Source organism: Perissodus microlepis, chromosome 2 (genome assembly GCF_051167445.1).
Source record: "Perissodus microlepis isolate ML-2025 ecotype Zambia chromosome 2, ASM5116744v1, whole genome shotgun sequence".
NCBI lineage: Eukaryota > Metazoa > Chordata > Actinopteri > Cichliformes > Cichlidae > Perissodus > Perissodus microlepis.
In genome coordinates, this window is record NC_140462.1 from 5,510,298 (window position 1) to 5,648,550 (window position 138,253).

General features: G+C 41.2%; 6 protein-coding genes across 9 annotated transcripts; 3 read left to right on the forward strand and 3 right to left on the reverse strand.

The window, feature by feature from the left end:
* Nucleotides 1-50,014: 50,014 nt before the first annotated feature.
* insb (preproinsulin b) lies at nucleotides 50,015-52,673 on the forward strand. Its single transcript, XM_084941628.1, has 3 exons — nucleotides 50,015-50,307; nucleotides 51,531-51,733; nucleotides 52,415-52,673. The coding sequence occupies exons 2-3, from the start codon at nucleotides 51,544-51,546 to the stop codon at nucleotides 52,558-52,560; spliced, it is 336 nt and encodes a 111-aa protein (XP_084797754.1). The 5' UTR covers nucleotides 50,015-50,307; nucleotides 51,531-51,543; the 3' UTR covers nucleotides 52,561-52,673.
* A 277-nt stretch (nucleotides 52,674-52,950) lies between these two features.
* hmmr (hyaluronan-mediated motility receptor (RHAMM)) lies at nucleotides 52,951-60,291 on the reverse strand. 3 transcript variants are annotated; one of them, XM_084941641.1, is made up of 20 exons: nucleotides 60,075-60,288; nucleotides 59,762-59,860; nucleotides 59,581-59,672; nucleotides 59,396-59,473; nucleotides 59,057-59,245; nucleotides 58,866-58,952; nucleotides 58,657-58,768; nucleotides 58,510-58,575; nucleotides 58,285-58,358; nucleotides 58,109-58,176; nucleotides 57,670-58,028; nucleotides 57,432-57,580; nucleotides 57,092-57,306; nucleotides 55,847-55,963; nucleotides 55,542-55,721; nucleotides 54,718-55,443; nucleotides 54,557-54,629; nucleotides 53,763-53,939; nucleotides 53,471-53,633; nucleotides 52,951-53,336 (listed from the first exon to the last, which is right to left on the reverse strand). In XM_084941641.1, the coding sequence occupies exons 1-20, from the start codon at nucleotides 60,118-60,120 to the stop codon at nucleotides 53,317-53,319; spliced, it is 3,090 nt and encodes a 1,029-aa protein (XP_084797767.1). In that variant the 5' UTR covers nucleotides 60,121-60,288; the 3' UTR covers nucleotides 52,951-53,316. The 3 variants fall into 3 exon arrangements, with proteins under 3 accessions (XP_084797767.1, XP_084797773.1, XP_084797761.1); XM_084941647.1 differs by lacking the exon at nucleotides 55,542-55,721 and having other exon boundaries at nucleotides 60,075-60,286; XM_084941635.1 differs by lacking the exon at nucleotides 52,951-53,336 and having other exon boundaries at nucleotides 53,345-53,633; nucleotides 60,075-60,291.
* A 2,783-nt stretch (nucleotides 60,292-63,074) lies between these two features.
* On the reverse strand, nucleotides 63,075-89,638 carry cyfip2 (cytoplasmic FMR1 interacting protein 2). 2 transcript variants are annotated; one of them, XM_084941656.1, is made up of 30 exons: nucleotides 89,452-89,638; nucleotides 81,974-82,123; nucleotides 81,776-81,865; nucleotides 79,424-79,501; nucleotides 78,028-78,129; nucleotides 77,670-77,851; nucleotides 77,471-77,567; nucleotides 76,795-76,923; nucleotides 76,577-76,681; nucleotides 76,402-76,490; nucleotides 75,992-76,229; nucleotides 75,677-75,829; nucleotides 75,340-75,479; nucleotides 75,106-75,253; nucleotides 73,343-73,496; nucleotides 72,966-73,122; nucleotides 72,788-72,884; nucleotides 72,183-72,259; nucleotides 71,966-72,074; nucleotides 71,733-71,852; nucleotides 71,441-71,640; nucleotides 71,270-71,357; nucleotides 71,018-71,161; nucleotides 70,781-70,871; nucleotides 68,669-68,799; nucleotides 66,918-66,990; nucleotides 66,681-66,775; nucleotides 65,964-66,202; nucleotides 65,083-65,230; nucleotides 63,075-64,983 (listed from the first exon to the last, which is right to left on the reverse strand). In XM_084941656.1, the coding sequence occupies exons 2-30, from the start codon at nucleotides 82,088-82,090 to the stop codon at nucleotides 64,816-64,818; spliced, it is 3,759 nt and encodes a 1,252-aa protein (XP_084797782.1). In that variant the 5' UTR covers nucleotides 82,091-82,123; nucleotides 89,452-89,638; the 3' UTR covers nucleotides 63,075-64,815. The 2 variants fall into 2 exon arrangements, with proteins under 2 accessions (XP_084797782.1, XP_084797790.1); XM_084941664.1 differs by lacking the exons at nucleotides 63,075-64,983; nucleotides 65,083-65,230; nucleotides 65,964-66,202; nucleotides 66,681-66,775; nucleotides 66,918-66,990 and adding an exon at nucleotides 67,005-68,250.
* Nucleotides 89,639-91,982: 2,344 nt separating this feature from the next.
* Nucleotides 91,983-99,648, reverse strand: itk (IL2 inducible T cell kinase). The gene is made up of 17 exons (XM_084941678.1): nucleotides 99,253-99,648; nucleotides 99,058-99,162; nucleotides 98,822-98,903; nucleotides 98,556-98,681; nucleotides 98,295-98,332; nucleotides 97,436-97,587; nucleotides 97,257-97,322; nucleotides 97,083-97,137; nucleotides 96,622-96,701; nucleotides 96,189-96,331; nucleotides 95,978-96,052; nucleotides 95,477-95,645; nucleotides 95,182-95,398; nucleotides 95,031-95,095; nucleotides 94,817-94,935; nucleotides 92,662-92,819; nucleotides 91,983-92,569 (listed from the first exon to the last, which is right to left on the reverse strand). The coding sequence occupies exons 1-17, from the start codon at nucleotides 99,388-99,390 to the stop codon at nucleotides 92,504-92,506; spliced, it is 1,854 nt and encodes a 617-aa protein (XP_084797804.1). The 5' UTR covers nucleotides 99,391-99,648; the 3' UTR covers nucleotides 91,983-92,503.
* A 1,676-nt stretch (nucleotides 99,649-101,324) lies between these two features.
* Nucleotides 101,325-104,602, forward strand: med7 (mediator complex subunit 7). Its single transcript, XM_084941703.1, has 2 exons — nucleotides 101,325-101,519; nucleotides 102,232-104,602. The coding sequence occupies exon 2, from the start codon at nucleotides 102,241-102,243 to the stop codon at nucleotides 103,000-103,002; it is 762 nt and encodes a 253-aa protein (XP_084797829.1). The 5' UTR covers nucleotides 101,325-101,519; nucleotides 102,232-102,240; the 3' UTR covers nucleotides 103,003-104,602.
* Nucleotides 104,603-105,250: 648 nt separating this feature from the next.
* On the forward strand, nucleotides 105,251-121,341 carry lonrf4 (LON peptidase N-terminal domain and ring finger 4). The gene is made up of 12 exons (XM_084941691.1): nucleotides 105,251-106,087; nucleotides 107,565-107,683; nucleotides 109,092-109,214; nucleotides 110,201-110,392; nucleotides 110,604-110,721; nucleotides 110,951-111,032; nucleotides 111,223-111,337; nucleotides 115,986-116,107; nucleotides 116,222-116,380; nucleotides 117,589-117,751; nucleotides 117,842-117,991; nucleotides 119,191-121,341. Exons 1-12 carry the CDS (start codon nucleotides 105,790-105,792, stop codon nucleotides 119,338-119,340), a joined length of 1,791 nt encoding a protein of 596 aa, XP_084797817.1. The 5' UTR covers nucleotides 105,251-105,789; the 3' UTR covers nucleotides 119,341-121,341.
* Nucleotides 121,342-138,253: the final 16,912 nt, after the last annotated feature.

The following is a 138,253-nucleotide window of genomic DNA, read 5'->3' on the forward strand; positions in this document are numbered from 1 at the left end:
TGAAGATGCGGATTGCTTCTGGGAATTTAGCCCATTTCCCAACCTTTCTTGCCCTGTGTCATACTGGCGTGCAGTGTGAACAAACACACAGAGCACACACAGACACACACGAGCACATACACGCAAAATAATTCCTTCAACATCAGAAAGAAAATCCAACTTAAACAGATTTTATAATTTTTCAGTTAATCAAATTGCTTTTCAAAGCCAGCGTGGTCGGCTAGATCAAGGAGACGACACTTTTCTAAAGTGTGTTTCGTAGGTATTCAAGTGTCTCCCATTCTTTCTCGCACTCAGAGCCTTGAACTAAAGGCTAGTCTGCGGCAGAGCTTTTAAGTTGCTTCCCTGTCAAATAAATTTGATTACCAAGGCCTTCCTGCTTTGCTGTTTCCCCGAGGTCATAACTGGAAAAAAAATGTCAATGCAGCCATAAAATGCCATCAAGGCCTCATAAGCTGCAATATTCAGTATTTTTCCGAAAAAAAAGTCTAGCTGCACAAAGCGTTGATAATAAGACAGCTATGCAGAGGCCAGTCATTCATCACTGCCAGAGATTATAAAACACCGTAGCAGTTCAGTAAGAAAAGACCCTGAAGCCTTAAAGAAGATTGTTTTGAAACAATTATTTTACTCTTTTTTTTTTAGAATATGCTTTGAATATTTTGCCTCCGTAATGTGCAGCTAACCACCTTGATAACATCGCAGCGCAGTTACTTTCCTCTTGCAACATCTAACTGAACAATCTCCAGATTCTCTGGAGCAAATCTGGACTAACACCCAGCCCCGTCGATCCCCTCTCTGACTCACTGAGACGATTAATGCTGTTTTAAAATCTACGGCTAGGTAAATAAATAAGAGGCCGGGGTAAATTAAAACTCTGATGCAATTACACCACCACTTCCAGTTAACCCCCTGGCAATTAACAAGCTGTCAGCTGGGATGGATAAGAGTGTGCATGGCAACACGGGAAATGTGTGCTTGCTGCCGTGTGCGCATGTTTGTGTGGGTGTGTATGCGTGTGCGTGCGCGTTTCCAGCTGGCCATATAACACCCTGCTGCTGATGCAAACTCAATACGCTTAATTAAACTGCACAGAAACTTTATCAGCATACTGAGAAGAAGCAGCGGGGTGCTGCCACAAGTGAAAAGCGCTCTTTCTACAAAGGTCAAAAGGTCATGATTTAAGCATATTTTACATAATTAAAAACAAAAAGAATTATGAACACACTCTGATAGAAATGCGCCTTGAATGGGACAAATCGACACGTTTGAAAGACTAACTGGACTAGAGGGAACAATAAAAAAAATGAAAACAGCCATGAAATTTCAACTAGAGCCAAGAAGAAGCTGGAATCACAGAATAACGCTGATGCTCTAGCAGTACATGAAAGGCTCCAGCTATTTGGCTACAGACAGGAAGAGAATGAGCATGGGTGAAATAAAGAGAGGGGAGATGAGAGCAGTGCTTTGGCTCAGTTTCAGACACCCTGCAGTTTTTGTGTGGACGTATAAGCGTGTATGTGTATACCCTTCCCTGGGGCCTGGCTTTAAGGAGCCTTTAAAAGCCAGATACAAGCAAGAGTGACCTCCTTGCACTCTTAATGATTTTTGAAACCAGTGGAAAAAAAAAAAAGCTAAACATATTATACCCCCCTCACAGCCATATTGCTATCATAGCACTTTAATGAAAAAGAATGCAGGGTACTGTCCCAGGGGTGCCAGACAGATAGAAAGGTTAGAGTCTAAAGTTTAAGGGGAATTAGGGAGAGGGAAAGGCTCACAGGACTGATGACACAGGACAACATCAGCTTCCTCAGGGAAGTCCCAGGCAACATTTGACCTCCTAGGGCCAATATTTAACACTGTTCAAATGTCATTTGGCGCACATGCCCGTAAAAGGTGTATGCACACAAATTCACATGCGATCAATAACAGCACAATCATGCAAGGAGTAGCAAATCAGTCCGCGACTCAAGTGCAAGCATGGGCGATTCTCACAACATTGCGGCGTGGAGGCCAGCCAAATATAATAAGTATGTTTTCTATTGTAGCATGCATGCAGATGTGCAAAAGGGCACATGCACACTCACACACATATACACACAAACACACATTCTCTGAACTCAGTCTCCCATCCAATCAGAGCAAAGCTAATTACTGTGTTTCAGTGGTGTTATTCCAGCATGGAAGTAGCTTGCCTGTTGATGGCGCCTAGGCTTAAATTACTGCTTTAATTACTGATGCTAATGTTTTCCCTGCTATTAAACATTTATGCAAAGTGGCATCCGGAGATGTTCAATCCTTATCTACCCAAATCCCCAGGGGATGACGAGGCTGAAGGGGAGGGGAGGGAGGGCTGAGGGACCGAGGTGGAAAGTGCCACCGCTGCAGTTCTGCTCATTCGGCTCATTGTAAAACACCAGAGCTGGCCATGGTATTTTGCAACCACATGGGGTACATACTCTCAGTAGCACCATGGGAGTTAGACGCCAGGGGTGGGAGGGCAAAGAGGTTCTGTAGGTTGTCAAGACAAAGGGCAAAGAAAGAACGTGAGGTGGGAGGCAAAGTACAGAGAGGAAGTAGATTAGTACTTACTGTAGGCTACGTTACGTTGGCAGAAAGGAGCTGTTGAGGAGGACACAGAAGACAGGGAGAGAAACCAAAACATAATTACAGTAAGCCTGCTATTACAGTAAATGCTAATCAGAGTTTTAAAGACGACTTATCTTGGCCGTAGGTCTCCCGTAGTGATACTCTGACTAAATCAATAACTCTGGGATTCAATTACTGTCCCCTACTGCTTACTGTACTCATCCACTTCTCTCCCTCTCTGTCTGTCTCTGCATAAGAAATGCAGACAATTAATTCATCAGGGGTGACATTGTAGCTCAGCGAGAACACCGAGGGGGGGAAAAAGAAAACACCCGTGGAGTGCCGTGGCAAAGTTTGACAAACTTGATAAATGCATGCAGACACTTCAATTCTCTGGATATCTCCAAAAACATAGTTTGCAGCATATTCATTTCTGATTCTTGTCTGCGTAAAAGCCAAAACAAAAACAGTCAGGGTTGTCTTATTGTGAATAAAATATGAGAACTCCCCTGGTCAAACTACTTGCTGTTAGGAAAAGAATGCAATGAATCAATGTCCTCGTGGTAACTTTTCCTTTGTTTCATTCTATCTGGATCAGTTTTAGAAAGAATCCATTTATTTTTTTTCCATAGTTCACGCCATGTAGTCTGTGGTGAATACGCTTTATGTTTGCAAGGTTCTTTGCTTTCAAAGTACCGTGGGATGCTTATCATTTGAATGCTATAAAAAAAAAGATAATGTTATATATTTAAAAAGATAGAGCCGTATGCTTGATACAAGTGTTTCAAAGCATATGCACTGCTTTACATTTGGCTCTAGCAGCTGTAATGACAGTTGCTAGGTCCACCACACAAAATACAACTGAAATACCTCTTAGATCGGTCACATAATTTTAACAAAGCATTTAGTGACATCACTGGGTCATAATTTGAATTTCAAATGGAAAGCCTGATCGGTGGAAGAGCACAATTTATTGGAATACTTTTAATGTGAGAGGCCATTACACCCCACCCCCGTTCCTGTCTTTCTTCACCATCTTCCTTATGAGAGATGACAGCTAATAAGCTGCTACAGTTTAACAGTTTTGTAGTATTTGCTTGCAGTTATCACTGAACATGAAACATGACATTTCATTTAATTGTATTAAATAATACTTTAGCAGCGCACATTGTGCTTTTTGTGTGTCATTCTGTGCATTTTAGTGCCCAGTGAAGAGATGAGCTGTCATTACCAGTTTGGCAGCAGTAGCTTAGGTGGTACAGTGGTTTGCCTTGGGAAGAAAATGTTTAATCGTTCACTCCCTGGCCACAACATCCATCCATCCTCCCACATTTCTATATATATGAGTCCGGCACCCTCGCATTACATCGTTAAATGTTCTGCTCAGCACGCCAAAGTTGGCTTTTGACATTCAAATACAAGATGCTGCCTTAATTAGAAGTCCAGGCGAGCAATTATCAAATCATGTAAATCTAAAATATTTAACAGTATTTCATTCCGCTCACTACTGGGAAGGTTCAAACAGCTACGCCGAGAAATCTCTTAAATTCAGCCAGCCTGCCTCTCAAACACCCGCCCTCCCCGAGCCGTTAATGCTTCTTCTCTGTCCAAAGAGCAGGATCCCTCCGAGTGTCCCTGTTTGCTCTTTCTCAATTGAGAATGCATTCATTTTATGGAACATATCTCCACCTCACTCAATGTGTACACTTACAAAGACGCGAGCACAAATGTGAGCTGAGCGACATGATAGATAATAGAACTCCACTCTGTGCATTTGTGTGTGTATCCATTCAAGGGCTTTTTCAAACCCAACAAAGAGAATTATGCTGACAGAAAGGAAATCTTCTTTGTGTTTGAGTGGAACAAAGTTTGTTTCCATGTTGCACTGGGTATTGCTGAGCTCAGAAAACAAGGAGCCTCTTTAGACGGCCTCCAGCATGCATAACCGCCATCCTACCTGTCTGCATCAATTTCTTCTTTCCTCGGATTGTGAATGTGGACGCAACTGCAACACTCCAAGGGGGGATCCAGTCCAGTCTGGTCCTGTCCAGCCTTATGTGGCTTGGCAAAAACAGCCACACAGCTCTGCACATCTTGGCAAAGAAATTCTGCTCCCTCACTCTGTGTCAGCAGTGCTGGGTCAGAATACAGTAGGTTTGCATGCAGATGAGGAGAATTTGAAATTGTGTAGATTGAGTGAAATTGCGTTTATGAGCAGGAATTTCTCTGCTTCCGATTGTAACTCTTTTGCTCGCAGGTACACGATTTGCATATACGTGTGGGCAGAGAGTGCGGTAAATTAGGTTGTTCTGAATGGTAGTTTATCTTCTATCACTACCTGCAAAATCTATTACTTCTGTTTTCTTTATTGCATTTTACCCATGTCACTGTTTTCCTGCCTAGCTCTATCAATTACCCCCCAGGTATGATTAAATTGGATTGCACTGTGATATTACATTATGTCCTAGTGTTGTTTCATGTTGTGTCATTAAATGATTGGTGATCCACTGCAGTCCTCAGTTACCACTTATGAGTCTGCACCGAGCCTCAGGTCTGGTCAGCTGAGACTTGGATCGCTGGAGAAGAGGGAGAAGAAAAGAAATAGCTTTACGCCAGTGGTACATGATCAGAATACTTCTGTCCTCTTCTGTCTACTGTTTCTGAGTGAGCCAATGGGGTTGCTTTTTTATGAATCCATTTGCATCTGTGAAATGTAAAGGTTGGCTTTTCTTTTTATCCAGGGACTCCCTTATCACAATGCAGCAAACTATGGCAAACTTCACTAAGTCCCACGTCAGTGGAAGCTCTGAGAGGATGTATTGTTTCCAATAGTGAGTGATTTTCTTTTCTATAAGGAATATAGCAAATAGTAGAGCTCTATTCTAAATCCCTTCCCTGGTGCACTTTACCTGTCAGCTACAAACGGGAGGACAACCACACAAACAGGCCCTGTGCTTTCATTAACTGTATATTCCTGTGCATGGCGCCATGATTTTCGTGCTGTCGTCCCCATCTAGTTGTGTTTTGAGGAGGCAGTCTCAGTCTCTCAGGAGAGCTCAGAAGTTCACCAAAGCATCTGCAAATAAAAGTGCTCCCAGTCTTCCAACTTGAACACAAAAGATAACAGAGACATGGGACACGTTAAACTGAATAGGACCTTAAATGAGGAAAAACACAAACAGAGTAGGTTGTAAATTTCACTATGTGCACCCTTCAAGAGCAGGATTTCAAAACATTTTTTTCCACGAGACAGTTTTCATCAAAATAGACCAGATTTACTTCAGATGGCACTTTTGCTCCGTGCACCCACCCACATGGCTGTTAAGCTATACAGCCCGGCGGAGTACTAAAGCTAGAGTCAAGTCTGTTATCCCCCTTCCCATTCAGAACTTATGAAACTGGCCTTAACTAATGATTTCTGCTAACCCCAAGTAAATGTCACCATGGAGTGTACTTCTTTTAGCGACAGCTGGATCCATATTGGTGTTAAATGTCAGGAAAGGTACAACCGTACACATGAGGGTAAATGTGAATGTGTGTGCGTGTGTGTTGGCGTGTGTGCGTGCTCTGTAAGACAGTGACCTCCTGCAGCCCTGAGCTGAAAGTGCATCCTCAGCAGAAGCCCGAGAATGCCGCAAGAAGCCGAGTCTGCAGAATGCTCATAGTTTACACACACACACATTTGGGCTCAAGATTTAGAGCATTAAATAACACACGGGCGCATACACCAGCGTACACGTGCAGGCGTGCTCTCACACACACCCACACACACACACACACACAAACACACCAATATAGCGTTGAAAGCCCTGTGTTTTACATTTTCTCAGCAACATTTATCTCTGCTTTATTTCAGGTGATAAAGCCCCAGATATAACTCAAAGGGGCAGACTCCAGGACAGCATGTAAATGCAGCCATGAAAATGAAAACTGGGCTTCTGCACAATTTCAACTGCCCCCAAAAGAATCGAGGTGCTCTGCCGCAAAGAGATATATAACTGCCGCTCTTCTAAGTCAGCCTCTGCCAGCTTGGTTATGCAAAATGCATGCAAATAGCCACGGTTACTGGATGGTCTTAAAAAAAAAAGTGCTAATTGAGCATTAACAGCGGACGACTGGTGTTGACTCATCGTTTTGACTTTCAGAGAGAGCACTTTTGTATGGACCAGCATGGCTTGGTGCCACCATGTGGCTTGACAGGTTTGGGATAAAGTTCCTCGGGACTCAGTGTTTGTTTCCAGCAGCATATGTCACTTTGTCAACGGGAAAATGTAAAATCATGCAGCCATTGAGCTCATAAAAGCCTGCCCCCACAGGTGTTCTATAAAGTTGTTGTTGCAGAGGCTGAGCGTTTTATACCAGGAGATAACCTTCCATCAAGACATTAACAGTCCCCCTGAGAATCACAAGGACGAGGAGGTCACAAGATGAGCCAATAAACACTGTCTTATCTTCAGGCGAATGCTCCAATAAAATCTGTTCAGCTGCACAGATTTTTGAGATTTCATGAGGTTGCGACCTGTGTGTTTACACTTAAAAACCAGTTCATGTTCCTGATTGGTTATGGGCTCTTATTTTAAAGTACTCAATTATCTGGGCAGATTATGTGCAGTTTTGCAATACATCCGCCTTTCTCTCTGACCTTTGGCTACAGGATTTACTAAATAAACTACTCAGTTGCATAATGACAAGGTCCAATAAAGGTAATCAAGCTCATTTAATGCACACACTACCAGGAAGTGTAACAAGCTGAGCTGAGCCTTTTCCATTTAACTCTTTCTAACCTTTTGGGTGCTGTCAGCATAATGATGTAAGGAAGAGGTAAGCTTACAAGTCGAAGCCATGCTTGTGAGCAGATGGCATCACCAACCGAATTAGGATTACATTGTGAGGTTTGCAGCTAACTTGCTTACAAAGGGTCACAAATTTCTAGGTTCAAATACCTAGTTTCTTGTTTGATTATGTTAGCTTCCCTTTTTTTTTCCAATCTGTGTTCCCTATTAGGTTACGTGTTGTTTAGTCATTAGATTTTGTTTTCCCTTTGTCTCCCCCAGTCAGTCAGGTCTTTGTGTGTTTATTCTTCAGTCACTCTGTCAAATACACGTCTTATGTCTCATGATTTCTGTGTCTCTCATCCTGTATTCATTGTGTTTAGTTTTACTTCCCCTGTCCTGTTTGTCTGTATTAGATCCAGCTGTGTTCCCTCCTGCGTATATTTAAGTCCTCTGTCGTTCGCTGTCTGTTGTCATGAATTCTCTCATGGTATGGCTCTGACGTTCTGTGTGCCTTGTGTCAGATTCGTTCCTGTTTTCTTGCTTCACCTGTTCCAGCAAATAAAGCTGTGGTTTTGAAATTAAATTTCTGTCCGACGAATTCTGCATCTGGGTTGACCCTCTCCCTGCCACATTCATGTTCCTTGACAGAATGTCCACTATCCTTCCTCTTCACATGGCCAAATCATCTCTCTAACTTTCTCCCCAAACCGCTCAGCCTGAGCTCTGTACTCATTTCTAATCCTGTCCATTCTGGTCACTCTTAGTGAAAATCTTCAACTCTGCCACCTCGACTGTCCTTTTTATCAGTACCACGGTCACCAAACCATATGTAACAGTCCCTGTTACAGGGGGCGTGAAGACAGATTACAATCCTGTAAAACAGGAGAGATAATGAACAGAGGTTCGCCTCTGGTTCACCTGGTCAGTCTTACCCAAACTTATTCCCATAAACTCAAACATGTCTGCTTCTTTTTTTTTGTCACCTTATTTCACCACAACTGACTGCTTCTTCATCAGTATATTTTTTACTGCCAATCAACAGCATTGGCATAGAAAAAAAAAATAAAGTTCAAATAAATGAACCAAATGAAAAATGCACCTTTTTCCAAGAAAAAAAATAGAAAAAACAATCCACATTGTCATGTTAGTGTGTTATTATGGAAGAAGAACTCTATATTCACTTCTACTGTACTTGCTAACATTTGTGTTTGGCAATGCTCATATTAGCCTTCTGCCTTGGTATGTTTTCAGACAAGCTAGCTTCTGACAGCATTGCAATGGAGACACAGTATACAGGAACTGAAAACATAACTCAATCAGAGCTTGATGTCATATGGAAGCGGGAATATTTGCTAAAGGACAATAGCATCCACCATTACTCAGGCACGTAGCATACTTACTCAGTGTGGCAGAGCTGGAGTAGCTCAAGTAAAGTGAATTACACTGCATTGTTTCTGCTCCTCCACACCTGATGGTGGCATTGTTCATTTTCGCTCCTGTTTTTTGCTTATGTAAGTTCCAGGTGGAGGCTGACCATGTGGTCAGTGTCATAGGTTGACCATCTCCTTGGTCCTCCTAATGACCTGCAGTGTGTCTGATGTATACCTCGATCATGGCTAACCAGCATATCAGTCGCCATGACGTGGTGAAGAGGGGCCTGAAAAGTGTTTCAGTAAGGTCGCCTAGCAGCCTGCAGTGTTCGCCAAATGTGTTGGCTCAAAAAACTCCTGGCAGTGAAATAGGACTATATTTTGAGGGAACTGAGCCAACTTTCAGCGTTTTGGACCCATTGAGAAGGTGTTGGCAGATTCCACAGGCTATGCCTAATCATTACTATGGTTTACTGTGGTAAGTAGTATATTTAAAATTTGGTGGTGCAATGACCAGGCAGGCATAACTGATTAATTGGTTTATGTAATTCAATTCAATTCAATTTTATTTATATAGCGCCAAATCACAACAAAAGTCGCCTCAAGGCGCTTCATAGATACAGAGAAAAACCCAACAATCATATGACCCCCTATGAGCAAGCACTTTGGCGACAGTGGGAAGGAAAAACTCCCTTTTAACAGGAAGAAACCTCCGGCAGAACCAGGCTCAGGGAGGGGCGGCCATCTGCTGCGACCGGTTGGGGTGAGAGAAGGAAGACAGGAGGTAGGACCCTCTGTAACAAACCACGGGTTTATATTTATACGAGGGCGTGTTACGGCCCTAGCAGGTCTTCCTGTGAATTTGACCCTGTATGGGCGTGTCCTGCCTTAGGTGCTACCCTTTTTGTAGCTGACTCTAATCAGCAATTGAGAGTACTTGAGGCCAGAGAACCTTGTTGGTTTGGGCAGCAAATGAGCCGTGAGCATATGCAGTGGTTGTTTGCACCTGCTCTCTAGAGAGGAATGTATTTCGGTGACTAACCCACTTTTGACGTACTTTTAAGTCCAGTGATTAACTCCTGGGTTTTCTTGCTTTCCTTCTTTAAAAGCTGATAGCAGCTTGCCAATTACTTTTGCTTTAATTAGTAACAGAAATATTGATAACAACCTTTAATTTAACAGTTTTGCCTTCCTGGCTCCTTTTTTCAACCAGACACTGTTTGTTACTTTCCACATCCCCTGGACCTTTTAGGGAAATGTAACAGTAGCCAAAGTGATGAGCCAAAGAAATGGCACCCTATCTCTATAATGATAAGCTAGCAAGCTGTGTCTATACAGCATGACATGTATATGCAGAAAACTTGTGCCCGTACCGCTGTAGTGAATCCAAGGTTAAATAAAATGTATTTATTTATTTTTTTTGTATAAAAACCCATCATGCACTTTAATGGACAAACAGGAGAATAATTAAGATCCACCACATATGCTGTGCACAATCTCAGATTCCTGCATCTTCTGAAATACTTGTTAGAATGAACTGATAATGGATTCTCACTTTTAATGGGATTCATTGATAATTGGAAAGATTTTTGCTCTGTGTCAAGGCATTTAAAGTTTGTGTTCACAGTTCCGGTTCACAAACAAAGATGCCCTTGGTTGACTTTGAGAGAGTTGCCAATAAGCCATTCAATTATCAAACACTAAACTTTTAATGTTTCTCCTTACTATGATACTAAGATATCCCCCACACACCCTGCTCACATAAATTGATATTTGCTTAGGCGGGAGGGATCCATCTCCTGCGGAAAATGGCCTTGTATTCTTTAATTCATCTGTCAGACTAATTGTCTACTAAGACAGCCAGGAGCATAATGCATCAAACTGTTTTTTTCTCTTTTTTTCCCCTGGCATAACATTACTTTGGCAAGTCCAACAGAGAAGGCAAAATGGAAGTCACAATTTACATTAATAGGGATATCAATTGTGTCCTTTCCAAATTTTAAAGCTCATTTGCCTGAGATTACTCTTGCTGTTTTATGACTGGATTGTTAAAATGAAAAGCTAGATGAACAAGGAAATTATTAGTTGCTCGACAATCATCTGTTTTACAGTGAAAGTTTGCATCTGAAGACAAATGTGTGGCCAAACTAGTTACATAAGCCTACAGGGAGAAAAAATAATAATAAAAGCTTTCCTTTTATGTTGAACGTGGTCATTATATCATGAAAACTTGCATCAATTGTCATCTCCCAAAAACATCTAAGTGCCAAAATGAGATGTTTTGCTTCTCTCGTTTGATGAGTCCTCCATCCAAGTGCTGCTATAGCGTCTGCATTGTTTCACATTACACGGTGCACAGACAAATGCATGTATGCGCACAAACACACACAAATTGCATCTCGAAAATTACATCACTTCCCCGCCGTTGTCTGAAAATTACATCTGTCCCCCACCGTTACACCAATCACTCCCTGGGTCTCCTTTTTTTCCCCCCTCCCCTCTTACCCCCTCTTTCGCCTTTCCTCACTATTTTAGGCTTTTTCCTCCACTTTACTCGGTCCTAAATTGCCAGGCCTGAATTGCCCTATGAACAGCGTGGGGTGGACAGGCCAGCAGGAGGTGTGTGTGAATGCATGAGTCTCTGTGTTATCACCATCTCTTTTCATTTTCTTCTCCAAGTGATGCTGTCAGGAGCCAAACAAGATATCACTCTCCAGCCATCCCCCCCCAATCCCCCCAACAGGGAGTCACAACACAACGTTGAGGAACTGGAATAAAAGAATAAAGACAAAGGTAAACAAAATGGTTGCCTTCCAGACTTTGGCACCTCTACCGTACAAAACTAATCCCATGATTCTCTTTGTTCCTTAATCCCATCAGCCACCGGGGTCCTGCATGGCTCTCTGGGTGCAGATAATGGCGCCATGCTGTGTGTCTTGATGAAGTTCAGGACCTTATTAAAGAGAATTTGCTCACATGTGTAAATGCAGGCACACTCACAAAAAGAAAAAGCACCTCATGATCCCGAGATGAGAGCACGGAGCTTTCTAACCTTTCTCCGCACGATTCTGCAATCGCGCATTTCCAATTTTGCCAATATCAGCGACAACAACTTTACCGCTTATCTTGGTTTCCTTCTGTGTCACTGAATATTTTATTCAGATCAAATAACTCGCCTGCTCTTTGTTTTTCGGGTAACATCATATAAATGCGACAACTTCTGATGGTTAACGGTTACGGTCCGTTTTTGTCGCTTAAATAAACCTGGGGGGGTGACCATTACATTTACCCGCACTGTGAATCAATGTGTTTAGTCCTCTGAGTCATGTTATAGCAGCAGTCTTACACAACAAAAAACAGCCTTATACATAAAAGGCACAAGGGATTTGTACTTTAATAACTTCGTCTACTGCAAATCCAAATCCAATGTCCAGTAATAGCACTGTGCTTAGAGATGATTCAGGTGATGCATTCCTCCAATTATAAAGAATGCCATCTTCTTCAGTCTGGTGTGTCAGGGTGGGATGCTTATAAAAGTGTGTGATTTAAGCTGACTGCTACATCTATCAAGGTTGTGACAATCTGAGCTAGTAACAGCTTCTATTCAGCATCAGGGAGTTTAAATGAGGGCACAGCAATGCACAGGCAGATCCACTGAGCAGGTCTCGTCTCACTTGGGAGACCACCCAGAAAGAGAAAAGAAAAAGAAAAAAAAATCCAGCATTTTTGGAGGGAAATAAAAAGATATGTCACAATGAAAATGGCTGCATTCATTATTTTTGATAAAGAATCTGCACAAAAATGGCAAGCTGGTGCATTTATATACAGACTCAGACAGACGCTGTTGTGTACTGTAATCGCAGCTGCCCCTGTTCCATGAAGTCGTAAAAGCCATTGTAAGTAAAAGCGTGATAGGTTTGTCACTGAGGCGGCAGCAGTGTTGACATGTGTATTTTGGGAACAATGGTTTTGTAGACCTCCAAGTGCCGGCAGTAGGTTAGAAAATCAGAAGCTTTCTGGTGCCACAAACAGCTTGAGTGGTGTAATTTTCATGCTCAGAGCAAATAAAAACATTTCTGAAATCAGCACCGCCATCTACTAATGCCTCTGACTTGGCAGGCCATTTGCAGATGAGCAAACAGTCTCCATAGTATAGTAAAAGCCACTGAACAAGCTCTTATGCTATGTTCTGTATTTATAGGGGTGCAAATGGTCCACTGCTTGACTGGCCACCTAAGTCTGGGACATTTGTGATGACCTTCAGAGCGTTCCGGTCGTGCATTCACACACAAAGCAGATTAGGCCTCCTGGTTCTTTAGCTTTGTAAAGACACATGTTACATGGATGCACATACAGATGTGCAACCTCGAGCACTCTCGCTGCTTTCTTAAGGCAGTGTCCATCTCTGTAACTCAGTGCGCAGAGGTTACCTTAGGGGCAACCTGCTCATTACTCCCAAGTGTTGTTACACAAAGTATACACACAGCAATTCATCAGCACACACCAATTTGTCAGAGTCACTCACTTCTGCTTGTTAGCAGAGTACTTCATGTCTGAGAGTTTGCTAACTCTAGTGCATATGCAAATTTACTTCACGAGTGTGCGTGTGTGTCTAAGCATGTGAACGTGTACATGAATTCCTCCCGTGCCTGCCACAGTGTGTGTTTTCTTTTCTTGTGTGTGTATGAGTGTGTTGTTGTGAAGAGGGTTAGGAAAAAAAATACCAATCTGTGTGACTTTACATCTGCAGCTCAGTGCTTCAGCCTTTGTCCTTCTGTAATTCTGTCTGTCAGGTCTGGCGATTTTCAGCAGCACAAAATCTACCCGCAGGAAATAATGTGTGGCCATACGTGGAGACTCCCTAATCTGTTGCAGCAGAGCTACAGCAGAGGGGGCAGCAGAGGATATCCTTTATCGGAATGATTAGAGTGGAGGAGAGGAGCGATGGATGGGAAGGGGGGGAGACAAGAAGGACTGGATGGGGAAGGGAGTGGGGGGGATACAGCCTTCTCAGGTAAACACACCCCAGGCGCCGTTCGATTCCAGCATTTAAACACACACATGCTCAAAGCTGCAATCCAATTATTCACCACAAAATCCCACTTTCAACAAGCTCTAACCCCATTTAAAAGGTCCACTCACCCAAAGGATTCTTTTTAATAAACAGTAGTAAACAAGTGTTCAACAAACCATCACTATGTGCTTTCACTTTACCTACTTTAATTAATCAAGCGCCTCGGCAATAAGGACCTGAAGTCCATTCATCAAACTAACTACTTAGGAGGCAATGTGAAAAAATAAAATAAAACAAAAAAGGAAAAAGAAGAAATGTGCAGATTATAAAGTATAAACCGAGATTTACTTTTATTTTATATGGGGCCTTTTTTTTGCCTTTATTTGATAGGACATGATCAGACATTTAGGAGACTAGACAAGAAGGTAGGGAGGGAGTTGGGGGGGCGACAAGCAGGAGGTGATTTGGGCTGCTGTGGTACCCATGGGTGCATGGGTTGACCGCTAAAAAAAAGGGTTATTTTTTGCAATAAATACACAATTAGTCCTTTGCATAATAATATTGAAGCAATTCCCAAAGTCATGAGTGCTGTGGCCCACTTAAAAACATTGGGCCCACCCAATCTTAAATCTTCAAAATACAAGACAAAGTCATGTATTACCTTTAAAAATGTATTCAAAGAATACAAACCGCACAGACTGTTGGCTATAAATTGCTAATGCTAGCAAGTCATATGTAAAGTGTTTAGGTGTGTGACCCAGCTGCCACTGAGACACCAACTTCAATAGAAGAGTAGTAAATTTAGATCAGTATAATGAATAATATCACAAACTAACCACCACATATCATACTTTTATTTATATAGCACTAAAACTGTTGCCTCAAGGCACTTTATATTATAAGTTAAGGCCCTACAATATTACAGAGAAACCCTCACAATCAGACGAACCCTCTATGACCAAACACTGGGCTCATAAACAACTATTAATCAAAATACAAGATAAAAGGATGTATTTCCTTGGAAATTTTATATTAACAAATAAACCACACAGACTGTTAGCTTGTTAGCTACAAATCGCTAATGCCACCCAGTCAAGGCCAACGAGTGAAATAAATACATTTACATAAATATGTAACTGTACACTTGTGAGGCTAATTTCAGACCAAATTTCTATTATTACTGCAGTCCACCTGCAGTACCTTTGTGGCCCACGCTTTGGGAATCACTTTGATAGTGAGTGTGGGTAAATTCCACTAAGCTAACACCTAGCATGCTAGCACTGTACCTTAAAAAAGAAGATTCATGTATCAAATCTGATTGAAAAACAATACTTTCTTAATCCTTTTCCTTTTGTCGAGTATATAAATAGTATCTGCTGAGGCCAGACAGAGGCAGAGTTGCGAGTCGGCTCTCATTTACATAAACACTTACTGTTCAATACACAGAGCAGGCAGGCGCAAGTAGATTGACTCTCATGTACCCATCCAATTAAACATTTATTAAACATAGTTAAAAGGAAGATGGGTTCATCGTGGGAAAGGAGAGTTAAAAAGCCATACAGAGAAACTGGAACAGGCGCAAAAAAAAAGAAAAAGAAGAAAAAATGAATGTGAGTCTATTTTTCGAAAAGTGGAGAGAATTGAATTTCATCAACCTCTACTTGCATCACACTTGCTGATATGTTGACAAGTAGTAAATAGCAGACCTCTCCAATTTCTCTCGTCTTTTTTTTTTTTCTTCCTTTTTATGCCCTTTGCTTGCCAACAGCTCTCCTGTAAACTATGGCATTGTCAAGCCAGGGCCAGAGGCCAGTCATCATCTTGTCATTATCTGATGGGAGCAGCGATAACTTCCTTACTGCTTCCTTGTTGGGGTGAGGAGGGTCAAGAAGTCGGCCTGTGTCAGAAATGGAAGAGGAAACTGTAGAGCTCCAGCTGTGAGATACTGAAGGCACCGACATATGTAGCAGACTGTGATTTGAATTCACAAATCCTCATTATAGCCTGAGCCTGTCTGAGGACAGCATTATTAACATAGAGAGAGACACACGAGCCCCCATGAATACTAAAGTCCTGTTTGCCTTCAGTGGAGGATTTTCTCCCAAATCGATTAGGAAAATATGTACTCTGCATCAGTATGAGTTTGAGAACTTGACAGCAGTGTTTTTCACCTACTCAGCACATTAGCAAAAACGCTAAACTCAAGGTTAACATATTCATATAGGCGATCCTTTTACTTAGTCAATGATTTATCACCTTAATTTTTTTATTTTTTTTTGATCAGTCTATTCTGACTTGAGGTCCGTCAAAGATCATGATATTTTACACCAAATGATAATCCAAGAGTGACTTTGAGTCAGCAAAGTTTCACTCATCACTGTCTAATTTAGAGGGATGTCATTATGCATGCGCACGCACCCGTTCACAGACACACTCAACCCTGTGATCTCCTGCTTTGGATTGCCCTTGCTTCTCTCAGTGTTTGCAAACAGAGCTGCCCTAGAAGCCTCTGGCTGGCCTCTCCACTGCTAATCAGAGCTCCCACACACTGGCCTCTCTAATTCTGCAGCTGCCGCAAACACGAGTGCAGTATCCGGTATTAAAACAGACAACAACCTTTCCAAAAAGCTTTTGTTTGTTGTTGTTTTCGGTCAGTTGTGCCGTGTCCCGTCATTTCATATTGCATAGATGGCTGTTTTAATCAGTGCTGGAATATGTGTGCCTCACAGAGTAAAGGAATAGTGGGGGTTTTTTCTTCTTATTTTGTCTAGAAGGCATAAACCACCATGTGTACATATATATTAGGGGTGCAACGATACTCGTATCGATATTGAACCGTTCATACAGTGCTTTTGGTTTGGTACGCATATGTATCGAACAATACAAAATTTTTTATTTATTTTATCAACTTTTCTTCTGACGATGCTGTCTGTGTTGAGCGCTCAGTGGATCTGCGTTCGACTACTCCACCTAGGCTGCACTGTCAAGCACAGATCCACTGAGCGCAGCGCAAGCTAGCAAGACAGAAGCTAAGCTCGTTGCAACATGGCAACTGCCTCAACGCTACCCGAAATTGAACCTCCCCCACATTCATTCAGATGTGGCCTTTGGAACTATCTTGGTTTTCATGTGAAGCATGACCCTGATGGTAAGCGTGTCATGGACAAAAGTAAAACAGTATGTCGGATGTGCCACGCAATGCTCAATTGGTGGGAATTAGTGCATTAGCACAGTTAGCTCGTTAACGTGTTGACGCCGTCCAGCCCCACGCACGGGGCGATCCGTGGTAACTCGTTAACGGAGATTTGCCGCGTTATGGCGTTAATGTCATTTTAACGAGATTAACGCTGACAGCACTAGTGGGAACACAATGAATATGACTGCACATTTACGCCGACATCATCCTAGTGCAAAGACAAGTGGAAGTAGACAAAAACAACAAGCACACATGCTACAAACTTTACCCGAGTCATTTAGACAGCCGTTAGCACATGATTCTCCTTATGGGGACCTGATATGTTTAATATGCTGCTGAGAGTATAGCCCAGAAGAAGCGTATAGTATAGCTTTTATTTTGGAAAGAGACATTTCTCTGTAATAAACTCTCTTTTCCAAAGATGAGTTGTCTGGGTCAATTTTGACCCAGCTTTTTCTGTTTCTATTTTGTTTTTCTAAACATATGATTTGTTGGGGTTTTTGAGTTGTGCTTTTGTATTTAGGGTTATTCTTGGTTTTGTTCCTTTTACATTACTTGGTGTTCTGGCCTTTAGTTCAAGTCACTGTCGTCTCTGTTTCATGTGTTATATTCTTTTGGTCAGCCTTCTGGTGTGTAGTCTGCGTCTTTGTGATTTGTTTCATGCTTCCTGTTTTATTTTGTAGGATTGTGTCTTATGTCAGTGCCAGCTTTGCTCCTCCTGTCTGGTTAGTCCTATTTCTCCCAGCTGTGTCTCCCTCCTGTCTTCCATTCCCTGATTACCTCCCTGTGTATATTAGCCCTGTGTTTGCCCTTGCTCAGTGTCACGTCGTACCCTCAGATTATGCCTGTGTGTTTTTGGTCTCAATATTCAGTGTTCACTTTACGTTTTGTTTGATGCCAGCAATAAAGCTGAGGTTTTCAGTTACATTTCCGTCTCTGAGTCCTGTACTTGGATCCACATCTCCACCTGCCTGCACACAGAGCCCTGACATGAGTGATTCCTCGATCAGATAGATTTTTTTTTTTTTTATTTTGTTGTTTCAGCAACATTAAATTTAAAAACTGTACTTTTGAGTTAAAATATATATTTATAATTTTAATAAATGACAAATTAAAAAGGCATGAACATTTTTTTGTATCGAAAAAATATCGAACCGTGACACCAAAGTATCGAACCGAACCGAACCGTGAATTTCGTGTATCGTTGCACCCCTAATATATATATATATATATAAAATTCCCATCTCTCCCTGCAGGCGGTCATTATCCTTCAAGTTCAGGTTCTGTACCAGAGGCCTGGAAGCTTGAGCATCCTGTACAGTGTCTTTGCCTTTCCTAGCACAGAACAGAGATCTCAAGTGCTTGTCCTGGGATCTGCTGGAGCCACTGCACCACCAATTACCACTGGGACCACTGTTACCTTCACCCTCCACGTCTTCTCAAGCTATTCATGTTCCTTTATCCTGATGTTGCTATCATATCATATATCATATTTAGCTACATCTATCACTACGGCCGTCTTCCTCTGCTTGTCCATGACCACTGGCTCATTCTCAACGACCCATGGAGCCATGTCCCATATTGACCTCGGGACTTCCAGTCTACACTAGTCACAAATGTTCCTATATATACATACAGTATATAAAAAATCAAAAATGAAGAAAATGTCCAGGCTCTGTCCAAAGGTCATGCACAGCACTTGCAGAAAACCCAACCAAATCACACAGAAAGGCCACAGCAGACCTTCTGCCCACTGCCATCTTGGTGTGAGGCAACAGTGCTAGCCGCTGCACCATTTTGACACCCCCAAAGATAATCCAAGGATACAATTTCCCTTTGTGCGCATGTGTTGCGAGTGTGTACACTTGCAGGTCTCTGTATGATCTGTTGCCCTCTGGGCTGTAATTAATTAGAGCTGCAACATAGTCTGATCAGGATTCCTCTGTGATTCACAACCTCAGCGACCTTTCCATTCAGCTTGCAGAAGTGATACTGACCTGATGCAATTGCTTCTATTTTATGTATTGAATATGTGTGAAACTCAATTAGCTGCTTGTCAAACATGCACCGTACAACCTATGGCTATACAGTAGGCACAGAGACATTACTGGGAAAGCAGATTAGATGCTATTTAAAAGAGCACGACATTCTAAAAATAAGTATAAAAGGAAAAACATGAGCATGACTCATTCAGGAGTGTTGCTGTGGTTTAATAGGTACTAGGTTTACTAATGTGATTTAGCAAAAAGCAGTAAATCATATTTTGGCGTAAAGCTGCCACTGGGAATATCTTGAACACCACAGCCTCTTGTCTTTGGCCACTAAGGATTACCACTACTAGCCTCCCATTAAAATAGTTTCTTTTGATGTCACTTTTCCAAATTAGGACCGTAATTCAGACGATGAAAAATTAATTACTAGTTTCCAGGGTTTCAAAGAGAACTGGGCGTGACTAGATTCACACACGACTGGTGTTAAACACGTCACGGCTTTCTTTTCATTCTTGGGAAGGTTTTGTTGGTTGGTCAGGGTGCAGACTGTTGCATTTGCAGCTACCCTGTCTGTGTAAAAGTCTATCAAATGCCAAACCTATACTGTTACTGTTAGCTGTGTTTCACTCGTCCAGCTAAATCTGAACAATCTGCAGACTGGCCGGTCCTGCTGTTACATTGGAGCGTGGGATTTTTTATGTGTAAAAATGCGTGTTGTTGGCAAAGAGGGAGAACACGGTCACAGTATCTGTCATAATATTTTTTTTTCCTCCTTAGCATTGGAAGGATACACTCAGCAGTCCATGTTACTCACAGAATCTTAACATCTTCATATCACCCTGCTCTGACGGGGAGGAAAGAGACACTCTTTTCATACAGAAACGGACTCGGATACGGCGCGACTCCTAACATCCGGTAAAGTGATGAAGAAATTATATGACAGGCTGATTAGCATTTACAACCGCATGAGCACAGTGCACCTATCTGTGGGGCCATGTCTTTCAGACAGCTGCACAAGAACATATGAATGGGCCTAATTGTACAATTTTTATCCATTATTGATGGCGCTGTTAATTTAAGTGCTCTCGTTTGATCTGAAAGACCAAAGTTTTGCTCAGCTCAAAAGCTTTGATCACAAGCATATGCCTTTACCCTTCACTGTATCCTTCAGACAACTGCTCTTATTGTTCTTGCTAATTAATGATGTTTCATTCAGCATTTCATTTATATGACAAATGAAGTGTCTTTCTGTCTGGACTGATTGCCAAGTCTTTAACTTCTTTGTCTATTTCAATAAGCGATATTTAGGTATGTAATTAATTTCTTTTGCTGGAAACACAATTGATTCATTAAAAAGAGAGGATTCTCCTTATCATTTTCCCAGAAGGTTTGCACACGCAATTTCCTGTTTCATTTCAAGCATATAAACTGTTCAGTCGAGGCCAGTCCCAATCAGGACACATTTAATGATAATGGTGGACTCTGGCTAAGCTATTCAAAGTTAGCTGACCTTACAAAATTGAAATGAAAGGAAATTAATTTTCATTGAAATTAACAATATGCTTAACAACCAATGGCAATTTAGCAAAGCTTGAAAGGTTTTCCATCACCTTATGTATGAATATTTTGACACAATGGACTTATTCACACTGAGGTGTATATTCCTTGATTAATGCAGCCAGCGAAGAAGCCTGCATTTGATTGTGGGGTGTTTCAGTACACAGAACCTTATTATTTTAGATATGTGAGTGAATAAACATGCTTTGTCCTAGAAATGATCCATTGCTTGTTGTGTCAGAGTATGATAGCTTGAGGTTTTGAGGTTGGAGGGTTTGAAATAAAGGGAAAGAGAGAGATTCTTGTCTCTTTTCTGCAGCCATTACTGGACAATAGATATTGATCCCCGCTGCATCATTGGAGTACTCTATGGTGATCCATTTATCTGTTAATCTGTCTGCGACCAGAGGTGGAGAGCCAAAACAGACGAGAGCCAATACACCAAAGTCTACACAACATTTTATAAACTAATTAATCAACGTTGGGCCTCAGCAGAGGCCAGGAAACCCGCAGGAGGACTGCAGAAGAGCAACACTGCCACCTACTGTGGCTCTGCTCCAGTTCATCAAAAAAAAAAGAAGTATGAGATCTCTGGCACCCACAGTGGCATTAAGATGAGGACGTGGGCTTTGCCAAATACTGTCATATTGTGTTTTCTGGTTAAAAGAGACGACCACTGATTCAGCTGCTGTGAAGCCTAGGGAGATGAGCATATGGCCGTATTAACGAATACAGGACTTGTCTGCAATGTTAATTATAATTTACAGATTTAATAGAGATGAAATGTTTGGCTCGAGCAACATTCAAGGTTAGAGTATGATTTATGCAGGATGCGTGGATTAAGTCCTGTGGACGGTAAGGCTGGAATCAATTGCCAGCAGCCTTTGCAGCAATCTGTTAGTAGAATTACTACAAGAGTTAGACATATTCTTTTTCCCAGGGAAAAAAAAAGACATTAAGCCAATTTAAACATATGGATATGCAACATATTGGACGGAGCTCATTAGTCAGTTTTCAGGTACAATTTTTAAAAGATCTCATTGTGTTGTTTTCTCTATGTAATTTCTATAAAGCTGCCATTATTTTGAGGTGCTTTTCTAATCTGCTGAAGCAGTTTCTGAATATTTTCCATTTGCCCTGGTTGGGCTCCCGGTGCACCGCACCTAGAATAAAAACGGCTGAACTTTAAAGGAAAGTTTTATTTTTACTGAAGCATTCCATTAAAGTTTTATTCAGTCCTCGTCTTGATCAAATTAAAACCGAGTTCCACCATTATCAAACAAAAGCTCGCTTTTAACAATGTGGTAACTACTCAGTATTCCCCGACATATTTCAGAGACTATACGCCAGGAAATCCCAATGAAGGAATCATTCAAAGAGGTCCATCTCCAAAGGTAAATATGTCAGACATTAAAAGCTTCTTTTGAAGTGAAATGAAAGTGAATTTTAATGCAGCGCCATCCTCCACCTATTTCTGCACCTTATTGCGGGATAAATTGATTAAAGATCAGTGGGAACTTTATGTGTACTTCATGTGCCTCTCGAGGCTCGAGGGAACTTCAGTAAAATGTCACACATCTTTATCAACAATAATGATATGATTACCCCCAAATCCTCAAAGCATTTGTTGATGTTTACAGCGGTGTGTCATCATAATACTAACAAACCAATAAAATATGTTTAGCTTATCCTCAGTCCTGGCAAAGGTTCGCGTATCTCTATCATACCACCCAGGCCATTGGAAGGAGTTTATGTCCTACAGCATCCAGCAGTGATTAAACGGTAAATCGCTCTAAATTAAAGAAGGTCACTTAAGTTTACATATTTATGTGTAGATTAAAGATGTCTTATAAACTATAAGTTCAGGTTGTAAAGTTACTTTGCATTTCCTTATGCCACACCCGCCCACACAGCCACTGTCGCTCATGCTAAATGGTGATAAAGCTGTTTATTCCAGGTTCTGGCTTTGCTTTATTCCAAACCTGTTATTATGCATGCACTGAAAGTGAATTACTTCTTTAGCACACCTTATAATGCCCACCTTTAAAAGGTACATTGGTATTCATTATTTGTAGACTGCACTAGTTCGGGGATCTGGCCACATGCTGATCCTGGAGCCTGTTGCATCTGCTGTTTTTCACATTATGGTCTCTTAAATACAAATGTATCTCCGTGTGCATTAAGTGTATATACTGAAGATGTGTTTCACATCTAGATTTAGAAAAGAATGACATTTAACAAGGTCGCTGCTTACTGCGAGAAAGCATACTTAGTGTGACTTCCTCTTATTACTTAAGACTTTCTGTGAGTTTTAATAGTTCATCCCTGATTCAATAAATCAACTTGTCTGAAGCTGGTATATACTTAAAGACTTCGCACACATAATCCACTGTGGATTTATAAGAAGCCGGTGCAACCCAATTCACGACTGGCTGGGCTACAATAACTGCCACACTTCCTGGCATAAGAGCAACTCTGGAACTTCTTCTGGCACATTTTTCTTATAGTACAGTAATGGCTTTGTTTTATAGATATCATTGTTACAATCCCCCATAGGTGAGAAAGAAACCACACAGAATGATTCCAGACAGATCCCCGTGGCCCAGTCCACCCCGTTCATTTCCTCTGGCTTGAGGCACTAGTCTATAAGTGGTGTATAAATGTCCTGTCTAATAACTTTGCCCAGCAGAAAACTGAAGATACTGAAATGCTCACCGTGTCTTAAATGCTCTGCTTTTTCTTTTCCAATTGGCTGTGGAGACGTGTGCACGGGAAGTGGCTTAGTATTTATTATGTGTCAACAAGGGTTAATTGGTTAATAGACACCTCACTTTGCTAGCTTTGCATAAGAGTGATTAATGAGTTTTTAATCATTATTTTCAAAACCAGTGGAGAGTGTTATCATAAAAAGGAAAGTAAGATATTAACGAGTTCTTGGTGGAGCTTTGTTGTGCCAGCTTAAATGAACGAAAGAACACAAATTAAACAGCTGAATATTTAAAGAGACTAAGCACTTGCTAAACTACTGCAGAAGTACTTGTGAACATTTTAAGGCGCTATAGGTTAGATTTTAAACTACAGTACTGTGCAAAAGTCTCGTTTAGGATTCAACAATCCAGATCGTGTAGCTGTTATTATAAATGGTCTTAGGCAAAAGTTCTCTGGGCTTACTGAAAGTCATACATTTTTTTAACCACTTAACTTTGACCTGAACTGTTCAAGCATTAAAAATACACCTAATATAAGGAACTAGTGTTGCATCTACACATAAAAAGCAACTTCAAATCTCCTTTATTACTAGCACAGTGTGACAGGCATAACATAGCATTTTACACCATCATGGTGATTCCCAAAAAGCTATTAGCTAAAAACTTGCATGGTGTGCTGTGTATCCTTAGAAAATTTGACAAATGTCAGATCTAAAAAACAATACAGACACCAGATGAACATTATCTGAAAGTCATGTCCTTGAGAAATGGGGTGTAAAAAAAACACCAGCAAAGACCTGACACAGATGAAGGGCATCTGGCCGTTCATCTGCTCTGTGTGCTTTTTACCTGCTACAGTAGCCTCATCAGAAATGGTCTCATTCTTGGGGATCAGGGAAAGGAATCAGGGGGGAAAGGGCTGATATGATATGTCAAATTAAACGAGAACAAGACTGAAATTTGATGGCAACTGGTCTTATTAAGTGCAAATCCAAAACTGAAATTTTGAGAAAAATCATCTGCATGGTTCGAAGTTCCATTTCAGACAGCAATGTTGGGGATTGAATGAATAGCCTTTATTGTCATTGTACAAGGTACAACGAAATTGGAGTGCCACTCCCTTGGTGCAAAATGCAATAATAAATATAAATATAAAATATAAAAAGTACAATAAAAAATTACAAAGTCTACAAAAGACTTTGTAATTTCTGACAAAAGTGGTGGAACTATGAATGCAAAAATAGTACCAGAAGACTCTGATCCACCATGAAGTAGTATCTGGGAAGCATCTGACTGGCAACAGTTTATTTTTTCAGTCAATGCAGTAAAGGCACACCCCAATAGAAAAAACAAACACAATATAACACTATAAGTCATGGATTGGCCTCCGCAGAGCTCTGACATCAATATTATTGAAGCAGTGTGAGAGCAGGTGATCTAATAATGAGAAGGTTGATGGTTCAGTCCCTGAAGCCATTCTGCATGCTAAATATCCTTGGAAAAGATACCCTCTGATGTATCCATTGGAGAGCAAATATGTGTGAGTTTTCAACAGAAAGCACTTTAGTAGAAAAAGCATTGGAAAAAAAGTGCTTGTGTATGTGAAGTAGTCAGACTCGAACGTCAAGGAAGGTGGTAGGGAAGCAGACTATGCAGACATTTTAGGTTTCCATGGTGAGCAATTTATTTACAGTGAACTTAATTTAATGTAACTTAACAACACTTCCCCCAATTCAATTAACAGAACTCAACATAACATGGCTCTGGTGACACAGCTCACCTAGAGACTGGCTTTAAATAGGGCCATCAATTTCCCTCCAATTGCCCAGCCAGTACCACTCACTCAACTGAGGGATCTAAAACTCTACACAGATTATCTGAAAACACAAAACCTCTACACACTTCTAACATGCACATTTACACAACTAAATGGCAGTATTAACGAAAGGAAAAACATTCAACAAATCCCTTTAAACCTTAACACAAACAAAAGGAAGCATCTCTATGGACAAAGAAACCCCTCCACGTGGTTTGACCTGCTGATGTCATATGTGATGTCATCAGGACTTTAAAATGAGGAAATGCCAGGCGGGCATTTCCCCGCACCTGACCCTCATGATGACTGAAAAGACAAACAAAGTAAGTATGAACAAATGACTTAATCTGTAACATAATAAAGTATAAAGAAACATAACTTAGTATTTGTCTTAATTTGCAGAATGTTTGATTTGCCGGCAACAAAACGCTTACACAAACAAACCCGGGATAGTGAGTGAAGCAATGTTACTTAACAAATAGCAAATCATAGCAAATACATAGAAACAGAATAATGTGTACAATGTGCAAAAAAAGGTAAACACATATGGGACAAATGGAGAGAATTACGACTGCTCCTCCACTTTGTCACAGTGTGAATGAGGCAAGTTGTATAAAGTGCTGTATAAGAACCAGTCCATTTTCCATTCATTAGAGGTGTACAAACTCAGCTTTCCATGCATGTTTGCAAGTTTTTTTAAAAATCTCTTCGCCTAGTTCACATTTTCCTAGCAAGACATAAACAAATAAGGTGTGGCTCAAGACTTTTTTTTTTTAACTTTATCTAAGCTTAAGGAAATAAATTATTGCAGCTTGCACCAGTCTTACACATCTGTTAATTGTGAAGCAGCTCCTCAAAGGAGGATGTAAAGCTGCTTTAAATCCCATGCCTACTTTTCAGACACTTCAGATCATCAAACAAGTTTAAATATTAGACAAAGATAACACAAAATTCAAGCCTACATGGGTCTGAGTGACAAAGTGATTGCCCCCTAAACCTAATAAATGGTTGGGCCACCCTTAGCAGCATCAACTGCAATCAAGCTTTAAATGGCAATGAGTTTTTTACAGCACTGTGGAGGAATTCTGGCCCATTCATCTTTGCAGAATTGTTGAAATTCAGCCACATTGGAGGGTTTTTGAGCATGAACAGCCTTTTTAAAGTCATACCACAGCATCTCAATCAGATTCAGGTCAGGACTTTGACTAGGCCACTCTAAAGTCTTAATTTTGTTTTTCTTAAGCTATATTGAGGTGGACTTGCTGGTGTGTTTTGGATCATTGTCCTGCTGTCCCTTGTCACTTCAGCTTGGTATCACTAATAGATGGCTGGACCTTCCCCTTCAGCACATTTTGGCAGACAGCAGAATTCATGGTTCTATTGACCACAGCAAGTCTTCCAGGTCCTGGAAAACAGCCCCAAATGATCACACTACTACCACCATATTTTACTGTTAGTATGATGTTTCTGTGTTCCTTTTATGCCAGATATAATGGGACACGCACGTTCCAAAAAGTTCAACTTATGTCTCGTCAGTCCATAGAGTATTTTCCTAAAAGTCTTGGGGAATCATCAAGATGTGTTCTGGCGAAACTGAGATGAGATTTTATGTTCCTTTTGCTCAGCAGTGGTTTTCATCTTGGAACTCTTCCATGCAACCCATTTTTGCCCAGTTTCTCTTATGGTGGAGTCATGAACACTGACCTTAACTGAGGCAAGGGAGGCCTGCAGGCCATGTTGTTCTGGGGTCTTTTGGATAAGTCATCGCTGTGCTCTTGGGGTCATTTTTCACTCCTGGGAAGGTTCATCACTGCATTTTTACACAGATGAGAAGTTATACACTTCTCCCCCATCCATTTTCTACTATTCTATTATTTGATCTTAGGCATTGCTTGGGCAATACTACACTGCACACGTGGTACACGCTTTGACACTTTTATTTTACTTTCTATGGAGTGTTTAAAGTAAGGCTTCCCACAACTTCAAGCACATTTCATAGGAACTCTTTATTTGCACAGGGCGGGTTCTTTTTATATCCTGTCAGTGGAATTCAAACCATTTTCCACCATCACTGGACCTGTTGAAGTGAAAAATAAATGAAGCTTCTGTGTAAGTTTAAAAAGGAAGATCTGTAGTTACTCATCTACTTCCCAGGTGTTGGCGGCTAATCTAAGCGTTACATCACTTCCACTTTTCCACGCTGTCAAGCTGATTGTGACATCATGCGTCCAATCAGCTTCTTCAGGCCAATCAGCCTTCACTCCGTGTATTTTAAATCTTCCTCCACATCTTTCATTCTTCCTTGCGTTCGTCATTGTGTAACATCTTTATCTCCACCAACAGTGTCTAGACTCCGGGGGGTCCTGCCCTAATCCCTGCTGGGATTCCATTCTGCTGTGTTGGGCGTTTGGGGTCCGCCAAATACCTCAAATTGATTTCTGTACATCAATAAATCAGGAAACAACCATAGTTTCTAACTGAGACCAACTTTATATTCTGATTGGTTCTGTGTGATCTTCACTATATTTGCCATATATTTGTTCACCTTGTTCCTCAGACTCTCCAGTGTCACCATCTTGCTCAACACCCCTCTTATGACCGCCATTGACACCTTCATCATGTCAATGGAGGTCATCATTCTTCATGACCAGGGGTCAGCAATCTTTAAGACCCAAAGAGCCATTTGGATCCGGTTTCCACGCAAAAGAATGTGTGTGGCGGGGCGTGGTGTGCAGCGTGGCTGCAGGGGAGGCAGACGCACCTGGGCGGTACCCACAATAACCGCCTCACCGCCTTAACATCTGTGCCATCTATGCTGTTGTGTTGTTGTTGGTATATGTTGGGCTGTGAGCTGGACATCAACCGTGTGTGAAAAGTGGTCAATAAAGAGATGCTGAAAACCATGTTCATGGAAACCTCGTCGGGTCTGCCGTGGTATGTTTACAATGGGACTTATGCTCCTGAACCTCTGCGCACAGCGTCTGCAATTCGGGGCTGTACGGAGTCACTTTCATCTTTACGCAGGACTGTAAGCTGTCATCTGTGAGGCGTGAGCGGTGTTTATTTTGGAGAACAGCTGCTGACATAATGTGGATCCAACAATCCATAATTGGCCTACCTGGGGTTGAAAGTCTTGATAAATGCACGGTGTTTCGGCGGGTATACCGGCTTCTGCGAGTGTGACTCTTATTTTGAGCGATGAAAAATAATAAAATATAATTTTATTTTTATATTTCATTATCAACTACAAGTTTAAAAAAGAACTAACATAAATAAAATACACTCCGGCGTATACTTTTAATTTATTTTCCCAAACCACGCGGAGCCGCAGTATAAGGACTAAAGAGCCGCATGCAGCTCCGGAGCCGCAGGTTGCCGACCCCCGTTCATGACCAAGCACCTACCTGTTTGCCCACTATTCAGTCCCTTCTAGGCCCCACTCCCAGTAAGTAACACTCTTGGTAGAGCGGGTTTGTCTTTTTCACTGAACAGTACTGAAACAAATGCTAACAAGAAGTTTACTTCGAATGACCAGTTAACATCTGTTTTTAGTCTTTATCTGTTGAGTTCTGGGATTTATGATCAATTTTACTCATGAGCACAACTGCAACAGGAGGAACCAAATAACAAATAATCTCAGGTTATACAGACCTACTAAAGGTAAAGGCACATTGATTTCCAGCCAGTTTACTTATCCATTTATCTGATGTCACAAGTTGGGCTTTTCTCATTTCTCAGTTGTGTGCCTTCTCTCTTTTCTGAGTCTTGAGACCCAAAAAATATGTCCGTTGGCATCTTACAGAATTTCTCTTTTCCTAAAATAAAACTGGTGGACAGAAGAGAAAGTGTTGTATGTTTCTGTTAGTAGTTTTACTTGTGCTGTATAGAAGAAAACAAAAAGTTGGAATACACAAATCATGAGGACTCAGCATTTGTAAATGTGGCAGAAATACAATGGTTACATGTATGTTGTTCAAATTGAAAAGCCCTGAGCGGCTGTAGCCGAAGAACATAAAGCCTACCTCCAGTTTCGCCCTGTTTTGGCTGAAATAGACTTGAGATAGATGAGCTGACTTGTCTGGACTCTTAGTTATAGCAGCATCTGAAAGAATCCATGAATTTTACAGGAATGTACAAGTTTCAATGAATTGCCTTTGTTCCTGATTGCTCTTCTCTGTATAGGGTAAACTCCATGTACTATAGCTCAATATCATTGACTAGTAATACTATCAAGTTAATAATCTTAAATAGGATTGTGAGCAGAAGAAATATGTGCACTTTAATATTTTAAAGTGTTTTCTGTAAGCATCCACCAAATAGAATATGCTGCAGCCTGGGTACGTAGCAGCAAAATGAAACATTAAAAGTCAGGCTGGTTGGAAAGGAAATTAAGCTTCAGATTTGGTAATGTACCAGAAACTGCTGTATGTGTGTGGGTTTGTATTCTCTCGTCTTTGTGTGGGGTGGGGTGTAATGAATCGGATGCCATTTTGAGAGATGCTGTTTATGAGAGTTGGCGGCGACAAGGGAATGCGGAGAATTAAGGAAGCAGTATGAGCTACACTTAACACAATGTGACAGGCACAAAATGACAGGTTTTGGCCCAGGAATCGGGATGCCATGTTGCTTGCGCACTCGCTCGCTTACACACATAATCCTCAAAACACACACATACACCATCCGGCATGGGAAAGTAGGTGAAGGCATGAGGGGACAATTTGATCTGTTCCACCAAACACAAATCAATGTCTGTGTGGCTCAATTTTCATCGCACACACAAATCGCTCTACTTCTATCTTTGTGAGGACCCTTGTAGCACTTTTTCCCATATATTACAACGAAATGTAGAACACCATTTCAAGTCTAAGCCAAACCTGATGCATAAAAGATCTGTGACCAAAGGCAGGGCGGGGTGAAGGACAAAACATCACATACTTTAAAAGTCAAACTGGTCTTCACTCAGACAGTCAAGTCATCTGAACCAGGAAAGTGACTATTTTACCCGGTTGTGACAGTGAGAATGGCTGCTATTAGACAGATTAACCTAAGGGAGTTCTGACCAGCCTCTACTACCAGGCAAAGACAAAGCTTTTTCAAGCTTTTTAATGGCATAGTGGCAGTTTAGTGTCATCACCTTTAGTCACAATAGCTATTTTTACCATGAACAAAAGAAAAAAGATGAAAAGTTTTTTCACAATAGTTTAATAGTTTTATTATTTTCTTATATTTGAAGTCACACATTACATTAAACATTAGATGACTGTAGAAGTCAGTAACCTCATGAACAAACACATTTAAATTGTCTTTGTTTTTGGACACCTGCTGATACCATTTCACATGCACTATTATTAATTTTAGATACTTTTTTTATATTGTTTATTTCTTCTTCTGCTGGAGCTATTTGGCTACAGTCCAAAATACTGGGAATGCCAATAAGGTCATAAGTGTCTCCCACATCTGGGGATTGAGAATATTCCCTCAGTCTGTTGGCAAGCATTGCATTAATTCAACACAACATAACTAACTGCTAGCAAGTCGTTTGTTTTGCAGTTAATATGTGTGGTAGAATCTGTGTTTTACGAAATGTGTTAAGTTTTGTGTTGAGTTTGCTGCGATAGTTAGATTGTTGGTTAGTTATCAATATGAAATCACAGTGTCCTAATAATGTTGAGGTCCAGCCTCCGAGGAGGCTGATCCATGACTGAAAGAGCTCCATTATGTGTTTTTCTATCCAGGTAAGCTTTTACTGCATTGGTAATGTGTTTGGGTCTCGTTTTCCTGCTGAAAAATGAAAGATGTTGCCAATCAGACGCTTTTCAGATGACATTGCATGGTGGCTCAAAATCTGATGGCACTTGTCTTGCGATCATAATTTAATAAATTTTGACAAGATCCCCGTTTTACAGATTCTTTCTTGTACCTTTTCCTGCTTTTGTCCTTCACTTTTGAAGGACACACTACACATTAAGCATGTGTGCGTGTATCTGTTTGTGTTTTACTTATAGGTCTTTGGGAATCACCTTGTTGGTGGAAAAATACTATTTTGTGCCTGTCAAACTGTGTTATCTTTGGCACTTTTTGTAGATTAAGCTCAAGAGATGGGAACAAATAAAGCTGTTTAGACAGCACATAGGTTCATTCCTTGAGTTAGGTGCCTATGACGTGTTACCTACCAGTGTTAGAAAAAACGAAGAACTGTATAATAGCAAGGCTGTGCTGCATTAAGGGATCTGACTCACAGTTAAAAAGCACTGTATATGTAGGACAACCTAGGCCAGCCACTATTCTAATGCCAGAAGTAGAGTCATGGGTAAGATTTAAAGAACATCTCATACACAGCACCTATTTCTGGCTATCTTAACAACAACCACCCATAACCACAAAGCTAAAAATCCAGTAAAACTTGTTTCTTATATGAACACAGAAGAAAGTATTGGTTGGCACATAGCAACCACTCTGGTTCTTAAAAAAAAAAAAGAGGAGATATTCATTCAGAGATAAGCCTCTGCTTCTTTCTACTGCCTGTCTGAGTCAGTCAAAATAATGGCTAGAGCTGAGTCATTTCCCACAAGCTGAACATGCCTGCTGTGACACATTGAATGTAAGGCAATGCATCTGAAGAACAGAACCAAAGGTAAGTAAATATCTCTTCACTGGGATTTTAAAAAGGGGTAAAAAGACTTGAAGAGACGAATGATGCTTCCCAACATAAATATGTAGTCGTGAATAAGTAATAAGGGTTCACAAAAAGGAGACAAGCGGAGAAAGACAAATAAGAAGAGGAGAGGGAAAAGGTGAAGTGCAGCAGGATGACAGTGACATATGAGAGGCAGAGCTGACAGAGTGCTCAGTAATGGCAGTTTATCAGCATCTGGTCAGCGGGGTCACTTCAGCTCCTGGGCTCCAATTCTCATCTGTCTCCATCGCTCTCCTCCTGCATCTTCTCACTCTGCTTCCCCCTCCTTCCACGCTTCCTCCCTCACTTCCTCTGTCTTAAACTGACAGTTCTGACAGAAAACCAAAATGTGCAAGCAGTTTTTCCCCTTTCATACACCCACATATACAACCCAGACTGTAAGTTTTTGCACAGTTTCACATTCTGTTGTTCAGAGTCTGTCTCAGTACATTCAGTCCTAAATAAAACACAAAACTTCATTAAAGTGCCAAGTATGGTATGCAGTCAATGGAACTGGATCCCTAAACTATATCAGTTTCTTTTTCTCCATTTATGAAAGTTAATGTATCTTTCCTTCTCTGTATCTAAAGTTATGGGGTTTAATTGTGTTTTGGAACCTGACATTTAACTGACAAACTGCAAAGCCAAAACGGTTACATCTTAAGAAATACCAGACAGATTGCAAAACCCCTGAGCAGGAACGTGCCAGTGCTTTAACCTGCAGGATAAAATTGACATATACTCTGTCTACTTACTTTTGAACAATTGCAGTCAGGTCTACATGAGTAAAAAGGTCTTTATTTCACACACAGTATTTCAATATTGATGCAAGCTTACTAAATTAAAGCTGTGACTTGGCACTTTAATGCAATATCCATTATTTCATTTCAAAATGAAATACAATTGAAGGCGTTAGTGGACTGGTTGGGACTTAATACACAGCAAGCACAGTGTCCACAAAGGCATATCCACACACCAATTAAGACAAATAAATACCACTAACAATCTAATAATAGTTGTCAATAACCTCAGCAATAGATTAAGCAAGGACTTTATTGCTTTGGCATTAACATATTTAAAATGCCAGCCGCCTTGTGTGAGTCCAGTGGATTTATGCTGACATCCCCAGTCGGATTAAATGTGATGTTTCAGGGTAAAATACAGCCTTGGTGAAAGGAAGAGGAGAAAGTCAGGGGAGGCCAGGCTCACACTGCATGTGTACGACATCTTAATTGCATCAATGATTATCCCTCCACATTTACGCTTTCCCTACTCATATTTATAGTTGTGTCCAATTTTCATTATGCTCTTCATTATGGAGCATAAATAACCTGCGTAAATGTGCCGGCACACTACGACACACCCTATAACATTGCCAAGTGATATCCATCTTGTCCCCCAGTGATCCAACATTACCTGGCTGAATTATGTCTATTAGCTGCATGTAGCCCCTCCCACTCCATCAAGACAGCAGTCTGCAGATGACAGCATTAACTTTTAAGGCTTTATAGCATCTTCTTTACCCAACACATACCATTAATCCGCTTAATGGCCACCATGACCCCTTTCATCGTGTTTCATAAAATAAAAATATGAATAAAGCCCATTACAGTCTCTATTGTGGAGAGTTTCAGCAATAAATCATAGTGGTTCTATTAGAAGGATTGCTTCTGTGGCAAGTCAGGTTGCCATATTAAATCATCAGTGCTGTTTGCGTTATTATTTTTGCATGTTATAATGCCTAAATCGGAAAAGTGTAACGTTCTATTCAAATCTCTTTCCGGCCTTCAGTTGTTAGTGTGAGGACTAATATTTAGTGTTTTTTACCTCTCTCAACTTTCAGATTCTTTGCTTGCATAAGGAACCTTTTTCTTTACATCCAATGAAGCAGAAGATGTTAAATCTGAATTACACTGAAATTTTAATCATGTAAAAAAAAAAATACAAAACATGTTATGTGATTTTTTTTACTACAAACTTTTGGCAAATTTCTGAATCTTCCATTAAATTTTGGATCAAATTAGGAAATTTAAAAAGCTGCTTTAATTAATTTTTTTTACATAACAATACATGTAATGACTATGTCCTTATCAAAGAATACTTCCCAGTTCATCATTTTAAATCCATATATAACTACAGTGCATAACGCATTCATTAGACCACCACCCACTGTAAGCTGCACTAAATTAGCACGAGTAATTACCAGAATCTATTTCTGAATCAGTTTCTCTAATGGTTAATCCATCAGTATGTTTTCGCTCTTTAACTGAAATTATTTTTAATGCTAAAGTATTATTTCTGATATTTTTGAATTTTCAAGTGTACGCCAAAAAAAAAAAAATCATAAAGGACTTTAAAATTACACTTATTACACTTCTGACTTCTCAGGGAAGTCCAGTGTGCTGGCTCAAACTCTAGGTATAAATATGTGGACTGCGTCACTCCTGTTCAAAAAATGTGAAATGGAGAGAACTCACTGAAAAGGAAAGAGTCTGCAATAAAGCACTTTGTGATGATGGATGATCTTTGAGACAATCTGGGCAAGACTAAAAGTGTTCTCACAGTGTGGTCATGCTTTGGAGTCAATTGCTGAGACTGGTACTTATAAAAAGCGCCAAGGAAGAGGCAGAATATGAAAGCTGATCACAAACACTGAGCTGTAGATAACTGGAAGAAGGTACTCTGGGCAGACAAGTACAGATTTCAACTCTTCAGTCAGCAAAATTGTGTTTATGTCCACAGAAAAGCTGGAGAATGTTAGATGGATTGCAAAGACAGTGAAAAAGGGACAAGATTCCATTATGGTATAGTTATTATAGAAGCAGCAACATTAGTGAAGAAGAAGGTCTACCACAACATCTTGGATCCACCAAAAAGTTGGAATCCCTCTTGAACCACCCATCCATCCATTTTCTTCCACTTATCCAGGGCCGGGTCAGCCTTAGTAGAGAAGCCCAAGTGGCTAGGGACCTCCCTCTCTCTAGCCACCTTTTCCACCTTTTCTGGGGGAACACCGAAGCATTCCCAGGGCAACAAAGATATGTAATCTCTCCAGCTTGTCCTGGGTCTGCCTGGGGTCTCCGTCCAGTGGGATATGGCCAGAACACCTCACCCAGGAGGTGCATGGATGCGTAGCGGCCCTACTCGGAGCCCTTCATGAACTCCTTACCCTATCTCAAAGGAAGCGGCCAGCTACCCTTTTGAGGAAGCTCCTTTCCGTCACTTGTATCTGCAATTTTGTTCTTTCTTCACTTCACCCTTTTCAGCTGAGAATCATGGCCTCAGACTTGGAGGTGCTGATTCTCATTCCTGTCACTTCACACTCACCTGCAAACTGCTCCAGTACAAACTGGAGGCCATAGTTTAATGAAGCCAACTGAACCACATCATTTGCGAAAAGCAGACATGAGATTCTGAGACTACCGAAGTGCAAGCCTCTGCCACTAGGCTACACCTAGAAACTCTGTCCATAAAAACTATGAACATTCTGAAGTAAAACTGATTAATTGTGGGTTTAGCAAGACAATGACCCCAAGCAAATTTCAAAGCTGTGCAGAGACTGTTTGACCGAGAAAAGGGAATGTGGAGTACTAGAACTGATGGACTGGCCAAGTCTGGGCTTGAATCAAAGTGATTTGGGATTTAGTGAAATCAAAGGCACAAGAATTTAATTCCAATCAGCTCTCTGGGAACAGCTAGAAGAGCATTAGTTATGCAGCCTAACTTTATATTTCAGAGGTGGTGTACGTGCTACAGAGAATACAGTGAAAAACTGTTGCTTTCCCAGTGGTGCACCTGAATGAAAGTTCCCTCTATAAATGCATTACCTCAAGTAACTGCCCCCTACAATCCAAATGTCTAAAAGTACAAACAAAAGGAGTAGATGTCTCTCCACCCACTTACTGTTAAAATAACAACTCTGACAAAAAATAACAAGTAGTGAACATGTAGGTGTTTTTTTTTGGGTTTTTTTGCTGTTCACTCACAAGGACTTTCAGAAGTGTTTCTGGAACTCTCTTTACTTTTACTAGACAATCTTGGCTGCTTTAAAGAAGTGCAGAGTGGGGGCCCTAAGGTTCAATAATTGGTTTTTGATCTTGTCAATCACACAGAGGGAATTCTCTGATAGTGTATGTAACATTGTTGAATTATTTCTACAAAGTAGCACATTTCTTTGAAGTTAACCAATCAGTTTACAGACCTGTCGCTAGCTAATTACGCAGCCATCAATCATCCATTATCTTCTGCTTATCCAAAATTGTCTTCCAGTGGCAGTAGGCTAAGCAGGGCACTCCAGATGTCCTCCTCCCCAGCAGCAATTTCCAGCTGCTCCTGGAAGAAGCCCAAGGCATCCCCAAACCAGATAAGATATATAATCTCACCAGTAGCTTCTTGAGATACCCGGAGGTCTCTTCCAAGTTGGACTTGCCTGGTAAACCTCCATAGGGAGACACCCAGGAGGCATCTTATCCAGATGCCCGAAACACCTCAACTGGCTCCTTTCAACACAAAGGAGCAGCAGGTCTACTCCCAGCTCTCTCCAGATGTCACCCTATCTCTGTGGAAGAAAGTCATCTCAGCCACTTTGCAATCGAGGCTACAACAGCCACATTACTGCTGACACCTCACCGACGAAGCAAGTTACTTAATTAGCTCATATATTACACCATGTATTTATGTTCACCCAATAAAAAGCTGCAATTAAAGAACCATACATTTTAGGTGATGGAGGACCTTAAAAAACAAAACAGAAAAACGGGCCTGCTATATCATTGGTTTTTTGTTATTTTACACCGGTGATGTGTTTTTATCTTTTAATCACATAGCCACAAAATGTGTTTCAAATTACATCAATAAAAAATAAAGTGTCAGCATTTAAGGTGTTCTGTGAAGTTTTTCTGTAGATAAAAGCTGTTTTCATTGTGTGTAGCACTCAGTGCATTTCTTTCCTCGTGAAACATTTCCAAAGCTAATTTCTCTTAAAGTTGAATCCCACTTTTTTTTTCTTTATCACTTTGCTCTTTGGCTTGGTTTTCACATTACTGTGCAGCTGCTGTGCAATAGTGTGAAACCACTTGGTGTACTTTTCATCAGAATTCCACTGTATATTTATGTGCATGCATAAGACAAAAAAAGAAACAAAAAGTAAATATTTGAGACTAAAACTGCTCTACAGCTCAACTGGAGATCAAACACTCTTTGAAGATCTTTCTGTTTGCATGTTTTTTGTTTTGGTTCTTGTTTTTGTAAATGTAACAATAGGTAAAATGATCATTTCATGTTCGCACTGGCTGAAAAGTTCTGCTTCTTGAAATTCGTACAATTAACTCTTGGTTTAATCACCAGAGACCCTTCAAATGTAGCGCTGAGTTAAAAAGGAAGCCCTTTAACCTCATCCAAAGGCATAACTGCCAGACTCTATTAGCAATGTCTATATTTTATTATATTTGCGGTCCAGCATGCAGAATCTGCATTCAGAATGGCTCACATCTCGAGGCAACCATCTTCTGAGCCAGGGCAAAGGCCAAGAAAGGTGATCATGCTTGTGCATGTGTGTATAGTGGAAATATTGAGTGGATGAGAAACTACGGTCCAGATAGTGTTGAATTTATGAGCAACCCCTGCCTGGATAAAATTAAGTATGCTTGTGTGGTTTCAACAAAACTGAAAACAGAGTCTTCTGCTTCACCTTTCTCCATTCCCACCCTGCCTTCTGTTTCTTGAAATTCTTCTTTGTGGAGACCTCTGCTTCCACTTCAAAGAATTATCTGTTTTCTTTCTTCTTCTTTAACCCTGGCTTTAAGAAGGGGAAAAAAACAACTTCCATTAATGAGTAACAACCCTTGTGATTGAGCGTCACATATAATTTGTTGTTTGGGTAATACAAATCAGTTTGTGGTAGGACACAGTAATGATAAATGGAATTATCCTTAACAAAAACGCTATCACTGGCGGTGCTACAAAGGCCTTTCAGTAAATTCTCAATTTGAGGATCTAACACTGCCCTTGAATTGTTTAGGCACAACTGGGACTGGTGGAGGAATTAATTTCAGATATTACCAAACAGCAGGGTACACAGCTCCCAGGGCACCGCAGACAAAATCTTTCATCCCTGTTAAAAAAAAAATTGAATGGGGATTTAAGGGGAACACAGATAATTCAATCTTTATCAGTGGCAAGCCACAATGAAATGTTAAGTTTCCATGGTCTCCTCTTACCTCAAAGGAGGACTCCGGAATGAAAGTACAACACATCTGAAGCGTCTCCCTCCTGCTCTTGAGCAAAAGAGTAAAACACACGCACACACACACACACACACATTCTCTCTGAGACACAAACACGGAACATAAAAGGTTCTCATCAACATATCAAAGCTCGTACTTCCTGTTCAACATGCTATATGCGAACCCAGTGGATGCCAACGAGTCAACGTAGCTACACATCGTTTTTTAAATATATAATATATATGCGTGTGTTGCACTGACGGCTCCTGCAAAAGCAGACAGTAACAGATCGAGATAACTCTCAAGTGTCAGATATACATGCACATACACACAAACGTGGACATGTTTGGCATTCTGCTATGTAAGCAACCACCTCTCTATCTCTTTCTCCCTCTCTTTCTTCCTGTCTCTCTCAGCCACATATGTGAGAGAAAGTTTTAAAGGAAGAGATAGCGCAGAAAGGAGTGAAACGAACAACTCTGGCTTAGTAATGTCAACTCAAACTCCACGAGATACCCAATAACGGCACATAGATAGTCTTGCAGAAAAGCTCCACTCCAGCATTAAAGTTGTCAACACATACTAATCCACCAGTTTGGAGACTGTTACAATGGGTCAATATGCAATTTGAGGCAGGTTGACAGAGAACATTGGATTGATTGATTTTGACCTTTTCCTTGACAGTACCTGCTGTACACATTCTCTACAAAATAATGAAAAGTGTTGAAATCCTTATATCTTTAGCTTTTGCCTCTTTCTTCTCCCAAATAAACGCCTGTTGTTAATCCCACTCATACGTCTGGCTGGAGGTCTGCTCTCTCTGCTTTATCTTTAAGAGCAGGGGGAGACAGACTCAGGGGGGTGATACCAACCGTATCGATTTGTGCAAACATGCAGACACACATGCACACACATACATTTTTTAGAATCTGTGCACAACATGGCTATAATCAAAAAGCTATTCCTCCATCTAGTCTACTCCGCAAAGTGATATTACTCTCAGCTACATACTAGTTCTAAACTTGGTCATTGTAAAGATTCAACAGACTCCAATGAATTTTAGTTAAAATGTGGTTAAAAGTGGAGTCCCACATGATGGACTCTACTGACTTTTGTTGATCTTTTTACTTCAAACTTGTGGCTTTGCTTCTAAACAACTTTCAAAACAGCTGTTTAATGGAATACCATGAAATCTGATGAAGACTTTTATGTTTGATCCTGACAGACGTTCTGTGAAGGCTTTATGGGGACTTCTTATATTTTGCAGACGCTAAGCTAAAGGGTAGCACAAACAAGAGGAGCCACCTTACAGGATGTTCCCTGTCTTTTTGATATTGGTTGTAATGACACTACACAGCTATAGTGTGGGCATTATCTTTGAGCTAATCAGCAAGCTAAACTGCAAAAGACAGACATATGCTAATGTGATCATTGTGTTCCTGCGTTGTGTCTGCCAGGAGGCGATCAGCCAAGACGCAGCCGCACCCGTCCCCGCTCCCCGGATGGGAGCGGCTAGTGCCCGGCAGGTGCCTGCGACTTGCTCAGCCGGAAGTCGTGGAGTAGCCGCGCGAGTGGCTGCTCCAGCCGGGAGCAGTGGAGGAGCCGGGCGGTCATCACCCTGTCGCTGGAACCGGGGCTGGGGGTGCTGACAGTCCGGGCCAATAAGGTGAAAGGATGGCAAAATAAACTTGATAGGGATCAAATTGAGCCAATAGAAAATACGTTTAGCAAAACAGAGCAAATAAGCTATACTGAATTATAAAGAAAAAAATAGATTAGGCAGAAAAGGAAAAAAATAACTGTGGAAGCTCAATTCCACTGGGCTACACACAGATACCCCATTCACCTGACGACAAGTACACAGAGACCAAAACTGTGACCAGTGGTGACCACTGCATGTGTAACAACTTCAGAAGCAGCATACCACTGCCCACTTTCAGCAACATTTTATTTATTTATTTTTTTTTTTACATCTTAATGTCTCTCAACACTGGAAAACCTACAAATTACATCTACAGTAGCTGCTGGGCCATGGAAACCCATGCCATAAATGCCCCACAATTTTTTGTGCAGTTGTTAATAACAGAGGAAGTTTGGAACTCTGCAATTGCTGATTCAACAGAGCATTAGGAACTTGTAGGTACCTCAGCACTCAGTGGCCCCACTCTGCCAAATATTACAGGATTAACACTCAAATTCAGTAAGATCTTTAGAATGTATTTTTGTCTACATAGGCTAGCAAACCCTAAACAGATATCAACATGTTGGTATTGTCACTGTGCGGATATTAATATGTTTCTAAAACTTGAAAAAATATCATGTTGAATCATTTTTAGTCCGTGTTATGGTACTGCTTCAGCTCTGGTGATGTGTTGGTGTCTTGTAAGCCTATTTGGGACATTTGGCTTTATGCATGACACAATAATAAAATAAATTGGCGTGTTAGGATGCTGTCACTAGCCTCACACTAACATGGCCGTAAACATAAGACAGATGCGACCTCAAAACTGGTTCCGAATGCTGTCAGCACCAAAAACATAGAAACTGCACCCCGCCAATCCCTAGCTGAAGTGACCCCCCTGTTTTGTTGAGAAATGTGAGAGATCAAACACATTTCAAGCTGATGCTACCTCTTATTGGTGCATTGAAGGGTATAATACCCGTTTGGGAGGGTCACAATTCAAAAAGTCACAACATCCTTTTCCCTTCAGATTGGATGAGGGGAGAAAAAATCCCTTCAGAGAAGAAGCAGAAGCTCCCATATCAATCCATCAAACCAAAAAGTAGTAAAATGGCACTCCTAAATGAAATTCTCTTGTCTTGCGCTGAGCTCAACTTGAAAAGGCCAGTCACATGAGGGTTTAAATAGATATCTATTTTCTGGGCTGAAAATCAAACTGGCCATCATTCTGTCCTGCATCACCTCTCTCTTGGGGGCTTGTCACATTTATAACATGTAGTCATTTTCTCAGCTGTCAAACCATGCTCTTACCAAGCTCGGTCCCCCAACCCATGCTGTCAGCTCCTAATTCTAATCGGCTCAAACGTCTGTGTGTGCACAAGTATAGTTTTTGAGAAATGTCTTTGGAATTGTAAGGGGATTCATTTCTTTTTTTTATTTTTTAATATTCCGTGTGAGTGTGTGCACTTAAATGTGTGTAATATAAGGATCTGGACAAAGGTGGCATAGCAAAGTAGGTCATGACAGAGGTTAGTACTGCATTAGCAACTGTCACCGGCACAACATGAGAGTTCAGACACCAGGGCAGCCCTCACCCTCTCACTCACAGTATAGACACACACACACACACACACTCTCTAACCAAGGATTTTTGAAACTCTGTGGCGTTCTGTCATGGATCTGAGCCAGCAGGCCATGACACACATGGAGGGCAGTGTCTGGAACAGGAGGACGTGTCCAGTCTGTCTTTTGTGTGTCTGCACACACATGCATGACACAATGTTTGGATATGACGGGGGCTTTTAACCTGCCAGAATCCAAACTCTTTGCCCTTGCCAAACATTGAAAAAAAGAAATCCTCAACTTTTTTTTTGTACACTTATTTGATGTTTTACTTATTTGGCCCGGAGTCGTTTTAAATAGAAGTTGCTCAATATTCAAAGATTTGCTCCATTAAAGCACAGATGAATCCTTGTGAAAGGCTTTGCATCAGTATCTGCTTCTCAGGGTTGACTTATGGAAATCTCTCTCATTACTTCTGCCTTCTATGGTTCAAAATCTCACATAAAAATATAATGATCCAAGCTGTTTCTGTTGTCTGCTGTGTCAGTCAACGATTTTTTAATGTTCTAAGTCTCTTCAGTTTCCATCCTCAGAAAGTCTGGGATAATTATGGGAGTAAAAAGGCTCCCTATCAGAGCAGATTAACAACATCTCACTAGCCTGAACTCCTCACTCCCTTTTATCTCCTCAAACACAGTAGAAGAGAAGAGGAGTTACGTAACTCCCACCTTAGGGACCCAGCCGACTTTCCACCCAACTTTTGTCTGTCTCTGCATGTGTAGGGCATCTGCTAGTTCTAAGCTGTTTGATGTGCATGTTTGAAGCAGCCATGCGATCGGGGAGGAAAGGATGTGTCTGTTGTTCGTAGCTCTTGCCGCTTTGCTCTGATCCCTCAAGGAACGAGTTTCAAAGCATGGCAAAGTTGGACCTTTCCTGGTTCTGCATTTAACACCTTCTCGATTCGCAGAGCTAAGGTGCTGTATAGCTTCCCTCCTAACCCACTGTTTAAGGATTCCTCAAGAGACCCTCCCTTCTTTAATGTCATTTAGTTATAACGTCTCTTTTGTCGAAATCTGTTTCAAATTATTTCTGAGGTCCCTAAAAGCCATGTTAGCACACAGAGCCCTTAATGTGAGGTTCTTTTACTGATTAAAAGAATATTAGATCATGTCAGCCATGAAAAAAAATTAATTACATATTCAAAATGGTAAAAACCGACAAGATTTTTTCTGTCTACTCATTAGAAACAGCTTTCATTCCCCTTGTGGAAAATAAATGAACAACAAGTTGAACTTTGGGTTAATTAGTCTCTGGCAGTTGGTGAAAAACATGTAGAAGAATTTCCAGGCTGTAGCTGTCTTGCTTGTTTCTATTAAAACACAAGTATAGGCCATATGAATCAGCGGTCAAATGTGAGCATAACCTGTGTTTGTGCAGTGTAAATTAAATTATAACATTTCTACCACGCAAACAGTTCTTAATCTTGCTTTTCCCTTGTTTGACAGTACAATAGCTAATAAGAGATCATTCCTGTTTTTATAATTTCCTTAAGGAGCTTCCGCTCCTTCTGCTATTCATAAGGGGAAAGCAGCACAGAACTCCTTTAAATAAAAATAACCAAAGCAAAAACGAAATCTTTGATTGAACACATGTGCTTTCAGGATAAAAACTAATTACCAGCATCAGATTTACCTAACATGAATCAATTAGATATACACAGAGAAGAAATACTAAGACTTATGGATGCTCTCTTGAGTGGAATGAGAAATCACTGCACATTAAATAACATGATTAAGCATCTTTTGCAGGATTGATCTATGGAGAAACATTAATAAAGGACAAATTCTGCTTTGGTTGTCACTGTTGTATTTGTTGTGTTTGTGTATACTTTTGGACTATAGCATTAATAACATAAGCATAAATGCCCATGGCCCATTAGAGCTGGAAACATAATCTATAAATCTGTCTTTGGAACTGAAAAAGAATAGTTACAAAAGGCTTAAATAAGTAACAATGTTACAAAGAAAAATGTGTCGGAAGTGCTACCAGGTATCTTTTATTCATAAATCCCATTTTACATTGTACATTTAGGCACTTTGTTGCTAGCAGCCTATCACAAATCACAAAAATACATAAATTGTTCCCATTTCTTTAAAATACCAAAGGTATCGCGTAAAGTAGGCAAAGTGATTCCTAAAACTCGGCAATGCCAACACTCTCAGTCATCGATTGGAACCTGGACATCAACATAATTGAAGCAGTGTGGGTTCCGCTTGACAGAAAACGGAACAAAAGACAGCCAACATCCAAAGAAGAGCTTTGAATGTCCTTCAAGAAGCCTGGAGAACTATTCCCAAAGACTAATTAAAGAAATTATAATGTTTCCTAAGAGTGTTCTGGCTAAAAACGAAATTGATCAATTTCTCGACAACATAACTCTTCCAAAATTATTAGACACCCAAGCAATGGCACTGGATTCGCCACTGACGCCAGGTGAACTCCAGGAAGCTCTGATAAGTATGCCCAATAATAAGGCTCCAGGTCCAGACGGTTTTCCAACAGATTTTTACAAAGAATTCTGGACAATTCTGGCACCAGTTTTTCACAGGATGTTGCAGGAAATCAAAGAAAATGGTAGACTACCACCAAATATGAACTCTGCAAATATCAGTCTCTTACAAAAACCAGGCAAAGACCCTGTATTTCCTTCAAGCTATCGTCCAATATCCCTTATTAATGTAGACCTTAAAATAATCTGCAAAGCTCTCTCAAAGAGATTAGAGAAAATAACCCCCCTTTTAATTCATCCTGACCAAACTGGTTTTATAAAAGGTAGGCACTCATCAACAAATACACGTAGATTACTTAATTTAATAGACTACTCGTGCAGTAAAAACATTGAAACCATAATATTTTCTTTAGATGCAGAAAAAGCATTTGACAGAGTTAACTGGAAATTTCTATTTGCAACTTTACATAAATTTGGTTTTGGACCCTCTTTCATAAACTGGTTAAAAATATTATATAACTCCCCAACAGCTTGTGTCAGAACAAATGACCAAACATCCGCCAGCTTCTCTCTTCTGAGGGGCACCAGACAGGGATGCCTACTCTCCCCTTCACTGTTTGCAATTTTTATTGAGCCATTAGCAGCAGCAATTAGACAGGCTACAACAATTAAGGGCATAAAATGTAAGAATATAGAACATAAAATCAGCCTTTATGCAGATGATGTGTTACTTTTTCTCCAAAACTCACAAACCAATATCTCTGGGTTAATTACATTGATAAATTCTTTCTCAAGTGTCTCAGATTATTCAATTAACTGGTCGAAATCAACAGTTCTTCCGATTAATTGCTCCTTCCATAATTCTTCTCCTTCCCCACTGCAATGTGGAAATATAAAATATTTAGGTATTAATGTCTCTCCTAAACTTTCAGAATTAACTAAATTAAACCACATCCCACTTTTAAAGACAGTAGAAGGCGACCTGGCTAGATGGAAATCTTTACCCATATCACTCATGGGAAGGGTCGCCGCTATAAAAATGATGGTCTTGCCAAAAATAAACTATTTATTTTCAATGATCCCAAATAAGCCATCACAAGATTGGTTCAGATCTCTAGACTCGTATATTTCTAAATTCCTTTGGAAAGATAAACCCCCACGTATCAGCTTAAAAACACTACAAAGGACCAAGGATAAAGGAGGATTAGATCTGCCTAACTTTAATCACTATTTTTTAGCCAACAGGCTTCAGTTCATCTCTAGATGGTTTAAACACACCCTCTTAGATGAACCTTGGATAGATGTAGAACAGGCACTATGTAATAACCTAGAAATTTCAGACCTACCATTTATCAGCTCAAACATCAAACGACATGAATGCTTTAAAAGCATCAATATTAGCTCTTCTCTGACAGCATGGTGGGAGTTTCTAAAAATGACAGAGTCTTCATTAATCCCATGCAAACGTACACCTATGTGGAACAATCCGGACATATTACAAAACAATAATATGATAAACTTTCCAGATTGGAGTTGCAAAGGAATTAAATACTTGGAACATATGTTGGAAGGAACAGACTTTATTTCGTTTGACAGACTAGTTACACAATATGGGATCAACAAGAAACGATTTTTGGAATATCAACAAATTAAATCCATAGTAAAAAAGAAATTTAATCCCAGTGAAGCTGAATTACAAACACCACCAAGTGTGGTACAATTTTTTAATCTAAACCCCCCCAAATTATTGTCTAAAATATACAGAACACTTTCTAAAATAGATGAATCAATATCCCTTCCTATTGCAAAATGGGAAGCAGATTTATCAATCAACTTAGACCCAAACCTTTGGTCTCAGATATGCTTAAAAACCTTTCAATGGATCAGAAATCCCAGTTTGCAATTAATACAATACAAAATATTACACAGAGTGCACTATACTGGTCATAGGATGTTCAAGATGGGCTATACGCCTTCCAACAACTGCTCACACTGCACAGCAAATACACCGGACAATTACATCCACGCTCTTTGGTTCTGTCCACCAGTTCAGAAATTTTGGCATGAGATATGTGAAGACTTATCAAAGTGTCTGAAATGTAACATTCCAGCCTCCCCTTTAGTATGCTTGCTGGGCAACTTGGATGAGGTCACTGCAGAAATAAACACAGCCCACGTTGTTTTTACAGCCCTATGCATTGCCAAGAAAATGGTCCTCATTAACTGGAAAAATAAAAATAATCTTAATTCTAACCAATATAAAAACCATCTAATAGATCACATTAGTCTTGATACAACCTCTGCCATCACATTTGATCAATCCCTTTGGGCTCCTTTGATTGGCTTCATCACCTAGTGGGGGTGGGGGGTCATGGTTTGGTCCTGCCTTCGCTATTGTGGTTGATATGGGGGTAGGGACGGCCTTAGGGCGTCTGGGGAGTCCCTAGGGACGTTTCCCTAGAGGGCCTAACCTGGGGGATGTGGCCATGACCTGGTTAGGAGCTCTGGGGGCTCTTAGATGGTGTTTTCCTTGTGGCTGCGTACAGCGGAGATGGGGGAGGGTCTGTGCTGGCGGACGTTGGTTACTGGCCTGGTAGCCTGGCTGCCCCTGGGAGGGTCCGGGACGGGCGTGGAGGCTTGGGGGTCTGGGGGTGCTCCGCCCCCTGGTCTGGGGTGCTGGCCGGGCCTTGGGTGCTTGGGTCCTGGCTGTTGTGTCGCCGGAGCAGTGGGCGGGTGGGTGCAGGGGGGCTCAGCCCCAGTGCGGGGGACCTCTGGTGCATCGGCCCAACTAGGGGGCTCTCTAACTGGTGGGGAGGTTGTTATACCTTTGCAGGTGGTCTCCTCACTACAGGAGCTCACTCTGCAGGTGGGGGGAGAGATATAGGAGAGGTGGAGAATGAACTCAACCTGGGTGTCTATTGTCTTGTGTAGTTTGGGAGATGATTGGATGATGGGGTGGGTGCAGTTTTCTCTGGGGTGGAGTCGGGTGGGCTGCCCAGGACTCTGTGGGGCTGGGCGGTGCTGCTGCTGCGGGCCCCGGTCCGGATGGGCCTGGGCCCCCTTGCCCTGGTGGGTTCCAGAGTGTGGGGGTGCCTACTGGGGTCAGCGGGGGAGCTGGCCCCAGGGAGAGGCCGCTTGCCCCTCCCTTTCTTCCCTCCCCATCCTCAGCTGCCTCCCTATTCCCGCTCTACCACACCCACCCACACACGCAGGGCTTGGGGTGCAGGTATGTCACCAGGGTGCAGGGGAGGCACTCCCCCTCTGTTCCCTTCTGGCCGCCTGTGCCTCAATTTTATTCTGCAACCTAGACATCCACATTACTCACACTCTCACATAACACATACATATAGGGCCGTGGGGATGGGCACGTTTTACAGCATCCAGAGGATGGTCGTTGTACTCCAACCCACCTCTGGCGCTGGTGCCCTACCCTCAATTTTAAATGCATTTAGACACTAAGGGTTTTCGGGAGGAGCCGTGCTGCTCTCTGAGAGGAAGCTAGCACCATGCTCTCCTGAGTTTTAAATGCACTTTAGAACAGCACACAGCAACACTACATATGAGCGGGCGTAGGGAGGTTTGAGGTCTTCACTCACCCCGGTTCTGTTAGCCGTCAGGGCTGGGGGGCTGGGAGGAGGTGCTGGCCGTCAGACTGGGGTCTGGGATGCGGGGCCTCCCTGCTACTGCAGATAAGGAGGTGGTCCGCTTGCCTCCACCCCAGAGAAAAGGGTTACATCTCCTGGGTCTAGGTGCGGCTTGCCCCTCTGAGGGCGGGGGTACCTGGACCTGGGATATAGAGTATGTTTGGGGAGTGCGACTGTCTGTGCAGTGTCTATTTGTGTCTGTCTACACGTTGGGTGAGTGCCGAGTATTTGGTTGTGTATATGGGGTGGGAATGCACGTTTGTGTCCGCGTGTGCCTGTTCGTCTGTGTCTATATGTCAGGTTGGGTCTTAGACTCAACCTCTCTGGGTACATCTCAGGCCCTCTAAAGTACGGAGGCCTATCTCCCCTCACCACACTCCCTGCCGGTGGCTGATGCCCTCAGACGTTGGTGTGTTGGTGGTCCTTGTCGTCTGGGGCTGGGCGCTCATGTATGTACCGGCTCACTCCTGGTGGCCGATTGGCGGGGCCGGGCGCCTGCGGCCCGGCTGGGCTCCTTCCAGGGGGTGGGATGCCCTCAGGCCTCTGGCCTCTGGGCCTGAAGCTCAGTCCTCTCTGGCACAGCTGGCTGCCGGCAGAGCCCGCGGGCACGCCACTGCAACCCCCTCTGGCCTCTGCTCCGTAGCTGTGGGGTGACCTCTCGTTTGGGGCTCTACCCAGCTCTTCCCAGGAGGGTGGCACGGTTCCCCCCCTTTGGTGGTCCTCCTCGGGTCCTTGTACTCTGGGGCCTCTGGATATCTGGGGCCTGGATCTCCTCCATACCTGCTTCATACCCTGGTGGACGGGGCTATGGCTCCCCACACTCCCTAGCAGATCGTTACATGGAGAAACCTTTGGAATACAAGCATGCTGATCCACACAGGTATGCACACAGGTGTACACACGGGTGTTCACAGACGCGGACTACACCTTTCTTGGCTGCTGCCTCAAAGCACATTGTGCGCTGTCTATCTTGCGTGCTGCACAATATCGTTTATTATTTAGTATCTACTGTTATCTACTGCTAGCTAGTTTATTGTGATGGTGCTGTTTTTTTTATTATGTTGCTCTTTGTTGTTTGCTTTCTCTTCTGTTTTTTTTCTCCATACAGGTGATCCAGGTGTTTTGTTTGTTTGTTTGTTTTTTTTCCTTTCTTCCCCCCTTCTCACCGTCTCTTCTCCCCTTTGGTTTTCTTTCTCTCCCTCTCTTTCTTTCATTCTTTCTCACTGTCCTATCCCCCAGTCATGTCTGTCCCGTTTGGAGCAACCGAAAATAAAATAAATTCATAATTATAATAAAGGTCAATCAAATGGACCAATATGGCAAGGCCATGATGATCCACTTGGTAAAATAAATCCGCTTGGCATCTTTCTTGGCCTTAAGACAACAATTCTGATGGCTAAAGATCCAAACGGGACACAAAAAAAATAAATAAATAAAAATAAAGAGTGTTCTGGCTGTGCTGAAGAATAAGGGTGGTCATACTAAATATTGACTCAATTTTTTTGTATAACCCCCTTTTCTATTTAAAAGTGTTAGATAAAAATAAGAAACTACATTTTTGAAGAATTGGAGACCCCTTTTTTAGATTGTTCCTCCATTTTCAGATGCTTGTTAAAGTCCCCCACTGCTTACGCAATTGTTTCGTCAAGTTCAAAAAACACACAAAGCTTTGAAGCTGGCAGATTCCTCAGCTGCACAGAATAATTTCTGAAGGTTAATGCTACATCATAAGTCATACACTCAAATAATGCTAATTCTTGAATAGAATCGGAAAACTGTATTTTAAATGTTAGGTTAACTGCAAGATAAGTAATGTAATAAAAAAAGAAAAGATTTACGTGATAGCATAGAAAAGCTATAAAAGAATGTAACTACCATGAATTGTAAATTGTAAATAGATTAACAGAACTAATGATGAATATATTTACTGGTTGCATGCAGTGAATGGTCAACATTTGGGTCCAAGGAGTAAAGCTGTAGTAACACAAATATAATTTGTTCATTTTGTGTTATCATTATTCTTCTTCAATAAAAGCGCAACAACACTGCAAAGACCTGGAAAGATAAAAGTTTGTGACATTGTGCCAAATTCAACCTAGAAACCGTAACCATAGCTGGTACTATAATAACCAGGTTCATGCTTTTAGCAGTCATCTTATAAACATCTTCATCTCTTTGCAAGTTTTTCTAGTGTCTTTTTAAAAATACATTTTCTGAGTCCACATCATCTACAGCATGTAGAGTGTAAGTTGTTTAAGAAAATGTCAGAAAGCTATTAATCCACATGTCCACAACATCTAGAAATGTGACTACATTTCGAATTCATAATTAGTTTCAAAAAATAAATATATACACATAGAATTCAGTCATTTTTAGTTTAAAAGTTTTTAAGAGATTTCTATAATATTTGTGCGTGTGTGTCTTTTGCATTGTGATATGGGGATAAAGGCACGAATATAATACAATATAACTTTTTTCTCGACTAAATAAAAACGCCCATGTGGACTTGCATATGTACATCTGTAACTTGGACTTGAATGACGCAAACATTATTCACATGAGTCCTATGTGACAGTACCTAAAAACACCAGCAGTGGTCACTGGCAAACTTGGAAGTCCATGGCTCTTGTGATCAGAACATATGGTGTTTGTCTGTCATCCTGTTACCAGAGCAAGTCAGGACAACACACAGCAGGGGTAGAGTTGGGCATCGCTGGATGTCTGCCTTCTCAACTATATCCCGTTATTGCAGGTCCACGCTCCGTTAAATGACGTAGTGCGACTGAAGAGCAGATCAGCATGCTTACGGGTCAGGGTTTTAATGAGAGGACCTTAGGGTTTTCCGCTGAGGCTGACAAAAGCCAGGTGGAGAGTTATTAAGGGGCAAAGGTAGCCAAGTAGAGATGTTCTCTACCAGTATAGCCCTATAGGCCTAGGCCCTTTTCATCTTTAACCACCAGCTGCTCTGCTGCACTCAGGCCTCAAACACAGGTAAGGAAGTTTCTCTGTATTCCCTCAAGATTTTCACTGTTAAAATTTATGTGTATAATAACCAGGATGCAAATAAAGTGTGGGCAGAATCTATAATTCAACCCATCTACTGTGCCAAGGAGCCTGGCACAAGGCCGAGAGGAATAGAGGAGTGGTGGACCCGATAGAGTGTTCTGCCAATTCTGTAATGTCTGGCACAGGTGCATTGTTAAAGACACTGTTAAAATGATTTATTTTCAATCCAATAATCTGCAGTACATTATATGATGTCCACAAAAGGTCTATATAGTTTCTAAATGACTGCTAAATATGTTTTTCACCTTGAAACAGAAGCTGAACTTCAAACGTGCAAGAATATCCATCACAAATAGGATTTAACTAATATCACTTCTGTAATACTGGACAAATCATCTCCACTCTTGAGCACTGTAACTGCTAAGCTGGACAGCAAGGTGTGGGCTGACCTTGAGGATACACTGACAGTATCCACATTGGTGATTCTGGGGCATATTCTTTCTAGCTTTGATGGGGCCATCATAAAATCTGGCTCAACTGGGGATAAAAGTAAAGCAAACGGACTGAGAACAAAATCAATTTTCAATCTACTTCAACAGAGGCTGTGCAGAAATAACATTAGGCTTAACTTTGGGTGACTGAAATCTAAAAAAAACTAAAAAGGAAAAAAAAATATACTTATGAAACTTAGAACATTACAAAAATATTACATTTTTAGGAATGATTTTCTATTTAGAAAAAGATTATCACTATATGTTGCATTAGCCTTGTGAAAAACAGAGTGAAGACCAAGTGCGTCATCAAGATGTAACATTTGAAATGATCCTCTTTTCTCAAACACTGAAAATTTGGAGAATATGACAACTCTTCCACAGATCTTGTTTTTCACATGGCATTTCCATCAAAGAATGCAGTATTAGCGTTTTTCCCCCCCTCTCCCTCCTTTCTAAATTTTGAGTTGGGGTACTGCCGTGTGCCTCATCTTTGCAGCTATTAGGTAGAATCTCACAAGAAGTTATTAACAGAAAATGCCAGGAGAAGTCATCATTCGACATCACCTCATGCTCTTTCACTCCTCCAAACCTTCAGGCATTATGTATTGATAACTGAATTCACTTTTACACTTTTCTTTGAAACCCAACAAAATAAAAATCTGAATAGCTTTCAAATGTTTGTGTATGAAGTCCTCTTTTTGTCCTTTGTTCAAGCGGTCTCCCTCGTATGGCCAGGGTATCATGGGCAGTGGCCATGCTGTTACTGCTGATGCTCTGCTCTCCAGGGGGGTCTTCGGTCCCCCTCAAGCATCTGTGTGGTTCCCACCTGGTGGACGCCCTCTACTTTGTGTGTGGAGAAAGGGGCTTTTTCTACAATCCGAGCCGGACCCACAAGCGTGATGTGGAACATCTGCTCGGTAAGACCACCGTTCTGCTTCTTTTTTTTTTGACTTGTGTAAAATAAGCTCTAATTGTCCCCTTGATGGTGGGAGTTCAGAAAGGAACAGCATGATATCACCCCAAGACCCCAGTTGTGCTTTGTGTGTCTAGTCTCTGAACACAGTGTTCAAAGTTCAGACTCAATCTAATGAAAATGCCAAATTGGATGCTAGCTGGAAGAAAAATGCTTAGGGACAACATGCTGAAAACTTTACAGAACTATATCAATGTATTGAGTCATCATTAGTGTGCAAAGCCTAACTCCAGGCTCCTCTGAGTTCAGTAGTGTAGCCAGGCTTGTGGTTTGTAGCTTTCAACATCTATGCTGTGACAAAACCAGTTGATCAAAATTGCGAAATCCCTAAATTATTCATTATGTTATTTCTAGAAACTTTTTTGGATCTTCTGCATCAAACGCTCTATTGATGTTTCGACGTTAACATTAGGGGTGTAAACTATGATATGCCTCCGTTAGCGCTCCATCATATCTCCTCTTGAAGTACAGACTAACAAGACTAAATGGATTGGGGAGATCAGATTAACTAGCCATTAAGTCTCCATTAAAGTGTGAACAGTAAATGGTATTTTGAGGAACTGGAGATTTGCACAGCAGCATCAGGACTTAACACAGGGCTGTGGAAACTTTCTCCACTTCAAAGGGTTCCTGTCTAAAAGGGCCAGACAGGACCAGCGACTGTGGAGGGCTTTGTCGGGCCGCGACGAGCCCAAAGTGAAGAGAGGGATCGTGGAACAGTGCTGCCACAAGCCGTGCAGCATTTACCACCTGGAGGGCTACTGCGACTGACTCGCCACTTCAGGAGCACCACTCATAGCCTGTAAAAAGGTCCCGAAGTCAATTTCTGGCCTGATACTTGCTGGCTATGTCTTATCAACTGAAGGAAATAAAGCTTCCTGACCCATAACCCAAGGCTCTTCTCTGCAAAGATGTGATTTGTGGGGGTTTTTGTCGCTCATATATAGTGCAGCTGAAACATGGGCTGCGGTAGCCTTTTGCTGTACTCCAACCTGTGGCTGCAGTCCTAGAGTGCTCTCTTCTGGCTGAGGATAGACATGGCCAAAATGATCCAAATGAGAGGAAAAAAAAAAAAAAAAAAAAAAAAAAAAAAAAAAAGCTCCTTATAAAGCATTTCTACACGTAGCATGTGAATAAGTCTCAAGAACGACTGGGTGCAAGAAGAGTATTAAAATTTGTCTTTATTTACAGAATAAGACAGATATTAAGAGCTTTTCCCCATGAGATAATTACTACAACCCTAAGAATAATGAAAAAGATTAAAATTCAGTTAGCAAAATGCACCCTAGATTTTAAGCCAGTTACACTTTTGATCTCCAATTGTTAGCATCTAAGACTTTATTCCATCTTTTACCTCATTAAGTTTAAACAGTTTTTGTTAAAAAAAAAAAAATTTAAAAAAAATCCAAACACAAAATGTACACACTAAAACAAAAGGCTGTAAAACCTCAGTTTACACTCTCATAACCCACAGATACTAGATCTCAGAAAAGTCTCTTGGCAGCGCTGCTAGCAGAGTCCTAAAGCCTAAAGTCCATAATGGTTTCCTAACAAAACAAACAGAGAATCAGAGTTTTAAAAACACTTTAGGAGTTACATAAAAATGAGACTCATCCACAAAAAACAATTCTTATTTCATCTCATCATTCCTTCAAGGTTCTGGCCAGATGAAAGTGCTTACCGTCTTTAAGCGGCTCAGACATTTCAGTTTGCCTGTTCTCCTTATCATGTTGGAAAGCTTTGCTGGGGTCAAACCTGCGGCGAGGAGCACCGGGGAGCTTTGACTTCACTTGCTCCAGATCCGTCTTTAGCCAGCTCACCTGAGAGCGAAGCTTAGACACCTCCTACACACACGTGAAAAAAAGGGAAAATAAATAAATAAAAAGAAGGTGGGGAGGGTGTAGTGTAGAGGCATGTTAGCTTGAGATGATGTCTGCGTTTTGGAAGGCAGGCAATTCTGCATCACATTTTACCTGTTTTAGAGAGATGTTCTCATCCTTCAGCTTCACCACGTGTTTGATCTTCTGCTTCTGGTTCTGGTGTCCCAAGAGGCGAGCGTAAGCGTCAGCCAGTTTGTTTAATTCCTCCTGGTTTGCCCCGTTCTCATTAAGTAGTGCATTTCGCTCTGCTGCAAAGGCATTGAGCTGTTCCTGCAGACACACATTAATTAGTTTTCACTATTATTCTGATAACTGTGTGTTCACAGAAATGTTATGACATCAACATTCATTTTGATTTGACCACTTGATGAATACACATCTCTACTCTTCAAATCTTCACCAACTTCTGGGGGGAAAAAAAAGTCTTGCCTTTCAGTTGCTTAAAAGCACTTCAATCGGTAAGACTAGAAAAGTACTGTGCAAGTACTGCTCCATTCACCGCTAAAAACCTCCACTTTTTTCCCCTCAATCACTTTCCTCACCAACTGTGTCTGTGAGCCATTTGATGCTGGGTGAATAGAGTAAAGTGGGATTATTAGAACTCTGGAGCTCCAAAGAGAGTGTGTAGAAGTACTGAAGCTGTTAATTGAGCTGAAGACAACTAAAAGACGACCTGAACAGCAGAGGTGGGTGAGAAATATCTGCGGGTTCATATGTGGCAGTTTTATTTTGTTGGTAAGATAAACATAATGTGCATGCACCCTGTCAACTAAACCAATTAAACAAGGAGGGGTTTTGCCGTTGTTAATCTAAAAATACTAATTAGTGCAGCTTTAATGAAAACGTGTGTGGGTTTCTATGAGTTGTCATAAAAATAAATCACAGACCTGGAAGGGCTTGACTTTGGCAAACAGCTCCTCATATTGTTTCTTCCAGTGCTCGGTCTCTGAACTTGAGGAACTTAAAAGAAAGTATACGATGAGTTAAAAATGCATAAATTGTAACAGCAGAAACCTCCGGAGGACACACAAAGATCAACCTCTCTCACCTCTTCTCTTGTGCTTCAGTTATTTGTCTTTGCAGTTCCTGCCGCTGCTCCTCCAACTCCCACTGCAGTGTAACCTTCTCCTGAGTCAGTACTTCTACCTGCTCTCTTATAACTCGTCTGTCTTGTCGCACCTCATCCAACACGCGCTGCAGAGCTTGTGTTTTCTCTTCTGCGAGGCCTAATTGGGCCTGGAAGCTCTCGCTTTCTTGCTCAACCTCAACCAGGCGAGACTGAAGCAGATTTCTGGCCTGCTCGGCCATGCTAAGTTGATTTTCAAGATCCACCTTAGATTGGTCTCTGAGCTCTACCTGAGACAGTAGACCTTTCCTTTCCTCCTTTAATCTCTCGAGCTCAGTCTGTAGTCTGATCACCTCTGACCTTAGCTGCTGGTAGTCTTTCCTTTCAACCTCACATGCTTCCTTCTCCTCCTGAAGGGCGATCTGAATTTTAACCTTCTCCTCTCTTTCTTGTTTGAGCTGTGTCATCATTTCCTCCTTTTCCCCACCGATTTCCTCCAGCAGTTTCTGGGCTTTTTCCCTCTCTTTTTGGAGCTGAGCTACACTCTGACCTCTCTCTTCCCCCAGTTGTCCCAGTGCGTCTTCTTTCTCCTTTTTCTGGAGCTGTACCTCCTGCTGTAGCTGACTGATCTGAACAGTGTGGCTCGCCTCCGCGGCCTTCATCTCATCATCTTTTTGTGCAAGGCAAGCCTGCACCTCCAGCAACATTCTACAAAGTCAAAGAGAAAGGTAGAAAAGTGACAATTTTAGCAAAGGTAGAAAAAAAAATTAAAAAACAAAAAAGAGAAAACATTTTTTTTAGGATACCTCAAAATCTGCTCGCTGGCTTTCACTCCAGCTAACTGTATCACCTGCTGCTCTTTTAACCATTCCCTGACTCTCTTGATCTCCTCCTCCTTCTGTTGAAACCCTGTGAGGATCACCTCCTTAATTTCAAGTTCTAGCTCTCTCTGCCTTTCCTTTGCTTCCTTTAAAGCCTCTCTGGTACTGAAAATTAAAACGAGCATCCCGTGAAGCCCACGCTCTGGCAGAAATCTACATTTAAAGCAAGCACAAATCAAACTGGCTTTTCAAGAGACACATCCAAGAACCACAGACGCTCGAGCGCTCACCTTTCCAGCTCCGTGACAGTTTCTGCCATCCTGCTCAGGGACTTTGTGTGCGCCTCTTCAAGCACTCTCACAGCAGCTAAATGCTCCTCTTTCACAGCTGCCACGTCATTGCTTTTACTTAAAAATAAAACCAAAAAAAAGACACATTGTCAGTTTACATTCCTAAAACACCCAATTCACTATAACAGTTGACAGAAGTATCAAAAAATATACAAAATCAAATAGCAGTGGTCACATAATGCATCAAGTAACACTGCATTTAGAAAAACAGATGAGACAGTTTTTCAAACTTTTTCTTCCTCAACTTCCTAAAAACATTAATAAATTAATAATACTGTATCTTTGGGTTTGGATTTTTTTTATTCTTTTTAAAAACACACACAAATAAATAAATAATAATATTGGAAGATATAGTGGAATAACTGTGCTCGCAACAACAGCAGGGGTTGTTGCGAGCACACATCTGCGGTCTACGTAACGAGGTGATCTGGGGTGAATACTTCAACTTCCATAAACTATTCGCTTCATGTTGCCTCGTGAAAACCCGTCCACTGGGATTTCCTCCTGATGCCACTGACTATCAAAACTGGAGGAAGAGCTTACTGATGCTATTTGAAGAAAACTGGAGCTCTATGGTTTAACTTCACTTTTATGTAGTGTTAACGGAGTGAACTTGTACAAATGTAAGTGGAATAATAGGACTTTCTGTTTTCTCATGAAACTGCTTCCTTAATTTCATTCCAATTATCTTGTCGGCTGCGGCGAATATTCTCGTGTTGCCAAACTTTTATTTGTGTTTGGTGCAAACAAACCATAAGAGAATTAGTCTATGGTATGGAATAACCTTGAGTCGTAATAAAATCTTCGCTTGCAGCCCTAGCTACAAGGTGCACATCATCAATATTATAGTGACGTGGCCCTCCAAACCTCTTACATTTACCAGACTCTCAAAAAAAAAAAAAAAAAGAAGAAAGAAAAGAAAAGAAAGAAAACATGGTCACCAAGTGCCCTCCTTCCTTTATACACCAAGGATGAAGTCAGTACATTTGGAAACTTTAAATTGGTCTAAAACAGAGACAGTGACCCACTGACTCTGTCATGCTTGTGATGGACTGATGCACAGCAATTATTTTCTCCCCGCTTTATTTACAGTGCATGCCAGGACATGCTGCCAGTCTAGTGGGTCAAAAATAGTAACACATGGGCAGTGACACCCATCAGTTTGCTCGCCCTTTGGTTGCTCACCTCTCCAAAAGTGCTTCTGTATCACTCAGCTGTCTCTCCAGCAGCCTTTGGAGGGTCTCCCGACTCTCTGTCATTTCCTGATTCTCCTGCTCCTGTTCTTCCATAAGGGCAAGCTCTCCCAGGACCTCCTCCATCTCTTCCTTTAGCTGTCTGAACCGATTCTCAGAATCCTCTCGCTCCTGCTCCACTAGCACAGATAGGGAGTCCACTAATGACTGCAGGGAGAGGTGAAAAGACAAAAAAAAAGAAACAATAAGTTACAGCTTAAAAGTTACTGCACTGAGTTTTGGTTAACAAAAAACAACAGCAAACCCAACAGACAAGAAAAAGTTTGTCTCACCCTTTCCTTTGCCAGTTCCTCAGTAAGCTTGGCATGTTCTTCCTGGAGCTCAGTGCATCTCTTTGTCTCCTCTTTTTTAGCCTCCTTTAGCAAGCCCAGCTCCTTCTTCAACTCTTCCACCCTCTTTAGTCCCTCCTCCTGAGTCTTGCCTAAGATATATAAAAACAGGAACTTCACAAACCTGGAATTATTTTCTGTACCTTGAATAGCCAAAGCCACTGGCTCAGGATGAACATACTTCTCTCTTCCTCGGAGAACAGACACCTCTGTTCAAGATGCGCCACTCGCTCATCCAGCTCCCTCTCCGTTCTCCGGAGCACCTCCCTCAGTCTAGAAAGCTCTGCTTCCTGCTGGCGTACGGTCACTTGAGATTCTTGAACATCTTGGTTGGCTAACTTTATTTGTTCCTCCATGGCACTCATAGAAGACTTCAGCTCCTGCTCTTGTTCCTCCAACTTCTTTTCCATTTCCCATAAAGCATCCTTTGTTGACTGCAGCTCTTGCTGGAGTTTGCGTACCTCCTCCTCTTTTTGCTGCAGCGCATCTTGAGTGGTTTCAAGCTCAGAAACACACCGCTCTAGTTCGGACTCCAGCTGCCTGTGGAAAAATGACAAATGAACATATAAGACACGCAGTAAGGATAAATCTAATTAGATATACATTAAGCGTTTGCTCACTTTAGTTTCTCCACTTGGGAACCAGCAACAGTGTTCTGTGTCTTCTCTTGAATCTTCAAGCGGAGCTCCTATGGCCACAAAGATGGATTAAACATGACTTTCACAATTTATGAATAAAAAATGGGGGAAGACAAATTAATAAATACATATTTGCAGCATGTAAATCTAGTTTATACCTGGTTTTCATCATTGGTTGCATCCAGGTATCCCTGCACTACACGGATCTCCTCCCTGAGCTCCCGTATCACAGCTGGCAGAGAATGCAACCATTAAAAAGAAACACAGTAAAGGTGATGCATCTTGCTTACTAATGTTATTCCCAAGTCAAAGATGGTGAAAATGTTCATTTGCCTTCCAGTTCAACTCAACAGACTTTGTGAAAAATCCAAAAGAAAACTCACCATGTAATCGAGCATTTTCGTTTTCCAGATCTTCATTCTGACTTTTTGTCACCTGATGGAGGTCCTCTAGAGAAAGATAACATCCCTAATTAGTTCACCTACACATTCTACATATGTAATAGATAGATATATAGTCATAAATCTTACCCAAGTCTTTATTCCTGTCCTTTAAAGCTGTGAGTGTAGCCCTTGCAGCTTGTAGGTCAGTTTCTAAAACTTTTATTTGGCCTTCAGTGTTAATCTGCAGTACACTAAATTCCTGAATAAAAAAAAAAATAAAATAAAAAATACACACAATTTATTACTGCACATGGGTTAATATTAAGATAGGATTTAACAAACTGAATGAATCATACCTGGTTTTTCACATCCAAAGTGTTCCTAGCTTCCATCAACTCCATGGTAAGGGAATTGATTCTCTTTTTTGTTGTGTCAGCAGACACCTTGAAAAAAAATAGATAAAAAAAATAAAAAACACCCACCATTCAAGTCCAAACACACTCATGACGGTATTTCTAAATACAGTAAAGCCTAGATATCATCATACCTTGTTTTTTAGGAACTCGTTGACTTTCTTGAGTTCAGCTCGCTGTCTCTCAAGTGTGGTAACACTGGCAGTGAGCCCGGTCCTTTCCCTGATTGCAGCCAACAGCTTGGCCTCTACCTTCTTTAGCTCTTCTTCCAGGGCGAGTACCCGACGATCCTGCTCCCCACGCTGTTGCACCAGGGATCGGATCTGGGAAGAATCAAAACTCAAACTATCTTTCTGGTACAGGCACCAACAGGATAAACAGCAGCTTGAACACTTACTGGTGCACCAGTTCCACAGTAATAACTAAGGACACAAGCTACTGATTACAGAGGACTATCAATCTTTGAGGTGTACCTCCTTCTCCAGTAGTTTCTGCTGCTTCCTCTCCGCAGTCATGCCATTCCTATCTTTCTTTGCACTTGACCCTTCAGGCTAGTTTTTGACAAGGGAAAGACAAAGGAAACAAATAATGTATATCTCAAGCAACTCTATGATCAGCAGGCTCTGCAGAGTGGCGTTAACAATAACATTAAACTCACAAGGACATCAAGCGACAGAGTCCTGCGGACAGGAGAAACTAAGGCATTTCTGGAAGGCGATGGTGGTGGCGGCGGCATAGCAGCTCCATCAGCTGAAGACACAAAAGAAAAACAGTGGTACTAACGTTGTGTTACCAGTTACACCATTTCCTGTAGCATTACATGTAGCAGAGCCACTCACCCGCTTTAGGAGGTTTGAATCGATCAGATTTGTCAAAGGATCCCGCTCCTCTCAGGTCCCCAGGTTTAATCTCATAGGACCCCGGAGGGGGGGCGCAACCTTCGAACAACAAGAAGACGTTAGCTGTCAGGCCTTTGTTATGTAAACAAATAACCACCCGTGGCTATGTTTTATTAATTTATATACGTTAAACAAGAAACCCCGCTAACCAAATGTGCCTTAACGCTTGCTTAGCTTTAGCCAGCTAACATAAGCCATTTAACGTTAAGTGGTTGAATTTGGCAGCATGCTACAGCCGTTAGCTTTTTCTTACCTACGTGTTCGTTGAATCTCCTCAAAGGAGCTCGTGAAAAAGACATTTTATCCCACTGTATGTGACTAACTTTGAATTTCTAGAAGTGTCGCCAAGGTTGCAGTGCAGCTCTCACTGACAAGCAACGCTCCGCCGCTGAAATTTCAAAATAACGTCATGCGTAGATTTATCTGCCCGTGGCCAATAGGAATCCAGTCCCCATGACGCAGTTCCGGATATCGCGAGCGTCTTCTTTTCACAACACATTCAAATAGCCCTCAAGTTTACTTAGAAAGTGTAGTTTCGGATTTTGTGTAAATCCGTAACTGCAGAAATTATATATTTTACTTATTTTATACACCCATTGATATACACCTGTACAGACTTAACATACTCGTTTTCGATTTGTTTTGTTTATTTGTTTTTTGGGGGAGGGGCTTCCCCAGGTCTTTTTAAATGGCTTACCATGGACGCTTGTTTCTCCCATTGAAAAATAAAATACCATCCATAGCTCGATTTTTTTTAAATAACTAAAAATCCAAAAATAATTCAAAACAGTTTAATTGGCATAAATTGCTAAGTAAAATAATTCTGTTTAATAGAATAGCAAAAGTCTACAAAGTCCAGTTTGGTCTTTGGTCGCTAACCCAGTTAATTTTTAAATGCAGTGCATTCAGAAAGCATTCCAACCTTTGTTATATTGCAGTTTATCTCAAAATGATTTTTTCCCTTTAATATGTACAGATGTGCTCCACAGTGAGACAAAAAAAATTTAAATGCTTGGTATCTATTTTTACTATAGTTCTGCAATATGATAATAGTATTACATAAGTATTCAGAACCATTTACTTAATATTTTGTTCAATCGTCTTGTGGTCTCGAACTCCAGGCCTCGAGGGCCGGTGTCCTGCAGGTTTTAGATCTCACCCTGGGTCAACACACCTGAATCAAATGATTAGTTCATTACCAGGCCTCTGGAGAACTTCAAGACATATTGAGGAGGTAACTTAGCCATTTAAATCTGCTGTATTGGATCAAGGACACATCTAAAACCTGCAGGACAGCGGCCCTCGAGGCCTGGAGTTCGAGACCCCTTATAGGTTATGGTCCTACAACATTGACAACATATTATTTTTTAATTTTCTACCATTCTTGACAGAATCCAACCCAGATAGGGTTGGATGAGAAGAATGGGTCCAAAGACAATTTTTGTTTTATTTTTTTCCAAGATACATTAGGATAAATTCTGGCTAAGGCAGTGCAGCACATTTAATTTTTCCATTTAAGAATAACAGAGGTTACCATGCTCTTGGTCACTTTAGGAGGAGAAAATATTTTTCTGAATCATTTCCCTGATCTTTGTCTTAATACAATTATCCCATAAGTCTACAGACATTTCTCTTTGTCTCATGGTTAGGATGCCACTGATATACACCCACCAAACACGCTATCCTTGCTAATATTGTGTTGGGCAAAAGTTTCTCTTCAAAACTGCCTTAATTCTTGATGGCATAAATTTAACAAGGTGCTATAAATCATTGTCAGAGACTTTGGTCCCTATTTACATGGCAGCATCGCCAAAGTGGCAGAGTTGTTGACTGTACATTCATGACACAAATATCTCTTCCACCATACCCCAAAGGTGCTCTATTACATTGAGATCTAGTGACTGTTGTCCATTATCTTGTTGTAAGTAAGCAAGAAGATGAATGCTCCGTAGTCCCAAAGGGATGGAAATGCTTTCACTCAGGCTGTAGCATTTAAATGATGCTCACTGGTAATAAGAGTCCCAAAATCAACCAAGAAAATTTCCCCACACCATTACACCACCATCGTCAGCCTCAACCATTCATACAAGGCAGGTTGAATCCATGCTTTCATGTTTATATGCCAAATTTTGAACCTATCATCCAAAATGTTTCAGCAGAAATCAAAACTCTTCCAAACCAGACATCTTCATCCAATCTTCTGTTTTACAAATTTGGTGAGTCCATGTGAAATGTAGCCTCAGTTTCTAGTTCTTAGCCGACAGGATTGGAACCCTGTGTGCCCTCCTGCTGCTTTTGCCCATCTGCTTCAAGGTTCAACATGTTGTGTCAACAGATTTGCTCTTCTGCATACCTTATTTGTAACTAGTTTTTCTTGTTTTTAAATTACTGGTCCCTTCCTATCAGCTCACAACTGACGGGCAATTCTTTCACGTCTGACATCAGTAACACATTTCAGCCTGGACAACTGCTGCTAAGTGAATATTTTCTCTTTTCCGGGCAATTATCTGTAATCCTTGGGAAGGTTGTTCTAAATACTCAACAACTTTGCCACATCCAAAGTCACTTAAATCACCTTTTTCCTGGAGCTTGATTTGAACATTACCATGTCTAAATGTACTAAATTGTTGCCATGTGATTGGCTCGCATGAAATTTGCACTAAGGTGTTGAACAGGTGTGCCTAATGAAGTGGCTGGTGAGTATACATTAATTGTGACTTTGTATAGGCACAATCTGATATCATGTTGGTGTTGCTCCTTGATCAACAAAACTAACATTGGGCCAGTATCAGCATCGCAAGTGACCAGTCACATTGTTGTGATGTCATAGTTTTGTGAACAACCTAACACTGTAACCTTAGCCACATCCCTAACTATAGCCCCATAACCCTAACTACAACCACATCCTAGCCCCCGAACCCAACCCTAACTGCCCCCTTTTTTGGATTTTCATTTCCCCTTGAGTGGACATGGACAATTTTTTTCCCAAGTCGCAAAGGTATGACATAACAACGTGATTGAGATGCTACATTGATCCAGGTACAAGACCAACACGAGGATATGAGAGACCCTTCCTATAGGCCACCTGGCATATGTAACAGATGTAGTATGTACACAAGCTTCATTCTACAAGATTCTCAAAACAAACAAATTTGGAAAACTAAAACCTGAAAACATCCTGGATGTTCAGGTGTAATACGGGATGCTGCAAATAAATGGTAGAACCCATTGAAAAGCAAACATGCTAAATACAACTTTTTTTTTTTCAGTTAAACATTTTTTATTTCATGGAAATACAACATAATTTCAAATCCTTTGCAGGAACATTGTTGTACATTTTATATTCTTTTTCTCCACTTTTTTTTGTACTTCAAAACATGGTCACAACATGGTACAACAATATCATAAACAAAGCCTCATGTCACAAATGGAGCCATTGATGACAATAAATTACATTTGCCATGCTAAGGTTTCGAGATGACACGCCGGTACCCTTCATTTTGACGAGATCAACCTTTAAATGAACCGCAAGTCAGACTTGAATAAATACGCTAAAAAGACACCGGAGTTACAAAAGAAACTTTCTTCATTCAAAACGGAGCAGAAAAAAGAAGGCTGCTTTGAGGAAGGTTACTTCATAATCATTTATCTTTCTTCATAAGAAAAAAATAGGAACAAAGTTTTTGCATATTTTGATAACACTGCTAAATCTAAAGCAAAGAGTCCCACAATAGTAAATACTGACTATATTTAGGAAACTGCCCTTTAATCATAACTGACATTTTAGTTTATTACTTCTTCTTTTTTTAATTATTTGTTCCTTCGCTGTATGAGCAGAATATTTCATCTTCACCCATTCATACTCAAAACAGGTTAATCTAGTACAGCACTGTCTTTATACAACCTAGAGGTATTTTCTAATCTTTTTGTTCCTTTTTAACTCTTGAAAAAGCAAACACATTTACTCAGATGACTGTGTGTCTTTTTGCAAACTGTAAATAATATCACTGTATTCATATACAGAATATAAAAATCTTTCCAACAGACAAAAGAGGAGGAGGGGAGGGGACAAAACAAAATAAAAAAAAAAAAAAAAACTACCGATGAGGTTTTCCAGTCAATAGAAGAGAGGCAAGTATGCAAAGGATGGTTAAATTAAAATATTAATAATTAAAAACAAAGAACAATTACGACACTCAACACTTCACTTTGTTCAACGGTGAAATTTACAGTGGAACTGGTTACCGAGTAAAAGCGTGTCAGGAGGCCGACGAAAAACCAGGTAAACTGAAGGCAAATCAAAGATGCAGTGTACCTCCGCTCCTCTGAAAAGCAGGCCGTGTGTGAGAGTAATGAAAAGTATATAAACGCGTCATGACAGACGCCTTGTATCATGGACAGTGGGTAGATTATTATACAGATGCATCACGATAAACAAGTTTGGGTCTTAATAAGAGGACACGCGTAGAGATCGCACAGGTGTACTGGTGCCTGTGCGAGTACTGTTAGGAGACGTCGGATCACGTAAGAGCACCATGTTGGACTTAAATATATTTATATATATCTATATCATTTGGAAAATTTGTTATTTGTTGCGCCGTTTCATATCACATTTTTTAAAATCAGATAGTCTAATTTTTGTCTCTTTTGGCATTTGTATCAGTGGTCCAGCGAACAGGTAAGCAACTGAAGGAGTAAGAGAAGGCATGCACGAGTCTTGAGTGGAAGCCACACAAACGAGAAAATAAAAAGAAGAGACGTGACTATACACTTCCACCTCTGGGCTGCTCCGCTTCTCGTAAGAACCCAAAGACACTCATTTGTATTAAATAGAGGAACAGTTTGAGGAGATGTGTCTTTGGATTCTTACAGCCAATGGGGAGCTATTGTGGTACCTTACACCTCACAAAGAGCAGTAAGAGGCAGAAATTAGCATCACAGCTAAGGGGAATGTGTCTTCACTTGTGTGTGTCTACAATTTTCAAAAGGTCTTTTCAGCAAGTGGTAGCCAGGGATTGGTGTATAGGAGGCTGGAAACAGCGAACATGCTCCACAGTGGAACTGTCCGTCTCCACTGCCTTCATGTACTTGTTCAGGATGGCAAATATCTCATTGTTGAGGATCTGGTACTTCCTGATGCGATCTGCCATCTTCTTCAGCGGCTACGGAAGAAAAGAAGGGATGTATTTTTTGGACTTATAATTGCAAGTCTTCAGCAACAAGGCAAAATTGAGGACACGCAGCAGATAACGTGTACCCACCACATTTTTGATGATCTCGTCCTTGCCATCCTGCCTTTGGACTTTGAGCAGGTGGTAGCAGAAGTCGAAGAGGTCAAAGCGACGCTGCTGTCCCAGCAGCACGATGATGGCACAGCCGGCCCAGTTCAGCCCATCCCCAAAGCACTGCCTGTATGGACGAGCACAAACAACACGGGGAGGGGGCGGAGGGGTGCGCTTTCATTATGTGATGCACAACTCTCAAGATGTGACAAGTCTGCAAAACAATGATGCAACTCTGATGCAACAACGCTACAATGTTTCCAGCTGCTCTGGCGACACAAGGGAGCAACGCGCCATGGAAAAATCCTCCCTCTCTCTGGGTCCAAACGGCTGTCACATATACACAGCCCGCCCCTTTCAACTTTCAATTTTCAGCTCTCTTATTCAAGGAGGGTGATGTAAAGGGTGTGTAGCAGAGTGATATAAAAAAATTAATTAAGGGGAAGAAACTAAAGAAGTCACATTGTGTGTTTTGAAAAAGTTTCCCCCAAAACTTTTCCACCCCTTTAACTTCTCTTCTGATTTGCCAACTTTAACCTTTTTATCAGAAGAGAAAAATACGGCTGGACCTGTCATATCAACATCTGCACCAAAATGGACCCAAAGAATAAAACAAAGCAGGCCAAATTTAGCTTAAAAAAGGAAAATACATCAACAGCCATCAGAAGCCATCAACACATAGCTGTGGGGAATTGAATTTTCACCATAAAGCAGCCGAGGACAACAGACACTCTTGGAATCTACCATTAGTTTGCTGATAACTGCAGACTTCCCTTGAATGACTTTTCTACTGCCGCTTGCTGCTGTGCTCTGCAAGTTTTCGCCACAAAAAATGACTTTCTTTGCCAGGCGTCACTTACTCTGCCGTGAACTCGTGCGTGCCCACGGGGATGCAGTAGACAAACTGCATGGCGCTCCACAGGCGGTGGAACTCCATACATTCGTCGACATGCATCACACCGTTGGTGGGCGGAGGACCGCGCCACACCGGATCCTGCAGGAAGCTGCGGATTCGCGTTAGGATGACCTCGAACATGGAAAGGCCACAGCACAGGCGCTCTTTGGTCAGCAGGTCTCCCTCCCGCGCAATGGCAATTTGCTGGTAAAAAAGAAAACAGGCAGAATGCTCAAGGGTGAAAATCTAAGAGAGAAATCAGACCATTCACTTCCTAGAGAATTTGCCGCTGCTATGCTCCTCTGTCGCTTGCTGCTAGAAACTTAAAGCTGATTACTCAGCTTTTTCTTTCCTCCTCTGAAAATCCGCAGGCTTCTAGTGTAAGTCAGTCAGCTTAAAGGATAACGCTAGGAGAGAGAAGAGAAACTTTCCCTCCAAAAGTCTAAAAAGTCTTTAGAGAATTTAGAAAATTGTGGGGAGGATTGGCAGCTTAAAGACCAGCTATGAAAATTGTGCAAATTCCCTTGAATTATTTATTTATAATCAATAAATAGTTAACAATGAAACACGCCTGAGAAAAGTAGGAGGAAGGGGTCGCATGATTAAGCTGCAAGACTGTATGACTATAAATATGTCCTTTCAGGTCTTCTTTCATGCCCATCAGAGGGGATGTTGAACTCACTTGCGGGGTTCCCAGCCTCTCAATTAGAGGCACGAGGTGGAGAGGGGCGTACTTCGCCTCCAGCCGCTTCATCCTCACCTCCAGACGCTCTCCCTCTGTGCGGCACACAAATACCAACAGTTGCGGACGTATTTCAAAATAAAAATGCTTCTCAGATCATCCCAAACTTCAAACTGCGAGTAATGTAATTTGCACCCGTCTGCTTTTTAATTCACCGCTTCCAAACTTGTTGTATACCTTTGATGTAGACTCTGGGAAGAATGTTCTGGAAGGGAGCGGCGTGAAGCAGGTCACACACTTCCTCCTGGGACTGAGATTTAAGCACAACACAGACAAACAGCTCATTTTAATCCAGGAAGTCGCCCGCTGTTATTCTTTACGGATGCCCTGACAAAGCATGCAGACAGCCATGAGGCGGCTTTTTGCTGAACTTCTTAATTAAAGTGTTTTAAAGACATATTTTTGAATGCCTAACACGAGCTCCGAACCACAGGTCTGTGCTGACAGATTAGTCAACACAATGTCAGGCTTAGGGAGAGTGGGGAGATAAGATAACTGAATTAGAGTTTGGCTGTGTGGATAATGATGCTACGATTATCAAGCAATGATGACAGGCCAATTTTAAAAGGATTATAATTTTAACACTTTAAGCACAAAATCCCATCTAGTCGGGTTTAGCGGCTCGAGGTCAAGTTTACAAACATCTTAATGAATCGAAAATGTCACGTGGTTCAGTGTGCGGTTTTTTTTGGTTTTTTGTTTGTTCTTTTTCCAATAGAGACTAAGGAGCAATTTCAAGCGGTCAGAGCGATCGTGGTGGTGACTATTTGTCAAGACAACAAGGTACAAACCAAAGAAAGAGCAGAGGAGCAGCACCTCGAGACCTCGGCTAAAAAACAAAAGAAAGAAAAGGGACCGGCTAGAAGAAAAAGCCATGCAACACGCACTCGAATGCACGCACACTTAAGAGACAAACAACACACAACTAGGCTTTTAGTAGACGCACAAGCAAGTGCAGCCAGACAGAAATGGTAAAACAAAAAAACAAAAAACAAAAAAAGAGTGAGATCTGGGCAGCGTACAGGCATTACAAGTGCCCAGAAGTAAAAGACAGTCATGGAGGCAAAAGTGCAGAGTTTAGCACAAGAATGTGCGATCACCTTCTAAAATAGTTATGATTCAATGTAAAAACCATTTCCTGTGACGAATGCAGCTTGATTGTCTGTCTCACTGATTTCCTGCAAGATTACTGCAAGCTTGCAATTTGAATGTCGTGAAACGTGTCGGAGAAGTGAAGCAGAAGCAACAAATTGTTGCATTCGTCTTAGGTGCACTCTTCAAACACTCTTTTAGTTTCACCTCATTCTTTTTTTAAAAAAAATGAAAGATGTCTCCGTGCTTTTGCTTCCATGGCTAATTGAAGGTAAACTGCGTGTGTGTCAAACTAACACGGAAAAAAAGAGAAACAACAGAAAACAGCAGCCCAAACCAACAAGAGATAAAAGAGCAAACACATTTGGTCATGCTGTCATTTTCTGGTAGCCAATAGGAAGACCTAAATCCTTACCACCTGTGGTAGTTGCCAGCGTGTAATGAAAAACAGAATTGTATTTCAGAAACGAAAAAAACCCTCACACACAATCAGAGATTAAACACTTTGGGGCGTGTGGACTGGGAGCCTGATGGCTTCTGACCGTGGTGTTTGATTTAGCGAGTGAATCAACACCACAAATTGGGTGGAAACCTTCAGGCACCCAGGTTTGTTGGTCACCCACATTAAAACAAGGCAGTCAAGAGAACTTCATTTCAGTGGTCCTGTTTACTGAGCGTGCTCGGAGACCACAGACAGAGCTATCAGAGGAATCTTTGAGAAAGCAGTAGTAACAACAAAAAAAAAAAAAAAAAAAAAAAGAGAGGGGGGCGGGGGTGTGCAATAATCACATTAAAGCATTATGGGATTTTGACACTTGTAAAGAGAAAAGTCCTACCAGAGCTTGCTCGATGAGCAGGCAGAAGAGGATGGCGTTTCCCACCTCCCTTAAGCTCTGGAAGACATCCGTCTTTAGCTCAGCATACTCAATGATATCCTTAAGCTGGTGGTGGAAGAACTCCAGGATGCCTGGAATGGCAGATGGAGAAAAAGACAGGTGTGATACGGCGCTCCATCTGCATTTTTAAAGATACGCTGATAACATCTATACTCTCCTACAGTCTAGGAAGCAAGCGCCTGCTAATATCTCGTTATGTCATTGATAATCTCTTGCTAGCGGGATGAAACGCGGTGATGTCAGCGGGTCCACACGGCCTCTCTGACCCACATTTGGTCTGAGCATCGGGGCCTCGCAGCAGAGGACAAGAGGATCATTAACTGCTGTCAATGAGATCACAGGCAGTAAGCCAGGTACAGAACTCAGGGTACAGAACATCAGTAATCTACAGATTACTAAGCCCTCCTCTTAGGGATATTCCATCTGACTGCCTCTAATCTGCAACCACAGCTCTGGTCAAAATGCATTAAGGCAGGTCACGGAGTGCACAAAGATGTAAAAGAATTAGGCAGGTAGAGGATTTCTTGTGGTTTAATTGGACATTGTGCACAACCCAAATGGCTGAGAACAGTCGTGTTCCTAACTGTATTTTGTAGTGGTTCATATGTTGTTATCTAGTATTGTACTGCTTTCTCCAAGTTATGGCTGAATCTTATTCCAGTACTGTTGAATGTTTCCAAGATCTGACTGAAGCCAGAGAGGCAGTCTGTGCAGGACTTGCTCCAATAGTGAGCGGCGATATCTGAACCTGGAGGAAAATGTGAATTAAACTGCTGTGCTATGCATCAAATAAATAAAATATCTGCATTACCTATAACCAGCTATAAATAGTTAGTGCACATTTCTTACAGCACTTTTGTTTCATATTTGTTCATTATGTAAAGAATACTGTGCAAAAGCCTTGAGCCATGCATTGTTTAGTTATATTTTGCTCGAAAAATAGGAAAATAAGTGCAGTGATTAACTGAAACATGTAAAAACATAAATTAAAATTTACTACGTGAGGCAAAAACACAGTGTATAGAACTCTAACAAGCTTGAAAGCAAATTTTTGGTTTGACCACCTTCTTCAACACAGCCTTCAACAGTAGATGGCTCAACTGAAAGGCCAGGCGCATCTCTCAGCTGCAGTGTCAGGTCTTTGCTGGATTTTTCTCCACTTTTCTAGTTTCCTCATTTTTTTAACCACACACCATGTTAAGAAATAACAAGTTTTTGGATAAGAGCTCTTTGGAAATCAGTTAATTCGTGCAAAAAACCCCACTATTTTATGCCTGTCAAACTGTGTTCTCTTTGGCAACTTTCACAGATTCAGCTATGAAAGTGTCTTTTTGCCTTTTTGTGACAGGCAGCTGGTAACAAAGCACCTAAAGATACAGTTTAAAATTGGTTCTCTGCTAAGTTCTCTGTTTTGCGCCTTTTATATTCTTGAAAGTGGCTCAAAAAACAAACAAAACATGTCCAACGTTCAAAGCAAAACTCTGATGCATCCTCAAAAAGCGTGCAGAACAATTGCTCAAGAAAGTAAAGCAAAGCATTTTTTTTTTTTTTTTTAAAAACGAGGGGTTTTTGCACAGTACCGTAAGTGCATTAAAGTAGTGTGAAGTTATACTGACGCTGTGGTTTTCAGGCTAAATGATCTGCGATGATAAAAATCTCATATTGAATGTGCTAATCCGCAGCCCGTTTATCATACTTGACATATAAACTCGTGCTTGGTGCACAGCTTGATGAGAATGGCATTAATTTTGCAGATATATTTCAACTAAAATTGTGTTATATCCTGGTGGTACAAAATTTCACAGCAATCAATCAGGTATTGCTCAAATTTCGAGTTTATGTCGTTCAAAGCACCAACCAATATGCAGACCATTTAGTTACCTTTTCTTTTTCTCTGATTGCGCCCTTATTCAAAAACGGCTTAATTTGACTTACCTGAAGTCAAATAAAGAATTATATTTAAGCAAAGGGAACAAAGACAGCTCATGTGTAAATGTTAACGCAACTCCATGTGTGCTGCATTCATTGTAATTTTGGGGATTATAAACTCACCTGGGGAGCCGTACTCGTGGCGCGGTAGGCGGCAGATCTTGGGCATGACTTCTATCAGGGTTTTTACATACTGCAGTATGGTGCCCTGTAACTGTAAAGTGACAGAGAAGATGGATAGTTCACAGCAGGCGAGGGGAGGAGAGGGCACAAAAAGGAAGGAGAATAATAACTGTGAGGATCCAGCACACTGAGGGGGAGGACAGCATGCTTTTCAGGATGGAAAATGAAGATAAATACCAGGCTCTTGACAATCTTAAGCAGCTCCTCCATCACCACAGCGATGCCTTGGTAACCAAGGAGGTGGCAGATGGTCTTGAAGTGAGGCGGGCCAACAAAGTTTCTGTAGGAGCTGTATATGTGGGAGTATGCAATGTTGAGAGGCTGAGAGGGAAAGAAGAAACAGACACAATGTTATTCTGAAGCAAGAGGAAGTTTGCTTTACACAAAAAATTACAAGTCTTTACTATAATATCACAGATGGTACCGCACCTTAGACCCATACAGGTAGTAAGGCTGTACGTTGGCTGGCTTGTCTCTTTGAGGCTCCTGGGTGAAGGGAATAGCCGTCCGTACAAAGCTGAACAGAGGGAGACGAAAAAAGGTAAAGAAAAAACACAAAAGGTAAAAGCAAATAAAATATATTCCTGCAAAACAACTGACCGGTTCGTGGACCCGTTGTAGCAGTAGTTGGGGAGGAAATCAAAGTTGAGTTCCCAGAAGACGTGGAGAGTGATTCGTCCATAGGGGGCGGAGACATTGTGGTTAGCCTCGCGGAACATGGCGTCAAAGCTGTCCAGCGTCATGTGCTTGGACAGGAGGCGGTGGGTTAGCCTGTTAACCTCCAGCAGCCATTCCAACTCCTGTCCAGACATGCAGTGTGAGAAGGATAACGCGCACAGGACACAAAAATAGATTGACGATTTTCACTAGTTTCCCTGATGTTTGAGCTCACCACTATAGAGGTAAGATCCTCGCTCTCAAAGCGGCTGATGGCGTGGTCCAGGGACTTGTACATTGCTGCAGAGATCCTCTGGGTAATCAGACGGTTCAGGTCAATCGAGCGACCCAACAGCTGCGTGAGACAACAGGGATTGATGAAAAATACAGTGTGACAGTCAGACCGGTGGTTCAATAAATACCGATACAGCAGATGACCTCGAGTATGTGTTTTCATGTTTCTGCTACCTGCACGTGTCTCTGTTTGAGCAGCGTCTCGTAGCGGTTTGATGGAGGGTACGGGATGATTACGCCGTAATTTTTACACTCAGCTCTGAAGCGCTTGTCTAGGAGGACACTGAAGAACACATGGCATATGAGTTTGTAAAGTCTGCAAAGAGTGCTTCAATATCTGCCAATAACTCAAAAATACTTTTTTTTAAAGTCACATTTTCTTTTTTTTTACCTTCCAGCCATTGCTTTGTAGTAGGCAAATATCTGATCTGCTAGCTTGTAGACAAACTGATCAAAGCAGAGGTTTACCTGAGAACAAAGCCAAGAAAATGGTTATTAGATTCAATTCAAAGTATTTATTGTCATGTGTCACGAGAGAAAAAGGCATTTCTCTGTGCAATGAAATTCTTTCTTTGCTGTCCACCCACAGATGCTGATAAATATATACAATAGAAATAGAATATATAAATACAAATAATACAAATAAATGAAGACAGAAAAGGAGACAGAATATGGAGATTTGAAACAGAGATGTGTGCAAAAGAGCTATAGCTTAATATGCTGGCTTAATATGCAAGATGACCTGATGTGCAAAAAAAAAAAAAAAATTATTACTGTTCAAAAATGGGTCAGCTGTTCAAGAGTCTGATGGCAGTGGGGAAGGAGGAGTTGTTGAGTCGGGATGTTCTGGATTTCACACTTCTGAACCTCTGCCCCGAGGGCAGAAGTGTGAACAGTCCGTGTTGGGGGTGTGTGGGGTCTTTGAGGATTATTAGATTAGATTTATCCCTTTAAATTTCCATGGGAATACTCCTAATGGTGGCTATTAGACCTTACCTCAGCCTCGATTTCATCATAAAGGAACTGTTTCTTGAACTTGGTGAGAGCGTAGTAGCCACTGTCATTATACAAATCTAGAGGGTACAGCACATACCTGAGAAGAGATAGTGGGAGTTAAAATACTGCTCTTTTTTAAAGTCATAAACAAAGAGTGTTTAACTGATCTACTTCTTACTCCATCATGGAAGGCTCCTTGGTCTCCAGGATGTGGTCAGTGAGGATCCACGGCATGGACATCTCAATGGGGAACTGGATTCTGCGGCCCATGGTGAGCTCCAGGAAGAATTCTCTGAACCAGAGCTGGGACAGGTCACAGCACTGCTGCAGGGCCTCTGGGTGACAGGACAGTGGCAGGAAGAAGGAAAGAAATGGCAGAAAAGATTGGCAAGCATTAGAAATGTTTGCTCTCATTGCTCTTCCGTTGCCTCACAAAGGAAGCAAGAGTAAAAGCTGTTAATAATGTTAGCTGATGCCGTGGAGTATTCATTCACTTCTCTTCTGGTTTTTCCTTTGACAACTTGTTCTGTTTGAACTTTCAGAATTCCAGCTTACCACTAAAGTTGAGCAAATGTGTGAAGAAGAAGGACTGCTTGTGGAAGTCTTCTATGGCTGTGACTATGGGTCCATCAAGGCTGCTCCGCAGAGTCTTCTTGGATCCACTCTTGTCTGCTATTAGGGATTCCAGCATGGTGCGTACCATGTACAGCTGTGGAGGAGAGAGACAAAGGTTAAAATATAAAAAAGTGGAAACCTCCTTATTACCAAGCAGCAACCTGGGTGAAAAATTAAACCAGTGTAGAGGTGTAAAAAGGAGCCACTTCCACAGGCACTAATGTACCGCCATACAAACAGATGAAACAGAGATGCAGGCTTTAGAGCCGAGCACTGATAACAAGCCAGATGGTGTCTCTCCTCTTTAGTCTGGAGGACGCGGTGTGCGTGTTTTCCAAAAAGAATTAAAAACTTCGATTAATCTGACCACAAAACCTTTATTCGGTGATTATGAATGACCTTTGGCCTAGAGAACATGCTTCTGGATCGTGCTTTTTTTTGCATGATCGCACCTGCAGGTAGCAGGTTGCAGATAGTAACTGTGTTCACAGACAGTCAATTCTGGAAGTGTTCCTGGGCCCATGCGGTGATTTCCATGACAGAATCATTCCTGTTTTTAATGCAGTGCCACTCAAGGGCCCAAAGATCATGGGCACCCAAAAGCAGATGGTCTGCCATTTTTGAGACTGGTGATGGCATCACTCTCAAAATATGCTAATTTTTTTCATGAAATAATAAAATGTTTCCATTTAAACAACTGATATGTTTAAACAGTAGTGTATATAAATTTTACATTCATTGCATCAGATGAATATGAGTGCACAAAAGCTCATGTGACAAACCATTGTTACCCATTTGAAACCTTTATGAAACATGACTGTCAGCTGCGAGAAAATTCAATATTAATGAATCAATGGTACGGAAGTAGAGGAAGCAAGAAGAATGAGTTGAGTAAAGTTTGACTTATCTGACTGTTTTGTTTCACTTAATGCGCCTTATAATCCAAAAAATACAGTTACTTCTACCTTCCTTTAGCATGTCCAGAAGTATAACGTTTTGTGCGATGGTTAGCATCTTCCACTGCCTTTGACGTTGCAAAACGTTTTGTCAACATTTTTGTGTTTGTTGGGGAGAAAGCTTACAAACATACAGTGCAGCACTTCAGAGTCACACTGCTAGCCATCGAAGATTTATGTAAATTTGACAAGCTGAACGCATTCTGTACTGTACAGGAGAGACGGCATGGAGGAGACTGATTGACAATAGTCTAGAGCCAATCGGGACACAGGACACAATGCACTGTTTAAAAAAAAAAAAATTTAAAAAAAAGCATGCAAAATTGCACAAAGAAATCCACGAAACAGCAAGGCCGCGAAAGGTGAACCCCGTTATAGCGAGGGACCACTGTAACTTGAGAGAAAGCTTCATTTCTAATTTAAAGATAACACCTTTACTCAAACCCACACCCCAAATCTATGTATTTTAAAAAGTCATAACCTTCATGAAAATGTATCAGACCCCAAACAGTTTCAGTTTCATTTAACTGTCCTGGTGATTACACGGTTTGCCCCTGGGAACACCGTGCAGCATAACTCACGCAACTCTCATACCACATGTACATTTTCAGGTTTTGCAACTGCTAATAGGAAGTTAAGCTACTTTAAAAATCTCAGTAGTTTCAAAGATAATACATGCAGATCTAAATGCTTTCACTACAGACTGAACACCATTCGTTAAGCACCCTGGTCCGTTTCACGTCTCACCTGTGTGCTGGAGGGTCCGACGGCTCTACGAGGCACCTTGATATCAAAACCGCCTTTCGGGTCCTTCTCACCCCTCAGACAGGGGTCATTTGGAGGTTCCCTGGCTCCTTCCCAGTCACAGACAGTTTTTCGAATGGCCTGGAGAACACTGCAGAAAAATGTAAAAATACTTCATCTGTTGTTTAGTCTGAAACAAAAGAAACAGATGCATTTGTGATTGCATCATTTTTGTACCTGATGAGAACGTTCTTCTTCTTGCGTACAGCCTGGCGCAGAGGTTCTCTAAGGGTCATTTGGGCAAAGTCCTGCAGAGCTGCGTAGATGGTATTCCTAATGGCCTGGTTAAACACCGACTCCATTCGGCCCATCAGAACCTTTGGGACACATAACATCGTTTATTGCATCACCTAATTTTAATGCTGCTTTAATGTCAATTGTGCAAGTTGCATTTTTGGAAATAAACTAGTGAAAACTATGCTTGTGTCAAACCATGCACTCAGCTGAAGTGCAAAAAAATATCCAGACAGTGAACATCAGTGAGAGTGCTACTCATACTTCAATAATCTTTTACCTGCAGCCCTTTGATCATGGCAATGACCTCCACCAGGGCAAACTTCTCTTCACTGGTGTAGTTGTAACGTGTGGCTCGCTCATACTCCTCCGCCGTGCCTGGACAGTCCTTATTACAGAATTTATCCGTGGGATGTACCAGTTTCCATGAGTACTGAAACAAAGGAGAGCTATAATTAGATCAAAGCCAGAACAATCAATAGCAAAAAAACGACCCACATCATACGTCCAAAACCCACTCATATTCACACTGACGGCTCCACAAAGCATTTTCCCTACCCACACAGGGATGCAATCAATCCCACGCTTTACTCACAACTTCCATGACATGCGTGCTCCACTTAGACAGCAGCTGCAGACCCCTCAGAGCCAGGTCGAACAGCTCCCTGTACTCCTCGTCTGACTTCTGGCTGTCCAGGCCCGAGCCGGTCACCACTTCGCTGTTGCTGTAGCGCGCCAGCTCGGAGATGAAACGGATGTGGTCATCTCTGATCTGCACCATCTGCTCGCACAGGTTGTACTGCGGAGAGATGCTGCTCTGAGTGCACGTCCACCTGGGCACAGATGGGAAAAGAGGGTTGGGAGGGAGTGTGTGGGAGTTTGGTCATCAAGGAATTTTACTTCGGCCTGTAGTTGTAGCGGTGGGAAAAAAAAAAAAAAAAAAAAAAAAAAAAAAGAGTAACATCCAGATTTCTGTAAATTACACTGGTGGATGGGTTTGCTCACTTGGACTTGTTTTCTTCATAGTGTGCGCTCGTCTCAATGTAGCGTGACAACTCGATCTGCATGTCTCCAAACAGCGGCACCACTTGCAGCTGAGAAACAAGAGTGAACGCCTCACTTCGGGGATAAACACAACAAAGCATGTAATGGGAAAAAGAAAACGCTTAAGAGCCCTTACTTTGAAGAACTTGTCGATCTTGCTCAGGTTGATCCTCTTTTTGGCATCTAGTTTATAGATATTACTCACATTCCCATCCATCAGGTACAGACCAAAGCCCATAACCTGTCAAAAAGAAACGGAAGGGGAAAAGACAAATTGGCAAAAAGACGCCAGAAAGAGATCGTTTCGAAATGTTGCGAGCTGGCGCCGGATAACGATGTCAGACGCGCGCTTACCTTAAGCAGCATGTGTTTCTCGCTAGGCGTCAAATACATTTTGTTCTCATAATAGTCTACACAGATGTTGACAATGTCTGCCAAAAGCTCCTCGTAGCCGGGAATCACCTCCAACTGTTGATGCAGGCACTGCACGGAGAAAGGCGCGACACAACAAGTCACCTTTAGATAAACAGTAATGCACTGACAACACAAGAAAGGAGGACTCACTGTACCCTGTGCGTACGTGGGATTAAGCATCAACAACAACACAAATAAAATAAGATCGAACACAATTCAACAGGGCCAAAAACCAGCAATACACTGAGCCGTAACACCGGCAGCTGTTAAATCTTAATAAGCAGACTTTCAATGAGAAAGTTCCTGTCGGGTCAGCGTTCAGCAGGTTAAAGGCTGATTTAGGTGAGAACAGCCACACTAATTACATAACAGCTCCTCTGCTCTGACTAACATTCAGGCAGCAGCTCTGTGACACCTTGAGCACAGCTGTGAGTCATTCATCCACTCAAGTCATTATCCTGGAGCAATCCAGCTCACCTGCTGTACTATCACCAGGATATTTAATTGTATTTGCAATAAACCCCCAATTAAAATGTCTATTTTCACAAAGATACACTAAAAAAAACAAAAGAAAAGTCATAGTCTTTTATTAGCCACGCACAATCCCCGCACTGACCTGAGTGATCCTGTTGTGGTTCGCTAAAAACATGGAGAGATTCTGAGACTCCTGGATGGACTGGGGATCAGCCATCTTCCTCAAGAACTGAGCTGCCCTAGAGGTAGGAGAGGAGAGGAAAGTTAGTTTGGCTCTGCAGCGTGAGAAAAAAACAAAACAAAAAACATACATTTGGATCTCTTTACTTAGGGTTCACTACCGTTTGTAGGCAGAGTGATCGTTCTTGACGCTACACTTCATATTCTTCAGTTCGTCCAGCACTGCGAACATGTTGATGAATTTGCCCAGAGTGAGCAGATAGGCCTCAGACACGAAGTCTTTCCTCCTCTCGGCGTGGCACAGACGCTTCACTTCGCTACAGAAGCGTTCTATGGCTTTCCTCTGATAAAAAACAAACACAAAACCAACTGATTATCAACAGCTCTATTAGTAATGAATACATATGCATAAAAAATGTTTAAAAACATACTGTTTATGTCTATATATATTGGTCTGTTTAGTGCTTTATCATAGAGTTTCATTGATCTAGTTTATGTAATCTTAAAGTAGGATCTTACCTGGAAGTACATGAACTTCATGAGCTTGGTCACTTCGGGCTCTAGCACTTCCACCGTTTTCTCGTAGATCTCCACTCGGTTGGGCTGCTCGTTGCATTTCACCTAGCAGACACAAGATGGTGCCATCACACAGCCTGATCTCACAGCAACAGTGCACCACATGTACTTTCCCCCAGGTAACATATTAGTTGCTCCGATCCCCCACGACCCCACTCCACTCCCATCTTTTTGCTCCGTTTTCCCAAAAATCGCGATTACTAAACATTTTCGTTTAAAACTGTAAACGTCAGTTTTGGGGAACTTTGTTACATGTAACAATAAAATCATTAAGGTCACACTGCAGACCTGAGGGGTGTACTAGGAAACAAGATTAGTGAGGTATGCTCAGTTTAAAGTCAGAGTTCTTTCTCTCTCTCTTTTTAACCCGTCTACATCACCATGGCAACTAACACTGAACGCTGAGCAGGTCCAGCTTGCATGGTCCTAATTTGCTGCTCAGTCCAGCAGCTGACAGGACAAAGATGAGTGAATCGATCAGCCAATTTGTAGACTTTTAATGCTTAAGAATATCCAATGTGTGAAATTGATTTCATTCTCATCTGGCCACAATTTCCACATCTCCAGAATACGGGACAGAGAAAGTCCCGACTGTAGCGAGAGCGACTTAGCCATAAACAGCATCAATGAGGGCACACTGAGTAGGACAATACGAACATACAAGTTCACTGCATTTGAATGATTTTCTACAGCAGCCTCCCCCCTTGATTTATTTGCAGTGTTTGAGGTTTGACTTTTTTTATAGTCTTTATATTTCCTTTTCCTCTGGGCGTTAAGTGGGCAGCACTTGAGGGTCAGTTTATGTGAGCGTGCACAGAGAAAGTCTGAACAAACAGAAAAAGCCGACAACCACCCGCTGCAATGCCTCTGACTGGGGTTTAAGGTTTCGTCGAGCCAGCTAATGTAAAGAAAGCCTGACTGTGTTGAACTTGTGACTGCACCCCTTTGTTAAGGCAAATGCTTTGCAGTCCAATTCGGTTTGAATTTTTTACGTAACAGGGTGGTTTCTGATTTTTTTTCCCCCTTTTTATTTATAGCTAAAAATACAGCTGTCAGTGAACCAGAAGCTCAGCTGCAGGCGGTGTTTTTTCTGCTCTGTAGAATCACCACCGCCTGCAGCTGAGCTTCTGGTTCAGTGGCTAAAAGGTGCAAAGTTAGGCAACCCAACTACCAACCCACAACTCAAGCCTGGCAACGTCTGCCTTTCATACGGCCTTTTTGGGTAATTGTTCCTTACAGTGAAAAGACAGTGTGACAGCTTGAATAAAACCCTGTTATGATGGTTTAGCATTAGATCTAAAGGTTAAGATGTGAGGACAGGAAGGAAGCGATCATTAACCTGGGGAATGGCTCTGGAACAGCTTCTCCATGTGTAAAGCATCACAGCATATTCATGTCCTTCCTCCAGCATCTCATTCTGTAGAAATAAATAGAACAAAGACATTTAATTCCTCATGTACAGCTGAAGTCACGCCAGGACTAGATACCTCAACAAGCTCAAGATTATATCTACACTGCTGTGAAAAAGTATTTCCCATCTTCTTTTTTGCACATGCCACATTTTTTTTGTTTCAGATGATCAAACGAATTATTTTATTAGACAAAAATAACCTGAGTAAATGCAAAATACATTTTTTAAATGATGATTTTATTCATTAAAACGGTAAAAATAAAAATGACCCAACCGTACCTGGCCCTCTGTGAAAACCTACCCTCCCCCATTAACTGTTAACTCATTAATTAACTGTGAATTCAATTTCACATGCCACACCCAGGCCTGATTACTGCCAGCTCTTTCGAATCAACAAAACACTTAACTATAACCTGAAGCAGGCTACAAAAATCTCATCTAGCAACTCATCAAGCTTTGATCTCTAAAAAAAATGAAGAACAGATGTAAAACACTGAAGTCTGGACAGGGTTACCACGTCATCTGTGAAGGTTTGGGACTCCAGTGAATCACATTGAGAGCCATTATCCACAAATGGAGACAAAACTTTAAACCAGGCAACCAAAATTACTCCAAAAGCGCATCGATCACTCATCTAGGAGGTCACCAAAGAACCCAGAACAACACCTGAAGAACTGCAGGCCTCACTTGTCTTGGTTAAGGTCGGTGATCATGATTTAAAATTCAACAAGAGGAGACTGGGCAAGAATGTCACCTGTGAGAGAGTTCCAAGGTGAAAACCACTGCTGATCACAAAGAACACAAAGGCTCGTCTTACATTTGCCAAAAAAAAGGTCTTTGTTACTGTTTGTACTGGAGCACTGTACCCAAAATTATTTCCCCTAGGGATCAATAAAGTATTCTGATTCTGATTCTGATTGATGATCTCCGAGACTTTTGGGAAAATCTTTTGTGGGCTGGCAAGACGAGAGCTGAACTTTGTGGAATCTTTGAGTGCCGTTACATCTGGTGTAAAATCAAAGAGAGAATTTCACATAAAGAACATCACACCACCAGTCAAACGCAGTGGTGGAGGTAGTGTGATGGACTGAGGCTGCTTTCTTCTTCAGGATCTGGATGACTTCAACCCATGAATTCTTCTCTCTACCAGAAAATCCTGAAGGAGAATGTCCAGCCATCAATCTGTGCACATTTGGGATACACAGCAGGACAATGATCCAAAACACGCCATAAGAGCACCTCTGGGTGGCTCAAAAAAACAAAAAACAAAATAAAGGTGTTGGAGTGGCCTAATCACTTAAACCCAACTGAAATGCTCTGGCATGGCCTTAAACAGGCCGTTCATGCTTGAAAACCCTCTGATGTGCCTGATTTAAAACAGCTCTCTAAAATTCCTCCACATTGAGGTGAAAGACTCACTGCCAGTTATTGCATACGCTTGATTGCAGTTCTTGCTGTGGCACAGTTAGGGGAAGTTTAGGAGAACTGCTTCTAACACAGGGTCAGGTAGGTTTAGATTCTTCTTCCCTAAAAAACTGCAGTTGGTACTGACTCAGGTTATTAACATCTGTTTGAAGTGTGACAAATAAGCAAAAAAATAAAATAAAAGATATCTAAAAAGATATCTGGAAGGGTGTGAATACCTTTCCACAGTACTATATCTTAGTAACAGACATTCTGCAAAGCTACTAAACACATCACACATCTCAGATTAAACCCACATTGCAGGACTTGATAAATATTTTAGCAGGGAAACATTTCATCCTCTCAGAAATAGGAAAGACAGATTCCTCCATCCCTGCGGCTAAAGGACGAGTGCCCCCAAATAGCCTGGCCTCAACCTGAATGTGACTTCCTCGTTGAACCGGTTAAATAAAGCTCTACTTCCCCTCTTCGACAGTCACATCACATTCTCTGTTCATTCACAATCAGGGGAGGGATGTTTAGTGCTCGGCTGCCTCTCTGATTCACCAGCGTGTGAGTGGAATTTGTGTCTGCACGAGTGTGCGTGCGTTATTTGTATGTGTGTCGCCACAGCCCGAGCCAAATCCTAACAAAAGAGCCAAATGATAATCAATTCACATGAAACAAGGCTCTCTTTAAGGGCACGAGGCTGCTTCCCACAGTCTGCTTTGATTTTACTGAAAGAGGAACAAAAACTAGTGAGGTGAGACCACAAAAGACTGAATTTCACTAGTTAGCTATTAAAGGAAAAAAAAACAGTGGAATGGAGAGCAATGCCGTGGTGTTTATTTTTGTAACCAGCGCCGCAGGTCTCACCATGCTGGAGTGGACTGTGGCTTGCTCGATGTAACGGGCGATGCCAGTCACAAAAGCATTCCTGTCTTCAAAGTTGGTGTCAAAATTCGCCTGCCGAAGGAGAGACAAAAAGGGGTCAAAAGACTGTACACCAAAAGACCAATCAGCTGGGGACGATGGTGGGTGGCAGCGGTGGCGGCACTGTGAACCAGTGCGTACCTGGTACATAATAGAGGAGGGAGGGGGTTCAATGCACGGCTGCTGGTCCGGGAGCGGCAGCTCCTCCAGCAGGTCCACGTTGGACAGAGCATCCTCCAGGGTCACGTGGGTCGTCATGGTAACGAGGTGTCACTCAAACAACGCCCCAGGCTGACATAGACAGAAAGAGAAAACAGAAGGAAAGATATGAGTTAAAGAGGCACCGCAAAAAGGAGGAAACGTGCTTTGTGATTCCCGAAACAGAAGGTCTCACACGAGGACTTCCTACTGCAGTTTTACGCATATACGTCGGCAAACGGGTCAAAAAGTTACAGGTGAAAATGACTTGGTCGATCACGACACAATACTTTTTGCAATAGGCTCTGTATTGCACTGACATATACTGCGATTTGGGGTGGCTGTAGCTCTCATCTACTGATGGGAAGGTTGGTGGTTCGATCTCTGATCTTTGCTCCGCCAGTCTGCATGCCAAATATCCTTGGGCACGATACTAACCCCAAGTTGCTCTCTGGCGCATCAAAGCACTTACACAGAAAGAGCTTAGAAAAAAGTGCTTCTATAAATGGGTGAATGAAGCATGTTGTATAAAACACTTTAAGCTCTCAGTCCATTTAGTACCTTTTTCAAATGTAAATTACATCCTTAAAGTTATATTTTGTCAGTAACCGTCTTTTAAACTGTGAGTAAAACCTGCCATAACACAGAATCAAGTCTGTTATCAGTCTACGGTTGCATGGGGTCAATTATACACTCTGTCAAGCTAAATGTGTCTTTTCTGGTTGGCCTGATTTATTGTAATTTTGCTTAGGTAACATTATATCAGGAGGTGAGCCCTCTTGTTAGTAGAGTAGTATCCCCAGAGTATTTTCATGCATGTGTTTCTTTTCAAATAATAATAAAATATCAATATTTGGTGTCCTCGATACAAAAAACCCAAACCGATACGTGATACTGTGCAGCAAAATGAACCTGGGGTGCTTGTCTCAATCGGACAGAAAAGTCAGGAGACAACTGATCAAGAAATTACTGAATAAACAGATAAAAATGAATGAGCAGGTTACACTCACTGCAGGGTTAAAGGACACATACACCAGACACTGTCTTAGTATGTCTAGACAACTTCATTTCCTCCCATGAAGCCCTGTTTTGGTGCAGAAAGTGTGTGCATTCACCCTGCACCTGTATCACTTGGGGGAAAGAAAGGGGAAGAGGCCCCTTGCAGTTTCCTTTTTGGCTTTTTGCTTGACTAGAAGAATATCTGAAGAGCATAATTCATGAAATGCCAAGACCTGGAAAATGCCATTGATCTGGCAAAAAGCAGAAAACGCTTCGAAAAACAGTGAAATTTCGACAGCAAACACAAAAACGTGTTATCTTGTAAATGCGGCATTGGCAAAATCTGCTTTCCTGTTAAACTCTCAAATTGCTGGCAGCTTTGTACTTTTTTATCAGTTCAAATAAATATCAGGTGGTATATATGAATGCATGATTACGATTTCACACTGCAGGATAACGTTAAAAACTACAGAGTCTCAGTACGGCCCTCTCCTCATTATAAACCCTAGCTTAGCCGAAGCAGCGTGCGCCCATCCATAAATCATGTGCCTCTCAGAAACTTGTGCTTTACATCTGACCCGGCTGACAGCACAGATAATCAGCTTAATATTCACAGCCAGCACAAGCAGAGAGGAAAGTGTGAACACCAAAATACAAGAGAGGGGGAAAAAAAAATAAAAAATCCTCCAACAGTGGGAAATGGGAAGACGGGACAACTTTAAAGTAAATGCAGAATCTGCAAAACCGTCATTTTGTGACGAGAAGCCTACATAATGAGTACGCCGGCTCTTGGTCATCGGTAATGGTCGCATATGCAGGCTTAATCAATGATCACAAATGATCTGAAAAGAAAGTGGGTGGGGTTTCCTGTCATATCAGACTGTGGCATTTTTCTCACATGGTAAGCCACCAGTCAAACAGCACCAAGTTCTCAGACCTCACCCAGCTTCCAAAATATATGCACACACAGTAAAGATACTTTATATGGGTGCTGCAGCTCTGTATACAGTTTACACTGCAACACAAAATGAAGAAGAAGAGAAAAAAAAAAAAAAAAAAGAATGTGGCACAAGTGGGTAAACGGCCACTTGGCCTCTTTAGTTAGCGCTTGTGGATCAGACCACACGGGCTTTCAAAACTCAACCTTTATTTTGATCTGAACTAAAGACCCATAAAGTTTCGTGAGTGTATGTTGTGGTGTTACAACACCACAAAAGAAAAAAAAAAACAAAAAACAACAACTACCAACCTTCTGTCACTATTGCAGTACTTCCAGCTATAGCGGGTCTCATCAATATCAGATTTTATCATGATCGACACACGTAAACACACACGTACACAGATAAGTATAATGATTACTGGATGCTAAATGTAGGTTGTTCCACTTCCCGTTTCTGCTATTGTGTGAATAACCGCTTATTTAGTTGATTATCGGTGACATAATTTTCCATTATGGTATAGAGTACCACTCATTTGCTGAGCGCTATCGCCCTTTAACTGCTCTTTTTGTTTCTGTTCCATAATTTTAAGTATGATGTTTAATGTAGACACGGTGGTTGTGAAACAGATAAAAGCTGGCAGTTTATCAAGGATGTTGTGTATTATAAGGTGTGTACCAACTTATACTCTACACGTGTGTGTGTGTGTGTGTGTGTGTGTGTGTGTGTGTGTGTGTGTGTGTGTAACCCCTTTTTTTAAACGTCTGAGGATTTTGTCATCTTGAACAGAGTGTTTCCTGTATTCTTTACACTGCTGTGCTGCTTTACAACCTGGATGCGCACACTGTCTGATTCTTTTAAGACCTGGCTGGTTATTTATAACCATTCGGCATACAGAAAATGAAACACGCAGCTCGCTACAGGGGCTTTGTCGGGCAGACAAACGCGCTCAGTGCTGCTAAACTCCCATCTGTGCATGCAAATACAGACGCGCTCTAAAGCCTGGGTTGGCTGAACAAACTTTCCCACCCTATACAGGGCTCTGTTAAACAGTCGGTTTATCTGTCTTCTGTCTCTGTGTGTATGTGCATCTTCGCCCAGCAAAAAGGGCCCCTTCATTCCCTTCTGGGCACTTGGAAACCTAGTTGAACAACCAAAGAGGGACAAATGAGGCAACGAGACAACAACTCGCTTCACAAAACTCACACAGTAATATTCCCCCCCCCCCCGCCGTGTTCACGTTATAACTGCAGCCTCTATACATGAAGAGCTCTGGTCTGATGTCTTCGCGACAGCACTAAACAATGAGGTGGTGAGAAGATCCCAGAATATCATGAATAAAGCAGAGGAAAGGAATGAGATGCAGTCAGAACATGGAGCATGATGTAACAGGCAGAAAAAAAATAATTAAAAAAAAATATGACCACTCTGCGCTGCTAGGCCTTTGTGTAATACATCTTGCTCGAGAGGAAGACAAAGTGAGAGAAAGTGTGTCAACTCCAGCCTCGCACCACTCCATGGGATCTCCCACCCAAGGCTAGCTTTGTAATACACAGCATATTCATCCACACGCAATAAGACCATATGTGATCAGCATCAAAGGCAGGCGCAATACGGATCTCGAGCATTTAGTCACGCATGCGATCATTTAGAAAACGTTCAGCGACACCAACTAACTCTGCGGCTAAATGTGCGTTCCAGCAGCGTCTGTGCAGAGCATCCTGTGCAGGGGACGGTGTGTGGCTGAGGTATTTCACAGGCTGGTTGTCATTTCTGAAAGCAGCACAAGAAGAAGAAAAAACAAAAACCTGCTTTCATCTTATGATTTCTGTGATGTCATACTTGCAGAGATGAATATAGACTAGGGGAAGAACAAGAGCATGCCTCGCATAACCATCACCAAGCTTGGCAAGTACAGACAGCAAACGAAAAGTAAACCAGGTGTATCTAGTTGTATTTATGTTGGCAACTTTATGAAAATACATTTGTAAGTGGTGATAATAATAACTTCATCTGACTGCTACAGTTCCACAACAGCTTGCGCTGCTTCCTTTTTCTTTGTCTAGTTCGTTATTTATATCTAGGCTCATTGTCTCGCTGTGTTTCTCAAATCAGTCAACTGCAAAATAGTTGTACTTGTACCCTGAATCACTGAGCTGTTTTGGGCAAGTAACAGTTGTGAGGTGGGACATGCACACATTGTTTTTTCCTCTTTGGATACGTCCCACAGGATTTAGATCTCGGAAATCTGAAGGCCTAATCAACAAATCGGACTCTTGCAGAGGAGAAAATGTGCTGAATGCTGTTGTCTGCCACAATATTTAGATAGGTGATAAGTGGAAAAATGAAACACACATGAATGATAATGACCCCGAGGTTTCCTAGCAAAATGCTTTCCTGATGATCACACTGACTTATTCCAATATTCTAGCTTATGTACCTATATAGCTTTCCCAGGTAAACACTGCACACATATAGCCGTCCACATGATGATTAATCAGAGCAGCCCACCATTGGCCACTTCTAATGCTCACATGCTTCCTGTGAGCACAAACAGGGGTCAGCATCATGGCCAGAATTAAGTTTCCAGCAATTTGTGTTTCAGCTCTTCACACAAGTAAGCCTTTCCTTCCAAAAAAAGCATTAACGAGCCTTGGTACCTGACAAAGAAACTGCCATTTCACCAAGTGGATTACGTTGCATCACTTTTTGGTAGGCACTAACTAATGCATACCAGTAATACCCCACAAAGCCCTCTGTTTAGGAGGTGCCCTTAATTAGTCTTCTAGCTATCACAATTTGGCATTTGCAAGTTCTTACTGTTGACCAGTTTCCTGCTTCCAACACATCTTTCACAACGGACTACTCATCAATATACTGTTTGCTGAAGAACTCTGGAGATATAAGGATGTTTAAATGTTCATTTTAACCAATTTAACAGAATGGAAGCAGCACATTGGTATTGTGGTTTCCACTATTGCCTCACTGACAGAATGTCTGGTTTGAACTCCAATCTGGGGCTTTTCTGATTGGAGTTTGCATGTTCTCCCATGGGTTCTCTCCAGTTACTCCAGCTACCTAACCCTAACCCAAAGGCATGCTTGGGTTTAGGTTAATTGGTGATTCTAACTGACTGTAGGTGTCTCATGTCAAGAATCAGCCTTAACCTGTTTCTTGCCCTATGACAGCTGGGATAGGCTCCAGCCCCCCTCACTACCCAAAAGCAAAATAGATAATAAGCTAAAGGATATAATTCAATCTTCCCTTTTACGTTAAAGGGAACTGCCTGGTTGCACTCACAGCATAGCTTTTAAAAGGAGAAACGGGGATGAAATGAGTTCATGAGTCAATTTTAACCACTCATGATTTATTCTCAGCAGATGGTTCAAACAGGGATGTTTTAGACAGGTCCATTTCTAGCTTTATACTGGTTTAGACCAAATTAGCCTGACATACAGCTGGTAACTAGCCTTAGTAGTCCAGACATCTCTCTGTGACAATAACAGCGGGATGCTGTGGTGGTGTTTAGATGTGTTAGCTAATTATCTTTTTTTTCTTCTAATTTTAAAGCATGACAAACATGACCATGACCGACTTCACGCTTCCTCACAGTAAATGATTTGATGGTTTTTCACTTCAGGTGGCAGTAAGCCAACTTTCGTAGAAACCAACCTTGAATTCACTTCAGTAATGTTAGTACTTGAGTTGCAACTAATTATTATCTTATACAATGATCGCAGCATATGTACGTATTAACCCTTAACTTCTCTTAGACACAATTGAATCTGTAACTTACTATGTAAACTGTCTATGTTACCAGGATTATTATCATCTATTTAGCTTTTGGGAACTTTTTTTTAATAACAGTCAAATCTTTACAAATTATAAATGTACGTGAAGTACCTGACCTGAAAAATGAACATTATATGTATGTTGCATGTATGTTGTTGACATTTCGTGTATGTTATGTGTATGTGGCTGACATTACGTGTACTTGTTGACATTAGATGTACGCTACATGTACGTTGTTGACATATGTGTATGTTACATGCATCTTGTAGTTTTTGTAAATACATTTTGCTTAACAGATTTTAGTGCCGTGGTACTCTGGGTTCATTGGAATATCTGTAAATAAATGTCAATCAAGCAGTGATGCTACTAATGCCAGTAATTGATTACTTTATCTTATGCAATGAATATGGATTTTGCAAAGAAGACAAACAATAAACCTATGTATTTATCTATTTATATTTCAGTGTATATGAACAATACTTTTTGCCATTTGACTATATACAGTGCAATCATGAAAATTAAAAAAAGAAACATCATAAATTAATATATATGTGTATGTGTGTTTTAACACATGAGCGAGGTTAGCAAGCTAATATTAACAATAATACCTGAATTGCAACAAATTATTCTTACTAATACTACTACTTCTACTACTACTGACAATGATAATTATTATTATTATCATTCTTAGAAAATTACACTTTCAGAGAAACAAGAAACACTCGTTTTAGTCAGTCAAAAATGTGAAGTTTTCCCATAAAACTATCATAAACCTAAAGAAGACTTTTTTTAAAATAATCCTAATTTTACCTGACTATTAATGGCACCGGGTTTCATTTTCATTGTGGTTTTAATTTTGCAATCCTTACTGTTAGCAGAAGCAAAGCATCAAGATTCAAGCATTACATCACTGCTTGTGGGTGAGGGTCTGGCATACAGATTTACAGCTCAGAGAGTCTGCACCAATGGCAGGCTTACATTTCTACCCAAACTGCCAGGTTCGTCTGTAGGAGAGAAATGGAAAGGAAAAACATCTGGGTTTAGACTAAGCCTGTCTGAGACGGAAGTGAGTGAACCTGTCATTTGAGCACAAGTAACGGCCCTGCCTGCCTGCTGGTGTGATAGCTGTGAAACAATCCTGTGCATCTCGCCATGCTGTGGCCTGTTAGTCGATTGGAAAGAGGGGAGAGGACCTTTAAGGGAAAAAAATTAAAAAGCCAGAGCATCGTCGTGAAATCGAGCAATCTGAAACACCAAAACGTTATTTTTCGACATCTTTCTGTGTCTGTGCAGCGAAACGGTTGTTATCAGCTCAGAAAACCGTGCTCCATCATTCATCAGTGCACTTGCCACACAGGCACCCTCTCCTCACCCCACCCATCTCAGCGTGAGCTACGATGCCGATGTAAGCTAACGGGGATCCCATTCATGTGCCACAATTATCCACGATAAAGCGGGGCGCTCGATCCCAATCAAGTCCCTCCTATTTACAAGGATCCCCCTATTGTTACATTTGCGCACGGACAGATAAGTAAAGGGAAAGGATGTGAAATGCGAAAAGGAGGCAAAATAAAAAGAAGGGGGGAAAAACAGCACTCCAGTCTCCAGCCATCATCACTACCCAAAGCACATCACCAGCCCCGTTCATCTTCTTCGCTGCGTCTGCATCCATCGCTACTTTTTGCCACATACCTGAAAATTGCATGTCCGTCCGGCGACAAACTAAATCGGGCGGACCGTGTCGCGGTCTGCGACGGCGAGCCAATGTTTCCTAGGTTTTTATTTTATTTTTTTCCACCTCTTCTATGTCGACTGATGCTCTAGTTTCGCCCAGTACCAACCCGGTGCTAATCCACCCCACACAAAGAGCAGAAAATGGCTGCAAGTGCATTTTCTTAAAGAGACAGTCACAGTGGAGCACAGGCGATGATGAGAGGAGCCCCGACATGTTGATTCGCTTCATTTGAGCTTCTAGTTTTCTGCTTAAAAATACTTTGGGTACGGATAAATACATAATGCGTTTCAGGCTTTTAAATTGATAACATGAAAAGCTGTGGGTATATGTTGTATGTATAGGGAAACTGAGGGTAACCTCATTTAAAGGAGGCGGTGGTAAATTCTCAGTTCTCTGTATGAATTCTAATTACATGATAAATAGGATATAGAAAAAAGTAAAGGGCCCTACTTCACCCAGCTTGTACTACTATTTATAATTATGAATTCAAGTTGCATGTAGTAGGCCTATACGTGTTAAATATTATTGTTTATTATTTCAAACGTATGTGTTGAATACAGTACTTTATAATGACATCATGCTATAACCTTGATTCCAGAAAACTTGGGATGTTGCGTGAACTGTTTAAAGACCACAGAAATCCCATTTTCACTTGCAGATCTTATAAACCTATTTTTTATTCACACAACAACATAGAAAACATATAACATGCTTAATTTGAGAAAATTACTCATTTTAAGCAAAGAAATCACAAAAAATGAATGATATAGGATTGTAGTTGCTCGACATTCCTGGGTTTGATTTGTAGTATTTTCCATTTCATTAGATGCCAGATGTTTTCATAGAATAGAATAGAATAGAATGCCTTTATTGTCACTATACAGTTGTACAATGAGATACAGAACATATGGAGAAACGTCTGTACTGGCCAGTTCTGCACCCGGACTCCTCTACCATATGTAGCCATATGTTGTAATTGAGTTGCCTTGTGTTGTGTTCAGTATCGGCTTGATGAAATATGCGAGGCCTTCTTTGAAAAAAAATACTGTGCAGAGGTCTTTAGTCACTCTTGATTTCTTGACTTTCTTGTAACCTCTTAATGTGGTCTTGAGTGATAGTTCTTCAGGCTTTCTGAAGGTCTTTCAAAGTTTTTCTTTATACATTGGCTGCTTTAACACGTCAAGCATTGAAAAGCCACCAAGGCACTCAAACAATGAACCAACATTCATTATATCTGCAAATAACACACAATTTAGCAACAAATCAGTTTTAAATTGTATCTTTAGAACCTGAGAGATGTGCCTGACCCTTCAGCTGATCCATCTACTGTTTGCCAAAGCCGCATCCGAAATGGTGTCAGTGGAAGGGTGTCAAGAAGACATCCTTATGGAAGGGAAATGGAAAGAAAAGGCTGAGGTATGGCAAATTACACTGGATTTCCATTCTCTGCACCTTTTTTCCATTTTTCTATAATGGATATTAAAAAATGAGCGGTGGCTCAAGACTTTTGCACATTGCTCTATGTCCCAGCAGGAAACTGCAATTCCACGTCTTGCTACTATCCTCAGAAGAGAATGCGTTGGCTGACATGATACAAGAGAATTATTGATCATTTGATATGGGAAAAAAGTTATTGTGCCTGTACCAGAAACTGCAGTTTGTTGACTGGCCACTGGAGTCTGGCTCCAAAAGTGAGTCATTCCAATAATGTATGGCTTATTTGACTGAAAAATTGATGTGGGTATAGACCAGCGGTCCTCAACCTTTTTTACGCCACAACCCGGTTTAATGTCAGACAATATTTTAACGGACCGGCCTTTAAGGTGTTGCGGATAAATACAACAACAACAACAAAAAAAAGATACGACCAAGACATAAACTGTGGTATTTTGTAATTATAATAATAAACATGAATTCACTGTGTAATTGTGTAACTTAATTAGCAGCGTCCTCCTGAAATGCACCAACAACATTGAGAGTAACATCCTCCTCTCTGCCTCTTAATGCTCTCTGGTCGCTATGGTAACGTGTAAATATTTCTTTCAAAAAAAGACACGCAACTACAACACGGGAAAAGACCCAGGGAAACAGAGTTAACGATACAAACCCTGAAAACCATAAATTTCACACCCGAGGCTCAACTCTGCCCGGTACCAAATGGTGGCCCGGGGGTGGGGGGCTGCTGGTATAGACAGCTGTAGAAGTTAGAGTCACACAACCTTGTTCATGGCGTGGGTGCGATATGGAGCATTTTTTTGTTAAATATAATTTCACAAAAACATGACTTCATCTCTGGATAATTGTAGTAATAGTCTATTCAAGAAGACTGTGCTCCACCTTTAGCACAGTTTCAATGAGTCATATTACTTACCACATATTACGATGGATCCGAGCAATGAGTAATAAATAAATCTTGACCAAATGTGGTCACCTGTGACTCCAAAATTAATTCATAAAAAAAAACATGACTCATGACTTTGTTGTAGCTATGTCCATCTTTTATATACAGTATATGGATGATCATCAAAAATATGACTGTTGTGGCTAATGTCAGTGAGCTCCATAAAACAGGAAAGCCTTTTGCATGTATTTCTAAATATATATAACATCTGGCAACTTCAATAACTTCTTCATATAGAAACAAACATATTTCTTATGCCAAGATTTCATTATTGTAGTGGAGGAAACTAAGACAGTGAGAAGTGACAAGATGTAAAACATTCAGTTTAATGACAGTCAGCTGACTGAAAAGCAAACGTCTCACTTTTATATGGCATATAGAATTACTCAGACCTTTACATGATTCTGCAGGAAGCACCAGTAGCTGTGTGAATGGACTGTGTGAGCCCTCTCAGGGGATACTTACAAAGCTACGAAAGAGATAAAGTGCAAAATCCAGGATATAAAATTGTTTTGGAATAATCTAACTTTACAAATGACAAGCAACTGGTTACAGTAAATAAATAAAATAAATATTATATATAAAAAAATCACAAATCACATGTTGGTTCAGGCGTCTGAAAGGGAGGCCAGCTCGTGAAAGAGGAGCCCAAATGTTGGGCGATCGTCTGGTTTCTAGGAACAGAACAGAAAACAAACGACAGTTAATCGTTTGCTCATTTTATGATCAGCAGAAGTTCTGCTTGAAAAAAGGGTAATGTCCTCACCTCCTTCCAACACCACTCCATGAGTAGGTGGACAGAGTCCGGGGCCAAGCGCGGCTTCAGGAGCCTCAGGCCTGCGTTCAGGGAGTCCACCACTTCTGCATTAGTGCGGTTCTCATAGGGGAGTCGGCCTTCGTTGTACACCTCCCACATGAGCACACCTGAAGAGGGGCGGACACGGAGACAGCACTTGTTAAACAATATGGAAGCATTTTAGTCAAGAGGGTAGGAGCCTTGTATCGTTCGTTTAACAGTGAGCTACTCTAGTCCAGTGCAGTGTGTTTTTATTTTTTTTATATAACTGAAACATATTTATTTTTAGCCTCATTTGAGAGTAATTTACTACAGATCAGAATTGGCCAAAATTGTTGCTACCCATTAAAAACACACACACACACACACACCTACACATGAGACACACACACCTAAAATTTGCTCTGCTGTAAGTTCTTACTTTAAAAGTAATTAATCTCGCTTTCATTCAATACAACAAATATAGTCGTCTGCCTAAAGTATTTGATCCTTAATTGTAATATTGTGCAGCTGAGCAGTTTTTGTGATTCTTCACAAGAGGACGCCCACCTCCCTTTCACCCACTTACCTACCCCCACACACACCTAAACACTCACACATCTCTGTAGGTTGTTTGACTCTTCATGTTCAAACCGCTGCGGTTCATTCAGGTTTGATGAACACGTTTTCCCCCCACTGTGAGTTTCAGCTTTTTCCACACTCGGCTCAAATGATTTTGTTTCAGTCCATCTTGTTGGAAGTATGTTTCAGATCTTTATACTGTTGGAAGAAGCAGCATTGGCCTGTGACTGGCACAGAGCTCTGGCACAGGTACATAAATGTATTTCACTCCAGATTATCTTGATGAAATCCGTCGTCCCCGGCGTTCGTTTCTTCAAAAGCTTCTTTTTTTCGGCAAACTTGGAAACTAGTTTTAAATCCCAAACTTCATCCACCAAGAACCGCTTTGACTTGTCTAGTTGTATTTTATCAAACACAAGTTTAAGGTTTTTTTTATAATCCTCTTTCAAAAGCGGGGTCTCTTTTTTCAACCTTCATTCAGAAAGCGACGTATGGTGTCGACAGACGCTTTTGCACTTTGATCCTTTAAATCAGCTCTGTTTAGTCTGGAGTTAATGTTCCTCTGGTAGCCTCATCCACTGAAGCCGACATGAAAGAATCCAATGAAAGAGTTTCCTAATATTCTTAGCAGCTGCAGTCTCAAGAACTTCACACAGCCTGTAGATGGTCCGACTGTCTCTTTTAGTTTTAAGCCGTTATTTAACCAGGAAGTAAAAATCTTGACATAAAGAATCTTTTGAAAGATGGCTCAGACAAACTTTTCCCCTCTTTCTCCTGCCCATCATCAGTGTAACAATGATACTATACAGCTGGATTATTACTCTTTTACCATTTCAATGCATAGAATCATGATTGAAAACACTTGTGTGACCAATGAAAAGCAATAGCTTGCTTAAACTGTCACTGCAGTTCATTTGTTTTTCACGATTTCTAGGGGACGTCAGTAATTGGATCCAGACCTTTTTAGAATAGGTCATAATTCAAATCTGTTTAGAAATAGAAATAGTAACCCCTATTATAGAAGTTATAATATGTTTTATTTTTACTTAGTTTTAGCACATCCGTTTTACACAAGAAAGTCATAACTTCAAAATACAGAATCTTTTTTTTCCCCAAAGATGACGTCAAGCTAAAAGATTTCTGTCTGTTTAATCTCCTTTCAAACCTCGGCAATTGTCTGAGCTTATTGTGCATCCACTAATTGTCACTGAATCATGAAAATGGCTAGCTTTTAAGCTATTTTATATAAAAATTTACCAAAAAAATGGCTTTGTCCTGGATAACTGCAGTCATAGTCTGCCCAAGAAAACTGTGCTCCAGTTCGAGCACAGATTTTTTTTTTCACAAGATAAAAGGAATTGTTTAATATATAACGTCTAAACCACTGCAGTGTTATTTAACTACAGTTGAGCACATGTGCCATCAGGAAAACAAATATGATTTAATCTGCTCTCACCCAACCTGCAAAACTTGCCAGACGTCGCAAATGTTCCGTAAGAGCTCTGACGGGTGAATCAGAAATGCAAACCAAACAGCTGAATGGCAGACAAGCGCCCAAACTCACCGAACGACCAGACGTCAGACTTGGTGCTGAATTTGCAGTATCTGATGACCTCTGGGGCTGACCACTTGACAGGGAACTTGGAGCACTGTGAGCTCGTGTACTGATCATCAAGAACAAATCTAGGGTATGGAGAGTGGACACAGACCACAAGCTGTGACTCACTGTGACATTAATGTTATATAATAATTTAAAAAACTGATCTTCACGAACATACCTGGTCATTCCAAAGTCCGATACCTTCACCTCATTGTTCTTTGAGACGAGACAGTTCCTGGCAGCCTTTGGAAGGAAGAAAGGAAGGATAAAGTCCTCTAACAAAGCAGGGATATGAAAGTGTATCGTGAAAGAGCACTTTATTTATTTACCAGATCTCTGTGGATGAAGTTGGACATCTCTAGATAAGCCATCCCTTCGCTGACATCCAGACACATCCCCAACAATATATGCTGAGACAAGGAGCCTTTCTTTTCTCGCAGGTAGTCCGTCAGGCAGCCGTTTTCCATGTACTCAAACACGAGGCAGATAGGAGAATGCTGTGTGCACACGCCATACAGCTGTACCAGCTTAGAGTGAGAGAGTCTCCTGTTAAAACACACACGCACAGATAAACTGAGTGGTTTCAAACTCATTTTACAGATCTCCACCATGAACTGTACTTACATCATAATCCGTGCCTCTTCTTTAAATTCCTCGTCTGACATGCACTCTTCTCTTACCATCTTCACCGCTACCTTGAGATCCCTCCAGCTCCCTTCCAGCACCAGTCCAAACTGGCCGCTGCCTATCTCCTGACCCAGTATCAGCTCCTCAGGGTCCACTTCCCACTGATCTGTTAACCAGCAAACCAACAGTTAACCAAAGCATCCACACTATAGCTCAGTTAAATAACCATAGAGTTAGACTTCTTCATGCAAGTTTCACAAATAAAAAAGGACTTTTTTTTTTTGTCATTTTCACTTGCTTTTTTTCAGCAAAGATTAATTTGTATTACATTGGTTTACATTAAAAGACAAAAGGGTGGAGTTACAGTTACTTAACAGCCCTGAAGTGTAATTCTGTGCAACCCACCAGAGGTCAGCAAAAACAAGATTCACAGCAATAAATTAGGACTGCTTGGAGCTTTAGTTCAACAAACTTCAGCCATCACAACAAGACTTAAACCTTTTGCGATATCAGTAGAATCCTGGGAGCAGCGTCCACCTTGAGAGACGGGGTGTCTCAGCCGTGTTATTAGCCCTGCCACAAAGAGAAAGAGACAACGGGAAATTTAAAAAGCAGGACCAAGAATTTAGATGTTTCATAAGATGAACTTCCTTTATCCTTTGAACTTTTTGAAATAATGCTGTTGCATGAGAAAAGCTGGCACACTTACCTGCAGCATTGTGCTGGTGGTAATATATGAGCTCAGGAATGGTGCTAAACAGGTACTTCTCTGCCAGGTAAAAAGAAGCTGGGCTCGTTTCGGTCTGTCTGATTTGGTAATGCTTCACTCTCGGATTCTTCTCCCCGTTAGACCTGATGAGAATATATGCTTAACTTAACAAACATTTTTAAAGCAAATGTTTGCCTGAGCAGATGATTACACATAAACATTGGAAGATCAGAAAAATATCACAAGTTTACACTAATCTTATACTTAATTCTCTTTGGTTACATCTTTAACGATCACTTAAAATGATTGAAATCCTATGAGCCATCAATTTTTTTTCATGATATAAGTAACCATATATGACTGTTTTAATTATAGAGTTGTTTGATAGATATTTTTTAAGTAAATTCATAAGAACACTATAAATAACAGTTACCCTGGTGCTTTGGTGAAAACAGACACTGTGTACACTCCCGCCTGTCTTGAGTCCCGCACCATGAATGCACCTTCCTTACCCTAAAGACAGAGTAACGAGATCACATAAGATTTCCCACGTTCTGCAGTGCATTCTGTAACACGTCTGGCGGCCGTTTTAATTCAAAGACGACGATGGATAACCGTTTTCCCTTCCTGCTTGCAAAACTTAGCAAAGCAGGAAATTCAACATTGGAGGAAACTTTGTGGTTGTGAGAAATTTTTTTTCATGTTCTATGTCAAGTCGAATTGTCATTGTGCAGGTGCATATGCAGCGATTTTGCAAATGCAACATTGCTGTTGGCGGCACAGTCGCATCAAAATGCACTGTGTCATACAGGGGCTAAATCTTGCCTGTCGTCATCATATCAAAATCATTATTTGAAATTTTATGGCCAAACAGAACTGAGTTTTTGTTTTTACCTCTTTCATTAGTAATTCTTCTGCTTGCGCTCTGCTAATGTTTTTGTTGTACCATCTGTTGAGAACACATTAACAACAATTGAATCAGTTTTGGAGGGAAAACATGGTAATTCATTAGCAGCAATGAACACTGCAAATTAAAATCTCGAGTAAAAGAAATGAATTCAAACTCACTCAAATCTTTCAAAGTTGTTGATGGATTTTTCAGCTACGTACGTACTGGGCACAAAACCCGAGTTCCTAATGGGTGACAGGAAAAGGGATTTAGCTAATGGTTCTTCTTTTGAAATGTACTGCTATTTTTTAATGTAAACAGTTCAAATGAATTTGGCATGGGCTGTAATGCGCTTTACCCTCTCTCATCCTGTACAAGCCACCAGGTGGAATGGGAATTCTTAACCAGGAGATATTCCTGATCTTTCTGAAGAGGTAAGTCATTGTCTCCCTGTGGCGTGTAGTCTTGCAAAGCGATGACCTTCTGTTGCCCTGAATCTTCCAGCTCCATCTGGAAAGGGAGGAAAAAATCTGATTTAAAAACCATTTGTACAGGTATGGAAGCTGCAAAAACATTTTTTTGGCAAACATAAGTCAAAATTTTGGGTTATTACCTCTAAATTTCGACATACTATCATAAACTTCTGAGATAAGATGAGAAAATAACTTGAGATTTAGAATCATGAAGCTGAAGTTTTGCAATAAGAACCCCAAATTTTGAATTTAGCTCTGCCAATCAGGAAAATGTTTTTTAAGTGGTGGAAATAACCTGGTGCAAATTATTGAGAGGTCTGAGTGAACTCTTCCCAAAAAGTTCATACACAAATACGAAATACGAAATTTCAAATGAAATTACATTTTCATGGTGCCAAAGGAAAAAGTATCAACAAGGATTTTCATTTGACAAACTTTAATGTACTTCGATTTCTTCTACTATCTATCTATTTAAGTAAACACTCAAACACATGTGCGCTGAAACAACTACAGAGCTGCTGCCTGAACACACAAAATCAAACCACAGACACAGTGGTTAAAAACCAATGCATGACCTAATTATTAAATATGTAGAGAGAAACTGTGTTTAAACGTATTGCAGACAAACATGACAGGCATTAAAACTGAAAAAGTGATTTGGTCTCCCTCGCTTCATTGGAATATCAGTAATAACCACAATAACATTTCAAAAGCTTGTGTCGTTTGTGTTTTAGATGGTGGTACCTCTGGCTCCGGGAGGCTGGGAAGCGGCTTTTTAGAGGCTGTAGGGGAAACAGAAATGTTAAATTGGAGAGCTATTTGGCCCATCTAAACTCACAAAGCAACAACGGTATGAACTGGATTAGGCAAAACGAAAGCATTTAGTTCAAGTTTACTCTAACCATATGTGCGAAAGCCATACAAACATCTTAATTCAAATGGAATCGCTTCCACAAATCATTGGATTCACGAAGTAGAAGAGAAGGAAAAAGAAATGCTACAAACCATAGCCCACTGGGTCGTACACGTTGCACCCAGTTGCCAGTTTCTCTGTTTGCTGGCAGCATCTCCATTTTCCATCCATCCAGAAGTTTGGGTGGTATTTTGGAACTAAGTTGTTATTCTTTGTCTCTACATCAGACAGAACAAGGGAAATATTGTTTGAAATATCCATCCACATGTGTTTGCAGTTCATACAATCAGCGGTTTATCATCGACTTGTCATAGTACTATTATTATTATTTGACTGGTGATATATGGTAATGGCTTACCCTCTTTAAGAGCTCTGACCCACTTCTGACGGCAGTCATTGTCTGGTGCAAATATGTAGAGGTAATAACTGTCATGAAAAACCTGCAGAAGAATTGAGATTTTAAAAAAAGGTTATATACGTTGTCATTTTCAGTCATACTTCACCATACACTGTATATAGTGTGTATGACGCAGTGTTTAGTAGATTTTAATGCGGTGACAATTGAGTTGGTCTCTAGGAAATGATGAATCTTACCTGAAAAGGGTACTTAAAGCTGCATGGTATGGGCACATCAGTACACACAATCTCCACGCACTTAATTCTGGACAGCTCGATACAACCTTTCAGCAAAGGCTTTTTCTGCAACAAAACAGCTTAGATTACAGCAAACAGCCAAGAGTCTGCATTCCTGAAACAGCTCTACAGATTAACCGCACATACTGTACTTACCCCGGGACGACGTTCAGAATACTTCAGGTCTTGGGTATCCAACACAAAAAATCTCTCTTTATAGTTACAGGGTGACACTCGCTTCTTCTGTTGAGATTTTTTGATCAGAGTTCCCTTCAAAATCACCCTGGGGAACATTTTACCAGCTATGAGAAGCGCAATGAGAAATACTGCCTTGTTTTGTCATACCAAGAGAGGCGGCATTGCCTACAGCATGCAGAGACAGAGTAGCAGTGAGTGTACAAGAAAAAAAAATTGAGGATGATAAGTTGATAGATAGAGTTTCCGGCATAGGGTTGTTGCACAGTAAACCACATCCTACGGCAACAAATGCGTTGTGCAAGTGAAATACACGCGTGCGCGCACATACACACAGTTCAGGGTGCTCGCAGGCACTTTCACTCACTTAGTGCACGTTGCAGTCAGCCACTATGAGTAGTGCGATCCCCAGAAAAAGGATGACTCGTTAACCTTTATATTTTTCAACGCTTTCCATCAACATTCACTTCAAAGGTCACGGATGTGTCCCACTACCACAGTGAGGTTAGGGTTATAATGTCAGCATTGGGCAAAGGGGGGGTTCAATCTAAGAGGGCAAAAAATGGCATAAATGATTTTAACTTGAAACAAGAAAGTAATAGGGGAAAAAACAAAACTTTTTACTGAGATTGTGAGATTGCAAGAAACACACACAAAAGAATCTGTTTTTTTTTTTCCTGCCATAATTAATACATTTAGAGTTTGGGGTTACGTGTTCATTACGTGGTCAGGATTTGCCCTGTTTTTTCTCCATCACTGCTTTTTTCTCCCTTATATTTTACTTGGTTTTTTGGGGGTTTGTGCAGGAAAAGAAGGTTAATAATAATAATACAGGTTATAATATAGTAACAATAATATTGTAACAGTAATGATATGGTAATAAGAATATGGTTGGGCTCCATTAATGATTTTAAAGTGACCGAAAAATTTCAAACTGCTGAGGTAGTTCTGTCAACTTAGAATGGAAGAAAATGTAGTTAAAGTTAAAATCTGAAAATATTTTTACAGTCACACCGAATGAAAGATTTAAAGGATACTACAGCACCACCACCAGGAAAGTGTTCCAACAGATTGGTGTGGATTGAATGAGTTGGGATTGCAATTTAATTTCATTTCATTTCATTTAATTTAATTTCATTTCATTTAATTTCATTTAATTTCATTTAATTTCATTTAATTTAATGTCAAAAAACAACAACAACAAAACAGATCCAAAAAGCCAAAATTATAAAATCGGCTTTGACTGTATATTTTTATACAGTTTGAACTGTGTAAATGTCAAAATTCAAGGCTCTTTCTTCTTTTGTCAATTAAAAACATTTCCAGAAAATACCTCAATTTAACATTTTTAGGAGTTAACATCTGTGCTGTTGAATGGGAAATGTTCAGCAATTTTGTTCCATATGAGTATTTAATAAAAGAGAATATTTGTCATGCTGTATGTAAATAAGTGCAAATAAGTGTAAAATAAGTGTAAAAGTAGATGTGAAGGACCGTGTCACACTAAATAATTTATTATCTAAATCTAAAGCTCCAAACTAAAAATGTGGAAAGTTGTCATTTGTTTTAAAGATGTGACAGAATCAGAAGGGTGAACTTCAGATGCTCAATACACTATAGTGTTTAAAAGCATTCAACTGTATTTTATTCTTCTTGTTGTTTTAAGCCATATATAAGTGATAAATTGGGGGGAAAACAAAAACAAAGGAAAGTTTAGAAAATTGTCTTATACTGACACAACGTTAAGAATAGATCCTTGCATTTTTAAGCTTTTGTCTCTTGTATTCGTAATAGTTTATATCTATTATAATTTCCTCCACATTTTATTTACCTCTTAAAAGTATCGGTGGCGTTGTAAACTGCTGGTTTGCTTTGACTAGAAAAATATTTGACATTACCAAATGATAACAGGTGCTGGAGATGGTCACTATTGTAAAAAGACATTAGTCCTGTACAAAATAAACTTCAAATTAAGCAATTTCCTATCAAAAACTACAAGATCAAGCGTGGTATCCTCACACCCAATCGGTGTTTAGTTTGTTCCATTGCTATCGTCCAATCCGCGGGACAAAAACCAATGACGTCGAGCCAATAGCTTAGGGACTGAAACGAAAATCTTGTTAGTGTGGAATGGAAGGAGCTAAACTAGCTACAAGCTAATGGTCGGACCTAACGGACGTCTATATCTAGCGTCTTATATCTTCAGCGACTAAAGAGTTATTTGAAAGGTGTGTATAAATATCATAAGTCTTCCCCCTTTTAACGGTATTGTGAGTTAGCATTATATTTGGTGTAGCTATTTAACTCGTTAGCGGAGGTTAGCAGTTAGTCAGTCAGTCAGCAGGTAAGCTAACGACTGCAGTTAGTTGGAGAGTAAAGGGCTAACGTGTTGATAAAACAAACAAAGGTTTGCGACAGTAAATGGTAGTCTTCACTCAACTCTATTCCCATGCAGACAGCGTTTAACATAAGTTATATGCAGATATTTACCGTACAGACAACTGGCTGGGAAGTTTGTGTTAGCATAAGCCTCTTAGCACATCTTTCGAAGTGATGGTCTCAAACAAACACTGAATTTGTTTGGAGTTAGTGCAAGAAAACTATTTAGACACGGCTAACGTCTCTGCAATTAAAAAGCTATGCCGTCTTTTTGCGGCAAACATCCTGCTCCTTGTCTACCTGTGCCCCCAATAGTGAAGTGAGAGACACCTTTTCACTACGCCATTTTTTTTGTGTAACAGTAGAGTAAACCGGAGACTTACAAATGACACTGATGAACGTTCTGTTATATTTAGGCACATAGCCTAAATTAATGTGTTTGTGTTCAACTACTGTGAACTCTAAACACTTTTTAAAAAAAAATTAAAATACTAAATTGCAAAACCTAATGTATGTTGCTTTCCTTTTTATATATATTGACACGGATTCTTGTGCTTTCAGGTCGGTATCATGGGTGAACCACAGCAGGTCAGCGCCCTGCCTCCTCCACCGATGCAGTACATCAAAGAGTACACAGATGAAAACATCCGCAAGGGTCTGGCCCCTAAGCCACCTCCACCCATCAGAGATAATTACATGATGTTTGGCAACCATTTCCAGTGTGATGACCTCATCATCCGGCCTCTGGAAAGCCAAGGCATTGAGAGGCTTCACCCTATGCAGTTTGACCACAAACGGGAGCTCAAGAAACTGAACATGTCCATTCTTGTGAACTTTTTGGACCTTCTGGACATCCTTATCAAGAGCCCTGGTAGTATAAAGCGTGAAGAGAAGCTGGAAGACATAAAGCTTCTGTTTGTCCATATGCACCATCTGATAAATGAGTACAGACCGCATCAAGCCAGGGAGACGCTAAGGGTGATGATGGAGGTCCAGAAAAGACAGAGGCTAGAGACAGCAGAGAGGTTCCAGAAACATCTGGAGAGGGTGGTGGAGATGATCCAGGGGTGCCTTGCCTCCCTGCCTGATGACTTGCCTCAAGTGGAAGGTCAGGATGGTGCTTGTGATGGGACAAAGAGTGCGCCTCCTGCAGCTAGTGTTGGCTGTTCATCTGGGCAGGCCACCAGGCTGAAAACAGAACCTATGGATATAGAGGAAGCAGCTGCCAGCTGCATGGCAGCGAGTCAGCAGGAGAAGAGCATCCCTACTTCAAGAAGTGACAAATGGGACAAGGACGCTGCCATGTGCAGCATTATTGATGAACTAGCATAGTTTAATATTATGTTCTTTCTTTTTTGTCGTTTCTTTGCTGAACTCTGTGTAAATATGGCACTTTTGTACATGGTATACAGATTTTTTTTTTTTTTTTTTTTTTTTTTTTTTTTTTTTTTTTAATAACTGGTTATGTCACTGGTCTTTGCTCCACAAGTCTTTAACATGACTGCATTCTGCTATTGAGTTATACATATTTGGTTGTAATACATCTCTGTTCTCATGGTTTCATGCACAAGAGTGATTTAGAGAGTGAACATGTTATACCTGTGGTTTTTGCCATACACAAAAAATGTGTGCCTGGGGCCTCAAGAATTATCAGCATTAATTCAAGTGTAACCACACTGTACAACAGTGATGCTCGGTAACCTCTCTTCTGACTTGGGAACTTTCAAAACACATCATCGACAAATGTTTCTTACTGCTAGCTTGAAACAGCTGGTGAGATAAAATGTTGGGCGCAACATTTTATCTCATTTCATCTTTGCTGTTTATGGCTTTCTCAACTGCATCGGTTCTCAAAGTTTTTCTAGTACGTTTAATTTTAATCCCCAAACTCCACAGTTTTTATCCAACCACTAAGAAAAAAAGTTTTACTTAAAGGTCACATTAAGAAAAAAAAATCCACTCAAGTTTCACTTCACCTTGTTGATTATACTGCACCAGTGTTTCCCGCCATGCAGGTAGTGTGAGAACTGCTGCTCTAATAAGATGAGCACTCCAGCAAGAGAAATGCACAGTCATGCTCTTGTCCGTGCGTGTCAGTTAATGTGACTTTATTCATTCACGTTTGTGTTGTTTTACTAGGTACCACACAGTAAGGCTGATGCCTAAACCTTTAGTTAGAAGTCACCAGTGTACTCGTTCACCCACGAAACTTGAAACTATGACAATAAATGCTGTCACATTAACGGGAAGCTGTGAATGTCAGAAATGGACATTTGAGGGGGCTAGCTGTGTTTTCAAGGGCCCCATTGAATGTTGTTTTTATTTAAAATGTAGAAATTCTGACTAATTCCTGAAAACATATTCCCAGAATAGAAATTTTAACATAGATCAGGTGGGGGTGCTAAGTTTGCATAATTGTAATAAACCCAATAAACAAATTTGCTGTCAGAGTGCAGTCATCTCACAAAAACATAGAGGGCTTTATTAGACCCGTCAGAGCAGAGTTGCATGAAAACTCATGTAAATGCTGGACTGCCTTTATGTTTGAAATGCATGATTCTTGTCACTGATTTGCAGATTGTGTAATCCATGGAGAGTCGTCACACAAAAGTCATGTATATTATGTAAAATGTCAAATAATTCTGACCCCCTTCCCTCTTTTATAGGTTTTCATAAGCATACCTAACAGTATAACCAGTTTTGTGTTGCCTTGCAGCAGATTGCTCTTACACAACTGTTCAGGGAAAGAAATGTGAGCCTTTCAACTGGTTGCTTGTAAAGCAATTCAAATGCACATGTTTGGTTGTTGAAACTGAAAATACACCTCAGGCTGGTGATTGCAGCGCAGATTTCACTACTTGCGTTTCTGTGATGTTAACTGAGGCATCTATGTAACTTGCATAAGTTCAATAAATCAGTGCGTGATACACAAGATGTGTTTTGGCCCAATTTTTCTTTTATTTGAAAAGACAACCCAAGGTTGTTTCTCTGAGAATTCATCAAGGATTTCTGTTCTAACGTCTGTGCAAAAAGTGTGCCGTTTTTGAAGCAGGCAGGAGTCATGATGTGTGTCGCTCTGAGACATAAAGAGTCTGTGTATTTGGCCAGTTGCAAATTCCAGCTTTATTTCATTGACCTAGAGTAAATGCTCTGCAGCACACTGCATTTTATGTAATGGCACAAACTGTATGCACATTTTTAGCTGTGCATAGACGTTAAGCTGTGTTTGTGTTGACCTTTTGTTTTAAACGACAAACAGGATGGACAGAACCAGGTAATATGCACTGATCCTTTCACCGCACCCCCTCGGAAGTTATTACCCTTAGCTGGAATTCCCTGCTTTGAGGCAAGGTAGTTTCCATAATTTTCTCCACCCTTGGATTTATCATATCCACCATTTTTCCCCTACTCACACTATACCATCAACTCGTGCCCTGGGGTAGTTTAAATGTACAGATGAAAATAATAGGAAGCGTAGTCGAAGGAATTATGTTATGAAACTCGGCATCGTTGGGTTTCACAACAGGGTGGAAAGCCATTCACTTCACCCAATCGGATTGCTCGCTGCTGCGTCACGTGATCTTTATTTATGTAATGCAATGGTGTTACACAGTCACCTAGCTTCGTGGCCGCGGAGAAGTAGGCTACAGGGGTTAATAGCGGACTCGGATTACTAAAGAGAAATAACATTAATGTGCGGATTTACCGACCTGGGTCGTGCAGCGTGTTTGGACTTTTGGAGCGTCGAGGAAACCGGCGCATTGGACTGGGAGCCGAGAGTCTTTATTGAAAAGGGAACATGGCATTTGTCCCAATACAAAGACTAAGTTAGGGCTGAAAACGAACAATGTCACTGAATGTTTTGAATACGAAAAGAAAATTTGCCAGGTGAGCGCATGAGGACTCAGTTTTGCAGCCGGACGGAAAGCGGTGTGCTTTAGGCAGATGTGTGACACTATTATTAATGCATCGCCAGCTGCCAGCATGCAATTTAAAGGGTCCTTGCAGTAACAATACCGCCAAACCGTCTATCTGCAGTGCTTTGACGAACAAAGCGACAGTTCTTCCCGTGGGACACTGTACTAGTGACATAACCAGTTAAAAAAAAAAAAAAATACAATGGAAATGCTGGAGTGCCCCCTTTGCCTCTGTCTGATGTGCGAGCCGGTGACCGTGTCGTGCGGCCACACATTCTGCCGGAGGTGCGTCGGGGGCTACCTGCCTTCCAAATGTCCGCTGTGCAAAGAGAGGCTAAAACAAAAGGAGGTGAAAAACACGAAGAACAACGTCTTGCTCATCGGCGTCGTGGAAAAGTGCTGGCCCGAAGAGAAGGGGATGAAGTGCCAAATTCAGGAGAAACTCAAAGCCACCGAGTTCGCGGAAGCGTTACGCTTAGCGAACGAGGGGCTGAACTTAGGTAAGTGACACACGTGAGAGGTCTTGACAAGTGCAGGCACACAGAAGTGTGCTTGTGTGTTTTCTTTCTTTCTTTTTACGTGTTTGTTTGATTTATAAATACTATTATTATTTTCCGTGGAATCAAATTACTATTTTTCCTCCTTTTCTTCCACTTTTACGCACTGCACATACTCTTTGCTGGTGTCCAGTGATGGTGCAGCCCCCCTAAAAGCCAAGTACCCGGGTTATTAAGAAGGTTAATAGAGAATGAAAAATGATCAGACATATTAAACCATTTGATTGAAACAACAAAGTAATTTGTGATTTGTGCTGAATAAGCAAGATGCAGTGGAAGAAACATCTGTCTCGTTCAGCTGTTTACGCAGTTAAGCATTATGACATAAGGTGAGATGTCGATTGGATAAACGTATCTGGCACAGACTCAGTCGGTGTGTGTTGCTTCTTTTATGCACCTCTGCAGGAGGAGGGAAATTTAAAGATGTTTTGTAATATTTTAAAAACTAAACAACTGCAGCCTTGCAAGCTGTTATCTGTGCAACTGCTTACCTTCGGCGTCTTTTGCATGTGCGGTTGATTTTTTTTTTTTTTTTTTTATTATTTTCTTTTTTGGTTCATGCAGCCACAATGGAGTAAAAGGGTCTGCTCCTGCCTTAGATGTGTCGATCAAGTCAGCAGGCGCCCAGGGGATCATGAGAGTGTTTGTGCTATGGGGAATCAGTTGAATTAACCTTCATGTTCGCCTCCTCTGCCGATCCAGTTAAATACTTCTACCTACCTTGCTCCAGCATTGCGGGCTCTTGTGTAACGAGCTCCCTGCAGATTTGTGAACTAGTTTATTTTCCCCCTTCTTCTTCTTTGTCTTTTCTTTTGATGATTTCTCATGGCACCTGTTCACTTTCACTTGTTGTTTCAGAGGATCATTACCAAGAACTGACTTTGTGTTTGCAAATGCCTATGTGCATGACCTTGCAGGTTCTTTTTGTAATGACTAGTCAAACGGCTTTAGGTAACAATGTCACCAGGAACCTAGAATGCACACTAGTGTGTCAGCTGAAGCTAGAAAGTCTTGAATGGACTGGAATAGGAGGTGACTGTGCACATATGTGAAGCAGAAGGTGCAGATGCTGTCGGCGCCAGAGGGGGTGGAGGGGCTCGATCAAATATTAATTATCTTTATATAGCGTGCCCATGTGTGTTTTATGTCAGTGATTGAGGAGTGGCATTTAATTGCATTGTTTGTTTTATATGGTCAGTAGTGGTGCCAAAAGCAATTATTTCCTTAAGGCGGCGCTTGGTTCTTGGATCGATTTCCTCCATGCTCCAGAAAGCAGAACTACTTGTTATGTGGGCCTGTTACTACCTGATGCGTGTTTCCTCATTTGAATGTTTGGATTGTTTTAATTTTGGCCACTTCTCCTCAAAAGCTCCACACACCATCATCCCTCACCTATCTCACCTTTTCTCACTTCCTCTAGTCCCAGACGACCAGAGTTTGAAGGTGTTCAGGGCCGAAGCGAACTTGGGCCTGAGGCGTTTACCCGACGCTCTGACGGACCTCGACTACCTCTGCTGCCTTCGCCCCAGCTGGACAGAGGTGAGAACGGAGCGGAGCCAGCCAGATGCAGTGTGCCTTTGCTGTCTGTGTGGTTCTTTTGTCCGGACAACAAAAGCTGATCTGTTGTAGGGAACATTAACAGTGCCACATTTATAGCATTTCACTGCACTCTAGTGTGGGAAAGCCGAATTTGAACCTGCACACCCTCCCACTGTCGGCTTGGTTTTGTAACATGCATGTTATGGCACAATCGTAACTGCAGGAAGAAGGTGTTACCTCATTTCATAATTTGCCTTACCATGTCGACCTGATACATTTGAAGCAATTTCCCCTGCTTTTATTGATGTTATGTCATTCACAATGTTATGCAAACAGCTACTTATGTCATAATGTCATTTAATCACTCCATGCCAGTGGGTGACTCACTGCTAATGCAGAAAAACATACTGTACAGAGTCCATTATTGCATTGTTTCTGTTTTTATATCTAAATTTAGACAAAGCTGAGGTTATTGTACTCGGCCCTAGAAATCCTAGAAACATGGTTTCTAACAAGATGCTTATGTCCTTCAGCACACATACTAAACAAGGACTGTCTTCATTCATTTGCACAATATCTCTAAAATTAGAAACATCCTATCTCACCTCTGCTGAAAAACTAGTTCATGCATTTATTACTTCTAGGCTGCACTATTCATTATTAGTATCAGGTTGTTCTAAAAATTCCCTGAAAAGTTTTCAGTTGATCCAAAATTCTGAGTACTGACAGGGACTAGAAAGAGAGCATATTTCTCCCATATTAGGTTCATAATTAAATATAATTAATTAAATCCTTCTCCTTACTTACAAAACGTTGAATAATCTTATCTTAAGGACCTCATAGTACCACATCAACCCATTAGAGCTCTTTGCTCTCAGACTGCTGGCTTTCTTGTACTTCTTAGGATTACTGGGAGGCAGAGCCTTCAGCTTTCAGACCCATCTTCTGTAGAACCAGCTCCCAGTTTGGATTTGAGAGACAGACATGGTCTCTGCTTTTCACATTAGGCATAGAACTTTCCTTTTTGATAAAGCATATAGTTAGGGCTGGATCAGCTGACCCTGAACGCTCCCTTAGTTAAACTGTAATAGGCCTAAGCTGGTTCTTGTCTTATTGCTGGCGTTTCTTTCTAATATTAGGGTTGTTACCTTACAATAGAAAGCACCTTGTCATTGTGATAGTTATATTTATATAGTTAAAACTGAATTGAACTGAATATCCAGAGATGTTATTTTACATGAAATGTTCCGTAACACCATCATTTTACAGTTTGACTGACTCCGCCTCTAGTGCAGAAAAAAATCTGTAATTCTGCAACATACTTCATGTAGCGTTTTTGTTTAAATGCTCTGGAGGTCTTTGCTTAAACAGACACCAATGTGCTGATTGCATCATTCTGTTTGTGCAGGGCTCCTTTCATAAAGGGAATGTACTGTTGGAAATGGGTCAGCAGAAAGAAGCCCTCATCCACTTCCACCGTTGCCTAAAACTTCAAGCTGATTTTGTTCCCGCAAAGAGCCAGATTAAGAAGGTCTGTTAAACCTCCCAAGAACTCATCAGTGAGAAATGTAATGTAATTCAAGTTGAAGAGCACGTGTGATTCCTTATGTATAACAGGATGTAGCACAGACATAGACACTGCTAAATGAAAGGCTGGAGTCATAGAAGGTTAAAGCAGCACCTGCAATAGCATTTAAAGAACAGGTGATCTTAAGAGATGTTTTAGGATCTGACCTAAATTTTTGATATGTGTGAATGTATGATTTTTTTTTAAATTATAGGTCACACCATGGGTCATATGTTCAGAAGGCAAACGTACCTCTAATAACAGATGCAATCGGTTATTAGAGAGCTCATTTTAAAGTTTTAACTTCCAAATCAGTTTAGATTTAGTTTGTTTGTGTGTGTGTGTGTGTGTTTAAATCAAACAACTGAATGAATGAATAAATGAATGAATAAATAAATAAATAAATAAATAAATATACATGATAGCACTGTATAATATAACCCATGATTACAGGCTAATTCCCCTGTAATTAAATGGAACTTTAATGTTTTTTATTTGAAATTGCAATATGGTTGTATTTACCTAAAAATACTTAAAGTTATGCACGATAGAATAAATTTGTAATCATTTTTTTACAGGAAACAAAGAAATAATTATATTGTAAATGCATGTTAAGCTGGGCATAATTTCATAGAAACTTTGTGAAATTTAAGGAACATGACACTTGTACAGGCTGTATTATGGTGCAGGTGAAGTACTTAAATTTACTTAAAGAGTTATTATTTCTTTGAAAAAAAGCCTTTTTACCCCTTTATTCTCGTGTACCTACCATAAAATATTTGTAAAAATACTTAAAATTAATGTTCACACCCTCATTTTAGCTTTATTTGCATTTCTTCACTTAGTTCAGTCTTCTTGCAGTGAAACCTAACTTCACTGTGATGACAGTGAGGTATCATGGCACATTTTCTTTTTATATTGATTTTATTCTTATTCTATTATTATGGCAGATCCTGGAGGCAGAGGGAGTGGAAGTGCCGGAGGAGATGCCCTGCATTTTGCAGGCAGTGTCCGAGTACCTAAAAGAGCCCTGTCCCATCACAACCCTCGGCAGCTCGCAGGGGCCGGTTCATGCTGAAGGCTTCAAACAACATCCTCATGGAGATAAGGGAGAAGAAAAAGGGAGGAGAGATACTCATCAGGTAAACATTTCATATGTAGTTAGAAAATGTGTTTTAAAGATTAAGAAAAACAGAAAAAAAAAACCATGAGGAGTGTCAGAATTTGCAAATAGATGGCCGTAGTCCTGGAATTTCCTCTGTTTTAAGGTCCTCCCATGAGGTGAGTGTGGGGAAGCTTATGCACTTAAAAATAAATCCTAACAGATAAAACCTAATATCTGCTTTCTCCAAGGTGAAGCATGACACGGGTACTGAATGCTGCCTCAGCCTCTGCCAAGCAGTTTCCTTCCTCCCCGCTGCTGACGAGGATGAAGAGATGATGACGAGGAAAGAAGACTTGCACGGCAAGTGTAAGTCAATATATCGGTGCTCGCATTTATTATGATTTGACTCTCATCTTTAACATCGGCGTGCCAAGTAGGAGTCATTTTTGTCTTTTGCAACTGCAAACAGCTTTCTCAACCCCCGCCACCCAGCAGATGGTTTGAAACTACACGGTGATCGGGACTTGTTTTCCGAAAGGTCAAACTCACTGCAAACGCTTCAAGGAAATCTGTTTTTGTGTCTTTTCTCTTTCAGTCTTAGGTGAAAGTTATCACGAGAGAGAGAATGGCATGGTTATTCTCACCGTGTCTGACTTTGAGTGCCCTCTCTGCATTAGGTGAGTGTGTTGGACTGCTCGCTGCAATCAATAATGCACCGCTGTTTGTAACGGGGTCATATATCTGGCTGGTCTCGCTTTCCTTGCTTTGTCTGGTTAGTGTTTAGCACACATGCCAGCACTCACCAGATTTAACAGCTAAATCATACATAGCATAAACAGCCTAATGTGTTATGTCTGTCCTCTAAAGGTTATTTTTTGAGCCAGTCACAACTCCTTGTGGGCACACATTCTGCAAAAACTGCATCGAGAGGAGCCTAGACCACAACCTCCGCTGTCCACTCTGCAAACAGCCGCTGCAAGAGGTAACTAGACTGAGTGCATTTAAACCCAATGGGAAGAAGGCCAAACAGCTCCACTTTAAGTAAAAAAGTACTTTTATTATTATAAAAGCTTTGTTAATGCTACCACATTGCGGTCTTCAGGCGCCAGATTTAGCTCAGGCACTCTGACATGAATCTTTTCAATGCTCTACTTTTGTGACAGTGTGTGCAAAGATACTGGGCCTCATTTTCTAATAGAAATGTTCTTGTTCTGTGCAAGAAAACTAAGCACACTCAAAATCAGTGTTGGATTTATGTTGGCCAATTTAATTCTTAATACTGTGTGTGTGTCAGTCAATCTGAATCATTCTAAACCAGTGGGCTCTGGCTTGCTACCTGCAATCTGCAACATACAACATGCTATCACACTCTTATCCCCATTTCACTGTTTATAAGGAAACACATTTAAATCTGTACCATTCAAACAAATTAAAGAGAAGGTCTGGCTGAAGACACTGAAACAATAGTATCTGAAGAGGAAGGAAGAAAAGGTACACTTTCCAAAGTTTTTCCACAGGGGTGATCATGCTTTAAAAGTGGGCTGAAATAAATAGCAGCTTTGCTGAATATATTTTAACCTAATAAAGCTAACTGTGGCTGAAGAAAAAAAGGAAAGTTTTAGCATAAAAAATACTAACAGACCATAAGAAAAAGACACTTAGAGGATATGGCGCAGCATGGTCTGTTAGCCCAAATGAAAAACTTCAGGGAATTTTTGAACAACACTCGTATCAGTCGCTATATGCGGGACTACGGAGGAATAACACTGAAACTGAAGACATCCAGCACGGATTCAAGTTGATTTTAGTAAATGGGATGATGAGATGATACCTACAGGGCATGTTTCCAGCTAGGCGAAGTAAAATAGCCAAAATGAAGTAATCACACAGTTATATCAGCAGTTATATTTTTCGACAGTAGCTGTATATACAGCTGAGACGAGACTTTAAAAATGTACTATATTTAAAAAAACAAATCAATATTTTAAGGGTGGCTTCAGTAGAAATTACTTGTGCTGCTAATTTGCGTATTTGCATATTATATGCATACTTGCACCCAGAACCAAGGACACATACATTTCATACTTCCATTGCTGGACTACTGCCACTGGAGTATCCTTAATCAAACACAGACAAATCAGTCACAGACAAATATATATCTATGAGCACCCTGACACTCACATTAATGATGGAGCACAACAGTGCAAAGTATAAATTCAAATTCAAATTTTATTTGTCACGTACACAGTCATACACAGTACGATATGCAGTGAAATGCTTAGACAACTGCTCGTGACCTAAAGAAAAAAAGAAAAGGCTATGAATAAGGAAGGAAGGAATAAAATAAAATATAAAAATTAAAGTTAAAAATGAAATAACTGTACAACACAAATTAGAATGAAGGGTAAATTTAACTGGGAAAGAATAAGATAAAATATATAAATTAAAGTTGAAAAATAAAATAACTGTACAACAAATACACAATACACAGTATAGAACTATATAAGTATATATATATGTGTGTATATATATATATATATATATATATATACACACACACACACACACACACACACACACACACACACACACACACACACACACACAATAACAGCAGCTGTACAAGTATTAAGTGATGAAGTGAAAAACAATGTCCAGAATGTCCACTGTGTGTGTAACAACCATATGTGTGGGTCAGTACTGTGTGGTGGTGTGATTGAGAGACCGTATCGCCCGCGGGAAGAAGCTCCTCCTCAGTCTCTCTGTGTTGGTCTTCAGGGAGCGGAATCGCTTTCCTGACCTCAACAGAGAGAACAGTCTGTTGTTGGGATGGCTGAGGTCTTTCACGATCTTCCTGGCCTTGGTCCAGCACCGCCTGCTGTAGATTGAGTGCAGGTCAGGGAGCTCGGAGCGGATGGTGTGCTCAGCTGACCGCACAACCCTCTGTAGAGCTCGTCTGTCCTGCATGGTGCTGTTCCTGAACCAGGTTAAGATGTTTCCCATCAGGATGCTCTCTATGGTGCACGAATAAAAGTTCCTGAGCACCTTGGAGGGCAGTTGGAAGTCTCTCAAGCGTCTGAGGTGGTAGAGACGCTGACGGGCCTTTTTCACCACGGTGTTGATGTGACAGGACCATGACCGGTCCTGCGTGATGTGAACTCCGAAGTATTTGAAGCTGTCCACTCTCTCCACTGGGCACTCGTTGATGACGGGGGTCTGGTAGTTCCTCTCCTGCTTAGTGCTGAAGTCCACTATCAGCTCCTTTGTCTTACTGACGTTTAGAAGGAGGTTGTTCCTCTGGCACCAGTTCTCCAGATTCCTAATCTCCTTCAGGTAGGCCGTCTCGTTGTTATCAGAGATCAGGCCCACCACGACGGTGTCGTCAGCAAACTTGATGATGGTGGTGGAGCTGGTAGTGGCCACACAGTCATATGTGTACAGAGAGTACAGCAGGGGGCTCAGAACACACCCCTGGGGGGCTCCAGTGCTGAGAGTGGTGGAGGCTGAGATATGTCCGCCCATCCTTACTGCCTGTGGTCTGCCAGTTAGGAAGTTGGAGATCCACTGACACATAGATGAGCTGAGTCCCAGATGCTCCAGCTTGGTGGTGAGTGTGGAGGGGATTATGGTATTAAATGCAGAGCTGTAGTCTATGAAGCGCATTTTAACATAATTCCCCCTTCTAGTGTCCAAGTGAGTAAGTGATGTGTGGAGGAGATGAGAGATGGCATCGTCTGTGGAACGATTTGGACGGTAAGCGAACTGTAGTGGGTCCAGTGTGTCTGGTAGTGAAGAAATGATGAAGTCTCTGACCAGGCGTTCAAAGCACTTCATCACTACTGAGGTGAGGGCTACAGGGCGATAGTCATTGAGAGAAGCAGGGTGGGGTTTCTTCGGGACAGGAACAATGATGGACTCTTTAAAGCATGTGGGGATCACCGACCGAGATAAAGAGATGTTGAATATCTCAGTGAACACAGGAACTAGCTGGTATGCGCAGTCTCTGAGGATACGACCTGGGATGCCGTCTGGTCCTGCTGCTTTCCTGGTGTTCACTCTCTTGAAGGCTCTCCTTACTTCATGCTCGGAGATGACGAGCACGTTTCCGGTGCTGGCAGTATCTTCCTGTCTGCAGCCGTTAGCGCCGCTAGCACTAGCATCGTTGGAGTCCTTAGCTGCAGCCTCGAAGCGAGCATAGAAAGTGTTCAGCTCGTCTGCCAGAGTCACGGCCGCGTTCGTCATACCGGTTGTTGGTGCTTTATAATCCGTTATTGTCCTTAGTCCCCGCCACAGGCTCCTAGAGTCACTCTGTTGGAGTTGTGACTCTAGTTTCCTCCCGTAGCGCTGCTTCGCCTCTTTCACCGCCTTCCGCACGTTATATGACGCGACTTTGTACGGGTCCATGTCCCCCGTCTTGAGTCCCGTGTTGTAGGCAGCGGTGCGGGATCTCAGAGCGTCGCGGATGGTTTTATCCACCCACGGCTTCTGGTTGGGAAACGTTGTGATAGTCTTTGTCTCCACGGTATCATCCGCTAGTTTCCCGATGAATCCCACAACCGCTTCCGTAAACACGTTGACATCATCATCGGAGCTGTTTCTGAACACGTCCCAGTCTGCGTCGTCGAGTGCGTCCTGTAACGCGGCCACCGATTGATCCGTCAGCCTTTGTTTGTATTTTGGCATGAGGAAGATGGCGGCGTGATCAGATTTGCCAAACGGAGGGCGAGATTGTGCCTTGTAGCCGTCCTTGACCGTAGTGTAGCAGTGGTCCAGTGTCCTTTCACCTCTGGTGGGGCAGGTGATGTGTTGATAAAAGTTCGGCGCTGCGCGTTTGAGGTTGGCACTATTAAAGTCCCCCGTCACAATAAGCGCAGCGTCCCGGTGTTGTGTCTGGTGCTGTGTGAGTGCCTCATGCAGCTCGCATAAGGCGGTGACCGTGTCCGCTTGTGGTGGAATATAAACGGCACTTATAATGACCGATGTAAATTCCCGAGGTAGATAAAAAGGACGACACATGATGGACAGTAGTTCCAGATTTGGTGTGCAGGAGCGTGTGAGAGGAACAACGTTCGCACTGTTGCACCAATTGTTGTTCACCATTAAACACACGCCGCCTCCCCTTGACTTCCCCGAGTCCCGTGTCCTGTCCATGCGGTGAACCGAGAAGAACTCGGCCGGCTGGATGGCGTGGTCCGGCACCGCTGGGTTCAGCCATGTCTCGGTGAAGCAGAGGAGATTGCAGTCCCGAATGTCTCTCTGGAACTTTATCCTGGCCCTGAGGTCATCAAGCTTGTTCTCCAGTGACTGGACGTTGGCGAGCAGGATGCTAGGCAGAGGTGTGCGGTGTGCACGAGCTCTCAGCCTGTTCCTGACGCCAGCTCGGATCCGGAGTTAAAAACTTAGAATTGTGAGTACATTGTATACCAATAGAAACAAGAGTGTCACTGTCATACCTAATGTTCCGCTGAAAACTAACTTGAAAAACAAAGAAAAGGTGGTCGGAGCAGTCGTGACGGCAGCCGACCTCACCGGCGCCATCTTGAGACAAGTATAATTTTTTTAATGGTTGCAGGTTTTTTTTGTTTATTTTTTGCAGCACTGTAGTATCTTTTCTTTCTTCTCATTTCCAGTACTTCAGAAACAGGAAGTACAACCCCACAGTTCTGCTCCAGGACATCATGACCCGACTTTTTGCCCCCCAGTTGGCTGAGAGGAAACAGGTCCACGATGCTGAGATGGCTGAACTGTCAAAGTAGGCGCTTCACCGACACAGTCTACACCTAATTATTGTCGCGACTTTAATAGATTGTTTTGTCACAAAATAGCCTGTTGTCCTTACAGTTGTGGTCTTTTCTCTTTCTTCTAGTCTCACTAAGGACATCCCTATATTTGTCTGCACCGTGGCCTACCCTGGAGTGCCCTGTCCACTGCATGTGTTTGAGCCTCGCTATCGGCTGATGATGCGCCGCTGCATGGAAACCGGCACCAAGAAGTTTGGCATGTGCAGTTACGAGCATGGCAGAGGGTATGCAACAGAATCTTTTACCTATTTCCACACGTAGCATACTGTACATCAAATTATGATGATGATGTTGGGATGAGAACAGTGGCCTATATCAGCGGTCCCCAACCCCTGGGCCTCGGACCGGTAGTCATTTGGTACCGGCCGCGAGAGTTGAGGCTCAGGTGTGAAATGTATGGTTTTCAGGGTTTTTATCGGTTTTCAGCGTTATTTTGTTATCGTTTTGATCGTTAACTCAGTTTTCCTGGGTCTTTTCACGTGTGTTATGAATAAATCTTCTTTTGTTCGGTACCGGTACTAGTTTTATTTTGTTGTATTTATCCGCGACACATTAAAGGCCGGTCCGTGAAAATATTGTCGGGCATAAACTGGTCCCTGGTGCAAAAAAGGTTGGAGACCGCTGGCCTATATGATTGCATGTGTATAGAAATTTAAGATTATTTTCTCTAGGCTGTCTGTGTGTGTAGAGAGATTTTCGGTTTGACATTTTCCCGACTGTGAAGCTCACAACAGGCTAGGTGGAACCTGATGGGAATGTCAGCAGGGCACTGGAAGTAGACAGCGCAGGGGCAAAGTTTAAATCACTGATCTGTGACCCTGAGGGGATGGGAAAATAACAACATGGTCACAGGTTTGCCCTGAGATCTGCTGTGCATTTTCATCTGCTTCTGAATAGCGTGCCTTTAAAGATCACGCTACAACCTCCAGGGCTGAAAAATAAAGCCAGCACAGACTGGGGTAAAAAAATCTGTAGTTCCTTGAGTGGCCACTGGACTCTTGGCCCCAAAAAGCGAGTCAGTATCCAGAGACCATAGACACTAATGTTGAGGCTTTAAAATGTGGTCCAGAAACTAATCTAATCTAACTAATCTCATCCATCCGATATGTGTATATATACAGTCTGTGCTGGGTTCTTGTTCTTGTAGGAAGACAGCAGTCATGGTGGGACTTTGATGACCTTAATCATTTTTAAGTTATCCTCATCTTTGAGTGACAGGTTGACATGGTTTCCAGTTACGTTCTTGTGTTCCTTCAAGCTAATAATGCCTTGAAAACGCACAAAACAAAACTAGTTTATGTACATTACTATCTCAAAATAAGCTTTACTCCAACCCCCCTCGTATTCTTCCTGCATAATTTTCCAATTATTGCGTTAAGATGTATTTTAATATGTCGAACCCAAAGACTGCTTTTTATCTCTTGTGCGTCAGATTCGCAGACTATGGCTGTATGCTGGAGATTCTCGATCTGGAGCGCTTGCCTGATGGACGTTCTTATGTGGAAACAATTGGTGGGAGCAGATTCAAGGTACTGAAAAGAGGCCAAAGGGATGGTTACCACACCGCTGATATAGAGTACCTAGAGGACATCAAGGTGAGGGTTTCTGAGATTACAAACAGCAGCATTCCTCTCTCTGTCTCTCTCTTTGATATTGTTAATATCGTTGCGTCCTCTTTCTCTTAGGTTGATGGCAGTGAGTTGGAGCTTCTGCAGCGTCTGCACGACAGCGTGTACCAGCAGGCCCAGGACTGGTACCAGCGACTCGGCAGCCGCATCCGCGAACAGATTAACAGACAGTATGGTGCCATGCCGGATAAGGAGGACAACATTCAGGTTTGTGCTTTAAGTGTGATGTTTGCTCTGTTAACCTTTGTAAAACTCATTTCCCTCACTCTGCTCAGAAGCCACTGCTTTTACCCTTTTAATGTCAAATAGTGACCAGTGTTATCATGAGTGCAAAAAAAATCTAAAAGATTCATTTTTTTTCTTAAGTATTCTGATCGATGTCTTTGTAAATGTTTTCATGCGCCGTATTAGTATGTAATAGTAATGTTTAAGTTATAATAGCAATAGCAAAAACACTGAGGTTTTGCCTCAGCACGTCATTGACCAGTGAGATTATGTAATTGCAGCTACGTCCAAATTTTATATTCAGATGTTGGTTCTGAGTAGTGTTTCTTTAAAGAATGGCTTTTCTTTTATCTTTCAGTCTCTTTAAATGATTTTATGGTAGTGGAACAGAGAATTATCCAGAGTATTATTCAGTTACACTTAGGTTTGGGCGATTGGACGAATATATCGTCTATCGCCAATAGGCTGAGCCCATCGGCGATCGTATTTACAAGGGCGATTTATTCATTTATTTGCCAGTGTGTACGTTTGCTAATAATGATGCAGCTAATAGAAAAGTCAACAGAAAAAAAAGTAATAGCGTTGTTTTAACAGCACCTTGTTTCATCTGCGAGCAAATGCACCCTCCTCAGAGTGCGCCCAAATGCTTGTTGATGGAGCTGCAGAAGCTGGTGATAGCCTAGCATATTCAGCCGGATGGCGGACACGTACACGCTCAAGTCGTGTTTGAGTACTTTGCTCGTACTATACGTCTGCACAAGTGGCACACCGCTTTGGTTACATCCTTAGGTTTACCCTTTTTCATCGCAAATGGGCTGTCAGCGTTAACGCACCGTCGTCACGACTAACATGATTAACAATTAACCCATTTGTTTGTCCAAAGTTTGTTCATTCTGCGCTCCAATTGAGTTAATTGTGATGACCGCATTAACGCCGACAGCCCTAATTTTTGGGGGAAATTAGTTTGTTCATGTTTGGACTTCTGAGTTGTAAACGCGCAAATCAGTCTGTGCCTGATTACATTGTTGCGCCTGTCAAAAAGTCTGCACAGGCGCGATTGTATCGCCCATCGTCGATTATTGGATTGACGATTGATTAAGTTTTCATGGTTTCAGGGTTATTGGACTGGTTTGGCACTTAATGTATTTTCATGATTACAGAGGCTAAACTTTCTATTTTAGGCTTCGCCTAATGGTCCAGGATGGTGCTGGTGGCTGCTGTCTGTCCTCCAGCTGGACCCCGCCTATCAGACCACCGTCCTGTCCCTGAACTCTCTCAAAGATCGCCTGGGACACCTCCGCCTTGTCCTTGAGTACTTCTCTCAGAGCTAAACCCTCCAGCACAGTGGTACTGAGACCACGGCTAACTGACACCAATATTATGCACAACACATTAAAAAAGAAGTGAAATCAAACAAATGCACACACAACACATTTTGAGTTTCAGGGTTGGGTTTGGGACTATCCTGTATTGTTTCTATGGACTGTGCTCGGCTCACAACTGAAGGCCAGATCACCTGGCTGCTAACTAAAAGCTTGTGATTTTTATCACACAATCCAGTTGGTCAGAGTCAGGTTTTTGCTGTTTTGAGTGTTTCATATATTTCTTACACCAGAATATTCTTCTGCACACACACTGTACGTGCTGTACCAGTGAGAACTACAGGGTTGACCAAAGATTGATCATGAATTGTGGGGAAATCGATAACATTGCAGAAAACTAACACTGGGTGTCACTGTTTCACTCCAGTTGTTACATTTAGAAAATCATGCAATAGCATCAGCCCAACTGTTAAACGTGCATATATGGTCTACTTCAGCTGCACTTGTTGCATTCAGAAGGAAGAGAGCTGAAAGTAAGCACAAACAGCAATCTGCACTTAATTTGTAGAGATATTTTTTGCAAGACTATGAACCTCCAGAGGGTGAAAGTTCATGTGCCAAAATATTTTTTGGGGATTTTTGGGGACAGTGATTGTCTTGTGCTGCACAACACTATTTGTAATGCCTGCATGTTAACTGCATCTACGCTATTGACTATGACTAAGTTTGTACTATTAAAGAATATTCTAAGATCCCTATTTAGCACTGGCGAATAATCCACTAATTTATACCATCACATGGCAGCAACTTGATGGCATTGAGATAGCAGCAGGTTTGCATTATGCTACGAACCTGCGATTATGCATGCTGATGGTCAAGTAGCAGCACAGCACTGCATGTACGTGTGTCAGGTGTAAAATAACAAGTCACTCTTGACACAAGCCATTTTTTTCCACTTCTTTTTTTTTTCTTTTTTTTTTTCAAAAGTAGATATGGTGTGTTGTCTGCACTGATAACAGTTACTGTAAAGTTTGAGTCTGTGTAGGCGGTGACACCTAACTCTGGCCCATCTACCACCAAAGTCGTGGTGCCTTTGAGTGCCTGTGCTGACCCACCAGGAGACCTGCAAGTCTTAGTTTTTACATGGCGTTGATGATGAACTGGGTGATCTTTTGTGGATATAGTGCTACATTCCGTGGAATGTTGAAGCTGTAAAGTAACATAGAGCTAATTTACTAAACACTACAGGCTTAACTGGGTGATTTAAAAAAGAAAAATTGATACATGTGCCATTGATATTTCTATATTAATTGCTTTATAGAAATAGCTGGCCAACTTGTCACTGTGTTTATGTCTGTCTATATCATGGATGCTGAAGCTAGCCTTGATTCCTTTTATGCCTTTTGTATGGTGGGCAGCAAACTTTTTTTTTAAAAAAAAACACTTCTTGGCCAACATATCACTTTAAATAATAAGAATTAGACCAACAACACACTTAACAGATACAGTTTGTATGACAGGGAGTCAAAACCCCGCTACAGAGACCGTTTAGATATAGCTTAGGCTCAAAAGAAAAAGGCTGTTCTTCAATTTCACATGCACGGCTGAGAGATTTGAGGTAATCTGAAGATGAGGGTAGAATCAGAGATGACAATGAATGTGCTACAAAAATAAAACACGAAAGTCAGTTTCCTGCTTCCAGACAATAAAGCTAACTCAAACCAGAAAAGGGATTTAATTTCATGTCCACAGAGGCGACTTTTTTCACTTCTCTGACTCAATTTCTAAGACAAATACTTTTGCACAGTAAAATCATTTTGTTGGGGCTTTGTTTTCTGATGCTCACCTACAGTCCCTCACACCTCTTGCATGTTTCTGTTTGTTAGTGTTATTGTTTGAAGAGATTTCCATGAATAGAATAATGATCTGTGTCGATCAGGGTAAACTATGTCACGTTAGTTTACCCTGCACCGCTGTGAGATTACAATTCACAATGTTTTTTTTTTTTTTAACAGAACAACTCATCCTAGTCTAACTCTTTGTCATCTTAGTGTTTAGCTGGTGTCCATTCATTGGGTAGGTTCAAACGTCTGCTAATGCATGCCCCCCCCTTTACACCCTGGCAGCTGTTCATTGACATCGGTGCTACCGGACTGTCAGAAAATGCCCACGAGCACAGTTAAACCAGTTTTCACTGAATCCACACCGTCTCCGATGCTGAACACGAGGCATAATCAGCGACCTGTTCTTGGCAGCGATTGCCCATGAGAATGAGCCGCACAGTTGTCTGCTCAGGAAAAAATAAAAAAGGCTGTGAAAAGCACCATGGCGACTTGTTCCTGCTATGTGCTGCAGATCTTACAGGAAACGTTGGCCGCTGTGGTTGGACGGTCAGTGGTCTGTGGGCTGCGTGTGAACTGAAGACATGCCTGTTTTAGTACCACTCTGTCAGCAATGGGTGCATGCAAATCTGCCGAAAGCGAGAACAATGTGCGCCAGATGACGGATTTGCTTTTAAATCCCCCCACCCTTCAAGCCAAGAGCAGCGAATGATCTTGATCTGAATATTTCTTACCTGCTTGCCCACCCCACCCCTCCCAGATTTAACTTTTTAAATGTTGTTATAAATAAAAAAAAAAAATTCTCACATTCTGCGTTATCTTCCTTTAATTTTGTGTCTGAGTGATTTGAATGTCACGCTGCCAGTTTTTCTGGCTACATTTCATGCCAAATGGGAGCGCCAGGGTCTATTACAATTCACAGCATGACAGAAACCGACACATAGGAAGAATTGATGTGAGCGAAACATGCCTCACATACTGATAATAACACACTTTGGCAGGGAAACTGTTATAATTACTGAGAGAACTGTGAAGTGCTGCAGCTGCGGCAGTGTGAAAGGAGTCCATGATTTCCTCTTGTGGATAGAAATTTAAATTAGAAGAGGTTGAATGGGTATTCCCTGTGAATGTCCAATTGGAAGCTATTTCTAGATTAACTACACCAGCTCTAAAGAAATTGCAGGGGTTATGATGACTCACAACCTTCAGGCATTTCTTTTATTAATGGTGCATAATTCAAAGTTGGTTATTTTTAATCCAACCCAGACCTTATGTGTTAAATTGGAGGAAGTGACTGCAGCAGCACAATCAAAAATATGTTAATACATGTTTTTGTTGTTGTTTTACATAAACTCTAAACCTGCAATAGCCTACATATATGTAATGAATCAAGGTTCCACCAGGGGGCAGTCTATACCTGCTAAAGACTAAGGCATGGAGTCACACTTCATAAACGAGGAAGGCAGTCCCAAACTGATCACGTCCACGAAAATAGGGTCAGCGTGAGATCCTCCAATACAGAGGCGTTAATACAAGAAGATGTATGTAGATGTCTTTGAACAATAATAAGGGGAAAAAAAGCATCTGTGCAGCAGAAGTGAGGTATATTTCCTGCCGACGTCCTCTGCATAGGAAACAGACAGATAAAAAGAGGTTTCACTGGCTTCAGTGAGGTTCTGTAATGCAGCTCAGCGTCGACATCAAAGCCCATTACATTTGAAGAATGCCACAGCTTTTCTCTACTAAATTGATCCATCGGCTTGCGCTGACTCCCCGCTTGTGTATGACTGAGTAAGGATGACAGGCGTTTTGTAGGAGTTATCGCAAAGGGGAGAACTCGCTGTGCGTGCTAGTATTTCTGCTGTTAAGAGAACCAACATTTCTTGACGGGGAAAAGAGAATCCCCTGGATATTTTGGTTAGATTATAATATATAAAAGTTGGAATTTTCTGTTAGGTAAGGGTCTCGGTGCAACGCGACAGAGAGAGGTAAAGTTAAGGCCCCGAGAAACAATATTGATACAAACAAGTTTGTATGCGCACGACTCCTTAATAATTATCCTCCATGATTGTGGAATAACCCGCAGGGGCTTCTACTAAAATAGACATAGCCAGACAACATGGAACAAGAGCAGAAAAAGAGCATCAGAGAACGCATGCATGCTTTTGTTGTCCTGGGAACAAAACCCAGCCTGGAAAACCAACATGTCAAGAGCAGGATTATCAATTAGGAAGTAAAGAAACTTTCTCTTTGAAGAGAAAAGCATTTTTGTGTACCTTACACAGCATGAAAGACAACACGCAGGGAGCTAATTCCTTCAGATATAAGTGCAGTGAATTGAAGCAGCTTGAAGGGGAGTGGGAGATAGAGGAAAAGAGCTCAAATTTGTGCGTGTTTGTGTTTTCTTGCTGTAAGATTAGTTTTTTTTAGTGTGTGTGTGTGTACTCATGCTCTCTTGTCGGGCTGAAGCTGATAAACGTAGCTTGTTTCTGTCTTTTTATAATCCTCTTGAGTGTCTACACGATGACAAACCCATGAGTACGCTGTTGTGCGTCAGTGGCTGCGAGAGCCAAGGTAAACATATTGGCTACCACCCTCCCCCAAGGCACATATTAAATACTTTGGTGGAGAGAAACACAAGATTTAAAAAATAAAAGAACAAGCGAGAGACAGCCTGGAAAGGAGCATCGCATCATAAGGTTAACCAGCCACACTCTACTTTCTACAACACCTTATGAGTCAAGGCCTAAACTTGTGATTTGTGATAAGAGAATTTGACTTTGGATGTTGTATGAGTGGATGCTAACATGTCAAAAAAATAAAGATGGATTAGATACCCCTCAGTGCCACTGTACATATCTAAGGAAACACTGGCTCAGATTGAGTTGCTTTTATTGTTGTGTGTTCTTTACATACCGCATAGGAAAAAAAATACAATCCAAATGAAGCAGATTGGGATCACCTGCTGGCAGATGAAGGACAGGAGAAACAAGAAATGGTTGGGGCACCACAGGAGATGTGATGTCATGGAAGTGGCTCACTGATTTGTAGAGCTAACCCCCACAGAGTCACACACCTGGCTGTGGGGCTGCTTTTGTATGGTCTGCATGCATGGCGCGTTGCTGGTGTACGAGAACAAAGAAAAGGGAGAGCTGAATATAATAACAAGAGGTTGTTCTAGGGGACGGGTGGAATTATTAGGAATATGAATGTGTTCGTGGTTGATTTTCCACCGTCATTATGTGAATAGATGTTCAGAATTGTATTTGAGGGTCAAAGGCCAGCTGCTTGCTCCAAGGTAAGGTTAATGACTGTTTTTGTGGAAGCTGGGCTACACTGTGTTTTTACTATACCAGCATGAGCATGTCAGAGGAAGTTCAGCCCAGCTTGACTGCTGTGTGGATCTTTAAAATTCCTGAACTCTTTCTACATAAAGAATGCATTTGATGAACTGGCCACTAACATTTAAATATTAATTTTGACACCTAAGTATATATCAATAAACCTCTTTTTTGATGCACATCCAGTCATTTTATTTAATAAGCAGGCCTGAAATATGACACAATCTGCCGAGAAAAGAGCTGCAGTGGTGACTCTTGGTCAGCTTTCAAGGGGTAAAGAGTTGAACCTTGCCTGTAAAAACTTTAGATGTATAGCCAGACACTGTTCAAACCCTCATTACTTTATATTATAGATTAGATTAAAGAATAATATAGGATCAGATTCAAGATTCAAAGTGTTTGTCATGTGTCACAAGAGAAAAAGGCATTTCTCTGTGCAATGAAATTCTTTCTTTGCTGTCCACCCACAGATGCCGATTAATATATACAATAGAATGGCAATTGGATTTAAAAATGATTCATAAGAAACATAATATTCCTATTTGATTAAAGGTTGTTGCTATAAACTCCATGCTTATATTTGCTTCCATTATCTGGTTAACCTAAAATACACAAAACACCCATGTGCATTATATCAAATGTATTTATTGTGAGGACTTTGAAGGAATGTAATAGATGGACATCCAAGTGACACAAAAATAAGTGTGTGCTGAACAAGTCTCAGCCACTTCAACGATGTCAGTCTGGCATGCACTCAAGGCTGTGTTCAGTTCAAACAGATTGAAGTTGGATATATCCCTACCTTGATTATAGTACAGTAAAGACATTTGTGTTTGGTCGATTATTTCTTTGTTGCAACAATGCTTCTTGGCAATACATCTTACACAGTTGGAAATCCTTTTTATTTCCCCTTAAATGGTGTCAGATTTATAAGGAAAATACATTTGTGGGTTGAGCAGCAGAGTTTAGTGTGTGAGTTGTACCCATGAAAAACTTGCCAGATCTTCTCTGCCAGTGCCAAACAGCTTAGTCTGTTCTTGAATCTTATTTTGAGCGTCTGGTACACCAGGTGCTGATAATCAGGTGCCCAATTGGAATCTGATTAGCTGCACCTGTGAGCATGGACCCTGCTGCAGCGGTCAGTCGGTGTCTGCTCCAAGCATGACACGTTTGATTGATCTGGATAGTGCCCATGCCTTAGGGCAACTTCAAGCTGGTGTTCCACAAAACCAAGTTGCAGACTTATTTGGGGTGAGGCCTAGTACAGTCTCCAAGTTGGAGTGCCAAGTTCCATATAACAGTGCAAATCAGAAACAGACTACGAAGTGGGCATCTTAAGAAGATGACACCACCAAAAGACTGTTTCCTTACCCTACCAGCACTTGTAAAGTGTAGGTAGTCTTCTACAGATTTCTAAGTCAAGGTTTGCAGCATGATATGGCCGACGGCTCTCTACACAGACAATCCAGATTGACTGCACACAGCGAATCTCTGGTTTCATATGACTGCCAAGAGGCCTGCCATGACTTCCTTTATTATCAGGCCTGATTGTGCTTCATGCACACTGGAATCTGAATGTGTGGGGTAACTTTATGTTCATAAAGTAGTCCTGATTTTGCCTACAGCAATATGAGTGTAGGGTCAAAGTGTGGAGAAGACGCGGAGAACACTATGCTGATTGCTGTACTGATAGGGTAATAGCCTTTGTTGGAGGCAGTATGATGGTGTGGGATGGCATAGCTCTCACTGGAAAAACAAGACTTGTCATCACTGGAGGCAATCTCAGTGCTGGCAGATACTGAGCTGAGATTCTGCAACCAATCCCATATCTCCACAGTGAGGGAAAAAAACTCAGACACTACTTCCAGAATTTGGGACTTGAGAGGATAGAATGGCCTACCTGCAGTCCTGAACTAAACCCCACTGAACACTTGTGAGATCAGCCTGGCCGTGCTGTTCATTCCAGAGTGACCAACATAACCACACTGGCTGTCTTGCGACAAACGCTGGTTCAAGAATGGGTTGCCATCGCCCAGCAGTGTGTGACCAAGGTGGTGACCAGCATGAGGAGGAGATGCCAGGCTGTTGTGAATGTGTATGATTCTTCCACATGTTACTGAGACCCCAGTTTGTTACATTAATAAATTGTTAAATTGCCAGTATATCTGTATATTGTTTCTTCAGACTTCAATGATTCAATCCAATACATGACAACAAACAAGAGTCAATAGCAAAACAAGCTGTTTGGCATTGGGAGAGAAGATTTGGCAAGTTTTTCATGGGTACAACTCACATACTAAACTCTGCTGCCCAACTGATAAATGCATTTCCCTTTAAATGTGACATCATTTAAGGGGAAATAAACAGACTTTCCAACAGTATAAGATTTACTGAACCAAGAACAACAAAGAAAGAATCAACCAAACACAAATTTCTTTAATTTCTGTTCTAAATTTATTTGTGAAATTTCATTTCATTCTGTTTATATTTTATTCTATTCTATTTAACATTTGTGTGAGGTTTTTTTTTTCATAATTATGATATGAGCTCAGGTGACAGCTAAATATTAGTACTGGGTTTTAAGCTATTGGAAACTTAAGCTAAATTATCCAGTTTTCCAGCTTAGTTAAAGCAGTCCAGTCGGCTACACCGCTGCCTTTTATTCATATATCGGCTCTCATATTACATTACATTATAATTAACATTCAGCTGTCCTTCTTTGCTGCTAACCTAGTGCTAACAACTGAGCTAAAAGCTTTATGTAGCATCTCACATTCTGGTAAATGAGGGAGTTATTATTCATCTTTGATGGATTCAGCTTTATGTGGAGCGTTCACCGTTTGAATCCATATCCTCCATCTCATCTGTTTGGATTTTGACTTCAGAGAAGTGAAATATGACACCTACTATGAGGATATCTGCTGACAGACTTGCATGTTCCAGACAGCAATATTTTCTCCTGTCCTGAAAGCTCGACGGTGTTCTGGTTGTTATGGTTGCTAATGTAGGATTAGGAGAAGCTTAGGTTCATTGCTCTCCAGCCCTTCCTTAAACAGTTAGGTCCGAACATATTTCTTTTTGTCCATGTACACCACTGTGGTGGATTTTAAATCAAGCAGACTTTAATTTCAACTTTAATTTAAGGGTTTTGTCAAAACTATGTTGTTAACATTACGCCTTTTGTTCTACATTTTCAAAGACGCAACAGGTGATACCTGTTCTTATTGTTTCATGACAAATTAAGCGAATAAAAGGTAAGAAGTCGATTCCCAGTGTTGAGCTTGTATTTCACATCTGTTTATGGAAACTCTCAAGATGAGGTCCATGCAAGTGAGGCAGGATGTAGCAAAAACGTAAATACTGACCAAATTACCAATTTATTATATTCTTAAAATGAGTCACTTGATCTCAAACCAATAGATCTTCTCAGTTAATGAAGACAAAGCTGAATGCAGACAGACCCACAAACAAATAGCAACTGTTCAAGGAGATAATGTGGCATTTGGGGTCCATGGATTCTAGACTTCAAGCGACCTTTGATCGCAAAGAATTTTCCATGTATCTGTATGTTAAAAATAATGTTTATATTTAAAATGATATTAATTCATCCAATTACTTTTGAGCCTCAGAAAATGGATAACTCTATCTAAAACTGTCCTAAACTGTTAATGCCATACTTTTGTGAAACCCATGGAATAAAATCTGAAAGTCTGCACTTCAGTGACTTGTTGACTTTAAAATGCACTGTGGTGGTGTACAGAGGTAAGATCACATAAGTATAATACCTAAAGTTAAAGGAATGGAATGATATCAACTAAAACCTGCATGCCCAGGAGCAAATGGCAAATAGTTGATTAAGAAAAATACACTCGGCAGCTAATAAGCAATAAGCTTTTTCTTAGGATTTAGTGAAAATGAAAACAGAAGAGAAAACAGAGTGAATATCGTATATCCAACAGGTCACTGGAAACCAACCACAAATCAGTACATATTTGCCTACATATAGCAAGTTAGAAAAATTGTTAATACCTTAACTAAATAAACATTAGAAGCTTATAAACTGATAACTGATGATTGTTGACCAAAGTGGGCAAAATGTGGACTAATGGGAAAATGGTGTTTAAAGAAACAAATGTCTGACAACAGTAAGAACCTGCCCATGTCATGGTCCGGGTGAGTGGCTGTGTATCTCCGCCTACGGGTGAAGCCTCAGCAGCCCCTCGACACACCTGTCGCAAATTCCGTGGTTGTAAATACGGTGTCGTGCCAAAGTAGGTATCCCCAACAGAATTTGTTTCCCCTGTGCTGGGAGCACGCAGGAAGTACTGATGTTTTCATTTTGTGAAAAAGTGAAAAATTAGTATCGTTACATTACCATTCAGTTTGAGGGTTACAACAGAAAATTATATATTTATTGCTCACGGGGTATCGGATGGGATTATTTTAATAAACCATTAACATTTTGGCTGATAACTATTTTTATTCTCCTGTAACTTTACTATATAAAGAGCTAAATCCTCCAAAGTTTCAGGAGTAATGCGTCATAATAAGAAGTGTTTGTGAACGAAAAATCAGCAATGTGGGATACTGTTTGTCCGTGATTTACACAGGGGGAACAAATTGTGGCAGGATCAACCTGATATTATTTGTATCCCACTATAACTTCGTTGTATAAAGAGCTAACATCTCAAAAATGTCAGGAGTAGTTAGTCATTATAAGAAGTGTTTGTAAACTAAAGATCAACAATGTGGGATACTCTGTCCGTGATTTGGACAGTCCAGTGTGTGCTCCCGACGCAGGGGAAACAAATTCTGTCGGGGATACCTAGTTTGGCACGACACCGCCATAACAGCCCATGCATTAACAGCACTTAAACCGTATTTAAAAAAACAATCCTCGGAGAAACAAGTTCCAAAGGCACTATGAAGCAGAACAAAAGTCAGACTGGGATCACAAGGCTTAGCTTTCAGTGAAGGCAAAAGACAGATATTTCTGCTTAAAGAAGTGTCAGAATGGTAGAAGACTTATGGGAGAGATAACGTTTGACTAACGACCATCTGAATAATGAAAAACAGTGTGACAGATCATATCTACAACAAGGTCCAAGACAATGGAGGGGATAATGATCACCATAAAGATGAGGAAAGGAAGAAAGAAGTTGCTATACTTCTGACTTAGAAAAGACAGACGTGGGGGAAAAAAATGATTTGGCGACCACTTTGATATGACAGATACAGACATTGGTTTATATTATCAAAAAATACACTCATGATCGATTTGATTATTCTATTAGATCCCATCACCTCGTGGTCATAATTTAACCAGCTACAAGACGCCATGACGTGATCACAGGAAAGCATTCCCAACACCCGCAGAATTTGGAAGTTAAGCTTGTTGCAAAGGAGAGATGTCTCTGGGAGATAAAGGAACGTCTAAACAGGAATGGCAAAAGGCAAAGCCCTCAGTCGATGTGAACGTATTTACTGTTGAGCCTTCAGGTCTTATCTTATCATTGCAGTAAGTCCCGTAACAAGTCCTGTGACAATATGCAACAACACAACGAGGTGAAACGTCAAATGTGATGAAATGGAAATGAAGGGGAAAAAACAGTAGTGTTTTAGTAAAGAGTTGGCACCTACAGGTTACCATGAAACAATGGCTAACTGCTCAGAGAGTTAGGGAGGGAGTTTCTGAGAATTTTATGTTTAGTTGCCATGGAGGTAAAACTGTTAACCATGGTTTGTGTTACACTGATAATATTCTCAGTGAGTATTTCTTAATTAGAAATCACTGCTGGAAGCAGACATCCTGTGTATTCAGGCGCAATATTTAAAGTGTGTTCATACAAATATATTAGTGTCTCTAACTCTGCATCCTTCTATTAGTCTGTTTATTCAGCTGCTTATTTCATCTCTGAGGCTTCTGGCAAAACACGGTGTAAGAACACAGAAGCAGTTTCTTTAATAGAATATGAAAGAAAAAGGTCCACTGTGACACCAAGACTGCTTTAAAAACCAAAGTGTCAACAGTCTTAGTAATGCCTTAAAGATGAGACATGATCCATCTTAATGCTGAGTGACAGTAGCCTGGACCACTACAATCTACGGCCGCGTCTGTCTTGGTTTTAACAGTGTGGCCCACACTGTTAAAACCAAGACAGATAAAAAAAACCTGGCAAAACGTTAAAGCTCTATTTCATTTGCTCACAAGATCATACAATTTAAAGAGAAAACTGCAGTGCAGTGTGAAAAATCATTCAAGGCTCATCATTAGTGCATCCTGCAGCCTTTGTTTTTGATATTAAGACTTTTACCATGTTGGGGATGCTTGTGTTTCCACAATATACTCTTTTGCAAGATCTGAGGGATGTTTGTCTTTTTTTTTTCTTAGAGATGTAAAAGTGCTGCAGAGCTACTTCTCACCAAAATGGGAAAGAACAAAGGAGCTCCTTCTTCATATGTGTTTGTGACACTTGCATGTGCACATTTGTGCCTGGATTCATATTCCACAGTGCGTTTTGCATCTAATATGCATAATGCATCATTACAGAGACATAAGGCAACATTCACAAAGAGCGCAAAGATGAAAAATGATTCTAAAGTTACTGAAATTCTCAAGAGGAGACACCCAAGCACACGTGTAGCCATATTTATCAGTACCAAGTGGGAGCACACTAATATCTACATGTGCACATGCACCCTCATCAAAACTCGCAGACGCGCATACACACGAAAGCATGTGCTGAAGTTTTGCGAGTGTGGATGTCTACGGTGAGGGATTTGCAGAAGATAGCAGTGAACATAGCGCAGGATTTCTGTCATCATTGAACACATGGGGAGAGGAGTCTGCCTAGACAGCAGCATTGACAGATTGCATGAATAATTTAGGAGCAAAGTGAGAGGCCTCATAGACCTCTGAATCACTACCAATGACAGGTGCCTGCTTTGACTTTAGCTCCTCTCTCATCTTTTTTAATGCATATTATTTCCATAAATTCTTCCCCTTACATCTCTAAGCTGTGTCCAGATGCAAAGGACATAATGCCGAATCTGACATGCAAGCAGGGGCTATGGCCTGAAGGACAAGTCAGCAAAGCACTTGGAATTCGACCGAAGCAGTGGCCTTAAGATTTCTTGAAGCACTTAAACTCCATAGCGGTTTACCTTTTGTCAAAATGTATCAGGAAGACGTGGGAGGGAGGTGGACTGGAAATAAATATCGTAGCAGTGTTCGTGTAGATGAAAGTGGAACATTACAGAAGAATCTGACTTAGATCACTAATACTCTGTTGAGAGGGCAGACAGTCTTTTTCTGTTTTCCCCTCAGATATAGCTAGTGGTGATCAGAATGTTTCAGAGGGAAGGTTTAGCGGAAAGGGTTGGAGGGGAGAAGGAAGGAAACAGAAACAAAAAGGTGGTGCATTGCAGAGGTCCAGGACGAGTCAGATAGGAGCAGCTGTGCATATAACCTTTAATAGAGAAGCTATTATCCCAGCTACTGTGGTGTCTTTCTTTTCACAGTCATTGAGAAAAAAATGTCTTTTTTTCTGTTCTCATGCTGGATCATTATTTCCATTTTCATAATCATCACTAGTGGGAAACAATGCCTATTCTTTTCTTCATCCTGTCATCATTAAGCCAGCAGCAGTCCTTTACAAGGAGATGCTAAGCTAAGCAAAAGTTTTTCTATCCTTTCATGTGCCTCATTTTTTCCAGGGTTTACATTGTTGCAATTACAACAGTGCACAGTAAAGATAAAATGAGACCACTTCTCAATATAGTGCCAAGAATTGACCTTTGTTTGCCAGGTAATGCCTCCCTCCCTGACGTCAATAGAGCCAAATATCTAAAGTTCCTGAAAGCTTTGCACAGTTTATAGAGTCACACAAATGAAATATGGCTTACTTTTGTTTATCTGAATGAGTTTGCTATATTGCCAGTTAAAAGCCTTTAGTTTTACTGAAAACTGTAAAAGTACATTTAGATCAGTTAGAGATTCTTATTGTCAGTAAATCTGATTTATTATCCAGTCCTACACACACATATTTATATATATATACTTAAATACTGAAGCTGTTAAGCAGCTGACAAAACTGGCCCACTTCACTGCATCATGTCTGAATTAAAGCCAAGCTGCAGAGGTTGATATATTCACTTGAGCTGATGATTAAAGAGGGTTTAAAACCCTGTCTGGAGTGTGTGTTTGTGTATGTGTGTTTGTCACAGAGAGAGAAAAAGAGAGAGAGAGTGAAAGGGGGGGATATGGTAGTCAAAATGGATTGTGGGCTGCAGCATCAATGCCTGGAAGTGTTTGGCTTGATTTTAACTTTGGACAACTCCAAGAGAACAGTGACTTGAAAAGTGTGCACCAAGTCACTTCTCTAAGGCAATCAAAAACAATCGAGGTACACGCCAGCCAAATCCCACTTGGCACTCCATAATCCTTATAGCCTTTATTAAAGAGTGACCTTTCTCAATGTGGATATTAAAAAAAAATCACCAAATCCAATGATTTTTTTAAAATAGCCTTTTTTGCACAAGAAGTGATTGGAAGCAGGATTCCTGTTCCACGTGTCACGTACAGAGGCGCTGGCAGACAGACCTACTGTAATCTGCACCCCCCACCCCCCCCACCCTTCCCTCTTTCAAAGAGGAAGTTGAAGGTTTATTAGAGTTGGTGGCCTGTGATTGTGTTTTAATGAGAGAATGACTGTGGAGGGCAGATAAGGCACCCAGTTCTGGCTGAGAGGTCCTCGGTGGGATTAGAATAATCATTAAAAAACCGCCATGTCTTTAAAAAACGCACAATAGAATGGGGCTGCTCCTGTCATCCTCCACTCCTCCGCCCATTCATCCAGCCATCCCCCCCACCACCGCTACCACCACCGCTACCACCTCTTCCCTCCACCTCCAACACCACTTGGCCAATTGACATTCCAGTGTGATGGTCCGCTGCTTTGCGCTGGAATGTGACATTTCCTCTCATCGCTCTCTGTACCGAGCCAAATGTGCGGTTTTACAGATTAGAGAGGGACAGTGAGAAAATGTGACGATGGGGTCGGGGTGGGGGGGACTGTGTGGAGAGACGATGTGATAGATGCCAGAGAGAGAGTGAGAGGGCACGGGGAAGAGATGGATGGAGAGAGGCAGAGGGAGCAATGGAGAGAGATAAAGAGGCATTCAAGTACTGAATTCATGCTAATGAATGATAATGAGGCATTCAGATACAAGCAACATCATTAGCTATCATGATTTCACAATCCCTTTCTTCCCGTGTATACTTTATTTGCATGCTCCCTATTTAACATCGACAATCAGCTACTGGCCTTGGGTTTCATTATAGAAAACAGCAGTGTGGGTGGGGTAAATATCATAAAACCTTTGATTTAGGTTTCCTAATAATTGCTGTATGTTAATGCGACATTTAGGTTTGTACATCCACTTGCTGAACAAGGCGACACAATCGCATTAAGTGGTTTGTTTTTTCAGCCACTTGGGCTAGAAATGGTTGGATCGATCCAAGTATCCAGTATCGATACTAACGCTGGTGTTAGTATTGGACCAATACTAGCCCGATAGAATCGATACTTTGTTTCTATTAACTTGAATATGTAGCCCACTGAATATTGATTTAATTTCTTCGGAAATGAAAAAATAGACCGCAGACATGCACTATAAATGTGTGGACTGTCATGTCTATTTTTTTTTTAAAGCACATTTAACAAAATAAATTTGTCCTTTAAAGACAGGCACATTTACATTCCAGGTCGCCAAAACCCCCCAAACAAACAGTTTCAAAATACATGAAAAGTTGAAAGGTGTGCTTTTATGTATTAACTAATTATTGCACAATGTAAAAAAAAAAAAAGACACTGATTTAGTGGTCATTAAAATTTGTTCAGAATTTCAAAATTGATGATGCTTCAACTCATAAAACATGACACACTGCTGTCCTCTACATAACTGGAAGCACATCATTATCCTATAGACTTCAAGTCAAGCACACTTAAGGAAATAGATGCTTATTTACACATCCAGCAGACAGAGCAGCATTATCATTCATTAGGCATTGTGTTTCTGGCCAGCTGATAAGCCTAAAGCCCTTTTCTTTTCGCTTAACTCGAGATCTTAATGAAAATCTGAGAAGCATTTCAAAGTGTCAGCTACTGTATCAACAAGTGGTGATTTCACAGCAGAAAAGCCCCGCAAACAGAATGGGTCACATGAGCTGGAAACAGAAAAGAAGCCATGCGGGGCATTGTGTAACTTTAATTCTAATGATCAAACAGAGAGAACCTGAGTGTGATAAGGTGACAGAACCCTGCGGGGATGGGGATATGTGAACTCTGGTGAACTGGAACTCTCCCCTTATTTACTTCTCTTTAAATGCTGTTTAAATCACACCAGCTAATCTGAAAAGGCTTTACCAACATTGGTGTGTGTGTGTGTGTGCGGTGTGTGACGGAAAGAGAGAGAGAGAGAGAGAGAGGTAGAGTTCGTTTGGGCCTCTCTCTACAGGGAGAGGGGATTATGTTTCTCTGCTGTCATGTGTTCTGACATTCAGAATGTTATTAAACTTCAATAGGCTGAGCTCAGGGTTCACTGATTACTCTTACCGTGGCTGAATCCATTATTCAGGCTTTACTTCACACCATGTGTTTACCAAAATTACAATCCCACCTGCTTCACACGCCAATGTACGCTAACCTGCGCACGCACTCGCATATGTGGGCTATACGTGCATACACGCATGCTCTCTGCAGCTGTTTCATATAAGCAGTTATTTAAATAAGTGCATGAGAAGAAATTTGCCATTACCACAGTAATGCTTTTTAGATAATGTGACTGTTATGGTAAAATTTCATTTGTGCTCCTGCTAAATATGCATTGGGCTTGGAGGACGATGGTGGGGGGAGACTGTAATTTAGAGTTAGCAATGTTTATAAGAGTTTCTTTAGAGTGAACTTTAACATTGAGAATGAAAAGAGAAAGAGATTGCCCACTTGCAACTCGAAGCAAGCAGCTACACCATGCACTGACTGGGAGAATGAAAAATACCTGGTATTTCAGGGGAGCAGTTCTTTTGCAAATAATGGAAACAGCAATCGAAGTATTGCTTTGCAGTGCAGGGACTTAAGCAGGGAATTTTGCACTATGGAGTGAAATATTACATTGAAATGGGAGGGTTATTTCCTGCTTCTCTTCTTTTTTGACCCTATCCACCAAAGCGATTGGCTCGGACTATACCTGGTTGTAAAGGGAGGCCACCTAACTTTGATCACTGTGGAAAGTAGCCATGCTCCATAATCCTATCATCTGTCATTCTGTCTGAGGTGATGTGGGCTACCATACATCTCTCCCTCACTCCCTCCCCTTTGCACTCCTGTTCCTTCCATCTCCAGTGCCTGTTTACTACGGCCATCCATCTTCCCCACAAGGCCAGCGTCTACTTTTGTCCGTTAAAAATGGACAGTTGGGAAAGGCAGTACAAGAAACAAGGTCCAGGGTGTCAGTTTCCTCCTAACTTCAGTGGGTCTGGCAGCAGAGCAACTTTCCTGTTCCGACAGCAATGAGAGACGACTCGAACAGGGACAGTTAATCTTAAGAGCATCAGACTAACAGGCTCTGTTGTGATTGACTGTCCCTTGCAGCCAGTCCCTGAGTGACCCTCAACACCACAGAGATGTGAGAAGACCAATAAAACTCCAACTGGATAATAACTCATCATAACCTCATACGTTTTCATTTGCAGAGCAATATAACCACATTACCAGTAATAAATCAAAGGCTAATGGGATAAGTGGAGCTTCAGACTGTTAGCCTTGATGTGCGTACTGACCACTGAAGTGCTTAAGTAATATTTAACGGTATCCTCCCTCAGGCCAGCACATTTGTTTGCTCATATGTTGCCATAAAAAAAAACAAAAACACTCCTTTTGTTGTTGCTGTTTTCCTGGCTCTAAAGTTTTGGCCTTATTCTTTTACTTGGAGTCCTTTCTTTCCTTATTGTAGTTTTCTTATAAAGTAAGTGTGCACATCTTAAGTTAACACATCTTAAATATGTAAGACTCCTATATACATCATTGCCTTAAATCAGGTCATTACAACCCCTCTACATTCTTTTTGGAGTGCTAAATTTGGTCTGAATGTTTTTCCAATAAAACTGATGTGGAAAACCTTAATAACCAATAATTTGATTAACGAGCAAAACGCTGGTAGGAAATTAGGGCATCCAATCATAGTTGCAGAACTTAAAGCAGCAGCTTGATCTCAACAGAGTGTAAAAAGTTTGGCACCTTTAAGAAAAACGGTTTGTCTGTTATTGGCAGATGGATTTGTTCAAGCCTATGATTTTGGCCAAGATGTCCAATTCTTTGCTTTTGAAGAAAGGCAAAGATCCCCTGCTGTGTGGTTCATATCGTCCTATAATCCTCTCAAATGTTGATTTTAAATTATTGTTGAAGCTCCTGGCCAAGAGTCCTGAAATCATCCTTCTATCTGTTATGTCCCTGGATCAAATGGGGTTTATTCATAGCAGGCACTTTTTTTTTTTTTTTTTTTTTTAATCTCAGGCGAGTATTTAACATCATTTACAGCTCCCATCAACATTTCCTGAGGCTTTGATATCTTTAGACTCTGAGGAAGCATTTGATAGAGTGGAAAATCTTTTCTTCACTCTAGAGAAATTTGGCTTTGGGGGAAAAATATTTCTTGGAATAAACGACTTTATTCCAAGAAATAATTAGCCTTTGTTAGGGCCAACAGCATACTTGTAGATCGTTTCCACTTTTATCATTCGGCTAGACAAGGATGTCCCGTGAGTCCAGGGTTATTTTATTCCGGCACAGTTGGTGTGGAGCACCTACATTTTCTTTGTATAACGACAATAACTATTCTATTTGCCACTCTGATGGAACACCCATCTTTTTCTTTTGACTTTTTTTTGCAGTCCTTTTGTATGTGACCCTTCTTATCTCCAGCTCATCTCTTTCACGGAGTCTGTTGAATATTTCTGCAAGATTTCTGGATATGACTTGAATCTTAATAAGAGTGAAATTATTGCTATCAGTAAGTCTGCCAAAGAATACCCACTGTATGATTTATCATCTTAAACTGCTGGTTCAGACTTTCTTCATCATATAGTAGTGTGTGTGAGAGTTTGTGTGTATAAGGTATGCTAGATAATTAAAAAAAGACTTCTCTCTATATATAAAATTATATATATATATATATATATATATATATATATATATATATATATATATATATAGGCCTCTGCTAGAGGACCCGAGCTTGAAGGATAGACCACCCGCAGGGGTGAGAGGGAAATTTTTATACACATATACAGAGCTTTCTATCTGTATCTATTTTTTCTTTTTTTCCCCTGCTTCCTTAAATTGAGATTCCTGACACTGTATCTAATGAACAGTGTTGGGGAGTAACGGAATACATGTACCGCCGTTACGTATTTAAAATACAAAATATGAGTAACTGTATTCCGTTACAGTTACCGTTTAAACAGGTGGTATTCAGAATACAGTTACTTTGTTGAAATAAATGGATTACACTGCGGTACTTTCCTGTTTCATTTTGTCGCGGGTCAGGACTGTTTGGGTTTTGTTTGACAGCTACGTTCTGTTGTTCCAGGCGGCAGCGTTACGGTTGCCATGGTTACAGGGCGACGCTCTCTCTCTCTCTGCGACTGTGTGTTTCCTGGGTGAGAGAGCGCCTTTTCGTTGT

What these genes read in the sequence shown, in the direction of transcription:
- insb (XM_084941628.1), top strand. Translation starts at nt 51,544, where the DNA reads ATGGCCAGGGTATCATGGGCAGTGGCCATGCTGTTACTGCTGATGCTC. An exon ending in TGATGTGGAACATCTGCTCG is followed by an intron (nt 51,734 to 52,414) that starts GTAAGACCACCG and finishes TCCACTTCAAAG; the next exon opens with GGTTCCTGTCTAAAAGGGCC.
- hmmr (XM_084941635.1), bottom strand. Translation starts at nt 60,120, where the DNA reads ATGTCTTTTTCACGAGCTCCTTTGAGGAGATTCAACGAACACGTAG. An exon ending in GCCAGCGAGCAGATTTTGAG is followed by an intron (nt 55,444 to 55,541) that starts GTATCCTAAAAA and finishes TTGACTTTGTAG; the next exon opens with AATGTTGCTGGAGGTGCAGG. An exon ending in AGAACATCTCTCTAAAACAG is followed by an intron (nt 53,634 to 53,762) that starts GTAAAATGTGAT and finishes ACGTGTGTGTAG; the next exon opens with GAGGTGTCTAAGCTTCGCTC.
- cyfip2 (XM_084941656.1), bottom strand. Translation starts at nt 82,090, where the DNA reads ATGACGACCCACGTGACCCTGGAGGATGCTCTGTCCAACGTGGACCTG. An exon ending in GTTCCAGAGCCATTCCCCAG is followed by an intron (nt 78,130 to 79,423) that starts GTTAATGATCGC and finishes TGTGTCTGCTAG; the next exon opens with GTGAAATGCAACGAGCAGCC. An exon ending in TCCCAGAGTCTACATCAAAG is followed by an intron (nt 66,776 to 66,917) that starts GTATACAACAAG and finishes TGTGCCGCACAG; the next exon opens with AGGGAGAGCGTCTGGAGGTG.
- itk (XM_084941678.1), bottom strand. Translation starts at nt 99,390, where the DNA reads ATGTTCCCCAGGGTGATTTTGAAGGGAACTCTGATCAAAAAATCTCAA. An exon ending in GTACGACCCAGTGGGCTATG is followed by an intron (nt 98,333 to 98,555) that starts GTTTGTAGCATT and finishes TTTCCCCTACAG; the next exon opens with CCTCTAAAAAGCCGCTTCCC. An exon ending in CCAGCCTCCCGGAGCCAGAG is followed by an intron (nt 97,588 to 98,294) that starts GTACCACCATCT and finishes CTCCCTTTCCAG; the next exon opens with ATGGAGCTGGAAGATTCAGG.
- med7 (XM_084941703.1), top strand. Translation starts at nt 102,241, where the DNA reads ATGGGTGAACCACAGCAGGTCAGCGCCCTGCCTCCTCCACCGATGCAG.
- lonrf4 (XM_084941691.1), top strand. Translation starts at nt 105,790, where the DNA reads ATGGAAATGCTGGAGTGCCCCCTTTGCCTCTGTCTGATGTGCGAGCCG. An exon ending in GAACGAGGGGCTGAACTTAG is followed by an intron (nt 106,088 to 107,564) that starts GTAAGTGACACA and finishes CACTTCCTCTAG; the next exon opens with TCCCAGACGACCAGAGTTTG. An exon ending in GAGTGCCCTCTCTGCATTAG is followed by an intron (nt 111,033 to 111,222) that starts GTGAGTGTGTTG and finishes TGTCCTCTAAAG; the next exon opens with GTTATTTTTTGAGCCAGTCA.